This window comes from Amblyomma americanum, chromosome 8, assembly GCF_052857255.1.
Source record: "Amblyomma americanum isolate KBUSLIRL-KWMA chromosome 8, ASM5285725v1, whole genome shotgun sequence".
Taxonomy (NCBI): Eukaryota; Metazoa; Arthropoda; class Arachnida; order Ixodida; family Ixodidae; genus Amblyomma; species Amblyomma americanum.
This window is the reverse complement of record NC_135504.1, coordinates 65,039,536-65,183,714: the sequence shown is the minus strand read 5'-3', so window position 1 is coordinate 65,183,714 and position 144,179 is coordinate 65,039,536. Positions and strand designations below refer to the sequence as shown.

At 45.8% G+C, this 144,179-nt stretch overlaps 2 protein-coding genes and 2 pseudogenes across 4 annotated transcripts; 2 read left to right on the top strand and 2 right to left on the bottom strand.

The window, feature by feature from the left end:
- Nucleotides 1–28,325: 28,325 nt before the first annotated feature.
- LOC144101803 (cytochrome P450 3A19-like) lies at nucleotides 28,326–46,169 on the bottom strand (annotated as a pseudogene). Its single transcript, XR_013308065.1, has 9 exons — nucleotides 45,691–46,169; nucleotides 42,577–42,664; nucleotides 39,463–39,547; nucleotides 38,387–38,459; nucleotides 37,244–37,352; nucleotides 35,238–35,329; nucleotides 35,000–35,140; nucleotides 33,860–34,012; nucleotides 28,326–30,998 (listed from the first exon to the last, which is right to left on the bottom strand). The product of XR_013308065.1 is annotated as a cytochrome P450 3A19-like (transcript).
- A 6,023-nt stretch (nucleotides 46,170–52,192) lies between these two features.
- LOC144101802 (cytochrome P450 3A14-like) lies at nucleotides 52,193–81,654 on the bottom strand. The gene is made up of 14 exons (XM_077635018.1): nucleotides 81,509–81,654; nucleotides 78,273–78,369; nucleotides 73,489–73,541; nucleotides 72,874–72,970; nucleotides 71,249–71,374; nucleotides 66,786–67,023; nucleotides 65,177–65,307; nucleotides 62,925–63,021; nucleotides 61,261–61,339; nucleotides 59,065–59,173; nucleotides 57,443–57,534; nucleotides 55,907–56,047; nucleotides 55,007–55,169; nucleotides 52,193–52,354 (listed from the first exon to the last, which is right to left on the bottom strand). The coding sequence occupies exons 1-14, from the start codon at nucleotides 81,562–81,564 to the stop codon at nucleotides 52,277–52,279; spliced, it is 1,557 nt and encodes a 518-aa protein (XP_077491144.1). The 5' UTR covers nucleotides 81,565–81,654; the 3' UTR covers nucleotides 52,193–52,276.
- Nucleotides 67,051–71,240, top strand: LOC144101804 (uncharacterized; annotated as a pseudogene). The gene is made up of 4 exons (XR_013308066.1): nucleotides 67,051–68,322; nucleotides 68,611–68,724; nucleotides 68,864–68,931; nucleotides 69,257–71,240. The product of XR_013308066.1 is annotated as an uncharacterized LOC144101804 (transcript).
- Nucleotides 81,655–97,218: 15,564 nt separating the features above from the next.
- LOC144101800 (cytochrome P450 3A11-like) lies at nucleotides 97,219–124,850 on the top strand. Its single transcript, XM_077635016.1, has 15 exons — nucleotides 97,219–97,378; nucleotides 98,705–98,801; nucleotides 101,197–101,249; nucleotides 101,394–101,490; nucleotides 102,553–102,678; nucleotides 106,217–106,466; nucleotides 109,875–110,005; nucleotides 111,938–112,052; nucleotides 114,769–114,856; nucleotides 118,045–118,153; nucleotides 119,142–119,230; nucleotides 119,457–119,597; nucleotides 121,282–121,447; nucleotides 123,983–124,087; nucleotides 124,516–124,850. The coding sequence occupies exons 1-14, from the start codon at nucleotides 97,323–97,325 to the stop codon at nucleotides 124,061–124,063; spliced, it is 1,599 nt and encodes a 532-aa protein (XP_077491142.1). The 5' UTR covers nucleotides 97,219–97,322; the 3' UTR covers nucleotides 124,064–124,087; nucleotides 124,516–124,850.
- Nucleotides 124,851–144,179: the final 19,329 nt, after the last annotated feature.

Here is a 144,179-nt window from a genome sequence, read left to right as displayed (position 1 = left end):
TCGTAATTATGAACTCGTTATGTTATTAAATTTCGACTACCTGGGGATCTTTAACGTGCACTGACATCGCACAGCTGAGGCACCCGTGTGCTGTGCGATGTCAGTGCACGTTAGAGATCCCCAGGTGGTCGAAATTATTCCGGAGCCCTCCACTACGGCACCTCTCTCTTCCTTTCTTTTTTCACTCCCTCCTTTATCTCTTCCCTTACGCGCGGTTCAGGTGTCCAACGATATATGAGACAGATACGGCGCCATTTCCTTTCGCCAAAAGCCAATTATTATTATTATTATTATTATTATTATTATTATTATTATTATTATTATTATTATTATTATTTGGCGTCAAGAACTCAGACTTCTTAGTGTATCTGCCTACCCTCACTGCTGTACAAGAAAGAATTCCTGGCATGGCCAGCCACACGAAAACTTGTTATGAAGATGAATACATTATTTAAGACCAAAAACAAAATCCTGCAGGGTGTTTCTTGCCCTGACTGCTTCAGCAGAAAGCATACTTGACACAGCCAGCTAGTCGAACAAATGCAGTGCAATATTTTGATTGCAATATTCAACAACAAGAGCAGCATTAAAGGCAGGCTTAACACTAAGCAGGGTTGTGACCATGCATGGCAGCATATTCACGACTCAGCCAAAAGCAGAAACGTGCACACTCGTTCAGCATAAAATTTTTAGGGTTGTGCTATCCGCCAGAGAGCGCGATTAAAGTGTGGCGAGTATGTGGGCTATTTTTATGCCAGCATAGCATGCATACAACCCATCAAAAATCTTGCTGAGGGATCACAGGCACGAAGCTCAAAATTCATTCTAGCAAAGAAAGCTGTTTTTACAACGTCACCAGCACATTTGACAGCTGCCCACTCAAAAATCATTATGCTCTCAAATACAAAATGTTGCAGAGGGCTATTTAAATATAAGCCTCGTGCCAGCAAGCTGGACACAGAAAGCTTCCACGAAAGCCGTGTACTCATGCCCAGCAATTATGGACGAAAGCATTTTTGAACAAGAAGCAGTTTATGAACGCTAATATTTCATATAATGCAAGATTTCACTATAACAATGATTAAATCTGCAGATCACCAGACTGCCCTTTTGTATTTTTTTGCTATTCGCGTTTTTGCTATCGTAAAAAGCGTTCCCCATTGGTTTTTATGCCAGTCTTAACTGTTCGATGCGATCGACGGAAACACTTTAAAAAGAGATTTTGCTACACATCAGAATAATGAACCATTACCTTCAATATTTCCTTAACATTGTATTACAATTTTTCAGTTTTCAAAACTTTTGCCCGAGAAAGCTGGTCTTCAGTTTAGAGGCAGTACTTTGCACTGCATTAAGGTCGTATAGTTTGTTCGGAAGTATCATGAAATGCACAACATGATCCAAGGCACACAGCTTAAAAAAAGAACGAAATAATATCGACGGCACAGAGTAACAAGTTCGATTTCAGTGGCACCATGTGCAACAGTTTATACCAGAAAGAGACATAACGCAAGCAAGCATGCACATTTAAACGTGTATGTATACTAGATTTGGCTTTCTGTTCTTCTGCTATATTTGCCAGCAGTTGTGTATTTATACACGATTTCAATGGACTAAATTTTTGCGCCCTTCAGCTCATCTGGTGAAATTAACCTTCTAGCCTTGCGATTAACACGAGAGTATGATGAACCGGACCTATGGTATACGAATATATTTTGCCTAGTGCATCCTGCATGGAACCCAGGGACACATACCTCCGCCATCGTAAAACGAGGCAGGAAACACCCGCCGCGGTGACTGTGGTTAGCGCGCTCGGCTACTGATCTGGAGTTCCAGGGTTCTAACCCGACCGCGGCGGCTGCGTTTTTATAAAGGCAAGACGTTAAGGCTCCCGTGTGCTCTGCGATGTCACTGCACGTTAAAGATCCCCAGGTGGTCGAGATTATTTCGGAGCCCTCCACTACGGCACCTCTTCCTTTCTTCTTTCACTCCCTCCTTTATCGCTTCCCTTACGGCGCGGTTCAGGTGTCGAACGATATATGAGACAGATACTGCACCATTTCCTTTCTCCAAAAATTTTTTTTTGTTTTTACATCTATTTCTCTCCCACCATCGCCACGTACCTTAAAGCGCGATTGAGGCGCCCACTGACCTAGGGAACCACGTAGGCGCCTTTCCTTTCCTCAAAATATTTGGCCTAGAAAGTTAACGCCAACGTCCATAAACCCAATGAACGCAGATGGCCTATAGAAACAGAGTCGAGCGCTCGGCCTCGGCGGCGGTGGCTGAATGATGTCGTAGCTGTCACGTGGTTTCTTTTTTGTTCAAGGTGAACTCGCACACACGGCGAAGAAGCTACCGTGGGAGTATTAAAGCGTTCGCTTCAAAATGTTGAAGCTTCCATTGACTATATCCAGCTCAGTAGCTGAGTGCCCTAACTATTGAGCGGCCGCGACGGGTAGCTTGAGATTTAGCCCTTTTGAAAGCGTAGTATATATAACTGTGTTGAACGCACCTGGAGTCGTCGCTTGAAAATTGAAAATTGGTTTCTTGAAAACTAAATGGCGCAGTATCTGTCTCGCATATCGGCGGACACCTTAACCCCCACCGTAAGGGAAGGGATAAAGGAGGGACTGAGAGAAGAAAGGAAGAGGTGCCGCAGTGAAGGGCTCCGGAATTATTTCGACCACCTGGGGATCTTGAACATGCACTGACATCGCACAGCCCACGGACGCCTTAGCGTTTCGCCTCCCTCAAAGCGCGGCCGCCACAGTGGGGTTCGAACCCGGGAACTCCGGATCAGTAGCCGAGTGCGCTAACCACTGAGCCACCGTGGAGGGTCGTCGTCGCTTCGGCGGACGCAGTTTTGTGACGCGCGTCTCTTTTATTATTCCCTCTCCAGTCTCAACTCTCCGCTGTCTGCAAGTGGCAGCGATTGAGCCTCAGCTCGAGAAAGGGGGCAGGCCCGTGCAATTTTCCATTCTTCCTTCAGTCACAGCACCGCCGCGGTGGCTCAGTGGTTAGAGCGCTCGCCTACTGATCCGAGATCCCGGGTTTGAACCCGACCGCGGTGGCTGCATTTCGATGCAGGCTAAACGCTAAGGCGCCCGTGTGCTGTGCGATGTCAGTGCACGTTAAAGATCCCCAGGTAGTCGAAATTATTCCGGAGCTGTCCCCTACGGCACCTCTTTTTCTTTCCCTCCCTCCTTTATCCCTTCCCTTACGGCGCTGTTAGTGTCGCCGATATGTGAGACTGATACTCTGCCACTTCCCCAAAAACCAATTTGCATTTTAATAATAATAATAATAATAATAATAATATAATAATAATAATAATAATAATAATAATAATAATAATAATAATAATAATAATAGGTTTTTGGGGAAAGGAAACGGCGCAGTATCTGTCTCATATATCTTTGGACACCTGAACCGCGCCGTAAGGGAAGGGGTAAAGGAGGGAGTGAAAGAAGAAAGGAAGAATGAAGTACCGTAGTGGAGGGCTCCGGAATAATTTCGACTACCTGGGGATCTGTAACGTGCACTGACATCGCACAGCACACGGGCGCCTTAGCGTTTTTACTCCATAAAAACGCACCAGCCGCGGTCGGGTTCGAAACCGGGAACTCTGGATCATTTCTCCATTCTGCCTGCTATTCTTTATTTTCGCTGCCCCAGCTCAGGTGCTTCAGTATCGATGGCAGATGGCGGTGGTAGCAAAAAATCTTTTCCTTCCTTTTTACTATTACCTTTAATAAAACCACTACCACCACCACCGGATCCGTAGCAGAGTGCCCTAACCGCTTAGCCACCGCGGCATTTTCAATTTTCATTTTCCTTCAGTCACAACAGAACACTCCGACCTTTTATCTGGTAGGTGTGGGGTGAGGTGGCCACTGAGAAATGTTTTTGCTTCATACCGAGTTTGCTTTAAAATATAAAAATTTTGATCCTGCACTTCATTCTTTAAGCCTGAAGTTATTTATAATAACGCTTCGATGGATTCTGTCGAGTGCAATCGCAATACGGGCGCATATTTTTGTTCTTTATAAAATTTGCAAGCAAACACTATATATATGACAAATGACTGATCGCAACGTGTTGCGTCGGCTACAAGGTCCGGCTGTGTTGAGCGCTGAAGAGCGTCCCGCTGAGCAGTTAACCTTCCGTACTGGTGAACTTTGCTTCCTTTGTGTGAAGAAATACCAATTTGAGGAGAACGCAACTGTGCTTTACAAGTATTCAGCGGAAAAACATGGGGGCCGTCAGCCTCATTTTTGAAAAAGAAAATGCGATAGGATATCAGCGGTGTCTACACTGAGTGTCTTACGGCCTTGCCATTTTCTGACAGAAAATTGGCTGAGTTTCACCTATGGTTAAACCTGGTAGGTAGCGATAGCTACAGGCCATGGCTACGCTTAGGCTTCGCTGTATTTAAGCAATGTAATGCTACTGATGATTTACTTGGCTAAATCTCCGAGTTTTATAATGACATCTTGCGTGGACAAATGCGGTCTAAAACCTATCATCGAATGGGGGTATAAGTCGTTGCCTTCCATGAAATTTAGTCGCGCTTGTATAACATCTTCCATCAGTTTTGCGAAGCAAGATGTGAGGTATATAGGCCTTAGATTTTGTAGGGTGAGCGGTTTCCCTGGCTTAGCTATGAGAACTACCTTAGCGGTTTCCCACTGTTTGGGAAGCTCCCCCTCCTCCCAGCATTCTTGCATGAAATTGGTCAGTGCACTGATAGATTTTTCGTATAGGTTTCTAAGCATTTCATTGGCTACACCATCGGGTCCGGGGGCTGATTTGATTTTGAGCTTTAGTATCTCTGCTCGAACCTCGAAATCGTGGGTAATAATAATTGGTTTTTTTTTCTGGGGGGGGGGGGGGGCGAAAGGAAATGGCGCAATATCTGTCTCATATATCTTTGGACACCTGAACCGCGCCGTAAGGGAAGGGATAAAGGAGGGAGTGAAAGAAGAAAGGAAGAATAGGTACCGTAGTGGAGGGCTCCGGAATAATTTCGACCACCTGGGGATCTTTAGCGTGCACTGGCATCAAATCGTGGGTAGGGGCGTCTATTTTGCTGTTGGATTTACTCTCATAACGCGGTAAGCGAGTTTTGGTGGCGCAGCCTGTATATCGACAACAACTCAAACATGACATATTAGACACTAAGTATCTCGATGCAAAAGTAATAGTGGGACTTGACCTCACCAAAGCTTTCGATAATATAAAACACGAGGTGATACTGGAAAAAATGGCTCTTTTAAACGTCGGGGAACGCACATACAACTACACTAATAATAATTGTTTTTTGGGGGGGAAAGGAAATGGCGCAGTATCTGTCTCATATATCGTTGGACACCTGAACCGCGCCGTAAGGAAAGGGATAAAGGAGGGAGTGAAAGAAGAAAGGAAGTAATAGGCGCCGTAGTGGAGGGCTCCGGAATAATTTCGACCACCTGGGGATCTTTAACGTGCACTGGGAGAGACGCGACAGCAGACGCAGCGATCGGACGCGTGGCACATCGGCTCCGTCGATTTTCGACTGGAACCGCGGCAATCTGATATAACACCTATCAAACCTGTGCGACTGCATCTGTGAAGTCAGCAGGATCCTGGAGACACCGATCTGACCCAGGTACGCCCAATTTTCGGCCATTTCGAGCAACCCTCCGCATCACCACGTAGCGGTCGAGCTAAGCCTAACGGCTTCGGCTCCCCCGCCGCTGGCTGCGGAGACGCCCGCCGGTCAACCGCTCAACATGGCTCTGCCTGAACAACGCGGATACGACCCCACGACTCTGTCGTGGTCGTCTGTCCCTGCAAGCCAACCAGAGGATGGCCCATCCACCATTTCGGCGCAGCAAGCTGCCCTTTTTCAAGTCGTTGAAAGCCGGCGCCGCCGCCGGCAGAGCGCACGAGGAGCTGCAACGCCCAAGACTCCTCTCGACAAATCAGCAACGGGAGACGCTCGCGCTCCGTCTTCTAAATGTCCACAAAAGTCATTTTCACCAGTCTCCAAGTGGACGCCGAAGCCGACGGTCAGGATGAACCCTGACGATTACGTGATCGTGCTGCGGCCACGCAGTACGGTCGCCCTCAAGACAGCATTCCAGCAAGGTGAGCTCGGCGCTGCCATTTCGGAACTCATCGGCAGACAGCATATGAATGCGATTACAATTTCTCCCAATTGGGAGCAAAACATTATCGTCTGCGGCACGCAGAACCCCGAGGTAGCTCAAAAGCTTCTGACGGACATCCAAATTACAACCAGCAAAGGATCGCTCCCGCTTCACGGACACCTCAAGCTCACCGGTGATGTGTGTCGTGGTGTGATTTCTGTGCATAACCTTGAAACCAGCGAATCCTTGAAACGTAGTGTGCAGTGGCGCGGTGGTGATTTAGTCCATGTGCGCAAGCTGGGAAAATCGAATGTAGCTGTGTTGACTTTCGAGGGACGCAGCGTTCCGCGTTACGTCCCTTATAATGCAGAACTGACTCCCGTCAAGGAGTATAAAAAAACGGTGCCAGCGTGCTACCGTTGCGGCACACTGGGGCACCGGGTGGACAACTGTCCCACCCCGGTCAAGGAAAGATGCGACCTTTGTGGTCAAAACGTGGGGCTTGGTACTGAGGGGATGGCCCCCCACGTCTGCAATCCTATGTGCTTAATCTGCGGGGGCCCGCACCTCACCAGCTCCCGCGAATGCACCGCCAAATTCATCAAGCTGCCGCAGCCAGGGCCCAGGACGCCACCCAAGTGAGCCAATTCCGGCGCTACACGGGGAGGGCGGCAGCAAAACAACCAGAAGACGCCACGACGTGGCGTGATGCCTCCCCCAGGCAAGACAGCAACGGTAACGCCACCACCCGGAGCAGCGGAGTTCCCAGCTCTCAGCGCTTCACCTGGCGGCGCCGCCTGCAACCAACCCAAGGTAGGCAGCTGGGCGAGGGTCGCCTCCTCTTCTTCCCCTCCTCCCTCCTCCCCCACCAGCACCGCCGAGACGCAAGAACTCAAGCGCGAGCTCGCCCTCTTGCGAGCTCAAAACGAAAAACTAGCCAGCGAGCTTAACTCGCTCAAAGCCAAATTCCCTACTCAGCCCGCGTCGAGCGAAGAGGAAGAAAATATCACAGACAGGGAGATTGCCATATTACTTGAGGAGAAGAAGAAGAAGAAGAAGAAGAAGGGAGATTCCTACTAATGTGGAGAGTCGCGCCGCGGCCCTGGAGAGCCGGGTGACCGCAATTGAAACACAATTGGCTGACCTCCCCCAAATTATCCAGGATACCATTGCGCGTCAGGTGGAGAGTGTCATCGCACAGGTGACCCAAGCCGTAACTCACATTATCCAAAAATGGATAAAAGACAATCCGCGCGTCCTTAAACGCGTAGGGCCCATCAGGGACGATAACCGCCCCTCCAAATTCAACAGAGTTATTCCCGATGAATTTGACTTCTCGGAAGACTCCTCCACGTCTGCGCCGGGCACTAGCGGACTGGGGAGTCTTAACAACGTAACCCCACCCCCTGCCTCCGACCATGGCCCCCAACCCTAAGTCGCGAGCAAGAGCAACTCAGCCGCTTACAATAACGCAGTGGAACTGCCGAGGTCTCAAGAACCGCACGAAGCGGACTCATCTCCGCATCTATCTTGAGACCTTTGAGTTTCTCGTCGCCGTGGTTGCCCTTCAGGAACCCGGCGCCGGTGCCAAACTCACAACTACACTACATTTCAACACAACCCGCAGACATGTATACTTGTGCACAAGCAGTATACTGCGCAGGAAGTCACGCTCCCCACAACACCGCCTTTCCCATACACGATGGTGTCCGTGCTGCCCCTAAAGCGGTCTGACCCACCTGTACACATTCTAAACATTTACTGCCCACCTAAACTTAAGAACGTCACGTTCAATGAAATTTTCACCCAAGCAATGCAGGTGGCGGGAAGGGATCCCCTTCTGATCGTCGGCGACTTCAACGCCCCGAGCAGGCTATGGGGGTACGCCCGGGAGGACAGACGTGGGCGGAAGCTTGCGGAACTTCTTTCCACACTTGGACTTACTTTACACACTGATCCCGCCAACCCAACACGAGTCGGAAATTCGATTCAACGAGATACTTGCCCGGACCTCACATTTACACGCAAGATACGCCATGCCGACTGGCTGAATACAGAGGACACTCTGGGTAGTGATCACTGTATAATCAACACCACCATTTACATGCGTCCCCTGCAACGCCCACTAAAACAAGCTCGTGTACCGGACTGGACGACTTTCTGCACATCTCTACCTATCGTAGATCCCCTCCAGTCGGGATACGACGCATGGTCCAAATCGCTCACGTCTACACTCACGCAACACGAGAAGCAGATACAGCTCACAGAAACACAAACGGACGTGGACAACCACTTGCTCCACCTTTGGGAGGCCCGCCGCAGCCTCACCAAACGATGGAAGAAACAGAAACATAACAGACGCCTACAGAAACGCATCCTCGAACTCACACAACAAGCAGCGGAATATGCTACTCAGCTAGCCGACACTAACTGGGTGGATCGGTGCAACGCGGCTGCGCGCCACATGTCTGGCCGCAACACGTGGCGCCTATTCCGCGCTCTCATCGATCCCATACAAACACGCACGGAAACCCAACGCCACTTACATAGGGCATTGCACAACTTTACAGGAACGACAACACAGCTAGCGCACACGCTCAGGGATCGATACCTTTGTACCACTAAGGACCACCGGCAGGCGGCGTACTCGTATGCAGGCGAAGAGAACACGGAGCTGGACAAGCCGTTCCAGCTCCACGACCTCCGGGCGGCCTTAAGCAAGATGAAGTGGGGCACTGCACCTGGGCGCGACAAGGTTACGGTCAAGCTTTTGGCCAACCTTCCCGACGCAGCCTACGCCGCGCTCCTGAAATACATCAATAGCATTTGGGACGGAGAGACTCCTCTCCTTCTCGATTGGAAATCGGCTCTCGTGACCTTCATTCCGAAGGCCGGCAAACCTATCGATGTGGAGAACCTTCGCCCCATCTCTCTGACGTCTTGTGTCGGCAAGCTGATGGAGACGATGGTGCGCGACAGACTCTCCGATTATCTCGAAACACAGCGCATTTTCGCGGACACCATGTTCAGTTTTCGTCCTCACAAGTCAGCACAGGATATACTTCTGCAGCTCCACCACGGCATCTTAGATCCTGTCGAATGTCCCCACAACGACAAGGTGGTCCTGGCCTTGGATCTTAAAGGCGCATTCGACAACGTCAAACATGCAGTAATCCTGGACCACCTCAGTAACACCAACTGTGGCCACAAAACATTCCATTACATAAGTCAATTTCTTACAGACCGTCAAGCCTATATACGCATACAAGATGCGGAACACGGGCCATACACCATCGGCTCGAGGGGAACACCTCAAGGCGCGGTCCTGTCTCCCCTGCTCTTCAATTTGGCAATGCTTCGCCTTCCCTCCAAATTGTCTTCTCTGCCCGGGATACATCACGCTCTTTATGCGGATGACATTACAATCTGGGCCACGCAAGGCAACCTGGGCCACATGGAATCCTGCCTGCAAGCAGCAGCGACCCTAGTCGACGACTACGCGGCCTACTGCGGACTCCAGTGCGCCCCAGCTAAATCAGAATTTGTGCACTTACGTCCCTCCCCCCGGGACACAACTCCGCTTCGCATTAGTCTCCCCTCGGGACCGATCCGGGAGGCCAAGGAGATCCGCGTCCTTGGCCTCTTCATACACCACCAACGCAGAGTCGACACCACCATAGCCAAACTTCGCACGGTGGGAGACCAGGTGGGCCGAATGGTCCGCCGGGTCTCAAACAAGCGGGGCGGATTACGAAGCAAGGATGCACTGCGGCTTGCCCATGCTTTCGTAACGAGTAGAATCCTCTACTCAACTCCCTACTTGCACCTGCGCAAACATGATGATGACCAACTGGAGGTCATCCTGCGGAAAGTCATCAAGCGGGCTCTCGATCTTCCGATCACCACGTCCAACCAGAGGCTTCTGGCCTTGGGCGTGGTGAACACATTTCGGGAGCTTCGAGAGGCCCACTTATGCAACCAATACACGCGTCTTGCACAGACCACGTCCGGTCGCCGCCTCTTGGACCGGCTACACATCAAACACGACTACCACATTGAGGAAAGGGAGAGAGTGCCAGAACCCTGGAGACGCGCCCTCCGGGTCCGACCCCTTCCCCGCAACATGTCCAGTGAAGACCATAGCGGCCGTCGCCAGGCGCGCGCGGAAGCGTTGGCGCGATACTATGGTAACCAAGAACATGTGTATTACGTAGACGTTGCCGGCCCACACCACGGGGGGTGGTACACGGCCGCAGTCGTACACAACACAAACACAGTTAACGGGCTCACTTTCAAAGCCTACAGCGCAACACACGCGGAGGAGATTGCCATTGCTCTGGCTCTCACGAATCCCAAGTCAAAACACATCATCACCGACTCGCGAGGGGCCTGTCGGAACTACGAGTTGGGCTGGGCTCCCCCGCTTGCCTGGCGCATACTGGAATATCGCTGTCGATCTGAAGATCCAACTCCACGCAACCTGATTTGGGCACCCGGTCACCAGGGCCTCCAGGGAAACGAACAGGCCGATCAGGCCACCCGCGCACTCTCTCCCCGGGCTATCTCCCTGTCCTTGGAAGGGTACTCCCAATCAGACAATCTGGCCATTACATTAAAACAAATCACCGATTACTACAAGGAGGAGCACCGGCGCTACCCGGCCCCTTGTAAGGGTCTGAATCGCGCTGACGAGCGCCTCCTCATCAAAATTCTCACTAACACTGTACTGTGCCCGGCGGTGCTTAAACACTTCAATACATCCTTTGATGGCACGTGCCAGTTCTGTGGGGAGGTGTCTGACACCTTCCACATGGTTTGGGCGTGTCAATCTAACCCATCTATCCCCCCCAACCCCAACCCCACCAGAGAGGACTGGGAGGCGGCCCTGCTCGGCTGTCAAGACCTGAAGAGCCAAAAGGCCTTGGTTCAACGGACGCGGGCGGCGTTGCTTGCCAATGGGGCCCCGGAATAGGGGCTCCACCTAGTACTGTGAGGGGAAAGGGCCAATAGGGTCCTACCCCAATCACCTTTCTGTACAAATTTAATTGCTTATAAATGTTTTTCACCACCACCTAACGTGCACTGACATCGCACAGCACACGGGTGCCTTAGCGTTTTTCCTCCATAAAAACGCAGCCGCCGCGGTCGGGTTCGAACCCGGGAACTCCGGATCAGTAGTCGAGCGCCCTAACCACTGAGCCACCGCGGCGGGTACAACTACACTGCAAATTTTCTTTCCGGCAGGACAGCGCGTATCCACTTTGGTGAAAGTCAGTCTCAAGACATACCTTCGGCATTGTTATTGCGTTACTCATAGTTTACACAAACAAGAACGACACATACAGACCATGAGTGTACCATGAGTAGCGCAATAACAATGTCGAAGATTACAAACCAACTAGGCCCATTTGAAGCTCTTCTCAAGACATACACTTGGGCAGGATAGGCACCCCGCAGGGTTCGGTGCTTCCCCTCGTCTCTTCAACGTAGTCATGATACGGCTACCGATGTGGCTGGAGGGGATAGATGGCTTGAACTTCTGCATGTATGCGGACGACATCACCATGTAGATGACCCGCGGAAACGACGCGCACATCGAACGTACGCTAGAGAAGGCCATAAATGAGGTCGAAAACTATGTCAGCTGTAGGTGCTTGCAATGCTCGCCGCAGAGGTCTGAAATTTTTTTATCGACATCTGCGTCAGAGACAAACTACACCCATCCCTAACACCGAATTACAAGCGCAAGGGGTGGAGATCCCTCATGTTGAAAGAAATCAGAATTCTAGGCATGATTATACAAAGCAAAGGGTATAACGGTAATGCAGTAGCTAAGATGGAGAACTGCATGCAACAAACGATGCACCTCCTACAGCAGATTGCCAACAGGAGACACGGCATGAAAGAGCAGAATCTCCTGCGGCTGGTGCAGGCCTTCGTAGTTAGCCGTATCTGGTATGCTGCCCCCTTCCTCGATCTTAAAGTTGCAGAAAAGGAAACGATAGATGTAATTATCAGGCGGTGCACGAAGCAAGTTCTAGGATTGCCCATCCGTATATCCACTCAGCGCCTCCTAGAGCTAGGTATGCACAACACCCTGGAAGAAATTACGGACTCAGTAAGAACGTCCCAAATCGAACGCTTAGCCGGGACCACGAACGGCAGGGCCATTCTAGACAAACTCCATCTTAGTTGAGATAACAGAAGAACCGCCAAAGTTGATATGCTCGGAGAAATTCAGGACAATTTATTTGTACCCCCGCTACCCAGGAATATGCATCCTACTCATCACTCAGTGCGCCGGGCCAAACGGGCAGAATCGCTCGAGAAACGCTTCCGCTCCTACAAAGACCAGGACGTTGTCTACGCCGATGCCGCTGAGTATGGTAAGAACGCGATGACCCTCGCGGTCGTCATTAATAAATAAGTCATCAAAACAAGTGCCTCTATACTCTCGGGTAACCCAGAGACTGCAGAGGAAGCTGCCATAGCACTGGCTTGCGACGGCACAAAAGCGAAGTATATCATCAGTGACTCCTAATTTGCCGTACTAAATTTCAGCAGGGGCCGGGTCTCCCCACTAACGAATGCAATTTTAAAGTGTCGTGTAATATACCGGAAAATTAAACTAGTGTGGATGCCAGCACATGCATACCCGCCGGGTAGTGAGATGGCCCACGAGTTCCGCCGAGGCTTTTCCTTCCGGGCGCACCCGAGCGAGGTGGTCTTCACAGACAGGGATGAAATGGTGGGATACAAAGAAATTACACAGCACTTTCGTTTGCAACGAGCTAGACTTCCACCAGCGGATAGATCCTTGAGCAGATACCAAGCCATCAACTGGCGCCGGTTACAAACATACACCCTTCCAAACCGGTCCTCTGGAGTCTTATGTACCTAGGTAAATTTTCAGACAAATGCGCAAACTGCGAACTTAGGGCCACCTTGGACCACATACTATGGAAATTTCTTCATGCCCCACTGAAGGGACGAAGTATAAAGACAAAAGACGAATGGGAGACCTTACTACTGAGCTCCGACCCGGCGACTCAGCTACAACTCGTCCGACTGGCAGAAGCCGCCTCCGAGAGTCAAGACCTTTCGGCCGTCGTCTAGGCGGGTAGCCCTTTGGCTACCCTATTTTTGTTGGACATTAAAAGCTTCCCTATCCTATCCTAATCTCTTTCTATGCTTCGAGAAAGACACATGGTTAATCAATGGTTGCAACTTTATTTATCCCAATGAATACGTTTCGGTGGTCAGTAAAGTAGTGAGACTGTTTCTAAACTGTCGATGGCGTAGTTTGACTCGGCGAAGGTTCGCTGAAGGACCAAGTCTACGCTGGTCCCCTATTGAGTGGTGGTGCTAGGTTGCATCTTGTTCATCTCCAGTTGAAATCGTTCTTCAGCAGCTTGATGAAACGCAGAGTCTCTCTTGGGATCGATCCTAGTTGAAATCACCAGTCATGACTACCAACTCCCGTTCAGTGCGACTAGGCATCCCGGTAGTCATATAACGTTCAGAGCAGCTTCTATGGTGGCCTGTGGAGACTGGTTGGGCCTGTAGCCGCGGCAAGTTGCTGCGAAGGCAGCAGCGCTCCTTTTGTACCCTTGCTATTGTCCCCCTTACCCCCTCATAAGATTCCCGTCGCCGCTGAATGGACGATTAGCTATGCAGAGGGGTAATTGAGGGGTTTTACCCACGAAGTCTCCTGGAGACGCCAGTTCGTATGCCCTCAAGTGTTTGGGTGCCCTCCGACGGGCTCCGAGTGACGACGCCGGTAGACGAGACGCTGACGCAACGCCGAACAAACGCTGCGGCTCGCCTCCCGTTATGACCACTGGGACCGGACTGGGACCAGCACCTACGAGCGGCAGCCTACGCTGTGAACACTTCTGTGTGAATTTCTGCAGAAACAACGCCTTACAAAACTGTGTACGGGTAACAGCCTCAACTTACAGGACCGTGTAACTTGGAAACACCTATCAACATCGGGACCCGTGTGCCACGACAGGCAGCTTGTCAGCGCATCAGGTCGGAAGCACGTATAATAGCGTCTCGTGCTCAACAGGCGCAAGAACGCAACTTCGACCGCCGACATCGACCGGCTCCTTGCTACAAATTTGGAGACGAGGTCTGGGTGCGACGCGGCCTACAGTCGGCAGGAAGTAAACTGACCACGAAATACGATGGGCTCTACGTCATCACTGAACGGTTAGGTGACAATACGCGGCCTGTGTGTGAGCTGCAGCGTTTCAGGCAGATTCGCACAGACGGAGAAGAAGCAATTTCGCAGTTCACGTGTCCCGGTTGAAGTAAAGGGTCGTTCGCTTGCTGAGTAGGTTGTGGATAGAATAAGTTATGGTGCCTCTTCCTACTGCCATGGCCGCCAGAGCTGAAGCGAAAGTGTTCGCATGGTTCGCTTGAAACGTTGGTGTTCAGCGCAACTGTCATTACGGTCTCAGTCGTTTGCAGTGCTTACACGATCCCTGTGCGTCGATGTATGATTGACCCCTGTGGTCTTCGGGCTTTCACAGACATTCGTGGAATCCTCCCCGTCATGAAGCGCATTATGTGTAAAGGACTGTGGTGTTGTCTCTTCCTTTCAGGTCCGCAGTCGTGGCCGAGTGTGATCCCGGGACAACAAAGATGAAGTAAAGATCGCAATCGCGGGGAGAAGAGGACAAGGAAGTGGAATTAAAGGCTAGGCATTCGAGTGGGCAGCCGCGTCTCAGCTTCAGTCCTTTCCAGTATATACACACTGCGACAGCCCCTCTCCCTCTACTGCGCATGCGCACAACTGGCGAGGCGAGCGGCGTCTGCTCCACCACGAGCGCAAAGGCGGAGTGACGTCATGCCAGATGGCACGCCCAGCGGTGCGACCACGGCCGAGGTGCAACCACCGTGAAAGTGCGACCATGCGGAAGAGGCGAGGCGGCTGCCGTAATGTAGCTCTAGCTACAAAACTCCGGTCGGGGCCGGCTCCATTGCCCTTATACGGTATACTTGGGTCATCGCTTTCTAGAATGCAGGAGCACCTTCGATCGTACTATGATATGGGATTTTAGTATAGTCGGATACAACTTAAGTCTGCAGTGAAGCTCCGCCCACATTCAGGACCGGCTCACAGAACTCCGCCACGACAAAAATGTAGGCCGTTGTTAGAACTTCTCTTGTCACTTAAACAAGAAGCTAACCATGAGAAAAAAGTTATAAGCTCTAGAATTTTGATAGCTGGCTTGTTTAATAAAGTCAAATGTTAAAAAGCTGATTTCGTTCACTTTTGTTACTGGCTAGCGGAGTAGTACAGTACGCCGCGGACCGTGGCCCAGTGTTAACAACTGCTGTTTTTTTTAAAGTTGTATCCTACTAAAATATAAAAACCACTCCATATTAACCACTACCATTCCACATGATCTCAAAACTTGGGTAAATTGCCGTCTCCTCATGTACAAAGCCATTATTCTAAATGGTACACACCGAGGCATTACGCGATAAAACATGGTGAAAAGCGTTTTTTTGTGTGTGTCTACGGCAACTTGCTGGCTTTGTGACACTCATGAAACGATAGAGCTTGGTTTCATCAATTACAAGGGTGCAATAATTTTTTTCGTTATCATGCTGTCCACATACATTTTGCACCAAACCTCCATGCCCCGCCATTTGTTGATGAATCCTTAGGTTTCGTCTCTCTAATTGGATTACACAGCCTATTGAATGCGCGCATAGTGGACCAACATTGCGAATCTGCACTTTCTGTTAAAGACCACTTAGTAAAATGATTGTACACATAAAATTACTATGATCCATCTTCCTTTTTGGCGAGGATCGCTAGAGCGGCAAATTGACTTGAAGATTCCTGAATAATGCCTCGGTTATACATGTCACGGACTTGTTCATCAATTATCTGAGATTGTGTAGGTGGGACGCGGTACGGCTTCTGTCTAATTGGTTGTGCAGATCCAGTATTTATCATGTGATGTAACGGCAAGCTGGAATCGGCAGTGGTTGGTCGCCAATTAAGTCAAACACATCCGTATGATTCAAAAGAACAGCCAGCATAATCCGCCGGTCGTTGGTGGGTAGGGATTTGTTTACCACGGCCAGGAATTGAGATTCGGTTGGGTCACGGCGTCTTGTTGAACGGGAAATGTTGTCGGTGAGCGTGGCAACGGGCAAAAAAAGGCGTTCTACAGGTTTTTTTCGGGAGGGGGGATAAGGAAATGGCTCAGGATTTGTCTCACATATCGGTGGACACCTGAACCGCGCCGCAAGAGAAAGGATAAAGGAAAAATTGAAAGAAGAAAGGAATAAAGTGGTGCCGTAGTGGAGGGCTCTGGAATAATTTCGACCATCTGGGGATCTTTAACGTGCACTGACGTCGCACAGCACATGAATGCCTTAGCGTTTCGCCTCCATCGAAACCGCGGCAGCCGCGGTCGGGTTCGAACCAGGGTACTCCGGATCAGTAGCCGAGCGCCCAAACCACTGAGCCACCTCGCGGGTGCGTTCCACAAAGCCGGTGAGTTTTAAACCACGTGACATTACTGCAGCTTCCTTAGAATCGTTAGCAGTCAAAGAGCGGCATGGCCCTTGGTCATGCCAGTCTTTTGACTGTTTGGGCTTTGAACTGGCATGCCAGAGAACAGTTCTCATACGGAACTTCGCTGCAGCGCCCAATATCTTCATGCCTGGTGATTCCGTCACGACGGCTTGACGAATGACGTCAGCAAAATTCACAGCGCTCACAGGTTCATGGAAATGCACGCTAGCGACGGCGGTGGCTTTAGGCAATCGGCCGAACTTCAGAGTATTTCGGCGTAGCTTAAGAGCCTGAAATGTGCGCCAGTGCTTGATGATTTCCGGGTCAGCGTCCAAGTTGTCTTTACTAATAAAGAAACGCAGACGTCCTCTGCGATGCCGTTTAAAAGATGGACAACGCGATTTTCTTCGGACATCTATGGATTAACCACGTTGCGGAACTTCAGTACCTCCTCTGTGTATGTCGTGCACGTCTCACCGGCCACTTGCGCTCGCTGTAGCGAAGTCTTCTCAGCGCATTTTCTTTTTGCAGTGGTATCCCCGAAGCAGTTGCGGATCGCTTCCACGAAGCGGTTCCAACTCGTTAACGACGCTTTATAGCTCTCAGATCAGGTTAACACGGTACCAGAAAACAGCACTGGCCAGCCCAACGGCGGAATCCCAGGTGCCAACGTTAAGCAGCCGAGACTCTGATGATGATGATGAGGATGATGATGATGATGATGATGATGATGAGGATGTCCTCAAGTTGAGCGGCACGTACCCACGGAGGGGGATTGGCCAGGGTGCATTGCTGATACAAACACACAGGTGGGTAAGGAGTCGGCTGGTAGTCGGCTCTGGTTTCTTTTTGTGCTGTGTATACTTCTGCCTTTCTATACACGTCTTTTTTTTAGGCAGTAAATAAATAGGGAGGGACCATGACCTCGAGGAGCACAACGCACGAGATTGACGTAGTGGCCGCGTCGAGGTGAAAGCTTGTCCTCCCTGCGTGGAGGGGGCCTAACCGATTCTGCAGGCATTTTCAATAAAGTTGTTCTCTCTCGCAGTAAATAAGTGCGTAGTTTGTCATATGTACTGCGTGTTTTCGCCAGTGTTCTTTGGCACCTTCTCCATTAATCAGCTGGCTGCCTGCTGTGGATAAATTTTATGAGAGTGCTGTGAATACTGCCGCACTTTCCAAGTGCGATAACGCTTTACATTTAAAATATATGGAAGAATGAGTTGCTCAGAACGCGTTTGGATGTCCTACCTGATTCTTTTGTCTTATTTTTTTTCTTTACTTCATTTTGTGCAATATGATATACAGCTGATTTTAGAACGGTTACTATTTACACCTGAGCTTAATACTTTCTACTTATGTTGTTGTTGTTGCCTAATTTAACTAGTGTCTTCTTGCTCGTAAAGGAGGCCCCATTACAGTTTGCACTCCTGGACTGCGCACTATATACTTATTTGTTGTATTAATTTGACATACTAATAAACACGACTCTGATTCCGACATTGTCATCACTAGGATCTAATTATATGCAGCTTAAATGAAGCGTACAAGCTTGCGCTGACACAATGAGGAATAAATAGATGGTACGGGAGAATAATCAAGTACGAATAGTGAGCTTGCAGTCACAGGAAATATTCAAGCAAACACATGCTGCTTAGAGTTAGCAAGGAAGATTTAGATGAAATAGCTGACACTTTAAAAACCGTTCGGTGCTTAAGGGCGGATGCTAAGCAAAGTTGACCAAAAAGAATTTTTTATTTCTCACTTCAAAAAAGCCAGAATTGCTTATGAACATGTCCTCGAAATAGCGGGCTCGTATAGGTGCTCGAAGATATTTTAAAATGATTTCAACCACAACAGTTCACTCAATAAACGAAGCGTGAGTTGAGGTAGGAAGTGTTTCTATAGCATTTGTTTGGTTTCAAAATAAAGGAAAACTTCTTTAAACCTGTCTTTCTTTAATTTTATAGACGCCACGGCCTGGCAGCAAAAAATTCTACATTTAATTGCTGTTCTGGGTCCACTGACATTGCACGCCACTGTTGAACGCCTTGGATTATTTTGCTAGCTGTGCGGGTTAGTTGTTGGAGTCTCCAAAATCTTGCGGCTGCTTCCTGATTTCCGAATACATTGCGAAGACATTAATGCCTCGTTTCTCTTCCAATCCACGAAAGAAACAGACGGTTCAAGCAGATCAGTATTTATTCCACAGCATCTTCCCCCTACCCCAACCCTACCCGGGAGGACTGGGAGGCGGCCCTGCCCGGCTGCTCTGACCCGGGGAGCCAAAGGGCCCTGAACGGGCGCGCCCGAGCGACAGCTACCGCCAATTGGCTCATGTAATGAGCAGCCAACCTAGCGTCTGTAAGGAACGGCCCTTAAGGGTTGCTCCACTCACTCCCTGTACTTATTTTGAAAATAACGTTTTTTAGTCAGTCAGTCAGTCAGTCAGTCAGTCAGTCAGTCAGTCAGTCAGTCAGTCAGTCAGTCAGTCAGTCAGTCAGTCAGTCAGTCAGTCAGTCAGTCAGTCAGTCAGTCAGTCAGTCAGTCAGTCAGTCAGTCAGTCAGTCAGTCAGTCAGTCAGTCAGTCACCGCACCAGGTGGCACTTCAACTAACACTTGGTGACGAGACGTTGCTTGGGAAGAACAACATGGGTTCCACAAGCACCACCTGCTATCGCAGGTCAGTGGCGCATCGCTTAAACCAGGGACCCTATGAATATGAAGTCGAGAATGATGAATTCCGCATATATGGGCTTTATTCCGTTAACGCTATCGCGTCATACACTTAAGGCAGAGGTTGGGTGTTCCTTCTAGCTTTTTCAAAAAAAGCTTAGTGTACTTCATGCAGACTTATAGACAAAACATCTATTAAAGTTTCAATAATTTTTTCCCAACAAAAGCTAAGATACATTAAAAAGGAAATCCGAAAGTTGAGCGAGTTGGATAACGTTCATGATGAAAAATCCTTTCCGCGTCGTTCCTTTCCGTCCTTTGTGTTACTTTTCCGCAGTTTTTCATCATGTACATTAAAAATCTTAACCCACAACTCGTGAGATACTATGCTTCACCTAACGCACAAATAGAACTAGCTTACGAGCATCAAGTAATATTGCGACCGAAAAATATCTACAAAACTCATTCTGCCCAAAAACATTTCGGTCGCAGTTTCCAGGGATCAGTAGCATGTAAGTAGTGCAAAGGCTCAAGGCAGCGTTCCCAACGCATTTACCAAACCAAATAAAAGGCTTCGCGTCCTCAATTCTCCTAAGGTTTGGGCTGCTAGATGTACTAGGGAGCCCCGCTGAACAGCTTAGAAGGGAACTCCGTGTGCTAGTATGCTTTTGACGGGGGCTTTACATAATGTGCGCCTTTCTGTAAAATTCAGCTGGAAGGACCGCACAGTAATACGTCTGTAAGGATTTAAAATAACAATCTGTGAAGGTAAAAAATCAGCCTGTTTAGCATATTCACACCTCAAAGCACCGAAATAACACGCCGCACAAGTCCTGTGCATGCCAAGTGCCAAGTGCACGGCCACTGCCAAGTCCACACTTATCGTGGCGTTGTTTCCCCATGAACACAAACAATCGTTTTTTTGAAGCGAAAAGCTTCACTACGCGGGTCAGAGCCGAGCCTCGCGTGAGCCGAACTGGTAAGTTATGCGCATGCGCGAGAACGAGTGACGTCACGCGCTGCGCAGGTGGTCGCTCCTCGCCGCTGCCGCAGCCGTCGCCGCAGCCGACACCGTCGCCTGACCTTTCGGCGCAGCCGCGCGCAACTGCACATGTGCGTCATGTGCATGCGCAAGGGGGCTATATAATGCGCTTGTCAGAGAATATGCGTGCGCACTCGACGTGGAAGGGAAGGAGAGTGCGGCTGCTACTAGACTACGCAGAAAAGTTGAGAAACTAAATTCGTCCTACTCAGAAGTACTCGCTTGGGAGTTGGTTGCACAACAGCGAAACCATAGAGACAGCCGCTTGCTACTAGTCGGATCACCGGGCTGTCTTTATGTCTGTAGAGAAACTGCAAGACAATGTGTCCAAAAATAATAAATAAAGAAGTTTAATACTGTCGATTCTGCGTCTAACTCATAAACATATGCCATTGAGTATCCATGTCTACGCCTATAGACTAACAATGTATACAATACCAGCTAAGCTACAAAGCATAACCATGACGTCAAACCAAGCATAATTGAAGGTTTTCGCTTGTATATCCAGGCTTAACCATAGCTAAGCCACTGCCTTTTTTTCATCCAGTATACGTACCACAACGCAAAATCGTTGTCCTATTCCAGATCTCAAGAAATGAACAAATTCACAGTGGAACACGCTCTTGCGTACGAACTATCAAGCGATCATCCAAAAGATAGACCTAGCACCTCCCACACAGGCGTTATAAAACTCCTTTCTGGCTGCTATTGGCACCAATGACAACGGCACAGCGCAATACCAAAGTGATTGTAATACCATGCCATCGCAGTGTGATGTCAACAGAGCAGTTCTCACTTGGGCACTTTCCTACGGTGCCTCAGTTCTTCGCGTGCTATGTGCTCTTCGAGTCGAAAAACGTTAACCCTTTCAATGGGCAGCAGCAGCAGCAGCAGAACCAGCGATTAGAACTGTGGCTGGTATGTAACAAAGCGCTTTAATTTGACGCTGATGAAAGACGAGAAGCCTTACGTCACGAATTCGCGAGCAGACGGGACATACACCGGCTGGCCTAGGTCACCATCTAGCGGCATAACCAAGGTACATGGCATTACCACCAGTGCTATGATGGAGGCTAGAAAACACACAAATTATGAAAAGGAAAGCGTTGCTCGTTTCCAGGCAAAGCATTTGTTTTATTTGATGAATATTTCGCTTACTGTACAAATGCCTAGAAGGAGCAGTCAAAAGGCGTTACAGAACACCTGACTAAGGAGTGCCCGTCTAAAAAAAAGAATTCCAGGCGTCTGACACTGGCAGCTTTTAACAAAAAGACAGAGACTAGATTGACAAGCAACATTTAACACAAATAACAATCATAAAAGTAAAACATTTACGTACGTGATGGTGCAGTGTGATCCCTACAACATACGAAACAGTAGGCAGTGTTAAAAAACTAGCATGTTATGCACGACTCGTTTAAACATACACTCACTCTGAATCTCCAATACCATGGCGAGCAGCTCTGGCCAGGTATTTAAAATTCGGGTTTTTGTGGACGTAAGCTTTTGCTACGTACGTGAATTAAAGGCTTTTAAATAAGAGTAACAGGTGCGGTGATCTATGGTAAGGACAAGAAAAAATGCTCAAAACATTTTCGTCGTTATAATGCTCGGTCCACTCATCTCATTTTGGCGCCGAGTTGGGCTGCTGCTAACATCGCTGGCGCTTGGTTCTAGACCACATTTGAACTTCACGCTGACAGGCGCCTGAGGGTGAAGACCAAGAAGCGGTCTAGCCTATAACATGGTTAGACACTTTTCCCCTTTGAAAGCCATCGACCCGATGAAGCACGACGCTTAAAAGACTATAGACACCAAATTTTTGCTTGCTTGCTTTTTTCTTTTAAACGATACGGCAGACACTGAGATCCCCGTGGTATTCCCCTACGACCGCTAAATTTGTAATCGAATTTCTTCATGACGCTATTTCAGTTTCATCAACCGAACGATGGTGGCGATGTGTAGTTCAACTACAGGTCACGTGAGGAACGAGAAAACGGCAATATAACTGCTGTTACGCCGTTTGTTGTAATTCTAGCTCTCGAAGCAAGCTGGTTCCAGTGCCGTAGTGAATTAAAGCTATGTATCAGCGTTTATATTGCAGTTTTTCTATGCGTCATGTGACCTAAATACTATAAGTAGCAATCATCGTTCGGTTCATTAAACTGAAGCAGCATGAAAGGACAAATCCAATTATAAAGTATTTAGCGATCGTACGCGAATATCAAGTGGTGATCCATGTATTGCAATGCCTAAAGCATTGTGTAACAAACGAAAAAACAGAGCTAATTTTTACACAAATCACACAGAAAGACCAGACAGGAAAGCGCCCGTTCGGTCTTGTCTTTCTGTGTGGTTTTTGTAAAAATTAGCGCTGTTTTTACTTTTGTTACACATTGTTACACCAACTATCCCAGCAAGAAGTATTGTCTAAAGCATCATTTGAAAGAAAAAAGGAAGTAATCAAATTAAGTGTCTATACTCCTACAACAACTGTGGGCCAGAACAAATGGTTTGCCACAAGTGTCCCTGGCTCCGGTTTTCGGCGTTGAAATCATAACAGGCGTGGTAGGTATTCGTTCTGGCCACGTGTACGAATTCGGATGTCGCCTGGCTGGGGGAGCGAACAGTTCCGTGCGGAAGCACATCATGCCTGTCACTGACCTTGTGCAGTGTCTCGTACGGGCCGTAGTAGTGGCGTAGAAGCGTCTCGGAACAACCTTGTAGGTAAACTGGTCTCCGCGCTCGCGCATGACCGCTGGGCTGGTAAATTACTTCCCAGTGACTGCGGGGCTACGCCACTAAACCGTGTACTAAAAGGAACAGCGTGAAGCGCGTCCCTTTTTGAAGCGCAGTATTATAAGCGTCACGTAATGGAGTACCTCTCCCTGGCTCTTATGGTCAGCGTCGACAAGCGTGGAAATCATAGCAGCGATATTCTTATTTAGCCGCTCGGTGAGTACGTTTGTTTCAGGTTGACGGCTAGGTAAATAGAAGAGATGCAGCCGATGTCCTTGACCTGCAGTGGGCGCAGTAAGGCTTATGGTGATGATGATAGGCAGTGGTTTTTCGATGACTTGCGCCACTGAGTTGCATAACTTCTTCAGTGGGCGCTCAAATAAATATGTTTGTTTCCCTTGTTGGTTAAACCGACTTCAGAGGTACTATGATGAAATATGTCTCAAAGGTGAAGTTACCAATTTCAGCAGCGGTACCACGGCGAAAGGCCTTCATAAGAGAGTACCAGGTGAAGTAGCTTGTGGTGATTAGAAATACCTGTTACACAGTGATCGCGCCGGAAACGCGCCAAGTAAGCACTTGGCAACCTGGTGAACTGATGGCTCCAACGAGTAAACCGCCCTAAGGATACTTTAGAACTCTCCAGCGAACAGGGCGAGTGGTGATCCCTACGATGCGAACTGCGAGCATTTAAATAAGGTCGGAATTTCTTTATCAGCCACACGACAGCCAGACAACGCCTTTCAGTGAGAATATTTCTCTTTCGAACGAGATAAGGTGAGGCTTGAGTAGCAAATCACGCCTTCAACACAACCTGCCACTGAATGGGGGCCGTATCGAGGCCGACAGTGCTTCAGTGTCGGCCTCGTCGTTAAAGTGTCGAACTGTGGGCGTCGTTTTGAGGTGTTTGCGGAACTCCTCGAAGTCCTCATGCGGTTCCTCGGCTCTTATGAAAGGCTCCTTTTCTTTTTCTGAAGAGCTAGAGTTCGGCTGTCTTGTAGAAGTCTTCCCCGAAGCGTCAACAATATGCTCAGCAGAGACCCCAAAAAAATGGCAGATAGTTCGCGTACAAGTCCAGGTCAAAAACGCAACTACTGCGGCCATCTTTTTGGGCTCCGGGCTAGCACTCTCAGCGCTCACGACGTGTCACAGACACTTGAGCCGCTTATACCGATATTTTATTTCCCTGGCATAAGAGACAGGCTGGCTGAACGGATTGAGTCCAGTACATCGTGCAAGCGCTAGATGTGCTCTTTCTATAGGCTCTAGAAAAGATGATAACATCGTTAAGGTAGACGAGACACCATTGCCATTTTAGGACAGAAAGAACCGTTTGGAGGTTAGCGCGAGTGCAACACCAACCGAAAGAGAGCACCTTGAACTCGTACAAACCCGGTCGGGGATAATAATGCGGCCTCCTCTCAGTCGCGTTCATCTACAGCGATTTTTCAGTACCCAACATGTAAGTACATCAAAAGATGAAAAGTAGCCGGCACGACACAGCCAGTGCAATAAATTTTCAATCTGGGCAAATGGGTAATAATCTTATTCGTAATTTTGTTAAGGTGTTTAAAATACAGGTGAAATCTATGCTTCCCGCCCTTTTTGCTAGCAGACTAGCAGAAACGGCGAAGCCCACGAGCTTTTTGACGGCTCTGTTACTTCATCCCAAACCGTTCCTTGAAACCTTGTCTGAATCGTCTCACGTTCTTTCGTAGACGGCACTCTATGAGGATTTGACGTCTAACCCATTTTGTGTCTTCCAAATATAATCCGATCTGTCGTGAAAACAGCTTCGTAAAAAGCCAGAGGATAGTTTGCAAGCGTCGTTTCTGATCTGCCGTTAGATGAGAATTCACGTTAGCCTAACCCTATGACTACTATCTTGATTTTTTTTTGTTGAACACTTTTAACGCGCACAGCGCAACTCGCTAACGTCAATAGGCTGTGGCTGTTTGTTTCGTCAATTTTCCGTATTCGCTGCAAACGTTTGTGACCACAAACTGAATTCGCTTGTTTTCAGATTCACTGCTGCGAAACTTTGTCGGCTCAGCTGTAATGATAGGGTCCTTTCGGCGGTGCCAGTGTTTGCACGGCCGTTGCAGCACTGCACAGTAATAAACATGCTGGTGCGTGGTGGCATTGTTACATGTTCATTACACACGCGAAAACCTTGCTTGCCTGACTTGCTTTTTTTGTGAATTGCACGCTAGCTTAAGTATGTAACCATGGGATCTCGGAGGTCGATAACGGCATCTTGTTATCGAATGTAATATAGTCTGACTACCACGTCTTTCAAGGTTCGCTGAACGAGCAGGAACAAAGTTGCACCACAAACATTTGTGTATTCTAGAAGTGCTAACTCCAAGCGGCGTTATCACATGGCTACAAGTGTTCGGCCTGCTTCGCCGCAGTGGAATCACGGGGTACGGTTTCCTGCTGTGCACCACGCGTGTTTTTGCCTGACGGTAGGTCATGCGTCATGCAGCAGAGGTGTGATTTTGGAACCGTTGAGGCGGTGCGATAGTGGCAGAGGGAGAGAACGGTGATGTTGCTAACGCCGGACTGCGTAGCGCATCACTGTATGTCATGATGCATGGCTCAGGCTGGGGATGATAGTGGATGCACCACTCGCCGTATTGCGTCACGGACGTCATCTGAGATGGCCCCGACGCTAAGTGTTGTCCGACTCTGCGAAGTTTCTGCAGCTCTGTAGCTCGGTGCCAACGATGCTACTCACAACCTCTCGAAGGGCCTCTTCCTTGTGTTGGGCATCGGCTTGGGGAAGTCCAGAACGCTTCCATTCGTCAGAAGCCATATTTTGCGAACCGCTGCTGCAGGACGCGCTCCATGCCGGTCGCTTCCTTAGCGGGATTAGCCACGGTACTCGGAGGGTAGGTTTATGGTTTATGGGGGTTTAACGTCCCAAGCGACTCAGGCCATGGGGGACACCATAGGCGTACAAGTGTCACGAAGAGCTGTTCTACTGCTCCTGTGAGGTCGTACACTTTCTACGCTCCCGACATGGAGGGATCAGCGTGATTGAAGAACCATGTCATGTCCTCCGCGAACATGGCGACGCTCTTATTTGGATGCTATGTCTTGGACTGGGGGCAAGTTGGTCCGTCTTCTCCTGTTCGCTGTCGGTGGAGGTGTCGAGCAGCTGCCGTCGAAGTCTCCCCAGGTGGTGATCGAAGATCTGTACTTTTCAAACCAAGTCTTGGCGGCGTCCTGAAGTGACAAGTTACCATTCCTGTGGTCTGGTTCTTCGTGACACATATTCAATGAAGAGACTCCATATAGGTTGTCCGGTCAGTCTTCAACGTCCTCTAACTTACCACCTTGAAAAGGAGTGGGCATAAAACGTGTGTGAAGCAGCGGTGGGGCACTCTCAAAGTCCTGGATGGTGTGACTTCCCGCCTTGAACTCCGTGTTTCTGGGTAGCGTGGTGTGGTGACCGAACTCAACTTCTAAGCCTCTTAAGCAGCGGGTCACCATGTGAACAGGTGTTGTGTCCAAGTGGTGTAGCTTTATGTCTAAGGCGCTTGTTTAAGATCGTCGCAGTAGCAAGCACCTCTATACGAAAACTTTCACCGACAACCAGTAGAGCTTTTAAAGGATCGCTTTACTAGACAGGGTTACAACACAAGGTCAGACGAAAGGCGCTCGAGCGAGATGTCGAAAAAGCGGCCTGGCTTGTATCTGGGCTAAGCATGTGCTGGTCGACCTTGTACGACCGCATGGTGGCGTGAGCAGAGTGACTAGCTGCCCGGCAATGCAGTGCACCAGGCGCGCAAGGCAGGAATCTAGGAGAGAGACCGACTAAATCACAGTATTCTATTTCATAACTTTGCGGCACATAAAATACCATCTATATCTCACCACATCTCGATCAAACAAAAACTACAGTGCGTTAGAATTGGCCACAACTGCGCCCTCTAATGCGCACGAATTAGCTGTTAAACAGAAATATATTGTTAACATAATTAACAACTTGCGACGTTTAGAACTTCATTTTTGAACTTGACACCTGCGTAAGTAACAAAGACACGGAAGTGGCACACGGGACAAGTTTAATAATGAATCACCAAGTCGCCCAACTTTCTGCGTTACTTGAAGTCCTTTCTATTACATTGGGCCCTGTGTTACCTCTGCCTTTATGTGTAAATCCTTCAGTTACCTTAGTTAACCTTATCGCTGTCACTACATATAGAGCACGATCTAGCGATTGCCCCGTGTGCCACTCCTGTGTCGGTCTTTTCTCCTCTCAGAATCATATCTTTAATCAGGAAAATTTTGTTGTTAATCTATGCGCCTGAATTCAACGTTACGCGTACAATTTACGGTATTTTTTATTATTTAATTTTGTGTTGAAGTGTTGTAATTGTTTGTTTGTATGGACGGAAAGACTTGTTTGACGGAACAGCTTGTGATAACGAATTTCACAGCTCAGTATATCCAATAGACAAAAATAACGATCAGTAATGTGCAGGAATGTTTTTGTTTCTTCATTCTGCCTGCTATTCTTTACCTCCGCTGCCCCAGGTCAAGTGCTTCAGTATCGATGGCAGATGCCGGGGCTAGCATAAATCTTTTCCTTACTTGTTTATTACTACTTTTAATAAAACCACTTACTACTACTACTACTTAGGGTTTAATGTCTAAGCGACTCAGACTATCAGGGACGCAGTAATAGAGGGCACCGTATAATTTTGACCACCTGGGGTTCTTTAACGTGCGCTGACATAGCACAGTACACGGGCCTCTAGCTTTTCGCCTTCATCGAAATGCGACCGCCACGGCCGGGATCGAACCCGCGTCTTTAAGGTTAGTAGCCAATCATCATAACCACTGAGCCACTACGGTGGCATTTACACATATGGGCACTGCGATTAGAGTGTTGGATAAAATTGATCGAAGCGCATGTGCGTCTGGATGAGCGAATAATGGTGCATCGATCACAGACGTCGACAGGAAATTCAAACATCAGGCATTGCGCACGTGAACCATAAAGCCGGCACTAATTCATCGACCGGAGGCTGTAGAATGGCAAATTTACATTATGGTCAACCGGGTCATTGTGTTTAAAACTTAGCGCGGCTATATTTTGCCGCCGACGTGTGCATGACCTGAAAAGAAGCAACCATCACAGACAGTGCCAGTAGCGCAGAGGAAACAGAATTCAGCGAGCTGAGATTGACACAAAGAAAGCTTTATTATATCAACAACATTAGCAGTAAAAAAAAGGAAGCAGAACCTTAACCGAGCCGCGATTGTATATGCCCAACTTAAAGAGCAGATAATAAACACTCTGCTCACCGTACGGAAATACAAAAAAACAAGAAGTGGCCCCCGTACGTAGAGGCAAAGAAGAATGGACGCTTTGATCGCTTGTAGGCCCACACCGAAGCATTCATGGTTTTTGTAGGCAGACTCGTCTTCACGGGAGCTCAGGAGCTATAAAGTGGCGAAGGAATAGAATTTCGATGGAACATAAACTGCACCGGCACACAGGGCAAGATATTTCGCTTATTCCGGAATGTTGCGAAACAGCCGATGTGCAGCCGATTATGTGTTGAACAACTGCCGATGTGCATTCTTTCCGTTTCGCTGCAGGAATGCGTCGTGGGATGTTTTCGTTCCCCTTTAAAAAAAATATAGCTGTGGTTCAACTACTCCTGTACCTGGTTAGAGAGAGAAAGATGTGGTGTATCGGGCAAGTAGACGCGGCTTGGCGTCTGTAACGTTGAGTGCGTTCCGCCCACTGGATAGGCAGTGCGCACACCCTACCAACCTGGCAGATGGCAGGGTGATCTCGAGAGGGTGGTCACCCAGCGAACGCTGCGGCCTATTCTATTGCCATCTAGCGGCGAATCTAAAGGTCAAAGGTCAAGAGGTGCGACACCATGGTGGACCACATATGGTAAGGCCTATAGTCGCACTTGACCTCTGGCTCACTTAAAGGTTAACCGTAGCGTAGTGAAGCTTTCGCTTCATTATTTTTGCAATGGAGGACAGAACCTCTTTCGACGAGAACCTGTTTCGAGGAGGGTATAGTGCACTAGAATAAGGAGGGTATTTAGTGTCCCTGACACTCGGCGCATGTGAAAAACGCGATGCGGGCTGGACATCGATCGAAATTAGAGAAAGAGCGATTGTACCATAAACCGATGGCGTCACGCTGCATTCCGAAATTGCTGGGATTACCACAGATTCTCCGCCCAGCGGCACTTTACGAGCACGTCCAAAAAAGCGCTGCGTATGCTGTAGTTCTGTTTCAAGTCGTCCCGGTGACGAGTCTTGTAACGATAAGAAGCTGAGTATTTAAAGTAGCCTTGAAACGTATTTAAGAAATCAAATGCGCTATGCATTGCACGTTGAAAATTTCCTCATCAATCTCCCACAAACAAAATTTCTTTTAATGCCTTTAGTGAAAGAAAAGTTAATAAGGGATAGAAATTTAGTCTTCGCCCTCTTCTCATTATTCCTTCTTGCCTCGTGATTCCTGGCGCGCTCAACGCTATGGGTGCCTTCCCGCCGGCCTTATCTAGTTAAACGTAATCGCTGGCATTCTCATCTCCTCGTTGCTCAGTTTTTTTGTTTGTATCGCGGGGCAGGTACTTCCAGTCAAGGTGCACGAACTGGTACTACTTCAGACGCTAAGCCGCAGTGATTCGTATTGTTTTGATGCAGTTGCTTTCTATCGTTAATGTCACACCTGAAAGTACAATACGTGTCATGCTTAGAGGGAACACCAGAAATAGCTATACCGGCTTTTAACGCGAAGTAAAGTAGGTTTCACCACTACGCAGGAGCGTGGTTAAGACCCTCCTCTCGTGCTCTCGGCGCCTTTTTTCGCTTCTTGGTAAAGCGTATACTCTTCTGGAATTAATAGCCGGTTTAACCATTTCTTCTGTTCCATTTAACTATAACCCACACTGTACATGACTAATACCCTTTTGAAAACGCGTACAGGTAAGCACACTACACGAAGAAGACGCGCCTTTTTTTTTAACAATGCGAGGCAAGTATAAGTCAACTTTAGAGCCTGGTTATCAGCGCGGTCTTGCATATACTGGTGCAGCTTTAGTTTTGACGTTCATGACAACAAGGTCTAGGGACTGGCGAGCTATGTAGGGTTTATTTGAGCAGTATATCGACACCTGTAGCCCGTGAGCCTATATTGGTACTTCAGCTGCCGTCATCTCACCAAGCGGATCCTCAGGAGGGTTAATTTTCAAATTCTGTCGTAAAAGAGACGGCCAAATGGCGTCACAGTATTATTCATGCTATCGTTTCCTTTGCACATCTGAATATTTGATACTCGAGTGAATAGCAAAGAATGAGGGGTTTTGATTCTTTAAAGCTTTTCTGTTCAGAAAAGGATCCCTGTGCAGTCACTGCGCGCCAGGTGCGAAGAAATCCTCTACTTGATGCCGACCTTATTCCACAGCCTTGATTGCGCTTTTTAATGCGTCGTGTAAATTGATTCTGTAGCTACCAAGCGCGAGCTTCATTGTGGCCCCTTAATCCGGGCTCTTTGTAATAAAGAACAACCAATTACCCTTTTTTTATGCCGGTATAGATAAGACACGGCGAACTGAAAATAAATAAATCGGACCTGCGAGCTTCAGCTTGTACCTTACGATTTATCTCTTGTTCAGGAGAAATTCTAAAGTAAAACTGGTGCTTGAGCGATATCTATTCTACTGATGAACGCTTTCGGCTTTCATTCTGGTAGTTTGTACAAATGGTAACATTTTCTCGTGATGTGAATGTGGTCGGGTCACAGCCGCTGGAACATGATGTACGGACCGTTGCCTGGTGATGACACCATAGCGTGGTAGTCCATGATCATGCGACCCTGAAAAGAAAAATGGATACGTGAACGACAAAAAAAATCTCCGTCATGAAGCGAAAACGCTACACTTACTCTTAAAATAAGTAGTTCCTGAAAACTGACAGGGTTGACGAGCTTATTGATAAAGGTACCAACAAGTGAGAAGAACGTGTCATGAGATTAAGATGGAGATGAAAAGATCTTGTCTCACATTCCACTAATCGAGCTGTTTAATATAAAAAAACTGGGATGAATGCTTTTAATTTGGCATTAAAAGCGACATTATTTTGAGATTCGACCTCTCGCTGTTAAATCTTGTCATTTTCGGGGTATCCTATCAAGAGATCACATCGTAGAAAAAAATATTACAAGTTGCTAAGTCTGTAACGTTTTTTTCTCTGAGAAGCGCTCGTCATACATGTTTTATTTTAATGTACTGTTTCTCGAATGCTCCCTTCGATGAAAAGCACCGCTTCTATCTCATCGCCGATGAAGTGCTTTGAACTGTTGTAACTAGGTGGCGAAAGTGCTTTGCGTTTCTTTGCTGAAGCGTTTACCATGGTGCACTAGAACTATAACCCAATTGGCGTGCGTCACTGTACAGTAAAGATCGACGTTAGGATATACTAAAGCTCTCACATGACTGTCGGATGGCTGTGACCATCTTAGTTTTCTGCTTTTGCCGGAATGCACTCGCTGTCAAGCCCGCTGATGGTGGATTCTAGCATCAGAATACATAAAATATAGCGCATCTACTGGTAGAAAATCTTTTCATAAACATATTCTGCACCATTTCTGGCAAAAACTATTGCGTAATCAGGCTCGTTGAAAACTAAGTTTTCCGTTCGGCCGAAAAAAATTGGGTCTTAAAAATTCAGTTTTCGACCCTTTAAACAGGATCGTAATATTGCCGTACATTTTTGCGGAAAGCTTGTTTACCATTCTCTGCTCATGTTTTACTTGTTGATTATTTTTTTTAATTTTTTACGAAGTGTTCTCACAATCAAATATTTGTTTGTGAGCCGTACGACATGGGGTTTACATTATGTCATGTACCCTGTGACGTCCTCGCAGAAATTGTCTTAAGTAGCTAATTCTAGTGTTAAGACTACAACCCCCAATCTCAGATTTCATCGAAATTTGTCTGGCTAAAGACTCCCTCCGTAACCTTGAGGCCTCCTGGAAAGAACCGCCTGGGACTATCACAAGTTCCAGAGGTGGAGACGGAAAGATCTTAAATCTGCGCCTGCCATCTCAAGCCAGTGGCGCGTCGCTTAACCACTGCACCTGTGAGCCATGAGTGGTATAACTACTCCCAGCGATCTATGAATGTAAATTCGGGAATGACCAATAACGCCTATATGGGCATTAACCCATTAACGCTATCGCCTCAGGCCCTTTAAGCCGGATCTAATGTCCGATTTCGCCTTTGTAGGAAGCCTGTTTGATATTGGAAACCGAGCGTCGAACGAAAACAGAAGAGAATACCGAAGGGCTAGCCCATCTAATTCGCATTTGCCCTGACCTCGGTAAATAGTCCGCCATTTTTTGGGCTGAGCAAGCGGAAGCTATTTTGAATAAGAGGTTAGGGCTTGAAAAATAAATACCATTTTAGGAACCCTTTTACGCAATTATAGTAAAGCGCGGGACAAGCAGCTTTGAAAATTTCGGAACGTTTCTGAATACGTCGGACTTCAGCTTTGTAATTTCCAGTGGCGCTTCGCCTTGCATGAAGATGCAGTAATAAATTTGCTTACGTAAGAAATATGTCAACAGAACACATACAAAGCTGAGGCCAGGACACTTGTTATATAATTGAGTCTGTTCATCAATCACAGCATGCTCATTCTTATACTCATGTCTCGCATATTGCCGGCTGTTTCGTGCATGTTGTAACGCGTATTCGTTTGAATTTTGTAACGATAGCTACATTACGGTGGCATTTCGAGCCTTCGGCGTGGTGGCGCCGCCACCCTGTGGCTGCACCGCCATGCCGTGGCTACGCCGCCACGTTGTCACGTGGTTGATCACGTGATGTGGAGCAGCTGCCGGTTGCGCGGCGCCGCGGCTGATCACGTGGTTCGTCACATGGTTGGTCACGTGACCAAGTTCCACACGGCCAGCTGTAGCTATCCCGCCCCTCCAGGTTCAACCAGAGCTAAACCACAGCGAATTTTTATTGCCTTGAAAACTGTATATAACTTTTGGAGAGTAAAAAAAATCTCTTTTCCATGAGTTTTGTTAACACCTCAGCTTTAATAGAGAATTGTAGAAAAATAAAATTGTTATTAATTGGTTTTCTGGGGATAGGAAATGGCGCAGTGTCTGTCTCATACATCGTTGGACACCTCAACCGCGCCGTAAGGGAAGGAATAAAGGAGGGAGTGAAAGAAGAAAGGAAGAGGTGCCGTAGTGGAGGTCTTTGGAATAATTTCGACCAACTGGGGATCTTTAGCGTGCACTGACATCGCACAGCACACGGGCGCCTTAGCGTTTTGCCTCCATAAAAACGCAGCCGCCGCGGTCGGGGTCGAACCCGGTACCGGAACGCTCTAACCACTGAGCCACCGCGGCGGGTTAGAAAAATAAAAAAAATGAGAAAAGATGCTGACTCTATTTAAAACCACCACTTACCAATGATGCATGCAGTTAAAAAGGTTTTGGGTTTTTTTCTTCGGCTGCGGAAATACATAAGCTTATGTAAAACACTGACGACCTCTAACGAAATGCCTATTTGGACAGCCTCGCTACAGCCGAGGCCACACTGGTTGTAACAGTAATCTTTAGCTGCTGAAGCTGCATTGTATTCCTATCTTGCATGAGGAGTGTCAAGGGTTTCTGCGTGACCGATAAGAAATAACTGATTGCTGAAAATGCGACCTCACCTTTTGAGACTCTCCCAGAGTGAACTCGAACTTTTCCACCATCCTTTCACCTGTGTAGATGTTTTCGAGGAGTGCCAGACGCTGTTCCTCGGGCCTTCACCGAAAGGCTGGTAGGCAATGGTCGGCCTAGCCGCTACGTTCTCTGGCAGGAATCTAAAAGCATCAGAAAAATAAAAGTGCTGTTGGGACTCTCCGAAGTTCTGGCTTATAATGCGAACATTCTGAAGCTCAATAAATGCTCTGCCGTTTCTCGCGCCTTTACAGCAGACAGCTACGGGTAAAGTGCATCAAGCAGTCTTGCCTACTAAGTATCTCTAAGTCGAGCAGTCGAGCAGTTTAATGATACGCGCGACTTCCTGAGTGCTCGTGCTGTCGGCAAGAATTGTGTGCTAGAAAGAATTGCATAAATTGACTTCACAGCTTCATTTCAGGTAAATATGTGAAACGAAAGAAGGCCACAAAAAACAAGAAAAACAAAAACATTGCGCCACATATTGCTGTCGATGCGCTTCTGGTTTATGTGTAGCGAGTAGTGTTGGCTCCGGCCATGCGCAACAATTTTGGACACGAGCATTTTTGAACGAAAAATAGGTTCTGAACTCAATATTTTATGTGTTGTAAGATTTCTCTAGCAACAAATCTATCCGCAGATCTACGGGTGGCAGGCTTGCGTTTTTTTTATTGCTGTTAACGTTGTTGCTATCGTCAAAAGCTTTGCCCATTGGTTTTTAATATCAGCCTGAACTGCTCTATGCGAGCGATGGAAAGACTTTTAAACAGAGATTTTGATACACATTATAAATAAAAATTAAGTAAATTATCTCACAACAGCCTTGCCTTACAGCAGTACCTTACAATTTTTCAAAATTCAAAATTTCTTTCTAGAACGTTGGACATGAATTTACCTTTTTTATGTCATTGATGAATGCGGGAAAAAATCTTCGCTTTAAACAGCCCCTCAAGGCGTATGGACATGCAATTAGATAAGTCGTCATTGTGTGTATTAGCGGAAACTTTGAAATTATTCTAATTTATAACTCTCCTGTGCCATGAACTCTACAGAAGCTTAACTAATCTGCCGTCTTCTCATTTTAGTCTTGTCGCGGAATTCAGGGCATTATATTTTATCAGAGCAGTCACCTGTCAGGGTCAAACATCTCCGGTTCAGGCCAGATTCTGGGGTCCTTGTGGATCAGGATGGTGAGAGAGAGGATGCTCGTTCTGGCCTTGTACTTTGTGCCGTCGTACTCGGAGTCATTAACGGCACTCCTCGTTGTGAATCTGTGAGGGCAAGGGTATTAGATGAGAAAAAGGCAATGTACCACCACTGCCTTCCACCACAAGGAAAGAGGAAGTTGCAGATTTGGTCGAAACTCACGTTACAACGGGCGGAAACATGCGCACGGTTTCGTCAACAACTCTGGCCAGATACTTCAACGCTTGGGTCACAGCCGTGGAGCCGAGTTGGCCCTGAAATTTTGGAACCTAATTTGCTCAGCTCGCAAGTGAAAACGCTGCGCAGCCGTTCAAGCTTCTTCTAGCACGAAACTGCGCCAGGCAGTCCTGATTGTTTTAGTTTATATGCAATTGTTTAGCATCTGCCTGCTCACGTTACGTAGAATAATACAAGAGCGGGGTAGAAGCACAAAAATAAGGCGTTCGTAAAATGACTCACACATATTCTGGAGCTCGCGTAATTCAATTAACAAATGTGCATAAGGCACTTGTTTCTGGAGTATAGTTAGTTCACGGCTTGTATTAACAACATAATGCGCAAACTTAACAGACATGAAGAGATTACACGAGATTGACGGGATGAGCGCTATACCGTCAAATTGGGCTTGTTCAGCGAACCTCGTCTGCTGGGTGTGTCTGTCACGATTGCGCATTGTGTTAGTAGTAGAAATGTGTATCAGCAGCCCGAAATTGTTTGTTTATGACAGGTCAGCCATCGTTTTCAGTTCCCAAACAAACAAAAGGCTTACGCTTAGAGCTGTGTGAAAGACTTCTTTACTTTATATATATATATATATATATATATATATATATATATATATATATATATATATATATATATATATATATATATATATATACATACATACATACATACGTACGTACATACATACATACATACATACATACATACATACATACATACATGCATACATACATACATACATACATACATACATACATACATACATACATAAACACGCATATGGAGCATGTCCTGTCCTTTACTCTGTGTCATTTCTGGAATCAGAGACTGGCTTCTGCGCACTACATTTACTTGCGAATATTCAGTTGTACTTGCAACGCCTGCCCGGTCAATAAATATATAGGCTTCTTGTCGTGACGCAGATTACTGATATATCTACGGCTTCCTTGGGGAACTGCCGGTACACACTTGCGTCAGTCAGAGCGTTACAGTAGAACCGTACTCAGATAAGTAGAGAACTCTCGGTTGAGTTTTTCCAGTACGCAAATGAATCTTCTAATGAACACTCTAATTTGATTTGTTTGCGGCGTTGAAGTTCTTGCATATTTCTCTTTGTATTTATCCTTATTTATCTAAAAGTTCTTTCGAACGGTCCGCATGTTCCCTAGGAACGTTGGCACTCATTCGCTCTTATCTTAAAGACGTGTGTGCGAGGGTACGCGCGTCAAGTGCAGGAAGCTACTGTAATTTCCAGTATACAGTCCTCAACCAGTGCACAGTCTACAAGGGCCAAAATTTGCTGACAAAACAATCTCTTAAATAGTCCGCACCGGGTATACTGCCCATGGAGCAAAGTGTGGCACAAAAGTATAAATATATACGTGCACCCATAGCGGAAGTGTCACAAACCTCGTTATTGAAAAACGCCAGAAATTTCATGCCGCATTAGGCGATATAAACAAAAAGTAGACTACAGTCCGCATTATAGATATTCTGCAAAGCGCTAATTTTCAACTTTTTAACATGTACATTCTACGGACTCTATACCGGCAATTAGGTTATATGAAAGGGAACACTTATTTATCAAGGAGTCTAGGATTTCACGTCGAGATTCAGTTAAAATCATACTATCTTTTTACAGGTAGTTTTATTTTATACGAATGATCTGTTAAACGTATCGTTATATTTGACATAACCGTAAATATAAATTTCATTCTTCAGTGAACACTTCATGTTGCCTTTCATATTGCTCGATTCCATGCAAAGGTGTGAAAACGTGAGTGGAATGGGAACGTGAGGTACGAGCGGAGTCAATCGGTAAACAACAAGGTGAAAAAGTGTAAAGAAGAAAGGCTGAATTTTAAATAACTTTGCCATTGGATGATACTTCTCATTTTAGCGCGCTCGCAGTAACGGTTGACCGTTATTGCGTTGAAACTTACATAACGCTCCTTCATAGACTTCATTTCCTCCCGGACCTTCTCTTGAAAATCCTGGTGCTTGGCGAAAATGTATGCTAGGTAACTCAGTCCCGTAGCTGTTGTCTCAAATCTGAACAGGAAATAGAGAGAAATTCAGTATATAAAACCTTCCGTACACATATTTTATTAGACAAAGGGAGACTTAGGAGCCAAGAAATAAGCTCAAGCAAAAAAGGTAAGCTACTAGTGCTTTGCTGTCTACCAATTTTATGTACCTTAGTTGATGAAGCAAACTATTGGCATCTGCGAGCAGCATGAGTAGCCAGATATTAGTGTTTATATTTGTATTCTTTCAGACAAGCACCATGTAACAGTTTCAAGACTTCACAGATCTATCTTTCTGGGTTTTCTTGTTCGACGAGATCGCTAAATTCATCACACTTTAAACACCTTTTTGCTTCCATTGCAAAAGCAGCTACTGCTTGCAATTTGCTTGTTTTCCCGATGGCAGCGAGTGAAATGTTGGGAAATATAGCGTGTGATGTATACATTGGTCAGAGCTAAAGCTTCTTTTTGGAAGTTTTGCTCAAGGATTAAGCGCAACATGAAATAATAACACGCACACAAACACGTCAAAAATGCAGCGCCTTTGAGCGCTTTTTAAGAGCGTGAGCTCTTACTCATCAGGTTTTGAGATTTCTTGGGGTCTGATACCACCCTGAGATCACAGCGCCGTCTGTAGCAGCAAGTACTCATCAAGTTTCGAGATTTCGTGGGGTCTGCTGCCACCCTAAGGTCACAGCGGCATCTGTGGCAGCAAATAGAAAGCAGCACATCTCGCACTGAGACTTGTAGCGCCATCTATTATAGCATTGTAAAAAGAAACACCTGCCGCATGGCAATGATGACGTCATGGTCCAATATGGTGGATAGAAGTAGAACTATGTGAGTATGACGTCGGCACTTTCGCAAACCGCTCAGTTTTTCATCACTGGCCCCGCTGGATGCGGAAAGACTTTCGTTTTACGCATGGCCAATAGAGCTAACGCTAGAGTCGATCGTTACTGCAACGTCTTCCAGACGGTGGCGGCCTTTTTTAATGGCACTGCCTCCTGATGCGCTATGCTTCGCTCCGCAATATGACAAGCAGTGCTAAGAGCTTACCCGGCAATAAAGAGAGTGGTCGTGTTGATGCCGACCTCCTCGGGGCTCATCCTCTTGTAAAATTTTGCATCGGCTGCGCAGGGGATTAAAAAGAACACCGACTACTGCGAAACTTTTTCTTCAGAGCCCACCGTATGTTAGAAAGAACAACTGTAAAAGGTGCGTGCAGCGGAGGCTTTAAAATCAGTGCTGATTGCGTTCTTTAATAGATATCGTAAGCACCGAGAATGTTAGGAAAATCTTGCGAGCAGCGCGTAAGTCTTACGTTTCAAGCTCGCCGCCACTTACATGTACATACATATATTTTTTTTCACCTTCAGTGCTTTGATACTTCCTTTGATAGTCCTTGTGTTTCTCCCTTATATGTGGTTCGTCGAATAGTTTGCGCACATCGTTCATCTGTATCACCATGCACCAACTAGACCCAACAGAACTGTTATTGATACTTAGAAGGCTGGCTCTATCAAGAAGTGATGGCCATCGGGGAAATAGCATATATATGAAACCCTTAAATTCAACTTCATTCAGTTTCATCCTCTTAAAATTACAGGATTGCACTTAAGCCTACTTAATAAGAGCGGAAATGCGAAAGCCTTTCCTTTCTTTCTCCCTGAATTTTTTTATATATTTAATATTTAACATTTTTCTTGTTTTATTTGTATTTTTATTTTCATATGTGCATACTTAATTCTTCTTTATGCTGCTTCAAACGCAGCATATATTTCCATGAATTAAATTTAATTAATTAGTCAACTGCAATTAATCAACCAAACTTTTCCCATTTCAAGATCTACTCATGCGCCAGCTAACACAATCAAATTTTTGGCACATTCATCTCCACAGAATGACATAATCGTGCGGACAAAATTTGCGGACACTTTTTGCTGACGCGACAAAATCGCGTAACCCTTTCGCATTAATAAAAGAGATAAACCTCTGAGGGAAAACTTAGTGAACGCCCCACGTAAGTTGCCAGGAAATCTGTCAGTTGCACCTGCGGCAAGACGCGCATGTGAGGGACTAGCACTGCATATCACCGTTGCTTATTCGACGACCGAGTGAAGAGAATAACGTACCGTCCAGTAGTTTGGGCGCTTCGGGCAGCTCATCCTCCTCATTCTCCACATCGAGCACCGTCTGCAGCATGTCTGGGTTCTTTGTCTGCGAGGAGGTGGATGAAATCATTACCGATAAAAATTTTTTTGGTAGATTATTGGCGGGCATACGGTGGGCGCAGCTGGAAAAGGACAGGGTTAACTGGAGAGACATGGGAGAGGCCTTTGCCCTGCAGTGGGCGTAGTCAGGCTGATGATGACGATGAACCGTCATTTGGTTGAGAGATGGTAGCAGTGGCTTACTAGTGAAACTAATAGGTAAAAGGGAGGTAAAAAAATGTTTGCCAGCCGTCTAAACAGCCGCTTGTTTCTTGGACACCTGATTTGCTGCTGGCGGAAATAAAAGGGATAGCGAGGGTGGTAGTACATCTTCATCAGCCTAATCACGTCAACTGGTGGACAGGTGACTCCCCCATATCCCTCCAATTACCCGTGTCCTCTGCCAGCTGCGGCCACTTAATCCCCGCGTTACACTATGCTAACCATGTTGTCAGTTTTTTACCCTGTCAGTTTTTTTACTCTGCGTGTATCTGAGCGTTCCACCTATCATTTTCCTTTCCATTGTCCGCTGCACTGCCCTAATGGTAGGCGCGTCCATTAACTATGCGTCGGTTACGTCACACTGTATGAACGTAGTGCTCGTTTAAACAGATACGTGAGAAAACAATTCACAGTGGGCGTCAGGGGTTACTGCCACCATCAACTAGAGTTTCCCAGAGACGATCCTTAGGACGCGAAGTGCGTGCCGACACACTGTGGACGAAAAAATTAGCCGTAAAGGAAGCCTTGCATAACTTCGAAGGCGGTAAGAACGTTATGAAGTATGTACGGACCTTAACTACGTTGTCACTGATATCCGCATCAGTTTCTTCGGATCTGACACTTGGAAGCTCGGCGGAATTTAGTAACAAGTAAAAAACGCAAAGCGCGTGCATAGCGATAGACAAAACCATAGCGGTAGGGTTCAAACCCACGACTTCGTCCTTAACAGCAGAGCGCAGGGCTATCCGCAGGGCTATACCGCGTCCGCTCGTGTAGACATAAAAAGCGGTTTGTTCACTGCTAAAATCATGTACGGAATCACCTGTAACATCGCTCTTTTGTTGCAAGTAAAAGTATCCTAAATTGACCAGATGGTAGCAGTGGCTCACCAGTGAAGCTAGTAGCTAAAAGGGAGGTAAAAAATTTTTTCTAGCCGTGTAAACAGCCGCTTGTTTCTTGGATGCCTGATTTGCTGCTGGCGGTGGAAATAAAAGGGATAGCAAGGGTGAAATCTAAGGTTCGACGAAATCTCGTCTGGTCGGGTGAATACATTGGCGAAAATAACGAAGCGCCGACCAAAAGGTGTTGTCAAGATGGAAGGACGTTTCGACTTCCACACGGAAGGGTGATAGTACATCAAGGGTGATAGTACATCTTCATCAGCCTAATTACGCCAACTGGTGGACAGGTGCCTCCCCCATATCCCTCCAATTACTCGTGTCCTCTGCAAGCTGCGGCCACTTAATCCCCGCGTTACACTATGCTAACCATGCTGTCCGTGTGATAAGTAAGGACCTCCAAATAGGTAGAGTTTTCTATCTTTAAAAGGCCACTTATCAGTATCTGGACGTTTTAAACAAACAAGCCCACTATATAGATGAGGCATCGAAGATAACCTCTGCAAAATACCAGAGCCATGCACGCTCTTAATATCAGTAAAAGTTCATATTAAAGCCTGTTCGCTGTTCCCTTCGAGAAGCTGCAGCCTCCTCTTCATCTACCCTGGCATCCAGAGCCTTACAGATGACGTCATTTTCGAGAGCTTCGCGAAAGCATTCTAATGGTCCGTCGTTTTGGCTTACGGCTGAAGGATGGGTGTCGTCTCCTCGTTGCGCGCGAGCTTTCCGTCGCGGCTTTCGTTTTCAAATACGCATATTAGCTGACAGAATCAAGGCTTTTCTTTTTATTCTTGTCCGAGTTCTGTATGCTTCAGCGCGTTCTGTGAGCTCTTCCTCGTTCGCACACGCACTGCTTCTCTCTTGTCCATCTTGTCTGCTCTGCCGCTGTCCTGGTTTTTCTCGGCTCCATTTGAAAGCTACTAGCTGAGGAACAGAGAAGAGACAAACGTATATCAGAAACGCATAAAAGGAAGCGCACATGTGTGCCCAGGCTTGCTTTCCAAGAAATGCCGGACGTTTCCCGTGTCCGCGATTCGCCGTGCGTTTCAAACAAAAGGGACTCCCTGCTGCCCGATCGTAAAACGGTGTGGAGGCCTCACGGACACAAACATACAGGAATAAAAAGGACGGTCGCTAACTAGGGATGGCAAAACGGTGTGGAGGCCTCACGGACACAAACATACAGGAATAAAAAGGACGGTCGCTAACTAGGGATGGCACTGGCGAGAACAAACCCATATATGAAAGAACGCCGGACGTTTCCCGGGTCCGCGGTTCGCCGTGCGTTTCAAACAAAAGGGACTCCCTGCTGCCCGATCTTAAAAAGGTGAGGAGGCCTCACGGAAAGAAACAGACAGGCATCAAAAGGACGTTCGCTAACTAGGGATGACCCTGACGAAAACAAGCACATATGAAAGAACGCCGGACGTTTCCCGGATCCGCGGTTCGCCATGCTTTTCAAACAAAAGGGACTCCCTGCTCCCCGATCGTAATACGGTGGGGATGCCTCACGGAAACAAACATACAGGCATCAAAAGGACGGTTTCTGACTGCGGCTGACACTGGCGAAAACACGCACATATATGAAAGGACGTGCTCGCTGACATGTTGAGGTGGCCGAGCTTGTCGCGTCTCTCGATCGTTCAAGCCTGCGGAGAAAATGCCTCAGCGCTGTTTCGTCGTTGGATGCGCACACAACGACTGGTGTCGAACCACGATTTGGCACAAGTTGCCAGATGATTATCTTTTGAGCCGTTTTTTGCAGGGAACTGGGTGGAGGAGGCGTAAAAAGCATAAAAAAAACAGTGGCAAGGAAGGACTGAGAAGAAAAGGAGCTCAACAAAACACCATGCCCCCCACCCCCCTCCTTTTACAAAATATCCGGGATAACAAAAAGCAAGAAAAGGATACTTACAAGGCGAGGCCATGACGAAGACATGTGACGTACTCCACCAGATTCCATGCTTCCCGCTGACACCGGACGTAGAAGGCGTTTGCGAAGGCTAGTCGACGAAGAGGGAGGAAGAAAGATGGTTTATGAGGGTTGAAAGTCCCAAAGCGACTCAGGCTGAGGGACGCCGTAGTTAAGGGCTCCGCATAATTTCAACCACTTGGGGTTCTTTAACGTCCACTGACATCGCGAAGTACACGAGCTTCTATCATTTCGCCTCCATCGAAATGCGACCGCCGCGGCCGGGATCGAACCCGCGTCTTTCGGGTCAGTAACCGAGCGCCATAACCACTGAGCCACAGCGGCGTCTGGAGAGAGAAAAATATCGGGGAGGGAACGAAGGTATAGAAGGTCACGCCGAAGTAGCTTAACTGTGATGGCTTTAATTGCGCTACCCGCCACGATGGCTCAGTGGTTAGAGCTCTCGGCTATACTGATCAGGAGTACCTAGGTTTGAACCCGACCGCGGCAGCCGCGTTTCGATGGAGGCGAAACGCAGAAGGCGCCCGTGTGCTGTGTTGTCAGTAAAGGTTCGAAACCAAGATGTGGTCGAAATTATTCCGAAGCCCTCCACTACGGCGCCTTTCTTTCCTTTTTCTTTCACACCCACCTTCATCTCTTCGCCTACGGCGCGGTTGAGGCGTCCACCAAGAAGTAAGACAGCTACGGCGCGATTCCCTTCCCTCAAAAACCAGTAACTTTAACACCGCTATTAGTCACTTTTCAAAACTTTTTGCGGCCGGGCATTCAGAGGACGATGCCTCACAACCACAGAGGTAACAAATATTTTCAACCAAAGTGTGGTCAGTGTCCCTTCAAAAGTGTTCGCCATATATGAGAACAATCTTAGACTGATAACAGAAGCAGCGTTGATCGCCGAAGTGTTGCCAGCGGCAAAAGATAGATAGCTATTGCGACTACGTAGCTATATGGAGGGTGCACAGGCTTGTGCGCGTGTTCGAGTGGGCCCTGTTTTTGCTTGTGTGCTTCGGACGAATTCCTAGGATAAAGGTGCTGTTTATACGAAGCGGAGATAGGGCCATTGTGCACGTATACATAGGTGCGCAGCCCTTCAGCGGTATGGTAGGGTACGGTTTCGGTGCGGCCGGGTAGGATATGGTATAGAGTATAGTATGGTATGGTGTGGTATGGTATGTGGTATGGAAGTTTGAATGCCCTTAAGCTGCATGTGGGGGCTATGATGGCATGTCGCAATAGCAGCCTCCAGATAAATTTCGACCGCCTGGGTTACACTGACGCATATTTACATCACACGGGGAACTGAAATTTTTAAATTCCGCTCCGACCGAAATGTGGCGCTGCGGCCAAGATTCTCGTCATGTTCTCTAGGCATAGAAAGTTGTGCGCCAAGAGCTGCCGCAGCTTGCTTCGTCGGCCAGCCACGAACTGTGTAGTAAGTCCGCTTAACCTCTGAATTCAACTAAACGCTCCGAACTCGCAACACCGTCGTGCTACAAGCCGGATGAGACTCCGCCCTTGTGAGCTTAACTGCAGACGTCGCGTCTGCGTCTGAGCTAGGCGCTTCTCAGCACCCTTCGGGTGATCCTGCTTGACGCCTTCAACGATATGTGGTTGAACAGTGCCGTACCTGAATCATGGCGCATCACCTTGGTTTTCACTATCGTAATCAGCCTATGTCCACAGCAGGACAAAGGCCTCGCCCATATCCCCCTGATTGATCATGTCCTGTGCCAAATGCGGCCACTTTTCCCCCGCCAAGCACCTAATCTTATCCGCCCACCTGACTCTGTGCCGCCCCCTGCCACGCTTGCCTTCCATTGGTATCCACTCCGTTACTGCAAAGGTCCATTGGAAAGCGCAGCCATACTGTTATAAACGGAAAGCTAATAGCTTCCACCGAAACTTTGTAGTTGCTAGACAACTCTTATTTCGATGATTCTATGGATGCTGTGTATATCTTTTTTCTAGCCGCACGGCTGCTATGATTAATTATTCAATTAGGAAGAATATTGCCGTTGACATGCCAAGAAAAGCGGTAGTCAATGCTTTCGACCCAATCTTTCGCGCAGCGCAGCAGCTGTCTGTGTTGTTGGGTTACGTTCTCAGTGATCAAACGCCCGATGAATTAGTTCTGAGGGATTTCCGCTTTTCTAGACATCTAGCACAAGCTAAGTGCTAGCAGATCTGGCAGTGATTCCAGGTCTTTTAATGTGGCAGCGTTAATGGCCCCGTTCTCTAGAAAATCTTCTTTGCGTTGTGAGCGAAAAATCACGAGCACGGCTCTGGCAGGTGGTCCCCAAAGAGCAATCTAGGAGGCATGTGCGCCACCTTGGTCACGTGACCTTGCGGCGTCACCACAACCTTCCGACCGGATAGTAAGCAAACTGCCCGCCGTGGCCGGTGGCAGATAAATTAATCATGGTCGCTCTGGCAGATCAACCTGGATCGCACAAGGCCCACCGCTGGGAGCACCTGCCATTGCAGGGCTGTGGCGCATCGCTTAACCGCTGCACCACTACTCCTGGAGAGGTATACAAGGACTTCCGGGGATCTATAAAAGTAAAGTAGAGAATAACCTTCTGCATATATGGAAATTAACCTACTACGCTGCCGCGTCATACCCTTATGGCGGAGGTTAAGTGCCCCGTCCAATTGTTTACTTTGTTTCGATGGAAGCTTGGAAATAGCGCCGATGTCATTCCCTGGTAGCGCTCACATGTGAACAGTCTTGGCCTCATCATTCAGTTTAAACATTAAATCTTGATTCTCCTTTATTAGATGCCATAAACCATGCTACGCCATTCAAGATCCTTTAACGACGTTTTCATCTGTTCGATGTCGCTTGTAGTGCAGTGACAGTGACACTTGATGAGAGTGTAATGCGCCTGAAGCACGCTTACGCGTTTTTTCAAGCTACCAATATACGTTTCCTGTTAAACTTGTCGCTTCAGGAAATCAGTATACTTCTTTGATATCAGCTCAGTTGACTTCATACAGCTCAGGCGATACGCAGCCATGTCATGCGGCTGCTCTCTCCTTTGGTCCTAAATGTGGACTACAGCCAACTAGAACAGCCAATTTTATAAGCACACTCACATGCGGTGCCCTTCAAGACGCATTCGTCATCCGGCAGGGCCTCACTGCAGGACTGGCTTGTGGTTGCCATGACCAGTGGTTGGCAGCAAGTACGCACATGTCCAGTAGCACGCGGTAGCACTCACAGCTATACAAAATAGTAGAGCACGACGTAAAAAATTACCACAGTACAGCAAATTAATAACAAAATAGCGCGCGACATTGTTCTTTCTTGCAAGAAAAAGTATCTGGAAAAGACTAGCCGATGTCTGGACCAACGTGAAAAGTAGGGCCGTCCGACGAGGAAAACCTTCCTTACTTTCAGTGTTCTCCAAACGTGAAGATAATATTAGATAGATAGCAGGCGCGGCGGTAATCGCCGAGGGGTTGTCTGTAGCAAAAGATAACTGTTGCGACCACGGAGTTATCTGAACGGGGCAGCAGCTTGCGTACGTGTTCAAGTGGTGGGCACTGCTTTCGCTTTTGGGCTTCGAACTAATCTTTAAGATAAGGGCGCTGTTTATGCGAAGCGAAGATAGGGCTATTGTGTCTGTAAACACGTGTGCTCTGCACTTGCGTGGTTTGGTATGGTACGGTATGTGGGCTTCAACATCCCAGAGCTATAAGTGGGGGTTATGCGGGAATGCCGTAAATATAGACCTACCGTAGTTTGTGGACGTTTTTACATTTTCTCTGCACAGAACTGCGGCCGCCGCGGCCAATATTTGCGACAGGTTCAATAGAGAAGGGAAGTTGTGTGCCATGAGCTCGAGTGGCCTGCCTTTTCTGTTGTCCACAACCTGTGGTAGGCTCGGTTAGCCTCTGAACTTAACTAAGCGCTCCGCCCCCACAACACCGATACGCTACAAGCAGTGTAAGCCTGTGCTCTTGTAAGTTTAACGGGGCACGAGGCGTCCGCATCGAAGCTTGGCGCCTCTCAGCACCTTAGGGCTGGTGCTACTTGACGCCTCTTCCATCTGGTTTCAGACTCCCCTGACTGTCACTAGGTGGCAGCAGTTGAAGTGTGGAACAGCACTGGAGGTTACGACTTGGTAGAAGTTTTGTCGAAAGAGGGAGCAATGGGGACAAGCACTCATCAGTGCACGATTTTCGGCGGCAGGGCTCCATGGCTCCATCACATGTGACCGTAGGAATTCAAGCAGCTCTGCGAAGGATGATCAGGGAGTTTTTATGAGACGACCAATCAGCGCTTCACGTTGTTGAAATCTGCACTTAGGAAATGTGCTGCGCAACTAAATTCAGAGCTGTGAGTAATAGGAAAGTGAAAGGTCCTTATGATACTGCTCATCGGTCATCAATATTGGTCCTGCGGAAACAATCATGTAAAAGCGTTTTGTATACGATTTAATCGTCGTGGGTTTCTGAATTGTGGCTCACTTAAGCGAATAAAAATCGAGTGCAGTACTGTCATAATAAAATACCCGAGATGAACCCCGACGAGAGCTGCTGTGATAAATCTTGGAGACTGGAATCAATTCCTCGTTTTGCCACTGGAACCTCGAAAGCCCATAAAAAAGCATAGCATGAAAACAACAATTTCCCACGGACCCTAGAATTCAAGGCAGACTTTGCAGGCTCTACCAAGGCGATATTTTTTTGTATATCACGGCGTTTGTTTAGATAATTAAGTGCATACACCTAAAAATACGAGAGGAATGGTCTGTTACGCACAACTGCTGGTCGGGTTGCGTAAATCCATCAAAGGGTCAAGAAACGTTGCACACAACTATTTTGCTGCTTTTCGATGACGTTCCAGCCCACACGTCGTACACGTTCCTGTATATACTCAATGGAAGCGCGATCTATTCCCCCAACCCTAACCCCATTTCTCAATGGAGCTCCTTTGTGGTTCGGCATTTGAAGAATCACATTCGAAGTCGCAGTTTTCGTGATGATGAAGAGCTCAGACAACCAAGCGAGCACTGGGATCGGCAGTGCCATTAAAGTTTTTATTTTGTGTCTCGCAGGGAGCTGCGGAGAACCCGATGGACTTAGAAAACAAAGCATGGAGTGCACTGTGGTTTTGGTGTGTGCGCTTGTGTGTGTGTGGGGGGGGGGGGGGGGTCGAAGGAGGTTATGTTTTGGTTTTAAAGTAGGGTCCTGAGAGCATGCGTGCATCATGCTGACATAGATTGCTCTGTTATTTTACTTTTGAGCATCCAAGTACTTACTGCAGTAGGTTGCTCATTTGTTTTGTGTCCATCGCTGCTGATATGACCATTTTTTAAGTACATTGAAAGACAACGCAGACAATAGCAGCAACGACAGATGCTTGCGACGGAGGGCTGGTTCACAAGGCACTGGGCATGAAACCAGCAAGTTTTAGTGGCAAGATGAATTTAAAGGCTCATCTGCGAGCTGTCTTCTCAGCAGGTTTTTATCGAAAAATGTAAGAACCAGCCAAAGGTGTTCGCACTAATAACTCTTTTAATAAATAAAATAAATGCGCCTAGGTACCTGAATTTGTTTTTCCGCACAGTTATATCTCATGACTACCTATAGATTGCGTTGGTGGTAGTGTTAATGCGCGGCTGGGATTAGGTTTACATTCAATATGTCGGCGATAGCTCGGCCTATGCCCTGGAATAAACCATATAAAGTTGCAATTTCCAAGTGTTTAATTACAAATGTTCACTCCGAATAGCTAATTAAAACGAGGCCAGAACAGAATTTGCTGTGTCCTCATTTTGAACCCTCCGAATAAATTACTTTTGTCAAGGAAGGACGTAATATGTATCTCCATTAAGTTTAATGTTTCATTATGTGAAGAGGTAATTTGCACACCGCTAAATAAAATTCAGTGACTTTGACGAGTTCAGTTAAACAATGTGCTAATAGCGGAACCTGTTCAGGCAATGACTAATTGTTCGTCATCATCACCTCCACCACAAAGTTCACTCTTATGCCAGTTGGTGTAGCAGGCTGAAAACTTGAAAGTGCGGGAAAAGGACAAAAAACGGCAGTACTGGCAAGAAAGGGGGCTTGCATAGTCCTGTAAATTCTTTTCAAGTCCTGTCCACTGTTTCTCTTTTCCCGCACTTTCAAGTTTTCAGGCCATCACCATCGCCACACCATCATCATTATGGCGGCAGTTTGCAGAGATCACTGTGTAGGCGGCATAGGCTGTATGTAGGCTGTGGATAATGCAGCCCACAGCCACTGAGTCATGGCGCGCTTACTTTCTCCCTTTACTGTCCTTCTCTCCTCCTCGCCTCTTTCAACTGCCCGCGGAGCGACCGCTTGAGCTGTGCCGTGCATAATCCTGCACCGTGCATTGCGTGAACTATTTGCCCATTTGTTAGTTATTTGGTTTCACCCGAGAAAAAAATCATTTCGTACCAGACGGTTTCAGATGAAGCAAATACGACTTAAATTCTTGTTTCTTTCCGTAGTGACACCAACCTTTCACAATAGTGCATTTATTGCCACTGATGTAATTTTCTGCAGTTCAATATTTTGTACCTAATTGAAACGTGGTTTGTCTGTTAGACGCGCGTTGGGGCACCTTTACTCATTTCTTTGACGAATAAGTAAAACACACACACACACATACACACGCACACAACGCCAACATCCGGTAGTAAAGGAGGTTGGTGGCGGGGGGGGGGGGGGGGGGGACACAATGCAGCCATCAAAACCAGATACTTGTGAAAAAGAAACAGAAAGTTGTGAACATGCCAAAATCATTCATTTGGAGAAAGAAACAGATGAATAAATTTACATGACAGCAGTAGCCGCACGACCTAGCCGATTGCATTCTCTTGTAGTTGGGTAAAAAAAGGGCATTTAGAACAAATCTATCCTGCAATGTACCAGGTTATTCTTGTTAAGGGCTCGCATATTTTTATTCTAAAAACTGAGAGATATGAGAGTTTGTGCAGGTGGGTTGTATAACCGAGAGCATTATATGCGTGATATTGCTAAATAATTATACTATTAATTAACGAAAATTACCTAAGCAACTTTTTATTCTTGATTGTAGACGGGGAGATTGCACTGCAAAATTGTAGGAAGTCGATATCGCTGATGTGTCCTCTTTTTTCATTATTTTTTATCGGCAATATGGTTCGAAATATCGGACGTCAAAGATATAGATTTTAAAGCTCGTTAAGCTGGCTTTCTCTTGTTTACATTTATCAGTTAACTTCTTCTACATGATCAAAAACACAACGACGTCTATATCTGATACATTAGAAATTCGAGCGACGCCATTTTCTAATTAAGCAATGCGTAAAAGCTAACTCAACAAACTTTTAAAACCGCATTTTTGACACAGTATACCTCGAACCACACTGCTCATTCAGAAATATTAGAGTGAGCTAGCCTTCTATTGCGACAGCCTTCAATTTCGCAATGTAATCTTGAGCTGTATATCAAAAAATAAAAAGTTGATTAGTTAATTAGTCGTCTAATTGGTGGGGTCTGTCACGTACATATTGTTCGCTTTGCTGTATAATCCACCTGCACAGAGCGGACCGACCTATTTGTCGCAGTGCTTAAAATAAAAATCTGTAAACGTTGAAAAAAAAATCCCATTGCATTTCTTTAATCATGTTTATGTGAACGAAACACCTGAAATGTTATCTGGACTCAGCATGTACTATTGGGCTGCTATACCAATTTTCGAATAAAATACGCTTTGGGAGAACTTTACCCGAAGTAATTTTCGGTGCTGTCCAATTGCATCCCAGCCAAGACTGTATTTTGCAGTTGTTACTCTGAAATTTTTCGACTAGTTCTTGAGAAAGAAACGGACGGATAAGTTCTGTACCCTTTCCATTTTACGTATGTCGGACACAACCGGTGGATCCCACACTGCACACGCATATTGAACAACAGACCTCACTAGAGACCAACGCAATAATGTCTTCGTTACAGCTGGAAATGGTTTTGGGCTTCTGGAGATGAACTCTAAAACTCTAGTGTCTTTTAGCTGTAATAAAATCAATATGGTAATGCTATGAAACGCTGACTGTCATGAAAAATTTGGGATGCTTGTACCGAGTCACAGGTGCTAAGTTTGGTTCATTAATACTAAATTTATGTCAGTGAGATGTCTTTTTCTTGAAAAAAAAACATGCACGCAGTTTTGTGTAGGTTAATATGCGTGTACCATGTGTCACATCTTGCGTGGTCATCCAGGTAAGATATATACGAATTATCGTATACAAGAGGAGTTACTACCACGAAAATCATTTATATAATTCAAAAACATTAGTAAGTCCAGAACGGACCATTGTGGTACTCTTGAAGATACAATCACGCCATTCAACTGTTCCCAGTTTATAATCACCTGCTGTCGTCTCAAATTAAGGTACTCTTTTATTCAGTCAATAAGTGAATCATCTATGTTATACACTCAACGCTTTTGGATCAACAGTAAATGGCAAACCACAGCAAAATCTTTTTTTTTAAATCCAGAAATACACAGTTAACAGAAATTCTCCGATCCAAGACACCTGCTATAATAGGATGCGTTATTTCTATTAATTGGATGACACAGTAGAGACCGCTACGAAAACCGGGTCGTGAAGGACATTGTAACGAGAATTTTTTTTTAAGTAGTGCGTGGTGTTAGTGTATAAGCACGGGATCGAGAACTTCAACAGCAACACTAATTGAACAAATGAAGGGATAATTGGTAACGTTATAGCGAAGTAGTGATTTAGGCATAGGTCCGACATTTACGAGTTTCCAATGTAGAGGTAAAGCTCGATCTTCCAATCATTTGCAAAAAAATGATATACAAATATCTCGACAAAGAATTAACACAAGCGCAAATCAAAGCAGTCGTCCATACATCGCGTCATGTGACGTTGTTCAGGGGCTTGTCATGACGCTGTAATAGGACCCCAAATGCTCCGAAGATCAATATAAACAGCCTCCATTGGCTCATCGAATAGTTTACCACACTGATATAATCTTCTCATGTTTCTGCATGTAGAAAATGAACTCTTGAAGTGCTAGTTAAAGGCTTTGGTCTCGTCGAGGTTAACATCAAAAATGTTTCTACAAAAGGCAACTGGCTGGCGAAATGGCAACAATATCTTTACCATTTGTTTTTATTTTTTGATAAACTGCCAAAGTTGTTTGGGGCGCTTCTTGACGTCAAAGAGGAATACGCTTCATCGGAATGAGTCGAATAATTCCTCTTTTGCGTGCTAGAGAACGGCTTTGAAACGTTCACTTATCAATACTAATTATTCCTTCTGCTAAACACAAAGATTTGAAGGCAGCGCAAACAAGTTTGCTCTGTTGGATTACATTTAGTTTGCTTTTGCTGCGTCGCTGCGTCAGCACCCAGGACAATACGTATTGGTCACGCAGCTAAAAAAACATTGGTTTTGTATTAGGCAATGAGGTGCCCCATTTAATAAAGAATGGCGCTAAATCTATGCAGCCATGCACCAAGCACATACGAAACAATAGCATGCCTGTCGCTTTCTCGCACGTGTGACTCTTGATTATGAAACAGACCAACGTGCTCAAAAACACACAAAAACAACTATTATGACTATATTCTGCGGCCGAAGGGTGGCTAAGTTACGCGATACTCCTTGTATCTATGCGCTTCTTTCTTCGCCGTTCACAGCCTGTAGAACTTGAGCCAAGGTCCGTTCTCCGGAGATGAAACCATGGCGTAGGAGTCCATCCGCATCTCGCCCTGCGGATGAAGGTGAGTGAGATGAGGCATCGATTAATATCTTGACGCGGGCTAGTCGGCGATTAATCACGGAAAGTGGCAGCACAAAAGAAACAGGCACGAAGACGCAGAAACATGGACGACAACACAAACGCTGAACTACCAACTGAATTTTATTGAAAAACAGGTCACATTTTATGCACTCGGGCTGTTGCTGTTAGCGGTTTATTAATGGGAAAGCGTTTCTTAGCTGATGATTGGCGTCACCGGAAGCTATAGACAGACGCTGTGGACGGAAGTTGTGGCCAGAGCGTGTCTTCATGAAAGTGCTGTCGTAGCGCCATCATGCGGCGCCCACTGAAACCCCCGTTCGCAATGTACGGCGCTGGTCCAGCAGATGGCGCGCGCGTAGGCGAGATGGCGGACGCGTAAGAGGGAGGAACGACGCGCAGTAAGAGAAATGGTTTCGCATTACTGCACCTCAGCAGCTTTATGTGCACCCCTGGAATTTTTTTTTAATCTCGCTCTGCTTTTGCTACGATTTCCTGACGGCTTTTGCTATGACGTAAACACGCACTCTAGCCGTACTGCGGTGGTTAATTCGAATTTTAGAGGCACGCCATCGCGTGGTTGCCTGTATCTTGCCTCCAGTGAGAATGAGAATGTGTGTTGTACTGGTTCCGGATGTGAATTCATGGTTTTATCGATAAACGGACACGTGATGCTGCCCAGTGTAGATGTGGCCTGTTTTTCAATAAAATTCAGTTGGTAGTTCAGCGCTTGTCCTCTCGTCCATGTTTCTACCGCCTTGATCCTCGCCCTTTCACAGAGGACAAGATCCTCGGCCCGTGGCCTCTACTGTCGACTGCCATCAAGGCTTACAAGGCACTGTTTTATTTTTTTACGAACGACTGCCTTTATTGACAGACTGTGACTGTGTTTCCCGTTCCTTCTCTCTTCCCTTTTTGATCCCCTCATTTCCATCCCCAGTGCAGGGTAGCCAACCGGAAACCTTCGTGGATAACATCCCTGCCTTCCCCCCCTCGTTTTCTCTCTCTCTCCTCACAGATTGTTTTGCGCTGCCAATTTCCATGATGAGTGAGAAAAACATGCGTTTTAGGTAAGAAACTTAGAGATACAGGTTTAATTTCATTAAATGAGAACGTGCGGCAGTTATTTCAAGATATGAGCAGTTAAGTAACTCTAGCCAAAACTAGGAAAACTTTAGTCCTTGTTCCCCACATGCGGCAGATTGTAGACGCCGCTAGGTGGGCCGTAAGAGTGTCGTATTACGCTATGGACTTCCGAAACATTGAAGATTTTGCAAAACTAAACACATAGGACGTGGACAAAGGAACAGCAACGCTGTACACTAGCAGCTGTTACCTCTAAAACATTTAGAATGAATACAGGGAGTCGTTTGCCCTTCGCTATCGGTGGACATTAAGACTTATGTGAAAATGAGAATGTAAGCTATAATTGTCACTGAGAATAGCCTGTATCCCAGCGCTATTAGGTTATAGACTTTTTCGAAATGACTTGATGGGAATAGTAATGTAAGGTGACATGTAAGACACTAGCGTTGATAAGTGTAAGCAAGACGACAGAAAACAACGATGCACAGATGGGGCAATAGCGAGAACATACGGGATGACGTGCTGACTAGCAACCGTATGGTCGCTTCCTGGAACCTGTGATATTGAAGCCGTAGAAGTTTCGTCCCTGGGAAAGTGAATGGAAAAAAATCCCGCATCCTAAGGGTGCTCTATTGTTGCTCACAAACTGCTACCATGGCGTAGCAAGGCTTGTAAACAGTAGGCAGGACGATGAATCAGTGCCATAGCACGGGAGAAGTTTTCCTTGTAATAAAAAGTGGAAAAGTCAGACGTCATCACTATACGAAACATGCCATCGAGAGCGCCGACTTCGCCAGATAAAGGTTTTTGGTGGAAGTAAGAATACGAACGGATAGTTTGTTTTGGAGATATTTATATCTAAGAGCGCGCATGGTCTCGCGGGACCACTTTCAAAAATATTCAAAAAGAAGATTTTTGGGTTAGAAATACGGCTTCTGCGGCATAGTTTTACCAGTGCGTTGAATCGGCTGAAGTAGTAAGCTGGTTACTAATTTTTAATAACTTTATAACTCGTAGAGTTAGGCACCTGGTCACGATTACAGATTTTTAGCCGGTAGTTAGTATAGCCACATCAGTTTTTCGAATTTCGAAAACATGGTTATCCTTGGTGCTGTGGCTCGAGAAAATTTGTCTATTTCGACCAGTTACGTGCTCTAGAGGGTTTGCTTTGCCTGCATGCTTTCGAAAGCGCATGTAGTTTCGCATGGTGCAGCATGCTGCAGCACGGTAGGCACAGTGCCGTGCGCTGTACATTTCAGTGCCGGTAGCTTTCACTGCACTTTTTCAAGGACGCAGAAAAATACGTCGCATTATAAGGTTCCCACCTGCGTGAGAATTCCTGCGACTGCATATCATGATCTCGAAACCCGAACGTCGCAGATGTAGCGGAGCAGTTTTAATTGTTTCCCAACACATCAGCCCTCTAAGGCTCCCTAAAAAGTTTTAAGTGGTTGGCTGAGCGGTACGCTAGCTGGAGTCATCGAAGTCAATTTCGGGAGCAGCAGGCCAATGTCTATGTGTTGAACCGACGGCTTACCTTCTGAGATTCGCCAAGGTCGACACGATAGCGCTGGACAAGCCTGGCAAGGGTGTAGCGTATCTCCATGCGGGCCATCTGAAAACCCACGCAATGCCGGGGCCCCACGCCAAAGGGCTGGAACGCCATCTTGTGGATGGAGGACTCGTTCTCGGCACTGAATCTGTTAAGTCCGTCAAACGATGAAAGTCAGAAGAACTCCAAGACCATTTGTTTGATATCAACTACCGTTCTAAAGTCTGCACTCTGAACAGAAAGGAGTAAAAAAGCGAGTATCCTTATAAAGGTAGCCTATAGACTGTCTATACGAGACTCCTTATGGACTCTAATACCTTGCTATAGATTGTTATTTTTTCTACTCATAATCTACACACTTCTTATAGACTCTAATACCTTGCTACAGATATTTATTTTTGTATTTTTTAGTCTATAGACTGTCTATAGAGAAAAGTCTACTAAAAGTGTATGGCCATAAATCTATGGACTGTCTATAGGGGTTTGTATTGCCTACAGACTAGTCTATAGTATTTGTCTATTGAAAGTCTATAGACTTTATAGACAAGAGTCTATGGACAGTTTATAGACTGCCTAAATATATTTTTGTAAGGATAAGCTGTCCTCTAGCGCACTCAATCCCTTTTATTAGAGGGACAGCTTACTGTCTTGTTAGTCCCATGTAGGCATATTTGTGTTTAGAGTGGTTGCTTCCTCATAGCGTAATGAGTGCGAGATCTCCCTCTGCCATTGCGCGCTGAGGCACTTTCAGACATACGTGCTCCTGTACTGATACGACATTAGGAATAATTCGAAGCAGTCCAAAGGCAGCCAGGCGCCTCAGAAAATGTAGCAACGCGTGAGTGTTCCGCAGGTGCTTCCGCAGAATAGGACGCCTTTTCTCACCTTTCAGGATCGAAGGTGTCAGGGTCCACCCAGTAGCGCGGGTCCCTGTGCAGCTGGTACGTCGGAGCCATGACACACGTTCCCGCCTTGAACTTCATGCCGTTCCACTCGAAGTCCTCTTCCGCTTGCCGTGAAGTGGCCCTGGAAAGCATTGCCAGAGTGGATGTCATTTGTCGCGAGTGTTCCTTTCAAAAACCCTTTTTTAAGTGTCAAAGATAAAGATCACGAATCTGATAATGAAGATGTTGACACAGCAAATACACCAGTTGAAAAATATGATGGAGCTGGTCCCAAACTAGAACAGAAATTTTTTGTCGTCGTGTCGTTACGGCAGACTTTTCTACAGTATTGCGAAGTTGTCTGTTGCAACAGAATTAGCTCGGTCGTTACGACAGGAGACTTTTAAATACACATGAAATCCTGTTGTAACGAATTTCTGTTTTCAAGGCCCCGAATACTACCGAAACATCTGTTGTGACAAGATAAAGTTTTCTGTTTTATTTTCGACAGGTGTAGAAGGCGATTTCTAATGTTCTAACACTAGCGTGCCGACCCCTAAAGTTCTGCTCTGTTATGGCCAAATCATAAGAAGAATGTTGAGTTCTTGCGACCGAGAGTTAACTCTGTAGGGAGGTCTAGAAAATCTGCTCTCGAAGAAGGTCATCTCTCACAACCTTATTTTTACGGAGCTTCAAAATATTTTCGCGTGAAACGCGTTCAATTTTTGGCGTTATTTTATTAGCAGTAATACCTGTTCATATTACGCGAATGAACCACTCAAACGGTGCCTCTTGAATGCTCCAAAACAGCCATGCACTGTATTCTTTGTCTATACTTACCACTCCGATCTGCAACGCTTAAGCGGCCCTGATCATAAATAAATAAATGCAGTGTACTGTTGTGTTTCAGCTCATACATCTTTTAATCCAAGAACTGCGGCGTTACATGTTTGTTGTTCATTGTTTATGTTGCAATGGTGGTTCTGTCTATTACTACAGTGTATTTTGTGCTGAAAGAGCGAAGAACACAAGAGAACTTGAGTCTCTGACCAAGGCCTCGAGGTTCGTGGAATCCAATGAAACGTTTGTAACAGGCTAGTGAAGATATGCTGTCTGTAATATTCAGCAGAGAAAAGTAAGCGTCATCACTTGCTTCGAGGTATAATGTTATACAAGGCACGTGAAATTCATTTTTCGGAAGGTGTGATTAATGATCATTGATAGTAAAGTATGACAAAACACGACTACAAACGACTCATCTCAGCTTCGCGTCTCTATACTTGTAGCAATCCTCCACACTACCATCTCAACACTACCATCAGTTATTGCTGAAATAAAAAATTCTGAATTAGTCCTGCGACACACACATCAGAGTGCAACCACGTTTTCGTAAGGTTTATGCCGCAGCAGGTTCTGTACATTTTAGTAAATAAAAAATTTATAGGCGAAGCAGCAGGTTTAAATTCGCGAAAACAATACGTCCAGCTAGTGAGAGTACATTGAGGTAACGAGCAATAAACCCAGAAAGCTGACTTACACAACAGCTGGAGGGTAGAGTCGGAGTCCTTCCTCTACAACCTGGACAAGATACTTGAGTTTCTTCGTGATGGTGTCGTAGTCTAGTTCGCCCTGAAGACAGAGAAAGAATTCAACCACTTATTCTCAGAATACGACGATTAATCAGCACTAGATGGTTACCGAAACGCTTAACACTGCGTTAAGAGTATGCTTACTGCCACCGCCACTAAACAATGAACGAACATAAGTAGCCGCAGTGTCCTGCGAATGACTGGGCAGATTCATGGCTGAGATAAAATACGTGTACTCAGCATTACGCTCTAAGATAGGGCCTTAGGTTTGAGGTTGGTTACCTGAGTTGGCCATGGCCGAAACGGGGCGACAAGGGTCTACTGAGTGGTCGTGCCTTCGAGCCACATCTACACAGTGTGTTTAGTCGTATATAGTTTTATACCAGGTGTTTCAGGGAAGACTTCCAAAAATTTTCAAAAATAGATTTTTGGGGGCAATAATAATAATAACAATAATTGGTTTTGGGGGGAAAGGAAATGGCGCAGTATCTGTCTCATATATCGTTGGACACCTGAACCGCGCCGTAAGGGAAGGGATAAAGGAGGGAGTGAAAGAAGCAAAGGAGAAAGAGGTGCCGTAGTGGAGGGCTCCGGAATAATTTCGACCACCTGGGGATCTTTAATGTGCACTGACATCGCACAGAACACGGGCGCCTTAGCGTTTTGCCTCCATAAAAACGCAGCCGCCGCGGTCGGGTTCGAACCCGGGAACTCCGGATCAGTAGTCGAGCGCCCTAACTACTGAGCCACCGCGGCGGGTTATTTTTTTTGTGGGGGGGGGGGGGGGGGGGCAAAATTATGGCTTTTGTGGCATTGTGTTACCAGTGTTGGCGGACACCAGAAAACTTGTGAATCGCCGTCAGTAGTAAGCTTGTTAGCTAATATCTAATAATTAACTTTTTGACTAGTAGAGTTAGGCTCCGAGTTGCAATTAGAGATTTGTTGCCGATCGTTAGTAATAGCCAAATCCGTTTTTTGTCTTTCGAAAACGCGATTACCCTCGCCGCTATGGCTAGACAAAATTTGGCTGCATGGTGCGAAAATAGATGCGCTTTCGAAAGCATGCATTCAAAGCAACCCCTCCAGTGCACGTAACTAGTCGAAAAAGCCAAATTTTGTCGAGCCACACCGCCAAGAGTAATCGCGTTTTCGAAATTTTAAAAGCTGATAGAATATTTCAAACGGGCGACTACAAATCTCTAATTGCCGCTGGGCGCCTAACATTACTAGTCAAAAATTTAATTATTAAGAATTAGTTAATCAGCTTACTACGTAAGACGATTCACCGATTTTGCTGGTGTCCGCCAGCACTGATAATACTATGATGAAAAAGGCATAATTTTAGGCCAAAAATCCTATTTTTGAAAATTTTTAAAAGTGTTCGCTGAAACACCCGGCACAGTTGCCTATTTTTCTGCTGCGGAAAGCGGCACGCAGACGGGACTCAGACGCGAACCAGGATGTGCTAGGCTGACACAGCTCGCGCCGTAAAATGCCGCTCATGTGACAGTCACCGTAACTGTCAACGAGAACTATCCTTCTCGACGCGTGAAAACTTAATCTGACTTACCTGTTCCCCGACAGCTTCCTTCACTTCTTCCCTGAGCTTGTCTTGAACGTCCTGATGCTTCGCGAGCAGAAAGGTCAGGTAGCACATTGCAATCGACGTCGTCTCAAACCTGCAGAAATGGCGAATCCGTTCATGGCCCCTGACACTTTAAAGCTGCACGAAAGAGGAATCTGAACTCGTCCTTTTACCGCGGGAACTCTATCTACACGTTCCGGGCGCTCTTAGAAACTTCCAATTATTCTCTTGTGCGGACGATTGCCCTAATTAAATCGTAATAAACGTCCCGCCTCCCGCCTTTTTTTTTAAACTCAACGCGGTAGGTAGGCGGAGTCAACCAACGCGTGGAGTGCCTTTCAGCCAGTCCCGTGGTGGCTTCGCTTTCGCTTTTATTTTGTTTTTTAAGTTCCTGTGAATAAACAGTCTCAGTCGCAGGCAATATAGCCCCAAATTAAGCCGACGGAAATAAAAATACGCGTGGACTCTTTGATTTACGTATCACTCCGCCGATGGCAATGCGGCAAGCCGCCACGGGACTGGCTGACGCGTTGGTTGACTCCTCCTACCTACCGCGTTGAGTTAAAAAAAAAAAAAAAGGTGGGAGCTGCTACGTTTAATTTGATTTAGTTAGGAAAATCGGCCACACAGGACAATAATTCGAAGTTTCCAAGAATGCCCGGAACGTGTGGATAGAGTTCCCGCGGTAAAAAGACGACTTCAGTTTCCTGTTTACAGAACCTATAATGTTCGCTTCCCGCACCAAAAGATCGAGAAAACGAATTACGGCTTTTCATACTATTGAGCTTTTGCGCATCATACGAGGCCCTAGTGATTCGATGATCTGGCGTTTCTTATTTTCGTTAACGTGCATCCTAGTGGGCTGATTATGGCAACGTTATGCGTGCTCCATTTGTTCTTGTGTGCACAGCAGTGAAACGAACTGCGCACTAAAAGTGCGCTGAAGTCAACAACATGCGAAACCGGCAACAGCTGCAATATTTTTCATGTTTGCACACGTTTGCGTAAATGTTCTAGGGTTTTTCTTGAAAGCAGGATTCTCTTGAGCCTCATTAAAAAAAAAACAGTCGTCTAGTGTGTACACACCACTCCGAATTGAAATTGTTTTATTTCCTCTTCAGTTCCCTGCACTCATCTAAAGCGCTCATTCCTACTATTCTACAGGGTGCTTAACCTATGACTTTGCACAATTTTTAAAAATAGCCTTTTTAGTTAGAAGAGTGCTTTTTTCGGTATGGTATTGTCAGCGGTGTAGTACACCAGAATACAGCTAAGACACGTAAACTACACGAGTGGTTAACTAATATTGAGCAGTTAACTTTTTAACTATTACGGGTAGGCTCCTTAACTACTGAGAGGCGTGTAGCCCACGGTAAGTAACATGCATATAAGAAAATGCGGTTACTCTCGGCGCTGTGGCCCAAGAAATCTTAGCTATTTCGACGAGTTACGTGCACTGAAGATGTTGCTTTGCCTGCAAGCTTCTCGAAGGTGCATGTATCGTGGCGCGATGTAGCCAGAATTTTTGGGGACACAGCGCCGAGGGTAACTGCATTTTCGAAATTCTAAAAACTGATATGAATGTTACTTACCGTGTAACACACGCCTCTCAATAATTGAGGAGCCTACCCATTAAGTTAAAAAGTTAACTATTTTATATTAGTTAACCAGTCAGCTAGTTAGGACGTCGTAGCTGTAATCTAATGTAGTGCACCGCGATGACAATGCTATACAGGACAAGCGCCATTCCAACTCAGAAAGTCTATTTTTAAAAAATTGTGTAAAGTATTAGGTGAAACACCTTGTATATGTTCAAGCATTTGCCCGTCCTTATTGTTCAGTTAAATTTTCAAACGTGCAAGAAAGCTATTCGTTTGTTTATATTTTCAGCACCGGACGCACCAAGGAAAAGCCTGCGTGTGTACTCAGTGCGACGCGAGTGTTGTATAACCTGACGGGACCTCGGTTCATTAGTATCACACAACACTACAAAAAATCACAGCACTATGTTGCCATTATTTTCTGAAGTTCTGTTGTAATGCCTTTTGTGGCTAGTTATTGACTGATATTGCCTTCGCCAGGTCACTATACCCTTCTGAAAATCACTTGGCTTCGCTACGTTCGGTCGAGTGCTGTGATATTAAAATAATATATTGTGATAAAAAAGACGCAGTCCCTCACCCTCCCATGAAGAGCAAGGTGGCGTTCATAATGACTTCCCTCGGGGAAAGTGCCCGCAGCCTCTTCTTGGGGCCGTCAGCTGCGAAAGCAAAGGTGACCTCACTCGTTAAGGACTGGGTTAAATTTAGGAGTACCTATTAACTCATGTCAATTAGACATTAATGACTTTCAGCCACCTAAGCGCTACCATGCGGCTCAAGAAAAAGGCATACATAGCTTTCTCAGTGTCATTACTTCCTTAATTTGTGATACCTTTATGGTGAGTAATTTACTGTTATGAGTGATCTGCAAAGATAAACGGCTTTATAAATAGTATTATGTCTTTAATTAATATCAGGCCGAAATTGGGATATCCCTCAAGAGAAATTCAGACGTGTTCCCGGAATCTTCATAAAAATGTGTTTCATGCTTATTGAAAAAAAAACAATACGTGAAGAATTGTGCTCACTCATAACAACACACAACATTATCACCATATTCGTGCGGAATTTCTGCAGAATACTCTAAGGCGTTCGATAGACCAAATCGATAAATAAATCACGCTACACTATTTCAGCGACAAAGTAAGAAGATTCCTGCCCCGGAAAAATGCCCCCTCACTGCGACACACCAGCTTCTGACAACACTGTTTACCACCTATTGTGGACATGCCCACGAACTTCGCTGGTGCGCGCTCGCGTTCTTCAAGAGGCAGGCCAGTCCTCAAACAATGACACCGATTTCCGCTTGTTGATAACGAAAAACATTTACGCCCGAAGATTATGTGACTTTTTATACAAAACCGGACTTCATGACTTTCTGTAACGTCATAACGTATTAACGTTCGTTAATGACATCCCGTTTTATGCCGTGCGGCACATTTAGCGTCCCAAATAAATAAATACACTATTTAGAAAGATGGGGGACGCTATTTTCACGGCAATTTTCTTGCCATATGCAGAGTTACCTTCCGTATGACCAGTATAGGGGGTATAAATAACTTTTAATCCAGCTTTAAGCCACTGTGGCATGGTATCCTTTATAAATGGTCGTGTAAATTGGGGTACTAATGTCTCATTTAGTGTTAATGTCTCGTTTAGTCACCTAAATTGAGCGCACTACAGTTTATTGATGGGGCGCAGCGCCAGTGCCAGTGCTGCTAGTAGCAGAAAACAGTTGCGGATATCTGAGATAGGTATCATGAGCTTTATTTTATGTATATATTTTTAAACCACTTAATGCCTCGATTTGTAATTCCGGAATTCTTGTGCACCTCAGGTAATGTCATGCTATTAATTGCACAGGCGGCGCTAAGTCGTTGTGGCATCTGTGTGCTGCCAGCCCTGGCGGACGCCGACTATCACGGGAAAGCGGCGCTGCTATATCAAAAAATTAGATCGTAAATAATATTATCCAGTTATGTTTCTCATTCCCACAGCCGGATGTACGTTTATTTTGCAAGAGGAATTCGAGTACCATCAACAAATATGGTAGATAAATGCCTATATATGCTGTACCTTGAATCAATAGTGTTCCTTAGGCAGACCAGATTCCTAGGTGCAACTCTTCCTAACTCTTCAAGTACGTTTATTTTGGCAAAGGGCATTTAATTGCCGAAAAAAAAATATGGTCGATAAATGCCTATATAGACTGTCCCTTGAAAGAACAGTGTTCTTTAGCCATACCATTTTCCTTGGTCTCACTCTTCATAACAGCTTCAGTTAGAGCTTCTTCCTCAATTTCAGCGTCCAGCAAATTCTGGAGTATGTCTGGCTTTCGAAGCTGGGGAAAGATGAAAAAAATAACACGAAACAACATGAAAGACAATATTTTTCACCTCTCCCCTCGGCAATCCGCACAGTTTTCGAAGGCAAGGCATTAGTATAATTCTTTGCACTTGACATCGCACATCGGCTCTATTGCGCATGAGAGCATGTCCTCGTTTTTTTTTTTTTTGACGTCTCGCATGAATACTGGCGCCGGCTTTGGCTGGTGTGAAAATTGAGCTGCGGGCTGTTGATTGGTAACTGCATAGCATAGTCAATGGGCACTGCAAACTTCGGGTCTACTCAGTAGACATGAAAAATTATTGCACGGAGTGGTTTGAAGTATATGAGTGTTTTTATTTTTCGAAACAAACAAAATCATGGCATTTGCGTTACTGGATAGTGAGGACGACAAAGGCCTGTAAGCATTGTCTAGTGGAACATGCCGAACAATTCTGGGCTAGCGCATTTTTGAGCGCGAAAGACTTTATGAACGCAGTTTTTTTTTTTCGGATATTGCAAGATTTCACTATAAGAGTCAATATATGCGCAGTTCTTCCGTCAGCAGGCTCGCATTTTTTTTGCTACCATAACGTTTTTGCTATCGTCAAAAGCGTTCCCCCTTGGTTTTCTACGGCAGTCTTAACTGCTCGATGCGATCGATGGAAACACTTTAAAAGAATGATTTTGCTACACATCGGAAGAATGCGTTATTGCCTTCAATATTTCCATAAGAGTAGGTTATAATTTTTCAATATAGCAAATTTTTCTCCAAGAATGTTGGACGTGGAAAAAAGCTATTTGCAGTATTCATTGCTTTTAGAAAATTGAACAGATTCATCTGCAAGATTTATGCAAGCGAGAGGCTTTACTGAAACAGCTGCCCGCTCTCTCTTTTTTATTAAACATCTTAACCAGTTCCATTCCATGAACTTGTGGTGTGAAAATACTTAAGTACCTTGATTAATTAACATTTTTTTTGCTTCTATGGATAGCATGCATTTCCTTTGCTCAGTCATTGCAAGCCCATTTATATGGCCTTCACCAGTGTCGCCCGAAGTTAGCAAGCGCGCACAACTGCTTTTAGAAGAAACGATGGCGACCACGGATGCTTAAAGCCTCCTTCGTGCCACTGCGTTGTCGCATTCTGGAATTACACTTGCACCAGCACAAATCTGGTCTCGCTGCCCTATCTGTGGCCCTTACCTGCTGAGGCAGAATACGTGGATGATTTTCAGCTACCAAGTCACCACTTCTGCTCAGGGAGAAGAAAGATTATCTGCCAACTCAGCTTCAAAACTCGTCTTGATTCTATAAATCTAGTCTGCATCTAATCTAATGCAAATCTTATATCTTCCAGGTATTCCTTTCTCGAAACCTTTTCATTTTCGTTGCTTCAAGCCCTGTTATTTCATCAAATTACTCACCTATCTCGCAGAAATTATTTACCATTCTAGTTCGTAAGAAATTCTTCGAGTCTGCATTCCAGTTGCTTCTATTAGATCTTTAGAAAATTCGGCTAGCGGCAGACGTCATGAGCACAAGTTGTCCAGAACCCATGTGCCTTGGCGCTGTTTGGCCTGAGATGCCAATGCACCTGAATAATTCGTTATCATCATCACTCATTCATTTTTACCAGATATTTTTGTCCACTATGGCGTCACTATCTGCTTCTTGGCTCAATTCTCCACTGTGGGTGCGAGCCATTTCCTCTCAGAGGCTCGCGGCGGCGACGACTACAAAACAACTTCCGGGCATTTTTTATTTAACCCGCCGCGGTAGCTCAGTGGTTAGAGCGCTCGGCTACTGGTCCGGTGTTCCCGGGTTCGAACTCGACCGCGGCGGCTGCGTTTCGATGGAGGCGAAACGCTAAGGCGCCCGTGTGCTGTGCGATGTCAGTGCACGTTAAAGATCCCCAGGTGGTCTAAATTATTCCGGAGCCCTCCACTGCGGCACCTCCTTCTTCCTTTCTTCTTTCACTTCTTCCTTATCCCTTCCCTTACGGCGCGGTTCAGGTGTTCAACGATATATGAGACGGATACTGCGCCATTTCCTTTGCCCAACAACCAGTTATTATTATTATTATTATTATTATCATTCTTTATTTAAACACCGGTTTCGAGAAATCACCGACGTCTAACACTGGGCGGGTGTAAAACGCCCTTTCTCACCTCTGGGTGGTTCTTGCGCAGTTCAATCATCTTGGTGGTTTCCCTGGAAAACACCCTGAACGTGAGCGAGCCGAACTGACCCAAGAACCAGTAGAAAGGACTCATCACTTTTCCCATGGTAGTCGTGCTCTCTGCGAAAAGCAAGAGTGTTGCAACAAAATTAGAACAGACTTGGAGGGCAACGCGGTGTTTTGTTCTCGATGTAATGCGTCTTTGTCGCATGTTCGAAAGACCTTATTTAGTTTTTTTTTAAATTCCCACAATGCTATCTAATTACATGAAATTCCAGGGCATGCCATGACATGAAAAATTTGAAAAGCAGGCAGCCAACAGAAAAAAAATAACAATGAAAAGTGCAACAATGACAAAACGTTGTGAAGATTTGTTAAAAATAAGCAATAACTTTACAGGCATAAGGCAAACAGGTCGTTTGACATAATTAGAACAACTTCTGTAGACAGCCTGTCACTCTCGTGTGGGCCAAGGAAAATGTTTTCACACATACCAGTCCTACGGCAGATTTCCTTTACTTTTAAGCGAATGATCCCGGCGAACGGCGACACAGGTTCATTGATGAATATGGAAATCACTGCTTAACCCAGCTTTGCATTGATATATATAACTAAAACTTCATCTCAAGGAATATCGGAGTTTACGCATTGGCTACCTTCCCAGTTTACTGCGAGGTTCTGCTTATTTCTCGAAAGTTCACAAAATTATTGATCTTCAAGGTCAGTCTAAGAGCTGTAAGTGCACACTTGTGCTGATCGCGATAATAATAATACAATAGGTGAAAAACAATACATTGGAGGCGAGGAAGAAATTTTAAAAATATTGTGGCATACGCATTCTTTATAAATACCACAGGCGTTGATTTGTGTGTTTAAAAACTACCAGGAGTTCATTACCGCAATCATGCATCGCACAGCGCTGCCTTCTCAGAAATATAACGTCAGAAAATATCAACAGTTATTCACGTGCTGTCACGGGCCGTTTCGGCGCAGCTTTGCGATGAAAGCATATTTTACGCCAACGTAGGCATTGTCCAACACGCGATTGCTGTTTCAACTTAGCAACCGCGGACATGAATTTCTGCAACGAGCCAAAACTGGTGAAATAGTGGACGCCTCTGCTGAGATTCGCGATTTTCAACCCGTGGTATTTACTACCGGTGAAATATATACAAGTGTCCTGAGCAAGATGTTTTGCTGGATTTGGTGGCCGATTCTGCCATACGATGTGCAGCGCTGGCAGACGACAGGCATGAATGAGAAGGAGACACAACTTCACACTTCATAAGGACAGTCTCCTGAACCAACCTTTTTTCAAACGCTGAGCGTAAGGTTAGCAGGAGAGTTGTTGACAATGGCGGTGGGTCACAGTTCGGCAAAGCTAGGCAAGATGAAATGGATGGCGGCGCAACAAGGTCACTAACAAGAGAGGGACACCACATGGGCATGTGGTGTCCCTTTGTTGTTAGTGTCCTTGGTGCGCCGCCGTTCATTTCATCATGCACCAACTCGCCCCTTAGGCCGTTATTGTGAAAGCTAAGCAAGTCTGCTACAACAGGACACGACAAAACAGTTTCGAAGCTAAACGAATCACTGACGTGCGACCATATGGGCAGGTCCGGTCATGACACCTGGCAGCACCCGGCGTGCCGTGGTGAAGAAGATGTCATTGAGCTCGCGCTGGAAGCACGTCTCGATGCCGAAGGCTGCCTGGCCGATGTAGTCCATGGACAGCGCCTGGAACTGGAGCCGCAGGTTGACCTCCTTCTCGGTGTCCGCGTACCCGTCCAGCATGTCCATGAACACCTCGGCTGACTCGGCAATGTGCGGGACCATCTGCGTGTGGCGGAGACACTGCTTTCCAGAGTGCCCTCTGTGAGGAGGGTTGTGTGGGGTAAACGCCGCTAAGACCCGAGAATGCCACGACCACATCTATGGTCAGTTGGAATTTTATTGAGGTGCGCTCGAAGCCCGGGAGGAGAGGTGTCGTCTCCCTGAAGAATGCGCCGTGCACCTTCACGCGGCGCGTGTGTTTCTGGGGTGAGTGCTCTCATGGGCGAGTTGCATTGTGAGTTTAGGCTTCACATAACTGTAATCTGCCTACTGTCTCTACAGAAACACTGATTTTATTTTATTTATTTTATTTTATTTTATTTATTAAATACTGCGGACACTAAGTCCAAGCAGGGTGGGGATACAAGTGAGCGAAATAAGAAATAAATAACACTGGAAAATAGACAGAAATAGCACTAATTGGTTAGACCTCATGGGGCAATGGTTGGTTTATTTTATTTGATGGCTCCCTCAAGCCAGTGGTCAGTCATCCATGTGATCCAGAAAGAATCCTATTCTTGTCCTTTGACCAGTGTCATATTATAAAAAAACGTGCGAAGCCTTCTTCTGGATGGGGAAATGACAGATGGCAGTCAGCCAATAACTGGAGAGTTTGTGAAGCAGCTCTATGTCCTTAAAAAAAAAACGAGATTGTGAAAAGAGTTCGATTCCTGACAGAAGCACATAGAGCCAACTAATTTTGAGAAGATGCATGTGGGCAGAGCAGTGCAGCTGTTTTCAGATGAAGTTATCTCAGCGCTTTCTTTTTTGATAGAATACCCAGTTACCACCCTCAGGCAGAACAGTTCAGGAACGCAGACGCAACAATATTGTTTATGAAGATGATGCAGAAGTGGTTTGCCATCCACAATGTGGCCAACCGAACAGCACATGTGCATATGAGAAAGCCTGACCAAATCCACTTTTTTTTTGCGCTACCGACGAACGCCTTCAATGGCTGGAGAAGCAGTTCCCAGACTACCTCTAAACTCTATACAATGCCTGTAAAAGGAGTGGGAAAAAGTTTCTTGATGCTAAAACCTACGAAGCTATCTTGCTGACAAGCAAATCTACGGTACTATGCATTAAGTACCTTCTCGAGAGTGACTTCTTTTATGTTTTAACAAGGAACTTATCGAGCGACCCCGTCGAGCCCCTCTTCAGTTCTTTGCGGCAAATGGCTGGCGGAAACGACTGTCTGGATGCAAGAGCCGTGGCATTTAGCCAGGAGAGGATCTTGCGGACTGGCAGCCTGTGCCCATCCCATGCTTCAAATGTTGAAAACGGACAGACTGTTTTGAGGTAGGTGCATGTTATTTGAGCTCCGGGACGAGTGCTCATAGTTGTGAACTGGTTGTCTCTTATTTCAAAATATAAAGCTTATCACATTTCAGGCCCTTGCACAACTAAGATTTCACGATGCGAGTAGCTACTAGTGTTGTAGCCAGCCTGCTGACTGGAATTTTTTACAGTTCAGAACACACGAGCACGCAAATCCTGCTGTGCCGATGGGCAATGTGTTACAAGCAGTTTTTACTATTATGTGGCTGCTGCTTAGTAGTTTTGGTAACTGTTTTACATGTATGGCAGTATGCATGGTGCCTCCCTGAATGTGACGTCCTCCGAACTTGATGTTCCGGCTGAAGCAACAGCACAGGCAACCACGCATGATTCGACCGAGACAGCGCAAGTTGCCCCAGCCAGGTATATCTTGCATCAAATGTTTCTCAAGAGCTTACGCTTCGCTGGCTCGCTGGACTAGTGCTGTTCTTTTGGAGCCAACAGCGATTCGTCTAATACATATATTTGGCTGATATGAATAGTGTGCATATTTTTGTTTCAGGTTCACGGGAACTGAAGATTTTGTGATGCACATTGACCAGCTCTTCACATCCCTGAAAGCGATGCCCCGTGAGTGCACACTCGTTCACCTACTCTACCCATGTGAAGTGCCACCAAAAAGCGATCATTTCGCTTTATGTCAAGGCTATAACAACTGAGTGGTATCAATGCCCAAAATTTGAAAATTTTGAGGGAATGCACGTTGAGTGGCGAGATGATAAATGTCATATTTGGTTTATGCGCAAGTTTTGTCTCTACATGCTGTCTAAAATTTGCTCTGCGGAACTTCTTTATCGGTTAGTGCCAAAAGCTGTTTTTTTTTGTGCTCTCACAAATGGCAATATATTGCAGAATGTCTAGCTCCATATACTAATTTGGCTATGTTCTATTTCAGTGCAGCGGCCCCCATCAACCATAGCAAATGCCAGCATCGCTTATATAGCAGGGTTCGTGGCGAGAGCAGTTGAGGAGCGGAGAACATGCAGCTTCTTCCTCCCCTCCACCAGTCGGATGGACCAAGTCCCGTGCTGATGGGGCTTATTGACCTGCAATCAAGGGATGGGCTAACATTCCCAAAGTAAGAATTTGTCACGGTCCTTGTGACCGTTAAGAAGGCTGTTGACATTGCCCTGCCGCACATAAAAAAGAGCAACGTGCGTCAGCAGCTGGCTGAACTGTTATTGCCTCGACTGGAGCAGTGCCCCCTTTTCGTTTGCCCAGCAAGGGATGACCACGCAGCAAGCACACTATCTGTAGTGTTTGATAAGTTCATGAGGCCACTCTTAGCCAACGTCGGCGCTACTGTGACAGACAGGGCTGCGTACCGCAAAATGTTTGCCTGCAAGCCACTGCACAGGAAAGTGCTCCGTGTTTAAAATAAACACAATGTAAAAATGGATGCCGAACGATATGGCTCCGATTTTGTCTTTGTAAATAAAATGTCATTTATCCTCAAATGGTTTTATCTGTCCTCCAGCCAAGCTGTAGCTTCGGCGCATTATACCCTCTTTTTTTGCTTGCCGCGACGAAAGAAAAAAAAACGGGACTAAATTCGCCTCAGTTTCAACCATACACAACGTAAAAAAACCTTATGGATTGCAGGCTTTTATTTATTTGGAGATACTGCTAGCCACTTTCGAGGCTGTAGCAGGATTGGGGTATAATACGATACATTTGAACACGTCACAAAAGAGCCATCCACAAAAAGGAAGCCCAACATTTGAGTGGGACAATGCATTCATTGGCATCTGCATGCGTTGAAAGCTAAATATATTACACGCATGTAAGTACAAATCCCATTTGTACCATTTCTAGAGGAAAACTGACAGAACTACTTGATCTCTATATATCAAAAGTAATTTCAGGTTCTAAGCTAATATGTATAAGAATTGCAGAATTAAAATAATCCTCTCCTCTCAACTGTAAAATGTTCCGTGTTTTGAAACCATGCAAGGCTACAGAAATAAAGAAAATTGCCTGCGTGTTGTGAAACGAACGCTCTCATGACGATTTGCCTCACCCCGGTCCTAAGTCTGCGTCATAATTTAAAAAAGCAATTGCCTAATTGCACCAGTCAGCTACTTGTGGTGTGCGATAATTTTTTAGTGCGCGTTGTACACAGACTGCGAAAACTGCGTTTTCGTCCTCTGCGCCCGTCCGCATGAGGGAAAGCGAGCCTTGGGTTGCGCGCGCCACGGTGCGGCGAGAGGAGCAGTCACACCGCTTTCTCCGATTACGCTCTCTCCGTGCGAATGGAATGGCCGGAGCAACGTCGCGCCGCCGGAGCTGATCGCGGAGGCCACGGGAAGAGCAACCTGGGTCAAACAAGGCCCACTGGTGGCAGCACCTGCCATCAACGGGGAGCGGCTTATCTCTTTACAGCTGCACCACTGCGTCAGGAGGGGTGTGAGGGCTCCCAGGGATATACGAATGTAAAGGAGAGAAAGGCCCATTCTGCATATATATGAAGTAACCTGTTATGCTATGACGTCATACGCCTAAAGTGGAGCTTAAGTGTCCACTCCAATTTTTTCCTCACTATCAGTGCTTAAACTGAACTGGTACGGACCCATAACTTGGCTTCCCGATGTTAAATTATGTATCGAAAAACGCAGACTATCATAAGCTACCCTGTGATCTGTGCTTAAGCAGGAATATAGAGTGGTCTGCGCAGGAAAATGTTTTATAAACCCGGACAGATAAATGTGGAACACCCTGTATATATGAATAATTGGCCATTTTCTAGTTTATATTCATAGATCCCTGCGAACCCTCATACCACTCCTGGCACAAAGGTGCAGTGGTTAATAAGAGATGCGCCACTTCACTTCAGCGCCACTGTCCTGCGATGACAGTTTCTGCCACCTAGGGGGCTTCTTTGTCACACCTGCTTCAACTTGCTGCTCGTGAAGCCGGAAGTGACGCAACTGCGCATCCTCCTCCACTCGTCTCCGCGCACGTGGATCACCATCTTGCCGACGACCGGGTGCATCTGGTCGGTGCGCATCGTCACCTGCGGTTTGTTAAGAAAGAAGGCAGCCGGCATTATAACGGCGATCGGAAGTAGCTGACACTTAGCTGACATTTAGTTTCAGCGCATTCATTAAATAAAGTACGGCGAGTGTTCAGTGCATTTTATCTCCTGAACTGTCACTGTGCAAGAGGCGCCCTGTGCTGCGCAATGTCTGTGCCCGTTATGAAACCCCAGGTGGTCCATATTAACCAGCTGCCGTGCACTATGACGTCCCTCATAACCGACGTACAACTCAGACACTTTATTAGCTCCAAATATCATCTGTCAATATTTTGCTAACCTACAGAACTGAAAGACATCGTTCGGTGTACTTACCTAAGCACCGCATTGAACACTGGGTAGAGCAGACAACAGGAAAAGATTGGCGGTATACATTAATTAATCTAGCACTATTTTTTACTGCGATAATCTTTCGTACATCTTACCTCGATTCCAGGCTACTATTGAAGCTATGCCTGATGTATTTACCATTGTGTGTTATCGTGCTCAAGGTGCGCTGTCATCGTTAATACTGCCTTGTCGTCAACTATTTTTCATTATGTAGTGACGTCTTGCTACTAGTCTCGAAGATATTGTGTGTAGGTGATATAACATTTTATTGTAGTCCATCGCGCTATAATAAATACTCCATGACAGTTGAAAGTGCTTGTAATAAAGCAGTCCCCGCCAGCGGCGATGCCTTTATGCTAACGCTGCAGCAGCCTTTGCAAGCCGCCGGAGAACAATGAATGCACTGTGTTGGTTACCGTTTACTGTGGTACTAAGCGCGTGCCCTTTACATGCCCTTTTATCATAAGGAAAGGCCGGAATGTTGGTGTGTTGTGAGTTTTGAACTGTAAGGTGAGCGAGCCAAAGCTACCTCCCTTAGAGGCAAATTCACAGGGGGGCAGAGGTTTATCGGCCCCGGAGTGGTCTATACGGAGTGTGCTATCCTCCTGGGTAAGACAAGGTTTCAAGATTTCGTTTGCTTTAACATTTTTTATTTCTGCCAGATAAAAAAAAAGTTTCAGGCCATGATAATATAAAACATGTTGTGCACACCTCGTGTACATATTGTCGTAACTGTCAGCAGTAGCAAGAAAATAGTAAGAAGGGCAGTGGCTTCAGAGGCTCAGGGGCTAAAAGTGAAAATGTGAGAAGGTATTCAGCCCCCAAAATTAATTGGAGATTAAACACGTAGGTAATTCAGGTTATCGATGCTATCTTGTTCGCACCATGCTTTCGCAGTTGTTTCATTTGCTATGAATGTTGCCGCCATGCGTGAGTGTGAGACGATTGCGTTTCATTTTTGGCAGGGTTACAACGAGTGTTTTATGGTGTGAGAATGTTCTGGCATGGGCTGAACACTTTGTCGCGTATGGTGGTTACAGTCATCGTTCTGGAAGTATTCGTTCTACGTTCTACCCGCAGCACGTTTATGATTCTACATGCTTCCCGTGAACATGCAGTCAGGAAGAGAATTCGGCAAAGTTTCTTACCCCACGGGCAGTGAAGTTCTGGAAGTTTTTGATGTAAATCTGCTCCAAAAAGTCGAGGTCTTTGATGATGAGAAAAGGGACATCGCCATTGTAGAACCTGTTGGTGCAATGTGGAAAGAAACTGCGTTAACTGGCAGGTCCTATTGAAAACTAATGTTGCAGGAAAGTAGAGGAATTGTCTCCAGGTTAGTTAGATTATACACACGATGACTGTACACACAGCACGCCGATAAAAAAAATAAATAAAGGCAAGCTGCATGTTCCTATGCTAGTTGAAGGTGAGGCGTTGGTACCATATTTCGAAATATACGGTTGCTTTGCAAAACGTCCTTAACAACACTGAAGTGCTGCGCCTGTTTTAGCAGGGACAGTGAAGAGTGACAAAGGCTGCCCCAATGATATCATTTCCATTTCAGAGCTTACTGCAGATTAGATAGCACGGGATAACCTGACAACAAGACAGCTTCGTATAGCTATCGCTAAGGGCACGCACAAGTTTCGCAGGTTGATGTTGCGACAGTAGAGCGGTAAATTATGCGGTGTGACCAAATTTATGTGTTGCATCCAACCAGTGGCTGTAAATTTGTATGTGTTACTTAAGAAAGGCTTTCTTACCCGCAGATATCACCGTACTCCCTGCACCACTTATCCAGTGCCTTGTAGAGGCCCTGCAACGAAGGTTAAAACGTAATAAGAGACTGACAGTTAGCCTACTTACTAACTTATCTATTGGAAGTACAGTTGGTGCCATATTTTTCACTTTTTTGTAAGATGGCAACAGATAAAATCGAACTTGCTCAAAATTAAACGGTGTACACACAATCTCGCACCACTTGAGGGCTGAACACTTCTGCAGATGCCCTGATAGGAAGAAAGGTGCGGTATGAGCGGTAAGTGTAAAGATCGATTACTCTGTACACGGAAACAAAGCGTGGCATGGCCTAAAAGCATAGATTGCATTAGGATTAACACACTACAAAAAATGGTTTCGTAACAAGGCATATTTCTCACCAAACTGCTAAGATAAGGATATCTAGTCCGCCGCATTCTGTAATGCATTTCGGTTATGTGGAATCCTTAAAATGCTTACAAACACTGTGAAATGAAGGAACTTGAAGCATTTCAATGAAAACCTATTCGATTTACTTGCCGGCGACACGGCTATAACTTTCCATCTTTACGTGCCCCGTCTTCGTCAAACGCGAGCTTTGCTTTCAATGTATCAGTTACCTGTATTACAGTGACTTTTGCACTGTAGTGGTAATTCATACTCCTACTCTAACGAAGCAAAAGGCATCATGCACTGTTTACATTCCACATCTACGTACGACCTTCGTGCGATCAGTTGAAGATGGCTGTGCTCACTGAAATACACTCATATGTGGAAGTGAGTAGTTTCCGGAGATTTTCGCTATAAAGGACACCTCCTCAGCAGAAATTTATATTCAGCTTCCTAACAGTTTCGGTACTTATATGCAGTCACGGGAACAGTCGCAAGTTTGGCGCACTGAGATCGATAATGGCAGGACAAATTTGCAAGGTGGGCGACAGTCTGGTAAGCGAAACAAGTGCTCTGCAGGTGACTATTCGTTTCGTATTGAAAGTCATTTTGAGGGTGGTCACAGCATACCATTTGGCGATATATCGATATATTGGTAAGGAATCCGACACTGTGGGATTTGTGCATAACATCATTTTCGAGCATCTAGGCTAGTCAACAATGTGTTCCCGATGGGTGCGACGACCACTAACAGTAGGTCAGGGGTTGATACAGATTTCTTCTTTGCTGGCAATGTTGCTTCAGTGTAGTATACAGCTGGATCATATGTCTGACCAATTTTGGTGACTGTTTTAAAAGGTATAAGGAACATACTGAGCATTATTACAGCTCTTGCTTCTGGAATCTAGTTCTTCCATGCGAGTTCTTCTTGTTAGCTTATATTGTGAACCATTTCGTATATAATGGCTAGCGAAGAACCTTTGCCCCTGGCTTTTATTGAGATTCTTTTTTCAAGCGCCGCTTGCGTAAGCTTGTCCAAAGGTTCTAGTTGGTGTCCCACACCTTCGCCGATACGAATGAAGAAAATATGTACTATGAATCCTAAACAATAAAAGTATGTCACGGTTTATAATCAAGTGAATAGAGATGTTAGTTATTGACCAAACAGGAACAGTAATAAAAGTTCTCTGGTATACTGCTTTCACGACCACAACACGAGCTGTAATGACACACAGGAACGCGGACAGAACGAGGCTTGTTTCTCAGCTCACGTTTACAGCCGTGTAAAATTACGTTACACTAGACACCAAAAAGCTGAGCAGTAAACGGCTGGTTTGAAAACAGATTCATGCTAGACAGCGCGCGTTCATAAACGGCGACGGACACGTAGCTCACAGCGCCAGTATACAGTCGACGAGAAGGGACAGTTCAGCGCGGCAAAGACTATAATACTCCATCTCAGTAGTTCCTTGCAGCATTCCCAAAGCTGCGATGAGTGCGTAGACGACGTTCCGACCCTAAATAAAGTAGTGTTAGTATAAAAGTAGGCATGTGAGTATTTGGGACAGCGTGCTTTAAAGTGCGCATGCGCCAAACGCTATTTCATATCGAGTCTCAACATATTCTCGCGTTATTCCCGAGTTGAGCCCCCGTGACACTTGTGCACTTTCAGACATCGTTTCCAAAATTGCGGCCCCCTTCGAAGTAGGACCCCTCGCCTCGGTCTGAATTCGTCGTTTTCACTACCGTTTTCAGTACATTCACTGGACGTAAATGGGCCATTGGGCTCTCGCTTCATGCCGCCTCGCCTATAAGAAAACACGTGGGCGATAAATTTACTTTTTTATGTAGAGTGACGATTCTGCCTCTTCTATCTATAGCTCTAAGTAATAATAATTGGTTCTGGGGGAAAGGAAATGGCGCAGTATCTGTCACATATATCGTTGGACACCTGAACCGCGCCGAGAGTGTCGCCTTTGCTGACAAAAATACCTCCCTTTATATCAACCAGACGGCGCCACTGGGCTGAGCTTATCATTGAGTCTCCGTTCGCATACGTTGAACTAAATATACAAATGTGACAAATTGCTTAACACACCATACAGTGCTTGCGTTTGGCAAACGTAAGCGCGCATACGCTTATCGTACGTAGACAGCGTCGATTTATGTTTTTTTTATAACCATATCTGTGCATGCCGACAGCAGACGACGAGTCGTGGTGACTCTCTCCCGACTGGCTGAGGAGGTCTCCTTCCATAGCGCTGCAAGGAGCTTATTTATTTATTTATTTATTTATTTTATTATAATTACCTCAATGGCCCTTGGGTATGAGGGGTATAGATTTGGAGGAGTATAGATTTGGGGCTCTTGACCCCGCCACTGGTGAATGAAGCGGCGGCGCTGGTGTCTCCCACTCTTTAACATGTTTCTGTCCCTTTCCTAGCTCGTCTGCAAACGAAATTAGTAACGGCCATTTCACCGCGTGCCTGGTGCGTAGAAAACGCAGGGGCACTCCATTATGTTTAGGCAATGCGATGGCATTCAAAGCTGTTAATTCCTTTGCCGGAAGTGACTGGTGGGGTTCCGGCTGCTCTTCTCTTCCTAAGCAATGCTCTTCCTGCGCACCGCCTGCCGCAGTTGGCTGGTAGAGGCTTGAGACAGACGAACCTGATCTGATGACGTCACATCCCTTCAGTCTATGGGATTTCTGTGACGTCACTTACCGCGAGCCAATCAGAATTTTCCGGGACAACGACGGACGTGCGCCGCCAGCTTCTTGCTCCCGTGAGGATTCTATGCTGTCGCATAACAGACCAAGTATTCCCTTTCGGTGACGCAGGTAGGGGATCGACGGCGATTTAGAAGGAAAAATGTGATCGCTTGCGATCGCTCGAGCGCCATGCAGAAGCCGCCCGTTTCAGGGGGCGCTGAGGTCGGATGCTCTTAAAAGCGGGCCATTACGGGCGACTCTGCTGGGGCCATGCGGAGATCGCCGTCCGTTGCACTGTCTAATCTGGTGCACTGTGGCCTGGCGAGTAAGAGAGGACGCTCATGTGTGTGCCTGTCTCTAGTATAATGTTGTATGGTTTGTGAAGGAAAGGCTATTAAATTATGTGCGTAATTAATATCTTTGTTGCACGACTCTCCTCATTCATTGTCATCATCATTAGCCCAAGTAGGACCACTCTATTAAAGCACACTTCCCCGATATTATATCTGCACCTGAATTCCACCCACCTCTGGCTGAATTTTTCATCCCTTGAAATTCAGTTCGTTACCTTTAAAACGGGGCCGTCGTTTATTTCCCCTGCTCATTTGATGCCCAGTACATGGTAATTTCCTCTTCTAGATCTCACCGGAGGTAGCATTAACTGGAGTTTAGTCCTCTAAATGGAACTACCCTATTTTTGTTACAGTTACCCGATCTTCTTTCCATAGCACACTGTGCTCTCCTTAAAGAGACACAGAGAAGAAATTCATCCAGTTTTCGATCTATGGAACCACTGTTTCTGGGGCTCGTTCTGCCTCTGTTTATGTGTATCCGCTAGCAAGAGACATATTTTCTTTTATAAGAAAATTGCATTTTAAAAATTTCCCGCTACTCGGTTGAAACTCGTGACGTATTAACTGAAAAAATAACTCCGTGATACAAGCTTGAATGATTAATAACTGGGCGCCCCACTCCAGTTGTAACCAACACAGTGCTGTGCGCGTGTGTGATTCCTCTAAAATGAACTGATCACACGCACAACCTGGACACATTTCTTATTGTGTAAATAGTTTGTACATATTACTTCTCCCCCTATCCTCTCTTCCTGTCCCCTCACCTGTTTCATTTCATTTCTCCATTCTGCCTGCTATCTTTCATTTCCACTGCCCCAGCTCAAATGCTTCAGTATCGATGGCAGATGTCGGGGCTAGCAAAAATCTTTTCCTTCCTTTTTACTATTATTTATAATAAAACCACTACCACCACCATACAAGCTTGGAAGTTATTACCAGTGTAGTCTCGCTCTGTGATTCGTGCATGCAATACTCGGAGTAACCTAATCTGCTTGCGAAAACGGCCAGTGTTGGCAATACCTATATTTCCTTTTTTTTTCATTCCTTGCTTCTAATACCTAAGCTTTCAGTAAACGTAGCTATTTTGCCATTAGAACCCGGTAATCTGTCGATGCAGCCAATTTCATATTGTTTTAATGTCCCTGTAATCGAATTCCAAGCTAATTTGTCACCCTCTATGTTTCGGCCCCATTGGTGATCATTAGCAGGATACCCTTCATTAAAAGCGATATTTTTGTCCCCTGCCCTTCAGCGTTCCCCTCACAAGTCTAGCTCTCTATAATTTAATTAGGTGACGGAGCTGTTAGTGAAATGCGGGTGTACGACACGTGCGCACCAGGGTGTGGTACTCCCAGAGGTTCCCCCATAGTAGGCTGGGCTCTGGTCCAGGAACGCCAAGCTCCTTGAAGTAGGAGAACTTCTTCTTCCGCCATCTGTATCAGTGCAAGAGCAGACGGTGATAAGATTCCTGCGGGTCGAGGACGGCGGGAGAATAAACGAGATACCGAGATATCTAAACAATGCGCATCACAGGTGGGTGGGGGTTAAGGTTCGTTACTTGCAGCACCGTGTGTGCATAAAAAAGAACATATGTACGAATACGCAAAAAAAGAGACGATGGCAGCAGCAAAAAACGAACTCACCAATAAACAATTCCTGGGTATCTGCATCAACCCGCAAGATTCGGCGGATAATACGATAGAAAAAATAGTACTTAAAAGTGTTTGTAACCTGATTAGAGACCACCACGCTCACAAACAGCTATATACCGATAAAACTTAGGTCAAGCTAACGACTTGAAAACTGTGGCTCAATGCAAACTGTGCAGCACATTTCGTTAGAGTGTTCTCCTTAAGGAGAGAAACCAGCATCCTACGAGCATACCATGCAGGCTGTCACGCAAGTGTGACTAACGATGAACTTGTTTCAGGTGCCTCAGACTGCCCTTCACAGCTGCGCCGTGGACTGTACCTTTTATTCTCCTATCTGTATGGCACCGGACTGATTGACTGACTTAAAAACCTTATTAAGAACTGCCCTTTTGCTATGTATTCAACCTGCGCTCAACCTGACGTGCGCAATCACCCCAAATCAAATAGCTCATTTTTTTTAATTGTATTTAACTTTTTCTCCACCGTACTCTTACTATATTTTCCTCCCAAATCGCTTCCCAAGCAGAGAGGTGCATGTCAGCGCTTTTAACTGGTCGGCTAAAATCTCTGCTGTTGATTAAACAGTTTCCCACTCATTTGTGGTGGCAAATATGTAAACGCAACTACGGGAACTCTGAAAAAAGTTGTAACACTAAAAGCCTCAAAGTAGAAAAGGAGATAATAATACAGCGTGAAATTTAAACAAATAAAAACTTGGAAGGTGAAAGAATATTGCATCAGGTGCGACTTGAACGACGTCTGTAGGGAGTGCATTACAATGGCCGATACTGTAAGGAAAGAGAAATACGTTTAACCAGACATGCGCGAAATGCTTGCCGTCAAAGTTTCATCGGGGCGTAGTGGAGGGCTCCGGAATAGTTTCGACCACCTGGGGATCTTTAACGTGCACTGACGTCGTGTGCTGTGCGATGTCAGTGCACGTTAAGGATCCCCAGGTGGTCGAAATTATTCCGGAGCCTTCCACTACGGCACCTCTTTCTTCATTTCTTCTTTTAGTCCCTCCTTTATATCTTCTCTTACGGCGCAGTTCAAACCCTCCGCGGTGGCTCAGTGGTTAGGGCGCTCGGCTACTGATCCCGAGTTCCCGGGTTCGAACCCGACCGCGGCGGATGCGTTTCGATGGAAGCGAAACGCAAGAGGCGCCAGTGTGTTGTGCGATGTCAGTGCACGTTAAAGATCCCCAGGTGGTGGAAATTATTCCGGAGCCCTACACTACGGCACCTCCTTCTTCCTTTCTTTTTTCACTCCCTCTTTTATCCCTTCCCTTACAACACGGTTCAGGTGTCCGTCGATATATGAGACAGATACTGCGCCATTTCCTTTCCCTAAAAACCAATTTTTATTTTTCCCTGAGAGAGAGGGAGAAAAATCTTTATTGTGCAGTAGAATACGGGCCTTCCAGGCCCCCTTGGTCCCAGCACGACCGTACCCAACTGACACGTTCATGCCTACAAAGTTCATGGCGCTGAAAGATATAACGCCACCATTGTAGGAAGGAGTCTTTGTTCAAGATCAAGTGGTTAAAAACGGACCTCGCGAGAGTTCATGCGGACAGCTCAACTAGGTCGGGGCCGTGGGTTACGTCAGTTACACTTGGTTAACAGCGTCACAAAAACAAAACGCGATGTTTGTTTTTACTTCTGCGGCTTACAGCAGTATTACGCTCTCTGCTTGCCGCTTTCGAGCCGATCTTCATAGAAACTACTTTCACGGTGATTCTCCATGTGATTTGTGGGCACCTTAAACTGGCGCTTATATACTGGCTACTTACTGCTCGGTAAACTGTGTCTTGATTGAGACTGTAATCATAGAAGTGTTCGCATTCAAGTCTTCACATTTTCGTGATGAAAAACACTCTTCCCATTGCAAGCATTCTTGACTGGTACAAGGAACACAAACCCAACAATTTTGACGCGTACCAAGCCATAATTACTAGAGAAAAAGAACATGGGCAAAGGTATGAAAGAGACGGGACATGAGCAGCTGGAAACTAACTGGTTTCAGGTAGAAAGGCACGACATCAGAACACACGCATCTCGAGACATGGCCAAAGCTCTCATGAGCCGCATGTGCACCACTACCTTTCGGTTCGATTTGACTTCTGTCGATGAAAAATGTAGCGAAAGTGGGCTCTTTCGCAAATCCTTTCAGCTTAAATCAGAAATACTTCGAGTATGACGATGTTTGGTCAGTTGCAACGCATGATGTTTGCTTCGCGTGCACGCGCAGTGGGGTATGACCCCACAGCACAGGTAATCAGTCCAATATTGAAAATGGATGGTTTTACTCTGGCCCTTTGTAAGACCAGCGGTTACCAACAGATTTCCAGTATTGCGCTGGCAACTTCTGCTGCTTGGAGAGAGTGCTGGAATCCTATTGGTTATTAAAAAGTGCGCGCAGACATCCTGCATGTGAAAGCATAGCCACATCCGAAGTAATTTGCAGGATATATCAGCGAATCCCTTGTTGGTTTCAGTTGCACATAACGGGTGAACCACAGTACTCCCCAGCCGTGGCCTAGTGGTTTCAGCATCCGCCTCGCATGCGGAAGGCTCAGTAGTTACGGTGCTGGACGGCTGAGCCCGATGACGCGGGTTCGATCCCTGCGGCGGCGGCCACGGAGGCGGAACACTATAGACTCCTTTGTACAGTGCGGTGTCAATGCGCGTTGGAGGACCCCCTGCAGTTAAAATTATTTCGGAGCCCTCCACTAAGGCTCATGTCGCTTTGGTACGTTAACTTCATATATCGTACTTCTTCCACCTGGAAGACCTCAGCCTGAAGAGAGAAGCAGAAAGAACAGACTTCTTGGTTACATGGCAAGCAACTAAACTGTGCACGCTACTAGAAGTTAAATACATCAGGGAAAGGTGTTCTGTGGATTTTCACGGCTGCTTACCGAATGAATAGCACCAGCGCAGCTACGATGAAGACGGCAGTGAGCCACACGCCCATGGCTCCGTAGTTGCCTTCGGTTTACCGTGCAGCAGGCCACTGTTCGTTCCTGTAATGCAGCGAAAACTGCGTCAGCGTTTCCCACTGGCCTTCTTTCTCTTATTTGGCACCAGCGCCACGCATCGCAACCTCAGTCCTTGGCATCAATGACGAACGTTATCTGCCGTGTTTCGTGTATTGATCTCGAGTGCGCAGTCAGGCACTCGAACAATTCCCTGCGGAGTTGCTGGATTTGGGCATCGCGCATCACTATCAGTGTCCTTGCAGAGCTTCTGAAGGACGCTGGTGACGACACGGTACAAGACGCAAAATGCGAGGAACTTACGACATACTTCACGACAGAACTAAGAAGGGCCCTTGAGCGAGCTTCATATCTGCCGACCCTGCCTTCGCTACCACACAGGTTCATCAGCTGTGTAACATAAAACCAAGCGCATATAATCCTGCTATGCTGGAATGCAACTCAAGAACGAGGCGGAAAATGCTGATTAAAGGAGGCCTTCCAACCAATGGCGTCGGACTAAAGTGTCTTGATGTCCCTGTCAACCACCTTGCCTTTGCCACGACCGCTAGCAGATGCAAACAGACTCTACGTTCAAGGCTCTACGTTAAAGACTCTATGTTCCCTTAACCGAGCTTCTGCCCCCCTGCACGAACCTGTAGCACTGTCTCTTCAAGAGTCCAGTCAGACTTTAGTGTCCCTAATCGGATTTTCCTTAACCGAGCTTCCGTCATCCTGCACGAACCAGTAGCACTGTCTCTTCAAGAGTCCAGTCAGACTTCAGTGTCCCTAATCGGATTTCCCTTAACCGAGCTTCCGTCATCCTTCACGAACCAGTAGCACTGTCTCTTCAAGAGTCCAGTCAGACTTTAGTGTCCCTAATCGGATTTCCCTTAACCGAGCTTCCGTCATCCTGCACGAACCTGTAGCACTGTCTCTTCAAGAGTCCAGTCAGACTTTAGTGTCCCTAATCGGATTTCCCTTAACCGAGCTTCCGTCATCCTGCACGAACCAGTAGCACTGTCTCTTCAAGAGTCCAGTCAGACTTCAGTGTCCCTTTAATCAACTATTCCAGTGGAATGCTTGGCTTAGGACACATCACTAGAAACACCAGCTATCCCTGCTCCTCCAGGGACTAGACTTCTTCACCAAAAACACTTCATTTATGCTTAAAATAAAATCATTCACGCCCCTTTATTTCATCACCGGTACTAGAAACCGGATACCTTCAGATGTGCGAGAACAATTCACTTTTCCTCTGGGTCTAGAGTATAACTTCAACCGAGGGCTCACTACAAGCACTGGTAAAAGCCGGCATTTACTAAAGACGAGAGCAGACATGACAGTGGCTGGGCATCAGCTGGTTCCCATTACTCGCAGAAATGGTACTGCGTAAACAGATTTGGGCGGAGGGGGGGGGGGAGCTCCCGGCAGCAGTCATCTCTAAGTCACTCTTAGTCAGCACGCATGTTCACCCGTCGTGTCCTTTCTTTATGCTTTCCTCTTACTGTTGTTATTGCGCAGTACACGTTTCCAGGCTCTGCACCTCACTTGTCGGATGTATAAGCATATAGCGATGATAGAGTATTGCTTTATATGCTTCACAGTAGCTTCCAAAAGGTTCAAAGGTTCACCCCTTGGCCATCGACAGTTCGTCGTTTTGTGAGCTGTACAAAAACGTTATGACTGGTACAGTCTGAAGCTATTAAAGATTGGTTTGGTTTATACGGGTTTAACGTCCCAAAGCGATTCAGGCTATGAGGTACGCCGTAGTGGAGGGTTCCGGAAATTTCGACCACCTGTGGTTCTTTCACGTGCACTGACATCGCACAGCACACGAGCCTCTAGAATTTCGCCTCCCTCGAAATTCGACCGCCGCGGCTGGAATCGAACCCGCGTCTTTCGGGCCAGCAGCCAAGCGCCATAACCACTCAGCAACGGCGGCGGCTGAAGCTGTTAAAGAGTCAAGCAAGAATATGAAGTATACAGTAGCTTTTCTTTATTTATCTTCAAAGCGCACAATACACCCAACAAAAAAAATATGCCGGTACGAGAGAGCAAACGCAAACTAAACAAACCGTTACAAGTTGGTAGGGTGGAAGCGCTACAAGCCAGGCGACAGACAAAGGAAGAAACACTGGCAAAAACAGGCTAGAGGCGAACAAACAACTGGGAGCACATTGTATCCAATAGCGGGACACAAAGACAGTGGTGGAAGCAAACAACGTCATGCAAATAAGCTCGAGCACGCGGTGTAACAGATCGAGCGGATGGAGGACACTGATAGAGTGCGGGGAAGGCATCTGCTCTGCATGAGGCCATTGCTGAAGGCTCCCAGTCGCGTTCTATTAAAGGAAAAGCTTTACTGTTCCCTTCCATAGCTTATACGACGCGTGTTTCACATGGCCTTGAACCGAGGAGGACCACGTGGCGTCGCCGAGCCACATCACGTGACCACCATGACCATGACGTCACTACACTCCAGCTGCGCCGTGCTGCCGTCGTCGCCGCGCTGGCGTTGTAGCGCTTGAGGCAAAGCCTCGTAATCGCTACAGACTAATCGGTTAGTATAACAGGAGCGTTGCTACCGTATAAGTCGCCACAGTTGAGCCAATAAAGACGCCCCGCGAAGTGACTGTTACTCAAGGGGACATTGAAACGTAGTCAGCAATTGCGATATCTGTCCATCCCGCGGATATCACCCGCTTTCGCTTTGTATGAGTAGGTTTAGAAGAGTTAAATCTTCAGCATTTTTTTTCACATACGGATGACAAGTTGTCGAGAAGTACCAAGCACGAAAAGCCAAGGTGGACACCTGTGAGCACAATCAGGAAAGCGATGGAGGTAGTGAAAGGGGCGGAGTTAGAAAGAAAGGAAGAGCAAGAAGGGAAGTGCAGCTACATTGGTGCGCAAAAAAGGGTTAGCGTAAGTGGCCGTTTACAAGTGCGACCTTATAGGCTAGTTGGTGGCCCAAAGTAACAACACAGCGCAAGCGCTGGAGCATGGAGAATAAACCGCAAGCAAGTGCTGAATAGCTGCCGAAGTTCTATTTCAGGGGAGAAGCATAATGTTCGGACAAAAAAAGGGGTTGACAACATCGAGGGATTAGTGCGTGGTCGCCGGATTGCAGCGGTGCCACGTCTGCAAGGAAAGCACTGAAGAGTTAAATGAAATAAAATAAAGGGCCGAAAGGTGTAAAGAGCCAATTGTTTCAGGACCAGTCGTTTTTTTTACACGCTTTGAACTTCCTATTTTAACCTTTTTCCTTTTATCAATCCCTTGAGGGACCGGGGAGAGAATTCTGGCCCAGGGTTTTCAAACACTATCCCTGCGTCTTGTGGAAGGACACACCTTAAGTAGACACCGGCCGTCAGCCAGCCGCACTCATGCGAAATGCTTGCTCGCAAAGCCGGCACAGTCACGGCGCTCACAAGGGATGTACTCGTGTGCTGGCCAGCCTGCCAAGACTGACGACTGCTACCAAAAAAAAAAAAAAAACTATTGCAGGTTTTTCTTTTACCATATAAACCAACTGCCCTGCTTGCAACACAACAGTCACATCAAGTATTAGGCGTCTGCTTTAGGAGTGCCCTAAATATGCGGATCTGCTCCAGAAGCATCGAGGCCAAGTCGCCAGCTTTGAGGAATGTATCCGCTCCTCGTCGGAGGTCCAGTTCCTCCTAAGGACTCAGTTCGCCTTCGCCGCGGAAGCTGGCATCATTCGCATGGTGTGAAGTGTAGGACACTCCTCGATGGTTGGCTTCGTACCCTGCCACACGTCATCCCCCTCCGCCTGGACCTTTGGGCCGACGAGCCAACATTTCAATAAATTATCGCCAATATCATGCAGGCGCCAGTACCGGTAGTGAGGAAATAAAGGTTATTAAATAATCCAGTTCCCGAGGTATGTGTTGCGCGAGGCAGTGTATTAGAAAAGCAAGGAATGCAGCGTCGGTGGGAAATCGGTTTCAAGGTTGTGGGCGATGTCCAAAGGCCGGAACAGCCTATGGAGGTCCCTGCCGCAGCGGACTCAAAGTTCACTTTTCATCTGAAATGAATGAAATAAAATTGGCTTTTTTGTCTGGGGGGGGGGGGAGGAAATGACGCAGTAATAATAATGATAATTGGCTTTTGGGGAATGGAAATGACGCAGTATCTGTCTGATATACCGTTGGACACCTAAAACCCGCCGTAAGAAAAGGGATAAAGGAGGGAGTGAAAGAAGAAAGGAAGAGAGAGGCGCCGTAGTGGAGGGATCCGGAATAATTTCGACCACCTGGGGATCTTTAGCGTGCGCTGACATCGCGCAGCACACGGGCGCCTTAGCGTTTAATTCGCCTCCATCGAAACGCAGCCACCGCGGTCGTGTTCCAAATCCAAATTCAAATCCACTTTATTTTCAAACCTACAAGTTGAGGGTCCCCCAGGAAAAAAGCTGTCACAGACAGCTTGACTGGGCCCTGGGGGCCTACAGGCAGCATCACGTAGTGGACTTTACCGCACAGTCAAAAAGATATATGAACATGAAGCTCGTACCTAGAGCAAATGCAGTGTTTACACTTCTTCATAATTATACATACAACAGACGTCAAAAATGAAAATGAACATGAAGCATATACAAAAGCAAATGCAGTGTTTACACTTCGTGAAGAGTTATAAAGTAATATTTCCATATAATGTATTTCATTTCAATACATTAAAACAAAAAGCCAATACACGCTAGCACATTATGATGCAAACAAGAGTTAATCGATTAAAAACCAACCAGTTGCCCGTCGGTCGAGTAGTGGTGTCAGTTCTTATTGGTCAGTGCTATTAATTTGGATCGCAGTAATACTCATTGCCTCATCAAAAAAATTCTTAATTCTTGTCTTAATCTGTTAAGCGGGGCAGTAAAGTCAATGTGGGTTTTTAGTTTATTATACAGTGATGGTACGCGGTAGTCAAGAGTGCACCGGCCATAATTTGTACGTGTACGCGGCACTGGTTTTAGTTCCTTACGTAATCTGTAAGCATGCAAGGGAGGGTGTGCATTATTTGGAAGGTTATGTTCGAACCCGGCAACTCCGGATCAGTAGCCAAGCGCCCTAACCACTGAACCACCGTGGCGGGTGTCTGACAAATTCAAACGTGTACCGAGCTCAGTTTGCAGCTCTCGCGATCCTCAAAAACAATGTTGTTTTTCACCCGAGGTCAATCCTCACCGCTCAGAGTCTATTTGCTTACCGCAAACGACAGCAGCGATGAGATATGCACAAACTGGCGCAAACGCTGAATAAGAAGAGTATGAGCGCAGAAGCATGGCGTACACAATGCCACCGCGCTGCAGCTCTATGATCGCGCTCTCCTTTAGCGGCCAATGAGAGGCGCCAAGTAATAACTAACGTAAAACAAACTTCACACATGCGTACACAGTAGCGTCGATTCACTTGCTACTGCAGCGCTCGTGCCGCGCAAATATTCCATAGTGCCGTTCTGGGTCTCTGACGAACAACGCTGACTGCACATAGTCATAGACAAAAGTTTGTGAGAGGCGGATTCGAGGAAAAGAATTTATTTCAATTCTGCCTCACTAGTCAGTCACCCGATAACTTTCCTCAGGATGCAACAAGCACGTCTCCGTATGGTTCAATGCTTTATATTGACCTCCTATGAATAACCTTCAAACTTCCTTCCTTGAAGCCGCCTCCCGCAAACTTTTGTACATGACTGTAAAATTCATGCAGAATTCCGGAGGGGGTGGAGGGGGGGTGGGGGGAAACAACCTCGGCACAAATTCGGGCCAACGCCGGAACAAAAGTAGTCAAGGTCTGATCTATTTTGTCAAGGTTGGGCTGAACTTTGAAGTGGACACGTATCTTTACTGACATTGTTATTACTAACTAAACTAGAAGCTTCAGAGGTGGTGGGGCCGCCTCTCAAACTTATCAAAAGTTAATTATAAGACAGAGAACAAGCCGTATCCGTTTCTAATGTGCTTTTTTCGCTTAATTACAATTTTGCCAAAATTGCCTGTGTCCGTGTAAAACCTCTGAAGCACGTGACGCCTGGGTCCGCCACTAGCGTGTTCGCTGACGATATAGCGCGAGCAGAGCGCGTGATACTAGCCTGCTGCACCTTGAATGACAGGTGAACCCAGCATGGAACCGCTAAAATTGCTCATGGAGCGGGGTGTATAATTGTGAGTTGTGGGGTTTAACGTTCCGAAGTGACCACGGGCCTTGAGCGACGCCTTAATGGAGCCCTCCGGATTAATTGAGACGATCTGGAGTTTTCTAACGTGCACTGATATCGCATAGCACATGGGCGCTTTTGTATTTCGCCTGCATCAAGCCCACAGGGACGGGATTTGAATGCGCAGGCTCCTTTGCCAAGCCATGTAACCCTAGCAAGCCGAGCGCCAGGCCGGGCCAAAGCTTGTACCCATTTTGAAGAAACCGGTGGGTAGCCGACCAGCAGCGGGAATCGAACCCACCACCTCCCGAAGGGGCAACCTAAAAATAATAAGCCCAGTCGCCGCGATCGGGATCGAAACCGCGACCTAGGGATCTGTATACCCGAACGCCAAAGCCATTGAGCTACCTCGGCGGGTTCTTGCCGGATACAGTAAGACAATTGTCGTTCGGTTGTTCACGGACGCCTACAACGTCTGCTACAAACTGGGCGGAAGTAGTGGCGGGACGAATGTCAACGCATACATGGCGTATATATATGCCACCACCGCTAAAGCCTCCATCACGCTGGTTGGAGTGACAGCTCACTATGCGTACAAGCTGGCCATGACCAGGAACCGTAGCCTATACACTGCAGTTATACTTAAGCATAACCAGGTACGCGTTCAGCAACGTGAAATGCGTCATCATCGACGAGGTCAGCATGATGTCCGCCGACTTGCTCGATTGCGACGACAACTACGTTGTGCCGTCTGGCCGTATGGACGTAATCCTGTAGGGAGATCTGCGCCAGCTACTCCGGGCCCGCCAATGCTCAGCGGTGCGACCAGCCGAGCTGAATTCGGGACGTAGAAAACGTAAGCGCAATCGGAGGCCACATGCTTGACAACCTGCGGTTGCAGATTTGTTGCATCAAATTGCGGGCTCGCGCGTAAATTTTTCTCGAAAATGGTACGTTTTACTGTGAAACAATGCACGTACGTTACGTTGTACGTTGCACGTGACGTTACAAAGGAGAGAGAACTGAGTGAAACACTTCAGAGTAGAAAAGGACAGTGTTGTGCGCAAAATGCATATGCTACTTGAGTGCACCACTTCCACTTTCAACAAAAGCATTGATGCTTAGAGCGACACATGAAAACTGTGATGTTTTGCGCTCCTGCTGAAAGCTGCGGCAAGCCTTGAAGCATAAGGATGTTGGTTTCAATGTCAACTTTAACCAAAAAATTAGGCCGAACTGAGTGTTTATTTGACGCCCGGTGCATTGAAACCGCGAATCTATGCTTTTTTTTCCTCGGCTTCTGTGCATAATCTGTGGTCCTTATACATACGGGGTAATAAAACATGCTCTTGCGTGTAAGGCTCAACAGTACCCTACGAAATAAGCCATCACTTCCTTGGAGTAATCATCGATCGCAATCTAACATGGAGCCCACCTGCCTCGTTCATGAAAAGGCGACCGACATCGATCGTGCACGTTCTCTCCTTTCTCGGAGGGAAGTCGTGGGGAGCATCAGTGCAGTCGATGCTCCAGCTGTGCACCGCATTATTCATGGGATTCCTTCGGTACAGTATCTCTGCGCTAGGAAACTTGAGGAAAACGAACATAAGGTGTCTGCAAAGTGTCCAGGCTCAAGCTCTGCGGACGTGCCTAGGACTGCCCAAATGCGCGTCTGCAGCCGCAACAGTACTCATCGCTCGGGAGAATCCAGTGACTGCCTTTGTCACAGTCGAAGCCTTCAGAGCGCATATTCGTCACCTCTCTCGGATTCCCGCACACCATCTTGCCAGTCTTCAGGCTAACCGGCAGCGTACATCCATTGCGAGAATTATTAATGCCCATTGCGTCTTTTTACCATCCCAATTTGCACCGGCCTCTAGACAACCCTCTCCATTATATATGGAGCCTGCATCAACCTCGTATGCTTCTTTCCATACCGGGCATCAGAAAGAAGGCTGCTTTGTCGCCGACAGCATTAAACCAGACCACTCTTTAATATTTGCATGAGAAGCACTGACAACGACTGCACGTATACACCGATGGCTCAGTGACCCCTTCCATTTCCTCGGGCTCCGTAGTCATCCCCGTAAGGACCATAGTTAAGAAAGTGAAAACATCACAACGGACTTCATCGACTGGCGCAGAAGTTACTGCTATTCGCGTCGCCATTGAGCATATCAGAAAAGAAGTACCCCAGCGATGATCTGTTTTTACTGATTCAAAAGCAGCCCTCCAAGCCGTACAATTGCTCTTCGTCATGGGTCCCATGAACAACTGGTCGCGGAAATCAGAGAGCTATACCACACTGCCATCAATAAAGGCCATGATATTGTCTACCAAAGGCTGCCAAGACACAGAGGCATCGCAGGCAACCACCACGCGGACGAGGCCGCGCGAACTGCTCACCACAAGGGCGATTTTGTGTCCATCCCCATCTCGAGAGCAGACGCAGTTGGTAGGCTTCGAACTCTGGCGCGGGACATGACGCTTGCCTTGTGCAATTCCGGCCAGTTTTCGAACCTGCGTCTTTTATCCCTGGATCCTGACCTGAAACTACGGCTCCCATCCAGCCTACCCCGACGTGAGGCAACTTTGCTGTGTCGGCGGTGGCTTGGTGTCGCCTTCACAAACCAATGCTCTACTCTGATCGGCATGGCTGATAACACTGCATGTGACATCTGTGGCTGCGATGAGACCACATTTCATATTCTTTGTGAGTGCCCCGCCCCAGCGTACAGTTCTGTAAGACATTCTCTACGCCGTGCGCTGGAGCACATCGATTCACGACCACTAACGGAGGTCAAGATTCTTGTACACTGCCAGGCCCTCCTGTGGTTCTTACAAGAGTGTCGGGCCTGCACGACAGGCTGTGATTTTGTAAAAGCCTTTTAGTCTTCTGTTTTTTTTTATCACTCCATTTTCTCTCTCACCTTTATATCCCCTCATCCCTTTCCCCCAGTGCCGGGTAGCCAACTGGCTTCATCTACCGGTTAACCTCCCCGCATTTCCTCCTACTCCTCCATGTTATCCTTTTGTTATTTTCTTAAAAATGCAAGTAATATATATTATGTGGGATTCTGACCGTTGTTGGTCGGCCCGACATTGGCGTGACGCAGACGCGGTTGCTTTAGAAAACCTATAGGAAACTCGACCCTTATTATAATTGTTTCGGACAACCTTTGCCATCCTTTTACCAACTACACCCCTGCTTTCTTCGGCTCAACATCAGTCCTAGCTTCATCTGGCAGTCACGCTGGTTACCAATAGGACAGAAGGGGCGTCTATCATCGGGAGCTGGAAATTTCTGCTCCAGGTATTTCTTCCAAGTACAGTCAGGTGCAGAAAAATACGAACCGCGTTTCGGTATACAGACTCGTCTGGAGCGTTGCCTAGCAAGATTTAATAGATGTTTGTGAGTCAAGCACGTAAATGCAGCTTGTGCGCTTGCGCGTAAAGGTGGCAGACTATTTACGGTACTCAACGTGAGGTAAGAGTTGGAATGCCGAAGCATAGTCGATATTATTATGTCGGCCTTTGTACCATTACGTCCTACAGCATGCAGGCCTAGCAGTGAAAGACGGTCTTCTCACACCGCTCTAAAAAATGTATTTGATTTTTTTCCCTCTCTAAAGCGTCCTTTATTTCTAACACGCTATCTTTAACCGGTGTTTTGCTTTTTGTTACTATATACCGTGCATATTTTTCTCAACCCTCGTTTTGTACATAAATGTTTACGCGGACTTATTTTTTTCATTTGCCCACAAGGGATTTCATGTTTCTGCTCCCGCCACAGATCGATGCATGCGCTTAGAAGCCGTAGTTACTGATCTCTTCTTGTTCCTGACCTTTCTCGCGGGAAGCTTGAAGCGTGGGCTTCACGCAGAAAGCTGCTGCCACCTGTCGGCTGAAGCCGAAAAAACATCATCTCTGATGGACTACGAGAGTGAGGCGTTCGAGATTGGTCTGTAATCAGTAATGTGGCGGGTAATATCGTCGCACGATAACACATTTCCACCTAAGTTATCAACTGAGCTAACATTTCGTTTGGTCCACTTTTTCTGCCACGAATTATAGAACATTGTATGCAATATGGGTCGCGATGTATAGCAGCTCTGTACGTCATAACGTTTCCTGTCTCGAGCCGTGAAAAATTTCTGCAGCTCTTTTGGGGCGATGAAATTCAGCGCTACTATGCACAGCTTGAGAGTGCGGAGCGCACCCCTTGCTTGCCGTGTCCCAGCGTAGACGGGAACACTCACTGAACAGAACAGCCGCTGTCCATTATTATGTCTTCGAATGCGACGACGACCGGCAGCCGGATATTCACGTATACATAGCACGCGATACGACTGCGGAAGAAGGCAACTTCGTTAACTTTATGCCCCAGGCCTCGGACATGTGACCGCCAAGTTCTGCCGGACACTGAATAAAGTTATTACTCACTCACTTAAAAAATGCTTTTAGTGTTTCACCAGAGGAAAACAAGGAATACGCTGAACGGAACTGGACTACTATATTCACCACGTGTTGTTAGCCGGTAAGTAAGTTGACAGTTGAGTGTATCATAATCATCGTCATTCTGACTACGCCCACAAATATATATATATACCGACTAACAACACGTGGTGTATGTACAGTATTACGACAAACGCGACTGTTCGTTTTAAAGGTTTATTGTGCCAACAGTTTCGGGAATGGTATTCCCTTCGTCAGGGCAGGCTTACAATGAAACAGTCTTATCAATATAAGGACACAAAGCGGGTGAGGATGTATAAACTCCGCCCTCAAAGCAAACTTGAGAGTGAGGGCAAGGGGCCGTATAATGGACCGCGCAGCAGCTCTCACAGGGGCAGTGGCTGAATAAAACACAGAAAAACGCAGAGCAAAACGGGGAGGTGGAAATAGTAAAGGAGTAGAAAAGACAACGAATTTGAACGAATACATCCTCTCTCTCTCTCTCTCTCTCTCTCTCTCTCTCTCTATATATATATATATATATATATATATATATATATATATATATATATATATATATATATATATATATATATATATATATATAAGAGTAATGAGCGTGGTTTTCTCTCTCGTTATAGCCCACAGAAACGTGGATTAATTAAAGTGAAATGCAAATAAGGGAGTGGTGAATTTGCACGTTGCCTTTCCAAGTAACTGCCGGCATCGTGATATATACCCCACCTCCTTCAATATGCTATCATCACTCTCCGTGACATGCGTGGCGAACCAAGAAAACTGGTTTATTTTTCTCAAGTGTTAAACTTTGGAATTCCTTCACCTGTGTAAAAATAAAAGTGATTGCTTGTGCTTGTCACAGCCCCCACTTTATAGTGCGCGCAAGCACTATTTAAAGGGGTCAAACCCAACCAACAACCTTGTGTGAAGTCTCGGAGTAACTCTGGTTAGTTCGGAGGAGCATCCCGCCAGCTGTAGCCAATGGTAGGAGGGCGTTACGCCAGCTGTAGCCAATGGTAGGAGGGCGTCACGTCAGATGTAGCCAATGGTAGGAGGGCGTCACTCCAGCTGCAGCCAATGGGAGGAGGGCGTGTCCCAGGTGTAGCCAATGGTAGGAGGGTGTCGCGCCAGCTGTAGCCAATGGAAGGAAGGCATCATCGCGTCAGCTGCAGCCGAGTAGAGAGAGGGTGTGAGAATGACGAGCGGGAAACGCGATTCCGTGCACATGCAGATGCCAGAAAGAAGAGGCGAAGAATGAGCACATGCTATCTCACATCTACTTGGTTTGACTACGTTAAAACCCTACATTTTTTGCCCCACATTAAAATCCTCAAAGTAAAAGGGCTGCATAGAAAATCGGGCACGTGGTATTCACCAGAGTACGATATATACCGTTGGCAGCAGTAGTTTAGGGATGCGGATGCGTGGAAGAAATCATTTCGCCGCAATCACGATACCTTTCGACTTAATTACTTTATTGTATTAAGGTACGTGCACGCTTAACTTGCTGGTATTAATATCAGAAGAGTGGGGCACGATGCAACGCTACATTCAATATTTTTTGGTGCGCAAGCATTTAGTAAACTTTTTCTGGCGGCTGGGCATACGGTGTTTCACGTAAGACTTCCTGCAATTTTTAAAGATAGGCTTTTTGAATTAGAAGAGCACTTGTTTCCTCATTCAACTGTCAGTGATGTACTACATCAGAATACAGCTATGATGTGCTAATAGAAGGTTGGTTCACTAATATTGAATAGTTAACTTTTTACCTATTAGTGTTAGGCTAATTAATTATTGATAGACGTATAGCCCACCGCAAGTAAAATCCATATCAGTTTTTAGAATTTCTAAAACATGGTTACCCTCGCGCTGTGGCCCAACAAATTTTGGCTATTTCGAAAAGTTACGTGCACTGGAGAGGTCGCTTTGCCTGCAAGCTTCTCTAAAGCGCATGCATTCTGTTGCGATGTAGCCAAAATTTGTTCGGACACAGCGCCGACGGTAACAGTGTTTTCGAAATTCTGAAAACTGATATGGAAGTAGCTTACGGTGGGCCACACGCTTCTCAATAATTAAGCAGCCTAACAGTAATAGTTAAAAAGTTACCTATTCAGTATTAGTGAACCAGCCGGCTAATTAGCACGTCTTAGCTTTACTCGGATGCATTGCCCTACTGACAATGCTGTGCCGAGAAAAGAGCTCAACTCGAACTCCAAAAAACCCTATCTTAAAAAATAGCAGAAAGTCTTAAGTGAAATCCGCTGAAGTTGGCGAAGCCAGCAGGCAAACGACGTACTTCGTACGCCCGCCACGTGTCGCGATAAACATTATCCCTGATATGCTCACCAGATGCAAGAGCTTGCATCAGCCCCGTCCGACGCGGAAGAGCGGAGCACGGATAACGCTATACGTAATCGGAGGGCTCCGCTCTGGCTGACACCATGCACACGATATCGGCTAGCAAGAATAGAAAGTCGCTGATAACAGCCGCGTGGAAATGAAGGTCAGGGCGACAGCGCGTGCTTTAATATTACCATTTCTGAGTGCTCACTTCAGTGTCGCGGAATTATCTGCTCTATAGGCCTAGAATGTGTAGGGGCTCCTAAGGCAGCGTTTAAGACCGGCACCCGCAACCGAAGCTTTGCGTATAGCGACCGCGGCGGCACAGTGTAGCGTAGTGAACGGAAGAGCTTTTATGGGGACCTGCCACTTACCCACCGCGGTGGCTAATTGGTTACGGAGCTCGGCTACTGATCCGGAGTTCCCGGGTTCGAATCCGACAGCGGCGGCCGCGTTTCGATGGAGGCGAAACGCTAAGGCGCCCATGTGCTGTGCGATGTCTGTGCACGTTAAAGACCACCGGGTGGTCGAAATTATTCTGGAGCCCTCCGTTACGGCACCTCTTACTTTCTTCTTTCACTCACTCCTTTATCCCTTTCCTTACGGCGCGGTAAGGTGTCCGCCGAGATGTGAGACAGATACTGCGCGTTTCCCTTCCTGAAAGACCAATTTTTAATTTATGTTTTCTACCTGCCACGGTGGTCAGTTTGCTCACAATCCAGCCGGCAGGTTGTGAAGACGCCACAAGGTCAAGTGGCCTCTATATACTGCGTTTCATACATCAGGCCGCTGTTTGATTTGGTTTAACAGGGATCTAACGTCCCAAAGCAGCTCAGGATATGAGGATATAGGATAGCAGCTCAGGATATATTGTAATTGTAATTAATCATTGTAATTATTAATTAAAGAAATGACAAATTGGAAGTGTTCAATCGTGCAAAAATTCTCAGAATTGAAATCCAATACTTGATTATGCTAATTAAGAAAATTTTGAGTGCGTAATTGATCAATTAACTAAATTGAACAATTGAAAAACCAGAAATGCTTTCAAGGCTATACCCTTAAGACGGAACTTAATTGCCCTCTCCAATTTTTCCGCTTATTGATAGAATATATGACTAGTCAGCTTTGAAAACGGAGCAATGAAGCGCAGATCATTTATTCAATATTTATGCATTTTGTTTTCGTATCCGGAGCATCTATCTTTGTTGAAGGGTCCATTTGGAGCGCCGTAAATACATTTACAATAATAAATCCTTAGGCATCCTGAAGAAAGCTTCATCTAAAAATGCTGAATCGTGGAGAAAAAAAGTATCGTGCTAAAATTACACGCCGACAGTATATACGGAGCCGGCATGGTAGCTGTGTCGCTGTGGTGCGTCTCGAATATCCCCGTGCTATCGAATGAAACACGAATAATCAGTGGCTTCAATTATAGCATTCAAAATTTTCGGATATTTGAACACCTCTACTAACTATACTTTGGTTTCCTCCCCTTCGATTCGGAACCATGTATGGCAATACTGCAGCTCCAGCAGTGCAAGTGGACACTCGGTACCCCAGACATGATGCATTTCACTTGAACCGTGGTGCATTCAGTGTCAAGAGGTGGTCGATGTGGTCCGAACCCGAGACGTCATTATGATGTCGTGCTTTGAGGCCTCACTGTGGATCTCCTAATCGTCTCGGCTGCGTCACCTTCGCCAATATTACCTATGACGTTGGGCTACACGGGACCACTTGGTGATGGACACTTTCCTCGACTTTCTAACCAACCTCACTCATATTGGCGATAACCCGCCATTCAGTGATTAAAGTCTGGCTACATCGATTCGAGCACAGGTGGAGAGGGAAATATAAAGGGGGAGAGGGAAGTGGCTGGCTGTCCGTTTTACACGTCGTTTAATAAAAGAGGGGCAAAATTCTTAAGGTCATTATTTGCTCAATTTTTGTCACAGACCTGAAACAAACGATCCCCACGCTCTGCCAGTGTGCTCGTTCGTGTTTTGTAGCCTTGGGGCCGAGTGGCCAGCTCTGGACTGACTGACTCATATGGTGTGAGGGCACGGGTTCCTCTTCTTGCTTCTACCCTTTGTGTAGTGCTTCCAACTTTATATTTTTCTACATATCGAGTTATAGAAAACAGGTTAATGATTCCTACTAAATATCACAGCGAAATTTTAGACTTGGTGCCCGTCCCAGAAGCCTCTAGACACGCAGCAACGGACTCGTGATCCATAACGTCGGCCTCTCCTTAATATTACTCAGGAAACAATTCTTCGCCTTAGCGTTCAACTGTTTTACTTCTTCTACAATTAGGAAAAGCGACTTAAGAATAATAATAAAATAAAAGAACGTCCAACACTAGTTGGGACCTCTTGAAATTACGTTTTCGATTTGCTACACTATTCGCGCCATAACAGCGGCCTCCGAGATTGCAACGCCGGTAATTTTAGGCACCAGGTGTTCAAGATTTACAACAATGCAGAGCTCTGAAAAATGAATAAGTGCTAGGCGAGATCACCAAAGCCGTACTTTTATGTTTCGCCATAAGTTTAACTCAACAACCGCAGGAATCACACTATAGGCACTACGTTACTTCTCGGAGTAATTTTCACACGAGTGTGCGAAGGTCGCGCCGGTTGTGCCCCTTTCACCCGATCGCTCCCTGCAGATAATCCGCGGCGAGGGTCTTGAGTGCATCAGTGCGCTTGAGTGTTGCGCGAGAGTGAATTCGACGTGTCGCCGAGCATCCGTGAGCAGCGAAGGCATGGCATTGTCACTTTGGATCGCTGTTTTGATAACACTGCTCTCGACCTACATCTGGTGAGTGTCATTCGCGGTAGCGCGCCCGTCAGTCGTAGGCTGCGGGTCTACCGGTTCCGTAATCTGATGCAAGGTGTTTCATGCCGCACTCAAGAGAGCTTGTTTCACAAGTTGTGGCAGCGTGTAATAACCGTGATGGCGTGTTTTTGCACAAATACTCTAGTGAAATGAAATGTGAAAGCAGCGACGAAGTTGGAACGGAGACAAAACGACGCAACTCGGAAGCGGACTTCGCAGCCTTTGACAAGCGGCTGTTTGGCGCGGAATTCAAATTCCGCAATAAGCAAACAAATATAATAAATTCATTTGATGGCGAGTGAGGACGAAGAAAGAAAAAAAGAAAGGCTCATGACAGTGCTCAACGATCAGATCTGTTTAATCAAGAAAAAAATAAAATGAGCCTGGCAAAAATGTTCGGATTCGCGAAACTGAAAACGGAAGCCTTAGCTAGTAGGTGAACGAAACAAACAGCAAATCTTCAAGATGATTTTTTTTTTGTAAAAAATGCTCGGTGATAGTACAGCAATGTGAACCATGCTTTTCATGTTAGCATATCTCTTACATGCATTGATTTTAATGAGTTCTTATGGTATGTTTCCTAAAAGTGACAGTGCAGCCGTAAATGCGGCAGGTTTCTAACCAGTTGTACACCTCCCACAATGTGCGGTCAAGGGCATTGAGGGTAAACAGTGAGGTAATGAGTGGAGCGGCCGGTGTACTATACTGCACTGTTTCAAGGCTCGAACTCGTGAAGTAGTGTTGACATTTGCTTCAAGCTCTGCTGGTTAATACCTGTGCAGCATTTCAAAGTCTAACATCTGGGCTTTCCTAGCCTTCTAGAAACTTTTATGACTTTAGGCATCTTTAGAATGTAAAATTAAATTCATACCTACATTTGCATCATTAAATTTGTGCCCAGTGTGTACTGGTAAACAATTTCTAGCTAACTGCATACAGTTGTACTAGTGGGTGGTAAAGCTTTAAAAATTACTGAGGTTCTTAAACAGGCACTGAGTGAAAAGGAAAAGATGCACCATAAAGTGTAAAGTGTTACTAGCAGAAAGTTAGGCATTTTTTCTTAAAAAAAAAAAGACTGCACTTCTAGCATAGCTGTATAATTGCTGTATATTCTGATTCTGCCAAATATGTGCTAGCACGAAAATTGGTTTTGTGTTGATTGCACATAATATTTGGGTCAGAGCTCGTTTATGATTGCTGGGGATGCAGTAAACTGCACAAATCATATTGTGGAATTTTTTAAACTTTGCTATCTTCATTGCATGTAACATAAATTTAAAACTGTTATGATCCTTCCCTGCAAAAAAGGCGACGACGGAAGCGGTTCCTGCTGTTCAAAGAGCTGGGCGTACCGGGACCTGAACCAAGCTTTTTTTCTGGAAACACTAGTGAAATTCTCAAGAAAGTAAGTCCCAAGGAAAATATCTATCCTTTGTGCCCTCCATTTTGATGCTTGTTGGTGACAGGGTTCAAGACTGACACAGCTGTGAATGGTTCATTTACATTTTTGTCTTTTCTTTCTTTGTTAGTTCCTACTCATCGCATTTTGTTACAGCTCTGCTCAGGGGGATTTTCTTTTTAGCCATTTTCCTTGCGAGCAGCTGTTTTCAGGATTGACCCTTTTGGGCACCATTTTTATCAATGTTGAAAGCATATTTGCCCACCTAAATAGTATATTCTGACCTCTAAAATAATAATAATAATAATTGGTTTTTGGGGAAAGGAAATGGCACAGTATCTGTCTCATATATGGTTGGACACCTGAATGGTGCTGTGCCGTAAGGGAAGGGATAAGGGAGGGAGTGAAAGAAGAAAGGAAGAAGGAGGTGCCGTAGTGGAGGGCTCCGAATAATTTCGACCACCTGGGGATCTTTAACGTGCACTGACATTGCACAGCACACGGGCACATTTAAAAGGACAATGTGTTTTTTTTTTTTTGAAGCGGAAATACCAGCAGGTAACTTTTTACATCGATGTGCAAAATTTCTCCAAAGTGTCACTTTGATTGAAAATATAAACATCAAAATGCCTGGATTTGTTTGATAAACATGACACAGGTAGTGTAATAATTTTATATTTCAAAGACACTTATTCATTTGGAATTTAATTAAATAAAAATTGATTTTATAACAGGTGGCAAATTGTGTGTCCACACAAATGGTGGGTGACCTAGCTCTTTGTTTTGTAAAATATCATTTACTTCTTTTGCTGTAGGGCTTAAAAAAAGCAACCTTTTTGTGACATGAATGATGCTAAATTCACCCGAAACTAAGAAATCACTGCTAGGTGAGCACTGTCAGAAAAAAGGTATGAGACTGCGTACACAATTGTGTACAAAGCGCCTTAAAGGGCTAATGGTTCGAAATGAATCCAAAGTGACACAGTTGAAAACCAGAGGCCTCTGAAATTAGTTTTCTTGATCGCAGTATATGCTGAAAAGCCACTCTTGTCAACTACATAGATAAAAAATGTTTGCACATGAGTTGAGCTTGGTCTTCAAGCTCTAACAGGGGTGTTGCTATCAAATTAACTGAATGATATTGAGCAGACAAGGATGGGGAAGTAAGAGGTCTTATCATGACAGCTGTATAAAAGAAGCTAACAATTGTTGAAGCCCAGGAAAGCGTAAGTGATGGACTTTTGTTTACTAATGATGGGTTTGATCAAAGTGGGAAATTAGCGAAAAATTATGCTAATAATAATTTGCTATTAGCCCTCGGCGATAGCAGCTTTCAGCCGGGTATCAGCAAGCCAAACCCAGCTGAGTGCCATTAGGATGTTGATTGGCACGTTGCTGGTATTTTTTTTCTTTCTAGAAGGCGCCCCACCATTCCGGCACAATTGTTTGTTCCCCTTGCTTCCGTACGCATGGTCGTGTGGGCCGAAAATGCTCGCTCATCACGATCGAGCTGCTCGATGTTTGTTTGGCAAAGTCTCATTACATGAATGCTGCCGCTTGTGAGGGGGCTCCATAGCTACCACGTCACACCTCTGAAGGAGTCCACAGAAGGCCTTCTTATCATTTTGGAGCAGTTCCGCTTTGATCTTACCGACAGTAGGCGTGCAGTTCAGCATGACAGAATTGCAAAAAATTGCCACTGCTCCGCACTTTTCGCTCAAAAGCAGACAATAACTGCCTCTATTTTCATCAATTAAATTTACTGCGATGCGAGTGGTTTTCTGGATGTTTTTTGGTAGCCATTCGATGATTCAAATTTTAAATAATTCGGTCATTTTTTCCAGGGCTTTCAGGTCTCTTGTTAACGGGGTTTTACTCTGTCGAGATACCAGTGCATTACTGATAGCCTTTTTTTCAACCACACAACCAGCTGGAGATCTGGTTGAGTAAACATGTCAGTGCCTTTCACCTATATTTTATGTTATGCTAAAGCTTTTAGCAATGTTTTCATAGAGATGTAGTTTAAAAGTACTATTTTGTGCATAGATCTCCATAACGCAAATCACATTTAGTCTTGTATCACATTAATTAAGGTGCATGTCTGATAATTCAAACCGCTGGCCCCTTGAAGTTTGAACTAATGGTAGCGTACTGTACAGGCAAACTTCTCTTTGTCTTCAGTTTTCCTTTAAATGCGTTGTGTAACTTTTCCTTGTGCAAGTTAACAAAACTGCTGTCCTACTCTAACATGTGTCCACCGTCTCCTGACGTGGCTGCCAACGCGTTTCTGCAGTGACACCTACTAGAACCAAAGTTTAACAAGCAGGGCAGCATTCCTATGGCTGTACTTTGTCGAGTGACAAAGAATAATCGCCCTACGCTTCCTGGCATGGTATTTCAGGGATCTGTGAAGGCATTCGACGACTGGATTAAGAAGTTTGGAGACGTTGTGGGGTGAATACCTGCTTTTCTCATGTTTTGAAACGGGGAGCCTTGGCAGCATGGAAGTTGTAATTTGGTCATCTGGTCAGGCTAAATGTAAAAGCTGAGGGTAGGATGTAAGTGCATGTTCTGATTCGTGGGTGCTTTCTTTCGCAGCTTCTATAATGGTGGGACACCAGTTCTGATTGTGAAAGACACAGACTTGCTGCGGAAGATTCAGGTCAAGGACTTTGGGAACTTTGCTAGTCGAGGTGTGAGTAACCTCAGTGTCCTCCGATGGGTTCACTTTTTGTGCTACTCGGCCGGAATCCAAAGTTTGTCCTGAACAGCTGCAGAGCACATTCAAAATGGCCGTTTGCTGAAGAGATGAATTTCTATTAACGGTAGAAGCAATAGAAGGAAAATGACGGGTAACATGAGGAGGCAAGAAGAGGACTGAGCGGGTCAAAGAACAAACTGGATTTTATGATATCCTTCTTAGAATCGAATGTGAAAGAAAGGTAACTGATGGACTTTCAGGGTAAAATGAGTGGATTCTGAGAAAAGGGGCATAGAACCAGATGGCCAGGTGAGGTGAAGATATTTGAGGGGCCAGTGGGGCTACAGCTGCTGTGAGACAGGTCTCATTGGAGATTAATTGGAGGTTTTTGTCATGCAGTAAGCTAAGCCAGGCGTTTGCTGCTGCTGATGATGATGATCATATTATGTTGTAACCGTCATTAATGTGCTAGCACTGACCTGTGGCAAATGCATACTTTTGGAAAAAAAAATTCGCTGTGGTTTAAACTTGGTTAACCCTGGTGAGCAGTGAAAACTTCCTTTGCATGGCTACGTTCACAGATGCCACACACACTACCGAACGGATTGTCTGTAAAGCATCGATGAAATGCCTGGTGGGGCAGTTGCCACCTGCCACGGTGGGCAGGTTGTGATAACGTCAGTTGGTCACATGACCTGCCATGTGACACCTGCCATGACACCATGTGACACCTGTCACGTGACTGCAGTGATGCTGTCCTCTTGAAAACCTAGCGTAGTGAAGCTTTCGCTTCAAAAACAGAGTTTGTTCTGTGCTTTCCTAGCCAACTTCTCGAAGCATGATGCTAATAAGCATGACGGAGAATGCAGCTGAGAGGGATGCTTGTGATTGCATGCGTTGTTGGTGTTTTTTCAGAATTCATCTGCTGAAGTGTTCAGTGTGACAAATGTCTACCGGCATTGCACTTTTTCACATACAGCGGGACTGGTTAAGGATCAAGGTACCACTTGTGCTACTTCATATTTTGTGCTTTTTCCTATGTGTGTGTTAGCTTAGGTGGTATCTGTAACCTCACGTCATCATCGCATCAGCAAGATGAGTCTCACCAATGCGCCGAGTGAGAGATGGAAAGAGATGCGCAGCCTCATGACACCAGCGTTCAAATCGAGCGCCATGAAATGTGTAAGAACATTCCCATTGTATGCTTTGTTGCCAGTATTACTGTGCTCTTATTGAACAGTTGTTGCAGGCATCTTGTAGTTGGCTGTGTGTGATGATGTCAACGTTACTACAGTTGACCTATGTTAACTTTGACACTGGTTAATTTTGCGGCCTTCTCTGATCTAGCCATGCCTAGAAGTCCACGCAGGTACCCGTGGTTTTGTACAGAGAACGACACTCTTTTTTTTTTAAGTTGAAAAGTGTAAATATTCTATTTCTTGAGGCACGGAAATTGGGCAGATAGGTAGAGCATAAGCATTGTTTGGTAGTTTTCTGTTGACAATGTGCTCTGAGCGGATTATGTATGACACTTACAGACAGCTGAACTAAGGTGTCCATTTCTGTGTGCATGCTTCCTGGATGAAATTGTCTGGGGACAGTTACGTTGAGCATTTTTGCTTGTGCTGAGGTAGAAACTGTGAATTGACTTGCAGAACAATTCCTGCACATAAAGGCAGTATCTTCCACTGTGTACAGAGTGTGTCGGTATTTGAAAAGTGCTTGCATAGTACCTGCTTTCAAGTGCTAATGAATTCCATCCAACATTGCAAAATTTATTCGTTTAGTATATGCTGTAGACTCGAGTTCCAAGTTGTGAGGACAGTGAATACAAACAGTTACACTAATTGCAACTGCTAGCATAACTGTCATTCCTTAGCCTGATGCATAAAGTTGAAGAATTTCAGTCTAGTATATATGCAGAAAGAAGCTTGAATGTGCCAGTTTTGGTGGGATAGGGTGCTAGCACAATTTTATAGTTACTTCTTGTGTGGCTGTTGAAGACTGAAAAGGTGAAGGATCAAGAACTGCTTAGAGCAAGAAATAGTTATCTTCCTTCTTATCTTTCACCATTTGGCTTTCAAAGCTATTGGATCAATGCTTACGTGAAGCAGGGCCATTTTACCAAAGCTAGTTAAATATATATTTTATTCTTTTGTAATAGATGACAGTAGAGGTTTCACATTTTAGGGGTATTATTGCTTCATATTCTTTGCTGTTCTGTGGCATATAGGGTAGCTGTTGCAAGGAGCAAGTGTGGGTATGGCCTTTCTAATGAAAAATGAATGATATTCTTTTGGGAATTATGATGTTAACTGAAACAGTGAAACAGACAGATTTGGAGTAATATTCAGATATGATACGTAAGAGCACTGATGAGAATGACTGCAGTGATGTATAGCCATAAAAGTTAATGCGCAACATACAACACATCCAAGCAATATAGCATCCATAAGACATAGATATTTGTTCCAGAATGTAAATATACATCTTTATTTTCTTCAACAGTTTTTTTTTTCTAATTGCCTATTAGGCCAAAACAAGCATCTATTGAGAATCTGTGTCTGGGGGGGTATTAGACTAATATGGAAGGGCCAGTAGCACTTGAAAAAAAGTAAAAACTCATTTGGTCAAACTTTGAAAAGCTGGCGAAATAGAAAACTCATTGGTTAATTTAACAGCGTCCTAATGAGTGTATTCAAGACACGGAAGTCCAGATTTCAGTTTGACAACCGGACAATTTGTGGTCAAGCTTGCCTTCTTGTTTGTGCTTCAGGAAGGTGTGCTTTTATAATGCAGGTGGTAATTGTGGGGAGATTCCAAGACAGGTTAATATTAATAATCGGGAATGAATATTTGTGTTTGTATATTTCTTACAAGAGTCGAAAACGTAGCTTTCAGGTGAATTGTAGGGGTCCCTTTTTACACTGTGGAAGCATACTTTATCACACTTTGTTAGTTCTGTTCTTTTTCTGCTTTTTTTCAATTTTTTTTTCAATTTCCAATTTTTTTGTTTCACAGTCATCAGTGGGCAATTAAATGTGACTGCTTGGCATCAGCAGTCTTCCTCGTACGCCTGTCACATGGGCAGTTTAAATGCCCATTGAGTCAACAGACATCGAACTCATTGGCGATAGGCCAGTGCCAGACGGTGGTTTTAATGGCCATTAAGTCGATAGGGATCGACTCAACGAAGGTTTGCGAATGGCCATTGGAATCTCAAGGAACCTTTAGAGCAGCCTTGCCTGCAGTAAAGTTGTAGAAAACAATTATAAGAATTCAGAACAAATAAAGAAAATCTTTCTTATTTGATTGCAAAATTTTAAACTGCATTCACCAGCTCACTTACTGTTATTCAATATTCAAAATGACAGTTCCATGGACTGTTCGATGCTCAGATGTAAACAAACTGATGCTGTTTTTTTTTTTGTGCGACATGCAGGTGAGTTCCACTTATTTTCATTTTTTAGTGTGCTTTGAGACAACCGAGGCAAACAAGTACTCCATAATAAGTGCTATAGCTGTGAATGAGACAAAGATGGTCACTGATTTGTGGCAGAAAATGAGTTCTTCTGAAACGAAGTGCACATTGTTGCTTATGATCACCCTGCCATTGCTGTCTGTGGATTGTGCTGAACTGTGAAGTATTTGTATAGCTTTTTTTGAACAAACTTGCAGTTAAAAATACCAATTAGTATTTCAGTATTAGGCTCACTTTATTACTGGTTCGCTTCATGTTTTCAGTCAGTGTTGCTACCCCTAACGCTATCTCTCAGATCGCATGCTAACTTCTCAATGATCGCTGAAATTCACTGTGTGGCAGCAGCAAACCCGGAATGCCCTAGAATATTTTGATGGGCATTAACTTAATGGTCATTGAGTTTGCCTGTGCGTCAGAGGCATTATATATAATAAGATAAGTGATGTATTGAGCATAGGTACCTTTCTGCAGTACTCCAGGTAAGACTGAATAGATGGAACAGGGTGGATTTGAAAGCGAAGAACAAAGTAATTGTTATGTTGCGTGTTTCAGCAGGGGCATTGGAAATCTTTCTTTTGAAGTGCCTATTAAAACGTTGATAGTACCCGCCTTGTTGATTAGTACATGGGGTAACGGCTTCCTTTATAACATGTAACTCCTCAATTGGTGTCGTTTGGTTTGGTTTATGGGGGTTTAACGTCCCAAAACGACTCAGGCTATGAGGGACGCCGTAGTGAAGGGCTCCGGAAATTTTGACCACCTGGGGTTCTTTTATGTGCACTGACATCGCACAGCACACGGGGCTCTAGAATTTCGCCTCCATCGAAATTCGACCGCCGTGGCCAGGATTGAGCCCGCGTCTTTGAATTGGTGTGGGCTAATTTGAATGGAGTTGAGCAAAGAGTAGTGAAGTCATAATTTCTTGGAATCACGCAGTTCACATAGTTGGATTTTTAGTCCTAGTCGAGGTAGCAACGGCACACATCTTTTTCAACATTCTCGACTTTTCATGTTACATATGTGATGTGGCGCGACATTCATATTTCGTGCTGGTTTACATTTAAAACAGTTGTAAGTAATTGATTGTGAATATAAGAGGCATCCTTTAATTGTAGCTTGGTTAATTCAGACTGATTTCACATGTTTTCACATTATTTCACATTGCCACAGTTTGCAAATGTGCGTTGCTTTTTGATGTGTACGAAGTGAAAATTGCCTCCACTTTTGCACTTGTTACAGATGATTGCACTCATTGAGAACTGTGTTGACACTTTCATGGAGGTCATTGCGGCCAAGCAGAAAGATACCAGTGCCTTGGAGATGCGCCACCTTTTCCAGAAGCTATCCATGGACATTATAACACGGTCCGCGTTTGGCACTGAAACAGGAATCCAGCAGAGCCAAGGCGACTCGGCAGCTGACACTCTCTTGTCTTCTGTCCAGGATAGACTCGCAGAATATCGCAGAGGCTGGCTGATGTATTTTGCAAGTAAGCATGTTCTGTGGGCAAAAATTGCCTATATATTGTGAAATTTTATTGATCACTGAAGACTTCTGGATGCATGGGTGTCTACCGTTTGGGAAAATTGGTACTTATTCATGAAATTTTGTGCACCGGGAGGAATGAATGAACTGTTGGGGTACCGTTTGACAACTGGCTAAGTCAGGGAAAGTAATTGGCTGAATTTAACGCGATGGTTAGCAGCATTGCAACATGGCTCTTCTTTACGTTGCATACATATAAGGTGTCACATTCCTTTTCTCGCTCGCAGTGTGAGTAGTGCACTTTCTAATAGGTTCCTTACTCATTACCACTTTCTTCAGTGAGCTTGAGCTGACAAAAGAGCTAGAATAGTTTCACTAAAATGTGCTTTTGGCAGAAAATGCCAGAACTAGTAGTGCTCGGATTTCATGCACTCTCGGTTGCGTTGTGTGGTGTTGTGTTTCTGTACAGCTGTATCAGAATCTTCTCTTTCGATGTCATTGCTCAAGAGCACTTGTTTATGAATCTCTCCAATCTCATATGCCACATAAAAATGGAAACAAACCCAGGCTAGATGCTTGGGGTTTTAACGACGTTTGCAAGATCGTGAAGAGGTACTTTTTTTTCTGTCTTTATCCCCAGCTCTTCGAAGGGGCTGGGGTCAGTAAACAAAGAGGGCCTTATTGGAAACCTGAGAGAGAACCCTATTGTTGCACAAGAGTAGTGTACGATTCTCTACCAGTAGCAGGCGGGGTATGCAAGGTAGAAATTGAAAAGTGAAAACGAATTACAGTCACTGACCAAGTCGGACAATGAAGAAAGGCGGTTCAGAACCTGTACGGGTTCCTTGATCGCATGAGTCGGGCAAGTCGAGTAGGTGGCATTTTTAGGGCAAAGTTTGTGGCGTAATGACTGGATGTAGAGGACAGTGCAGCAGTTTTGGCCAAATAACAAAATCTGACAACGCTGCTACTTCTTAAATCATCCTTCATATAATTGACAACTAGGACTGTGAACTGCACGGCAGGAAGCATGCCACTAATCTGCACCCAGTCATTACGTCAGAGATTTTGCCTTTAAAATGCCACCTATTCGTCTTGTCCGCCTCATTATGATCAAGGAACCCGTTATGGGTTCTGAAATGACTTTCTTCGTTGCTTGTCTCGATTGGTGACTGTAATTCGTTGTCACTTTTTTACTTGAACAGACAAATTTTGATCGAACCTTTGACTATAGGGTAGAAATTACAGACACTACGGTTCAATTGGTCTTCAATGCCCCTAGGGTGCCTTCTGAGAGGAGTTGCAGGGTAATATGAAAGAGGGGCTGCAAACATCGGTTACTCTAACATAAAGAAATAAAGGGGTGTACCCACTCTTTTAAGAGCACAAAAAGAAGATTGACGATTGCTTCAAAAGTCACATGTTGGGGCCAGACTTCTTGAGGAAAGGAGAAAATATTCTTTTAAGCAGTTAGAGGAAACCTGTTTCTGTGCATTCTTCACAGCTCCTTTTAATGGCTTTTTTTATTGTGAATGGCTCGCATATAATCTTCATTATCTGTGGCTACATTTTTCTACCTCTTCATTGGACTGGGAACTTCAATGGAAATCAGTGGGAAAACCTGTGAGGTTCAGGGAATTCGAAAGGGGCAGCTTGCTTGGTACCTACCCTGGGTACTCTAATCTAAGGGTTTCAACGTTAGGCTGCATTATTCTTCCATCATCAATAACTTCACAGACTGACTGGTTAAAGCCTCACCTATGAATGGAATTTTAAATTTAATGCAGTACTTTCAATGTACCATGTGTTCTAAATTGGTACATAAGTTATAATACAGTCGAGCCCAGATGAATTGAACCCGGATATTTCGAATTATTGGCTATATTGAACACAAAGATTATCCCCTAGAAAATCCTGTGTAAAAGTATAGGAAAGTCTCATGTTAAGTCGAACTCCAGTTTCATCGATCATTCGATATGTTGAACGGTACACCCCGCCCCTGCAAGTGGCGCTCGTCCTAACTATGCTCTTCGGTAACTTTTTCGTGCATGGAGACGACTCAGCTGCATGGCCTTGAGCACCTGCTGGCAGCACAAGGGCTGTGAAAGGGTGTGACGAGGTGAAGGGGGATTGGGGGGGGGGGTATGCTTGAAAGTGGCTTCTTCCATCTCGTACTCATTTTCCACGCTACATTGCGGCCATGCAGTGAAGCCAACCTAACTAACTAAAGCGTAAAGGAGGTCTTCGCGTAGCCGTGAGTGGCGCTCCGTCTTCACGAAGTTACATCCATTCACCGTTTTGTAATGGCGTCCGGCGGTTCCACAGCTTTGAATGAAAAGTGCCTTCCCTTTGCGTGTGTTTGACGAGCGGTGTGGTGCACACTCGGGTTGTGGACAACATGACCCCGCTGGTGCCGCCGGGTCCATCAAAGAAGCTTGGGAAGTATTCAACTAAACGCCGTGACCTTGCTGTCTAGCGTGTACAGTGGAAGCACAACTTTGGTACAAATGCAGGCGCAAATCGTTGCCAGCAAGAGAAATTTGCTGCAAGGTAAAATCAGTGACTTTTTTAAGCCGATTTCATCTCAATAAAGTGATCTTTTTGTACTTCACGGATTTTCCGGACTGTTCGATTATTCGGACCATTTTTCAGGTCCCTTCGTGTCCGAAAAATCGGTCAGCGACTGTATCACCTTGTTTGCTAAACAGTGACCTTAGTTGCATAGCTTGTTTTCAGAGTACCTCTGATGGTGGTGGATTTAAGGGAGGGGGTGGGGGGGAGATCAGTCGCCCCTCCCAAGTGAGAAATTTTACATAGGAAAGTCAAGCTGAACCCCATTTTGTTGATCAAAGAAGTCCAATAAATATTGTGGTTCAAATGGGACTGCCGCTTCAAAGAGCAACCTATAATTCTGCCTCTGACCAGGAGGATACTCTTCTGTCTAGGCAAGGCTAAATTTCTTCGAAAAGTATTGTTTTTACTCACAAAAAGCAAGATTTGAAAACTTGGGGCTTTTTTCTGACATTTTAATCATTTTGTTTTCATGCAAATTTCAGTACATTCATACAGCTGCATTATACCTTGAATAAGAAACAGAATGAATGGATTGGAATACAGCCTTCATGGCAAACCGGCATTCATGTGCTCCAATCTGTAACATTCTTGTCGTGTTGTCGTATATCAATGGAACAAAGCGGTCGTACATGTTCATGCTGGAGAGTTGTTGCTTTCACTTGTCGTTATCTTCAATGTGAGCTTGACAGTGGCAGTTTTTGATGCCGTGGTATAGTTCAAGTGGTGTACAGTACAGTAAAATTTCTTAAATTAAGGTTTATTGCTCATACATTTTTCTGCCATTCTATATCGATATTTCCTGGCACAGCAGAGTGTGTATTTGTTTTGTCTTTTGCAGACTGCTTTCCAGAGTTTCATTTCCTGTGGAAGTTTCTGTTTTCTCGGGACATGAACCCTGTGATGGTGCCAACAGACTATATTAAGAACAACCTGGCTTCAATCATCGAAGAAAGGCGAGCGAACAAAAAGGTACTTAGCTTGGTGGTAGCGCTGAAAGGTGCGGCTATGAATGTTATTGTGTCTTCTCTAGACGACAAGATTATCTGTATAGGTGGCACTGTGCACAAGAAACGCCACAGCCTGTGAGCTGGTAACTCACTTTCTTGTGGGCCTATTGGCTGCATGAAGCTGGCAACTAGCTCCGTGTTATTGTGGCATTCCCTTTCTCTTTGCATCATTTATGGCAGTTTCTTAGAAATGTGTTTGAACTGCAAACCTAAATGGCTGTTCAGAAATGCTGGACATCTTGCCTACACCATTCTAGCTTGCACTAGTGGACAACTGGGGCTGATTCTATAGAGTGTAAAGTCTCACACTTGCAAATTTAATAGAAATTGAACTTATTTGATTGTTATCCTCTCATGGGGATTATCTTTAGCCAGGTCATTTGGATGACTATATATGGGCAGTCTCAATTTTGGGGTACACAGTTCAGTGTGGCTGTAACAAAATTTTTGTGATGATGCTAGAAGTGAGTATGTCTCTATTCTTGACAATTGTGCTGCAACTAGTTTCAAATTAATACTTGTGCTTTTTCAAAAATTATATAAAGCGCACTTAGGACAACTATAATTTTTGAAAATGAAAAACCAACTAGCTCAGGTGTCAATTCTGCTAATAATTGTGCCTTGATGTCTTGAAGGCTGTCCTAACAAAAACAAATTTCGTGTACCAGGTGTATGAGCTAAATGTGACCAAGTTTTTAAAAAGACGACAAATTAATCCAACTCGGTGCTGTTGACAGTCATGTGGACAAGCCTGCTGCATTTTTTTTTTCATTCTGCAAAGTTATTTTAATAGTTATTGCAAGCTATAGCTAGCTTTTTAAATATTGGCTTTGAGAAAAATGTCGATATGAAAGTTGCAAATCACCTTGAAGAACAACTGGCTGAAATGTTTGCAACAAGATACTGTTCACGCAGCTCTTTTTACCAGCTCTAAAAGAGAGCATCTGAAATTCAAAATCCAGCATTTTACAGTGGTGCTACTTTAACAGAGAAAAAAACAAATCATCTTTGCAAAGGGCTTTGCATTTTCACTTGCTATGGAATTTATATTGCATCTTGGGGGCACACAAGTAGCACTGCTCTCAAGTGATAGACTAATTTCACATGCTTTGGTATAGGGCTGGTAAGATAAGCTGTGTAAATGGTACCTTGTTGCAAACATTTCAGCCAGCTGCTTTTCAAGGTGATCAACAACTTTCGAACTGACACTTTTTCTCAAAAACAATATTTAAAAGCTAGCTAGTTAGTCTTCTCGAATTAACAAACATTGAAGAATGAAAAAAATACCGATAATTAGGCCACATGACTCTCAGCAGCACTGACTTGATTTCACTTGCCCAGAAGACTCCTTCTTTTTTTTAAAAATGCAGTTACATTTAGCTGGGACACTTACTATACCTAAACTAGCAAACACAGAATCAGCTATCAATTTAATGGAATGAAAACGGCACTTGCGAAGAAATACACAAGCAGGAGTTGGAAACAAGAAAAATTTTCAAAAGGGTTAAGGGATTTGTTACTTTTTATAACACAGCTCAAACTTTATTTTTTTGTCCTCCTTGAACCATCAAGCAAGTTCAGTTTTTTCGGAAGCATCAGTGACTGCTTTTTGACTAATTTGTTTTATGTACGAGTATGTTTATCATAATTGTACTTGATAATGGCAATATATTAAATTCAACAGTAATACATACAGTGACATTCACTGTCAAGGAAATGAACAAACATTGCTGTCATTTACAATGTCGCAGCGGGCTTGTGAATGCTGCATTTCTTGAAATTTTGCATTCCGTGCACCGATCTTTGTTGAGATTGGTCCAGATTGCAATGTCATGTGCAACTTTTGGACAGAGTGAAATGCTGCTAGAAAGCTTGTGGTCCATCTCTGATGCAGGCCTCTCGTGAGGACCTCTTGCAGCTGATGTTGAATGCAGAGGAAGAGGCTGACTGTCCCATTGATGTGCATCAGCTGACAGTGCCACATGAAGAGGAAGGGATTACTCAAACATGTGAGTTGTTTGTGATTGTTTCTGTGCATGGTGCTGTAGTTTACAGTTGAACCGGTTATATCAAACTTGGCTAGATCGAATTATCCTTTATACCGAACAATTTCTGAGTACTATAGAGCTATATGTAAGAGTGCCATTTTGAAGAGCAAGACTGGTGTTCTGGCAAAAGCGAAGAAGAGACCCGGTGCTTGCGGTGTCACACGTGTACACACAGCTGCATGTGGAGATGTTGAAGCAGATGTGAACCAATAGTTACTCGACGTTCGATAACGAAACAGTCCTGTTTCCAGCCCCATTATTAAGCAAAAAGTAAAAGACTTTCCTTTTGTTCTGAACAAACCTGACTTCCACGATGCCTCTGGTTGGCTGCACAGCTGTAAAGAATGCCACAAAATTGTCAGCAGGGCAACCACTGGTGAGAGCCTTGCTGTGGGCATCGGGGCAATGAAGAAATATATTTAAGAAAATTGGGGTGACAAAGCAACAAGGTACCAGCCCCGCAATATTTTCAACACAGATGAAGCCACGTTATTTTGGCAGTTGCTTCTTAACAAGACGCTGGCATGTTGTGACTAGTTTCACAGTGGGAAAATGAAGAAGGCTAGAATATCAGTTCATCACGCTACCAGCATTGATGGATCAATGAACCTTCGACCACTGGTGATCGGAAAAAGGAAATCTCCATGATGCGTGCTTAACACGTTTCCTGGGTTGCTTCCTGCCACCGAACGCTCCATCAGTGATTCAACCGTTGAACCAGGGGACAGTCGATGCAGGCGACAGATAACGTCTCATTGAGAGGCGGCTACAGAACCTGAGGACTGCAAGGGACATGAAAATCTTTTTAGGCACCCTGTCTGTGTTGAGGGCGTCATGGAGTCATGTCAGAAATGCAGCTGTACAGAATTGCTACCGACATTCTGGTCTGTGCTTTCCCGGAGAAGATGGAGCAAATTCTTTGTTGGGCGAGTCCAATGAAGGCATCATAAGTCTCTATGACTTGTGGAGCCAGTTTTTCGAATTTTCTGGTGCTATTTGTGATGGAACAGCAGCAGGTGACTTTGTGTCTCTGCAGACAATGATATTGAGACCACGGGAAGTTTACAGAGGAAGAAGGCGGTGGTCTCACTTGTTCGGAGTCTATCAGTAAAATCGAAAAATGTGTTTTCTCCAAAGCATTGAAGTTGAAGAAAAAAAAAAACTACTATTTCACTCGGTAATCTGCACGCAATAAGTGGCCATCATACAAATATACATTTCTTCCAGCTCAGTGTGTTAAATTTACTGCTAATTTTATGTTTAATTACACGATATATCGAACTCATAAACATTCGTTTTTGATTTCGATATATACAGATCCCACTGTATGTGTATTTCAAGACATGAGTTTTTTGGGGCTTACTATTGTTTGCATTTGAGATGGCAGCTTTGAGAGTGCTTTTGTTTACATTCTTGTGGCTACCTTTGAAATGCAGTTTGCTTGCTGTTTTTTTGAGAGTTTCAATTCACAAATCTGCAGACTGGAAGTGCTCCTTTATAAGTTTGAATTGGGAGAAAAGACCTAGCGCTGTCCCATAGCAATGGTATGTGGAAAGTCTGTATCTACAGGCTATAATGCTGAGGGCTCAGTTTGAATGGCCTTTCGCAGTATTAAGCTTCAGATGGCCAGATTTATATTTAACACAGGAAAACAAGGCGAGGGAGGATCAAGGAGTCGTGATTACACTGCACATGTGGAGGGACAGTAAAAAAAGTAGTCACCTCCCCGGTGTGAAGTGCAGCCATACTTGGCATTATTTAATTTTTTACGAATTAGGAAAGGATCCAATACTGATTAGGGTTCAAGCAGTGCAATGTGTTTAAAACTGGCTGTTGTGATTACAGTGAAAACCTAGTGTTTTTTTTCTGAAAATCCTCTCATGATTTTTATGAGTGGGTGTTTACTTCTGTCATATCCAGAACTGAAAAGGCATTAGTGGTGGAGCTAAAACTAATGGAACACCACAAATCCAGTTAGCAGGCACAGGTTTATGCTCCCACAACATGCACATATCTCTTCAACTGCACCTTGAGGCTGACCGAGAAAGGAAGTATACTGGCTATTATAAAGCAATCGAGTGATTGATGAAACTGATGTGTATAAAACACTGCAGCCGATTTCTTCTCGCACTGAAGGTGCAAGTGATTCCCCTTACATGAAAAAATGTTACAGAGCATTACAGATGTTCAATGAAAGCACTCCTTCCACTGGACTGTCATCTTGCTTGACATGTCAAATAATTCAGGCAGATGGTAGAAGGTCCGCATGCCCTGAATTTTAAATGGGATTTTCATTGGACCATTTCAACTGCTCATAATAATGGAGTGATGTGAATTCTGTCAGTTGTGATATTAACAGGCTTAACTGTGTTTTCACTGGAACTGGGTCCTTTGTTCAGCATAGCATCAACTATCACATGAAATAGTCATTTGCTTTTCTTTTCCATTATGCATACTTGCGTTGCATGACATTGATAACAGAAAAAAAAAAAAACGAGGTTCAGTGTTTGAGGTTCATTGAATTATCTGAAAACTGTTCCAGAAATTTTGTATTCAAGTTCAGGTGGGGCACGTGCTTCACAATTGACTAGATTTGTGTTTCTGAACTAAAACTTATTCTAATGGGGCACTTTTTGGTGGTCTTAGGGCCTTGAATGTCTGTCGCTTTTGCTTTCAGCCCATGAAAGCGTTCCTGTCATTCGCAAGAGGCGATTCATGACCACGATGGAGATTCAGTCCAATGCAGTCATGTTCCTTGTTGCCGGGTGAGTGTAGTGAATTTTGCACACAATCGAAACATTGTATATTGGCTCTAGTAAGAAGGTGTCGCATGATAATGCTTGTGAAATTAGGTTTTATTACACAGTTGAACACCTGTATGGTAAAGTCGCTTCGACCAGCAAAAATTTATGCTGTACCACTTCATGGTGATGGCAAGACTCTCAGGGTGGATGCTGTCTCATAATTTGGCTAAACACACAGTGTTGGTTTAAAAGAAACACCTAGAAATGCCTTCCATCTTCTCTGATCATCCCCTTATAGGCTAATGATTTGTTTTCTGTTATCACATTTTATGTCATCACGTTTTAAATTTTGTTGCAACTTTTGTGGAAGTACGATATTTGTGCAGATATAACATATGCATGAATACAATACGAGTGGGGATTTTAAGTACATATCAAAAACGAAAGCTTTGCACGAACACTGCATCATCTTGCATGGCCTCAGTGCTATTTAACACATTCACTGCGGATGTGATTTTTGGATCCCAAATCCCTGTGCGTTGTGGCCCATCAGTGGGCCACCCTTAGATTTTCTAGGGCGCGGCATGACCCACCAGTGAGCATCCAGCGAAGTCAACTTACTGGAACCGACAACAGATGGCAATAGCAACCTGGCATGTGTGTCTTTTGCAGACTGTTTGAAAAAGCTGGTCTGTCCCACAGCTTAATTCCACCACTCAATATTCATGCCGCACAGCAGGAGCGCACAATGTGACCCGCCTTTGACCCATGATGTAGTGAACATGTTAAGGGAACGTGCGTGCCTCAGTGAAGGGCAGCAAAGCCCCCCCCATGCAGTGTTGCTGCCACATTGTGCTTTTCGCTGCCCGCTGCTGTGACCGTTGGCCTCCTTTTTTCCTCTCCCTGCACTTCACTGGACTCCAACTGCCTTCCTGTTCTCAGTGGCCTTCTTTCCACGTTAATAGCCACCTTTTTTTTTTTTGTGGGCGACACATGCTTTGCCTCACAGCCCCTAGGCCTTCGAAAAGTTGGCTTGTCCCAGCAGCTCATGAGCCCGGTGGTTAAGCCTTCTCGAAGGGCGCCGTTTGATTGTTCGAAATTCATTTGTCTCCGGCTGTTCGCTTTGCGATTGTGCCTTTGCGTGTACGCTGCTGTGAGATGTTATAGACTGCGCAGGTCCCATGACGTCATCATTCTGCAAGAAGTGCATCACCACAGCTAAGCTTTCTTTACTATAACTCTTTCTTTATTAAGGATGTCTTTACTATAGACGAAAAAAATGACAGTTGTCTGTGGAAGGTGCAATGGGACCGCAGTTTCACTTTACTATACTCGTGTTTTTATTGCATGCGAGTTTACAATAGTGAGGTCCTACTTTAGTGCAGCAATAATGCATTGCTGATTTTGTATTGCTGATCTTTACACTTCACGAAGGCTAGGTGAGCCTATGTTTTGTATGGGCAGTTTTTTTTCATGACATTTGTTGAAAAAATCTATGTTAAGCATTCCTGTGCATCACTATTTTATAAAGAGCCATTGCTATCATCACTAAGTATTAGTGCCACTTCATGGGAAAAAATTGGTTTTTGAGGAAAGGAAATGGGGGCAATAATTGTCTGACATCTGGGTGGGCACTCAAAGGGATGGTAAGGAATGGAGCGTAAAGAATGAAAGGAAGGCGAGAGTGAAAGAAGAAACAAAGAATACATGAAATTCGTTGTCCAGCAGATTGCTTGAGCTTATTAAGGGTTATTTTTAATATCTGCTTCACTGGTGACATTTCTGATAGGTATATGATATGCAAAATGCAATTATAGAGCAGTTTGCTCTTGAAGCGTTATCAAAAGGTGAAAAGGATAATGTGTGCCCTATATTTAAATACGAATGCTGCTTGCTTAGATTGAGTAGAATATTTTATTTAAAATTATTTACGGGAGCAAGATTATAAACAGGAATCATGCAAGCAATTAATACAAAGCAATGTCTGGACAGTTGTATGGCCTCTCTTTAATATTTGGCAGTAGCAGAACTCAGACCCTTTCCTCTGAGAAAATTGGGGCAAAATATGCATTTTTGTTTCTGTTATGGTGCAGATAAGATGCACTGCATTTTGCAGTTACTGAAACTGATAGCTCGAGCATATGTCTAATTGGCAGGGGCACTTTCTGTATTAACAAACTGATATAAAGTAAACACAGCATACAAAGCAAATAAGTGAAGTAAACACTTCAATTTTGTGGAGTGCCGCACGACAGTTTATTAGTTATGAGTGATGCATGTGTATAATGTGATTGAAAATCGCAGAATTGTTGGCATCCGCAAAAGCTGCGCCACGGTACAGTGGTGGGAATGCTGTGCAATTTGTACCAAACCACACCATTCCATTAAGCTTGTAACATGCTGTGGCAAATAGGCGATTTTTGATAGAACTGGGCTAATGCTACACCAAAATATAATTCGAACTAACAAGAGCTGCAACCAGTGTCAGGCAGGGGCCTACTGATTTATGCATGGGCATGACTCAAAAGTTCATTTACTCAAAGTGCGATTAAAAAATTAGACAACAGAACAACAGAATCTCACCAAGTGCCAATGTATGCATGGTTTGTATCTGTGTCTCGGTGGCGCTACCAACATTATCTGAAACGAATAGGAAAAAAATTTTTTAGATATGCCTTATTCTTTGGACTCTTTTTTAGTATAATTGTGGACATCTAGAGTCAGTGTATAACCTTGACTAATGTTTCAGACGAATTGCAATAGATGGCTCAATTTTTTTTACCTTATTTGCACTCGCTGCAGCAGTATTGCCAATAGCCAAGCTGCTGGTTTGTGCATACTGAGCATTGTCAATAATTTGGGCTCTAGGAGCAATCTAAAATTCGTTTGAATAAAGCTTAATTCGAGCAAAATTAAGGTACGGCTGGCATTATGCGCAAGTTGGCATACAGTGTCCCTGTTTTGCACACATGATTGCAAGTTGCATCATTGCCAGATGCTAATTCCACCATGTGAACTTGAATAGTAATACAGTCCATGAAAATCTTATGATTGCAAGTAGCATCAGAAAATGCCAAGATTTTGGAGCAACGGCATCTGTCATGAAAATGTACTGTTCAGACTTTCTCTTTACTCACTGTACCTTCTTGCATGTTGTGGTTTTGTGTAGTAGCAGCTAATGACTCAGTGAGCAATCTTTAATTTATTAGGTATGAAACCACTGGCACTACACTGTCATTTACATCATATTTGCTGGCAAAGCACCCAGATATACAGGAGCGGACGAGAAGTGAAATATTGTCTGTGATGGAAGCTGAGGTAAGCAATAGTTTTGCATGAACCTTTGAAAAGTCGAACCTTTTTGAACGGCTTTGATTGGTGCTCTAGTGTGACTTCAGTGAAAATGTTCCAGTCCTGATTTATCTGAAATGTTTGTGAGACTGCAGATAAATTACAATGACACCCACCGAAAAGGACAAATGTTTGGTACTGGAGAGCACCAAGGCAGGCAGTTTGATTTACCTTGCATGTGAGGTGACTACCATAGGTTTCGTTTAAACTCTACATTGCTTCTACAAGAAGATCAAAACATACCCTCTTTCATGCTGAGCACTGTGTGTTTCAGTTGAGAACGAGATTATTTTTTCATCCATTTCATGTTAATAATGTTGTATATGTGATCAGCGAACATGCTCAACGTTGGCCTTGATCGAAGGTCAGGTGCACGCTTTTTACTTGAGGTAAAAAAAAACTCACAGGACGGTTTGGAGTTTGTAATGCGAATGTTTAAGTGTTCGCTCTGGTGCGAGAAAGGTTAGGTATTTTCGCTGTATACCTCGAGCTCGCTAAATCGCTTGGGGGGCCTTAAGGTCTAGCTTCTTCTGTAGCATTCAAGTATAGAGGCTGGTTTATAGCGTTCTGGTTTAAACTGCTGCACTCCTCTCCGATGCTTAAGTGCTTGCCAGCTTTCTAAGCATACATTAACGCAACTGGGCGTGCAGCAGCACGCTGAGCAAGCCATCACTGCCGGCACTGCTGTCAACCCACTCAGGAGCTTTCATCGAAAGATAAACATGCCGTGATGCTATTGGCGTGCACCATCTTGGTGCAGTGTCAAGTTCTGTGTTGCGGACAGTGCAAAACTGAGGAACACGCTAAGCAAAGCTTAACACTTAAAAAAAAAAAGTAAATTCTCAATGATTAAAGTGAAGAGTGGGTTCATTACTTGAGTAAATATGGTAGTTAGATTGTGTGTTATCTAACACCTTGGTGGTTATTTTTTTTTTTGTCTATATCCTTCAAACAGGGTGGCTTAACATATGACAGCGTATCCAAAATGCGCTACTTGGATCAAGTGATCTCGGAAGCACTTCGATACTACCCTGTTGTTGTCGGGTAGGCTTCATTACATGTCATTCTGCATTGATAAACGCTTCGCTTTATAATATGCCTGTTGCTTTGACTACCACTGTAGAACTTTGTTATATAACCTCATGCATTCCAATTTTCTGGCTGTTTTGATCAAGTTCATATTTATGTTATGGGACCAAAGCGCATGTTTTGATGGGGCCCTGAATTCTAAACTGCACGAGTCATCAAATTCGCATGCTTTCCGTAACAGGTTCATCACAAGGAAGTGCGAGCAGGAATATCAATACAAGGACATCAAGATTCCTAGTGGGATGTCAGTCTTGATCCCTGCATACCAGTTGCACCATGACCCTGCTCTGTGGAATGACCCTGAAGCATTTGTTCCTGAAAGGCAGGTTACCTGAACGTATACAATAATTAGCCAAGGGTTTGCCTTTTGTGCTTGGCTTATTCTGACTTCTGTAACTGTGTGGTAAAAGCGCTCCTGGTATTTGAAGCCGCCTGTTAATAATTTGAATTCGAAGGGCATCTAAAATTTGTTCGAATTATGGGGATTTCAAATTATTTTGCAGATTTCGTGACGCTAACCCTCGTAAGGGGAGTCTATTATTGCTCTTTGGCTATTATTGTTTCTTAAAATCCACTGGCTTTGGCTGATAAAAAAAAAGAGACATTTGAATTGCACCGGTCAGCATTGCTTGACGTGTTCACCATTAGCGTGAGTGCATTTCTTTATGTGGTACAGGTTTTTCATAACATGCATCCAAATCACTCTTTTTAACTTCTGCAACCCTGTGTTTACGGCAGCGATGACCTGCTTTCCTTCATTATGCACCTTTCAATGTAGCAGGTGTTGGTGTTTTACTCATGGGAAGAGCCAAACGTGGCAAGGGGCAACATTTCGGGAATACTAGGCAGTGGCTTCCACTGTTGGATGCCAGAAGATGGAATGAGGGCTGTTCTTAGGTTGGTGTGCGAGAGAATATTCATTGAGCAATTGTGGTAGTCTTTGAGAGTGTCGAACACCAGGCTCGCGAAGGGCTTCACGTAAGCGGTTGATGTTACTGTTACTCTTTCACCCTCGTTGAATGGGTTAGCAGCGAACACGTTCTCTTGAGTGAAGAAATTGTCAGACATCGCCATTGCTGATGACTTGAAGCTGTGGGCTTGCACTGAACGGCGGTCTCCCTTCTTGCCTCACCCCATTGACTGTTGCTTGTTTTCTGGATCTATTTTCTGAAATCACGCTTCATCAGTGGTAACAATTTGCGTACTTCGCGATTTTGCCTGGTGAAAAAACAAACAAACAAAACATAGAAACATGTAGCAAAACTTTGTTCGAGCGGACTTTTTCCCAGCTTGCATGAGGCGGGGAATCCGTGGTGCAGATTTCTTTGCGAGGTTTAACTTGTCTTGTAGGATATTTAGCACTTAAATTTGTGGAGCATCAAGTGTACTCACAAGCCCCCTCACAGCTTTTGTGTCTCTCCTCACATGAATTTCTCATTGGCAGCAGCTTTGGCATCTTTGGTTGATGACTATGGACATCCAGTGTGCTTGCCTGTGGTTTTCAAGTATCTGCTTTGAAATAGCTGAAACCACTTGAAAACTGTGGCCCTAAATGGAGTTCCATTCCCAAGCGGCTGTTGAAGCTTGACAAGTCACTAGATGGCCCTGCAGGATTGGTTTTGCTTGTTCAAGAACGTTGTCCTCGCACCAGCTACACCTTTGTTTATGCTATTAATCATCATGTTTGTCTGAGCAGGAAGCATGAAACATTTGTGCTTCTGAAACTGCATGAAAATATTACTCTAAAAAGTAGACGAATTTGAGGTAGTAAAATTGACTATCAAATTCTACAGAATTCCCAACCACCCCTTGTACTAGGATAGAAAGTTGGGCTAGTTGGGTTATGTTCATTTTACAGGAAAAATACAGCGCGAACAGAGACGATGGACGAAGAAGAGGTGCACAACACCCTGTAAAATTTTTTCCTGTAAAATGAACACCCCTTGTACATCGCGTTACAAGCGTTGACATTTGTTGTTATAGCATGTGTGAATCAATTCATACAGGTTCAGCCCTGAAAACAGAAGCAAGACAGATCCAATGGCATACCAGGCATATGGAAGTGGGCCACGCAACTGTGTTGCCATGCGCTTTGCACAGCTAGTGCTGAAGCTAACTTTGGCAAAGCTGCTCTCGAGATACCAACTGACTCTAGATGCTGAGAGGCATAAGGTATGCTTTTATATGTACGAGCAGATGTCTTTAAATTGGTCATATTTGGATGATCGATTTATATATAGACAGACATTACTCTCTATTCAGCAGCACAATGCATTCTTGTGATGCTTACTAAGAAGTTTTCATGTAGTCTGCTGAAATGAATAGACTTTTGTGACAAGCTGACCATATTCTTATTCAGCTTATTTGATCCTTGTAAAATCATGGGTTGACATAAGGAACTTCGTGTAACAGTACCTCTTGCTGGGCTAGTTGGTTTAACATTGTTAACAAAAGTAAAAACAGCGCTAATTTTTACACAAACCACACAGAAAGACCAGACAAGACGGGCGCTGTCTGGAACAGCGCCCGTCCTGTCTGGTCTTTCTGTGTGGTTTGTGTAAAAATTAGTGCTGTTTTTACTTTTTTGTTAATGACATAAGGAACACAGGAATATTTTAAGAAGTGAGGCTCTGTTGCAAGGCTGCGCTTGGAAAACAAGTTCAAGTGGATACTGTATTTACTCGTATAATGAACGGAGCCCCTACATTGGGGGGGGGGGGGGCAGTCAAAAAGTGCAATTATTTTTTCCTTCCTCTGCACCCCTTTCTTTTGACATGCAGCCTGCTGATGGCGGTAGTGAATGCTAGCGGGTGCCCCTTTTTAAACACTGGAACACTTACATAATAATGCAAAGCTCCATCTGTTGAATGTCAAAACTTTTATACCTCTCCCCACGAGACGAAAACCAAATAAAAATGCTCTGCAAGGAATTCGGAAACAAATAGACACCATTCCTTTTCACAAAAGGGTTTTCTGTTTGATATTTCATATTAAGGATTGTAGCAATCTGTCGTGGTTTGGATTCGTGCTGAATTCTATAAGTCGAGCTTGGTAAGTTATTTGTGCGGGTTTTAATATGAAGGTATATGATGTAATAAATATATAATATTACAATATTTATATAATGTACAGGTGTTAACATGAAGGCTATGCTGTATGTGCAAGAAGTATTCACTCCAAAAGCCTACTTTGGTCATGTTTTTTACCACTTGAAATTTTGATATTTAACTCCACATATAAACACAGCACCCAAATTTGCAGTAATTTTTCGAGAAAAAAGTGCATTCATTCTGCAAGTAAATATGGTATTAAAAAGAGAATCTGTGGAGTTTTAGTGGTTGCAGTGCTTGCCAATGCCAGCTGAAGGCTTATTCTTGATAGCTGCTAAATGTTGTTTCTGTCCAGAAGGCTCCTGGTTGAAAAAAATTTCCAAACTTGTTCGCCCTCTTTTGGCTTGAAAATACGACAGTGAGATTCACACAGCACCCCCCCTCCCCCTCTCCCCCCCCGCAATATGATAGTGTTCACTGCAGGCTCTATTGATTCATATGACCTTAAAGGGAACATCTTGTATTGACCCTATTAACTGGCCTGCCTGGTTAATATTCTTATAGCCAGTAGGTGAATGGAAAATTTGAGTTACAATGTACTTGCGCCGCTGATAATGCCATTTACCATAGAGGAAGCCCTGAATGCAGTTACTGTCGCAAAACATTCTTTATTTTATATGCTGCTCATTTTTAGCTGGTCAATGCAGTGGTACATGTGTGGTAACACTGGAGTGATAAATTTGCCACAGGTGTTTCAGAGACAAAAAATTGTAAGGGCCAGAAAACTATGGCATACAGAGCTTCCAGATTGAATCAGACTTGTTGAGCCTAAGCTGTATATTTTGCAGAACTGGCCAATCTCGAATTAGTATCTGCCATTTCTATCAATACCCCTCCAGTGTCATGCGCCCCTCTATTCTTTGAGGCGCATTGCAGCTGTCCACATCACAATCACGGGCCACATGTCTCTGCGGAAACATCCAGAGCTGTGGACAGCATCAGCAAAGCTTGGCTTTTAAAGTTTGTGTTTTTTATCATCACTGGTGCACCGATTACACAGACTGCAATGATTTCTGAAGTGCTCTCTACTCCATGGAGCTGCGGGGTACCTCAGCCTTTCTAAATTCTATTATTTTGTGAAGAACCCGCCAACATGCTGCTGTTTATATTCATGCTTATGCTTAAATGTTTCTGTATGAAGCTACCGACGGGCAAATAAAAAGTGCACGTGAGCACTGACAAAAGCATGCAGTTGAAAACTTAGCACAGCTCTGCCAACCAACCCGAACTTTGATGTCTCAGTCGCCATTTAGCTGTTAAAACTGAAGCCGAAACGGCTTGAAAGAAGAAATTCATAAATTATTTACTTGGCATTCCACATGGTGATTCATGCATGCAAGTGTCTCTTGCAAGAAAGAGAAAATGAATTCAAACATTTTGTGTCTACGTACTTCATGAACATCGGCTTGCCTGAGACCTGTCAGTTCTTTTGTGTATCGTTGCTTAGTGAAAGTCAGCCAAGACAAGTGGGCCATGATGACCGATATGCTACATGCACTTTTGTGCAGTCACATTTTTTTACTCGTGATATCAAAAAATTTGTAGCAGTAATGTGAAGCATTTGAGGAGAGCACATTGTTGGCCTCTATTCAACCAGGTTGAACTGAAGATAGGCTCATCATTCACACTGGCATATCCATCTGAAGGAGTGTGGCTGCAGCTGCAGCAACTGTGTTAACTGTCATCTGGCACTGGTCTGAAGGTGAGTAGCAAAATGAAATTGTGTTAATTGGGCTTGACAGGATACATAGGGTTAAGCTGGCCAAAATTTAGGGAAAGTAAGAGTACACAGAAAACATCGAAATCAATTTTTTTGCCAGATTTCTCATAGAAATAACATTGGCTTTGCAAATGGTTATGCTTAGTCTTTTTGGGGGCTATATTGAATTCTTGGCGTCATACAGGAGCCGTAAGTTGCTGTCCTGTGTCCTTTTCTTTTTCCATGAGACTTAGTGGAGGAGCACGCAGAGTGGTGAAGAAATACCTAGATACCAGAAGTCTTAACATCCAGTGGCAATATGGAATTATGCTTTTTCTGATAAGGGAGTGTGTGTAATGCAAAATTAATGTTTTGCTTAGTGTACGCATTTGGTGGAGCACTTCAATCTTTTATTGTATTTTTCTTTGCAGGCTCTTCAGAAATAGCCACATTCACACCATATCATTTCAGAACTGCTCGTTGAGATCCAGGTGTCAAAGCTGGAGCTTTGTTATATGTGCGGAAACATTTCAACAAAATGTTCAAATGCATTTTTTCTTCGCAGTCTCTGGATTACACTAAGTCAGCCACATGCTTCTCTGCCATAATGGGCTTAGCAGTACTACCTTATTGACTTCAATGATATTCCTAGTTTGGCCAAAGCTTTATTAGTCATTTTTTGCCCTTTATGTGCCCTATTTGGAGCCAAGATATTTTTTTCTACATGACGTGAGAAAGACCCTAATAAAGCTTGCAAAATATTCTGCTCAAAATGTTTCATTCATGTACTAATAATAAAGGGACAGCCTGGTATGTTGTTTGGCTAATGTGAGCCTCTTTTGCTGAAGAGAAGTTTCAGTGATTCAGCTACCTTGTGTGCCTTATTTTGGGTATTGAACGGGGAAGTTACACTGTAGCCACGAGCTCTGTTTTTCATCAACATTTACTCAAGTCACTGCCTTTTTGAGTGTTTGATTTTCACTACCTCAGTTCTGCTGGCATTTCTATCGTGTTAATGCAGGGTGTTTGGATGTTCCAAGAGAAGGCAAGCGTAGCAGAAGGTGGCAAAGGGTTGGGTGGGCGGATGAGATTAAGAAGTTTGTGGGCAATCGGTGGGTGCAGCTGGCAAAGGACAGGGTTATTTGGAGAGACACGGGAAAGGCCTTTGCCCTGCAGTGGGCATAGTGAGGCTGCTTCTGCTCCTGATGTGCACTCTGCAGAGAGCAGACTAGCCCATGTTTGTAGGCAGTTTTCATGACCAGGCAAGCACATTTATAAAGTGCCTCATTTGTGAATTAGCTAACTAAGGTAACATCTTTTTAGGAACTCTATCATATTGTTGAGCACATGGCAGTCTTTTAAACTTGGCAGGACTAAGCTGAATAGCTGAAACACGCTCTTTGTTGCGCTTGTATGGTCTTTTATTGTCTGTGCTTTTGTATGCTGATGGAAGAAATCCAAAGCGAGCATGAAGAGCTGTAGTTTTTGTAGTAGTCATAAATTCCAGCTTTGGATTCGATCAATGCATATCAGCAATGATAGGTGGGCAGAAAAGTGCTGAAACAGGCAGCAGACTGTTCACAGGAAAGGTCTTGCTGACAATAAAAGATGGATATTGATGGCAGTGAGTGTCACAGGTCAGTCATGCACGTAGCTATGTGCTGTAAATTAAGTTTCCATGGTACAAAATTGTATATTGCCGATTGTAAGTCGACCCCAAACTCGCGACTACCCCCTGGGCAAAAAAGTTTGGGCCCTAGCTCGCCAAGTTTTTCAGAAGACCGCGTAATGCGAAGGAACACTTGTCCCTGAGACATCTTCTACGATTCATCGCCGCTGGTGAGAAGGACGCAGTCGCGGTCATCGCCATCTTGTGAACCACTGCTGCTGGCCGTCTGAAGCGGTGCCAAGATGCCACATGTAGAGTTACTGTAGAGTACCTATAGTTGCGTGTAGGTCCCCCATATTTCTCTCCCAAGCATCCAAATCATGAGGGAAAGCAGGAACTCTTGCACGCTGGAGGCGGCCTTGGTGCAGTGGTTAGAGCGAGTGCAGGCTCAATCCGCTTGATTCTGGTGGCCGAACTTGGTTTGTTCTAGGCAGGTTACTGTTGCATGGAATTGCAAATCTTGCTAGTAATGGGTTGGCTGCACAAAGGCCTATCTCAATGAGTTGCAAAAAAATACTTGCCTTGTGGTGGATGGGTGGCTCCATCTGTTGCAAATGCCACAAATCACAATAACAATCTGGTGACACTTGTGATAAAATTGTGTTATTGATAAGAAAACGGCGTTTTCAGTGAACATGTGCACTCGGACAAAATAAAATGCCGCAAAGCACAAGAACAGTAGTATAAATGGACTGTCAGCAATGGTTTAGTACTGAGCTATACACAGGAGTTGGCTTCTGCACAATGCATGGAGTCTTTTCGACCATGTGATTGCGTTTAGCCATTAGAGGCGTGGTTGGCACAGGGAAAACAAACGCGCAACTCTAGGTATTTATACAGTAACTCTAGATGCACGTGAAAAACGCTGCACAGACCATGTCGGTTGGTAGTCCATACCAGGCATCGTTGACCCACTGTGCTACTTCTCTTAAAGAAGCGCTTCAGCCGCGCAGTCGGTGTCTCAGGGTTTTCCTGTTGGAGCCATTCATTGTAGAACGCACCGAGGCGGTATTTGAATGGCTTGTTCAGTGTTACGTCCAGTGGCTGAAGAATAGGTGTTAACCTGCCCGGAATGATGAGCAGGTGATATCCAGCGTCCGCTACCACTTTTTTCACTCGTTCGGTGATGTAGCCGCGGAAAGGGTCCAGGATGAGCATGCTGCGAGGCTTTTGCAGTGCACCCGGAGCCTGTGTGCACCACACGAGACGAAACCTTTTGAAGACAGTACTGTCATTAAAAAAAATCCTCTTTATTAACCCGCACGATAACTTTATGCGGCATCATTTCCTTGGTCGGCATCGTTTTCCTCTTGAACACAAGAAAGGCACATGACCATGAAACGGATGTTGCCCGTGATCAGCAGGTGAACCTGGTCTCTTTCCCGGACACAGTCCTCTTACTAAGCGTGTCATACCAGAGCGGAGTCTGGTGCACAGTCCTCTTACTGGGCGGGCCATACCAGAGCGGAGTCTGGTCGGCGTTACCGGTTTGACCGAGCAGGAACAAATGTTTTGTCCTCGATCATATGTCACTCGCGTAGCGCAGAAACGCACGTTGCTTCTCTCCGTATGTTTATGCTTCGGGCAACCTTTGGCACGCGATCATGCGTCGCCTTGGGCTCGGCCGTTCCCTTTCATGAAATTTGTCGCCCATTTCTTTGACACCTTAAACTCAGCGCGCGGAGTGCAAGTCTCCGCTACAGTGTGTGCCTTAACTCGCTTCAATGTGGTCGTAGCAAGCACTAAGGCACCTACTTCTTTGATTGTGAATCCAATTTCGAACCGACACCTCAACAGAATAGTGTCGTCCGGACTTCGGAGCGCGAAAGGAATATCGTGCAACAGCGCACACAAAGATCTTGTTTCTTTGTTTTCTGCATTCCCTCACGTACTTTTCTGACACATCAACATTGTGCCCTGCGGCGACGTTTTCCGACTCGGCGTAGAGGATTGCTGGTCGCTTGAAAGTCCCGCCGCACTGTACTCAAGGTTGCGGTGGCATCATGGCGTCCGTCGGGCAGAGAGACAAACCACACATGCTGTAGGGAGGGCTTTGTCCTCGCTGCAGGATAAAAAGTGACGTGCTTACAGGCTTACAGCAGATTTTGGCGTCAAAAGTCAGCAGAAATCAGTGGATTTCTGCATATGTTAGGGTCACTTGTTTAAACCCATTTTCTCTTTACTGTATCGATTACGGTTCGATGCAGTGGTAAAAGAGAAGTATTTCTGTCGTAATAACAAAAGCCACTGTGTAGCGACATCAAGTGTCTTCGCATAGAGTTCCTTAGTGTATTAAAGGGCCATAAAAAGGGGTGTTTGAGCTTGGCTTTAAAATCCTTTCACTAAGTAGAGTACAGGCCACCGAGCGTCCATGCCACGTACGAAACCTCAAAAGCGACCGGGAAATTTACAGTACATTTTAAAAAATTCCCCCTTTCGCACCTCGCATCGACGCGCGGTGCCGGGCTTTCGCGCGAAAACCTGGCATACGACGTCACATCGTGCAAATGACGAAAGCAGCCGGCGGTTATTATTGGTTCACAGCACCAAATTCTCGCAGACGTCGCGCGCTACTGCGGCCGCGGCCACTCCGCACGCGCCGCAGCCGGCGGAGGTAGGGTAGGTAGTCGTAGTAGAAAACATTTATTCCAAAAAGGTAGGATAGAGAGGCGAAAATACGGATTTTGGGTGGAGTCCTTATTTCAGGACCCCAATGTCCACCGCAGTTGCTCTTGCTTGGGATATCAGCTTTCGCTGCGTCGCCAAGTCAGAGCTGAGCAGGGCAGACTCCCACTGTTCCTCGGAGTGATGTCTGTCTACTTCGGGGGGCTTGGGACGGGAGCAGCCCCATGTTACATGATATGTTGTTGGGATTCCGCCACACCAGGGGCAGATGCTGTCATATCTGTCGGGGAAGATGATGTGGTACTTGTGTAGGTTAGGAAAGGTGTTCGTCTGTAGTTGTCGCCATTCCCTCTCCTCTGCCGCCGTTAGCTTACGGTGTGGTGGTGGGGGATAGACTTGTCTTTGTGTTCGGAGAAGGAGGAGGCGCTCGCCGTACTTAGAGGCCTCCCGATGTACGCGGCCAGCTGCCACCTCGAGGTAGGGTAGGGGCCGAGTGAGTGAGTGAGTGGGTGGGTGGTTGGGTGGATGGATGGATGGATGGATGGATGGATGGACGGACGGACGGACGGATGGATGGATGGATGGATGCGGCTGCTGAACCCTCTAAATCGGGCGGTGCCTCAAGCCACCTAGCCATGACTTAGGAAATTTTACTCTTGTCTTGATTTTAGCCACCAATCAGATAACCTTCGCTTGGTGATTTTTACCCGCTTAAAATCTACTTTCCCTTCACTGTCCTTAAACCCCAATGCCTTGGGTAAATAAGCCCCGCTGCTTTCCACTGTAGGGGGAAGCCCTTTACAGAAAGGTATCAAGTGTTCAGCCGTTTCCTCCTCCTCTCCGGACGCAACACACAGCGTGTCTATCTCGTGGTACCTGACTCTATATGTCTTAGTCCGCAAAACACCCGTCCTGGCCTCAGACAACAAAGAGCTTTTCCTACAATTATCATAGATGTTTTCTTTGGCAATTTCCTGCTTAAAGATCCTATATGATCCCAGTGCCGATTTCGTCATCATCCCTGTTTTCCACAGAGCTCTCTCTGTTGTTTAACCTTTTCCTTAACCGATAATTGCTGATTTGCCCCCCCCCCCTTACTGCGTTCCAGATATTTGTTTGTCAATTTTCTAGTTCGCTTTTTCCATTTCGAGTCAACATTCCTGATGTACAAGTATCTGAAAACTTTCCTAGCCCACTGCTTTTCCCCCATTTTTCTCAAACGCTCCTCAAATGCTATCTTACTGCTAGCTTCTCTGCTCTCGAACGACGCCCATTCCATATCACCCTGTACCCCCTTGATTTGGCGTATTGCCATGTGCTCCCAAAGCTAGCCTCCCTACGCCACGTCGTTTAATTTCTAACCTTGCTTGAACATCTGGTCTCATGCACAGGACCGCATTCCCGAAAGTCGGGCTAAGAACCATCACCCCTATCCAGATCCCTCTTACCACTTCATACCTATTGTAATTCCACAGTGCCCTATTTTTCATGACAGCTGCATTCCTACTAGCTTTATTCATTACATATTTTTCAAGCTCTGTCAGATACTCAGCACCGTTATTTATCCACACCCCAAGATACCTGTACTCATCCATTACTTCTAGCGTGAACTCCTGTATTCTATGCTCGCCGCCCTCATCATTAAATATCATGACTGCATATTTTTCCTTACTAAACTTGAGACCTAATGTATCTCTCTCTGTACCACAGATGTCTATCAACTTCTGTAAATTTTCCTTGTTGTCAGCCATTAGCACTATATCATCCGCGTATATTAGTCCCGGTAATGACTGTTTAATTCAGTCCCCTTGCTTGAAAAAAGAAAGGTTGAAGCCTAGTCCGCTCCTCTCTAGATTGGTCTCCAACCCTTGCAGGTACAACATGAACAACAAAGGGGACAGAGGACATCCTTGCCTAAGCCCCCGTTGTATCTCTACAGGCTCTGATACATTTTTTCCCCATTTTATAAGCACTCTGATACCTTTATATATATCTTTGAAAAGATTAATTACGCCATCAGAGTCGGAGGAGCGCCGCCGTTTTGGCGTGCGAGAGGAGAGGGAAAGGCGCGGAAGTTCAAATTTTGTCTGCATATAACTCAGCTTCCACGAAACGCATTGAAATAATTCTTGCTGGGGGATAATTATGAACCGTCGTCTTTTAACATCCCAGACATATCGCACCTTTTTTGAGACCCCCTTTCTGGGTCCCTTTAAAAACTCTATGGTTCTGCCTTGGCCGCGCGGTTCATACGCCCAGCGACCTGCCTGCAACATAGGGCGTAGCCGTAATCACCATCATAGCTGGACTGACCGGGCGCGCGGCCGCCGGTGCAGGTCCAGCCAACTGTAACCACTGTACCGCGGTCAACATCTTCATTATCAGTCGCGAGTCAGAGGATCAGAGTACTGTAGCGTCAAACATGAAAAAATTGTACTTGGTAACGCTGCTGAACCCCAATCTTCGAAGCATTGTTTAACGAAACAACGTTCGATTTCACCTCAGTGACGCAAAAAAGGTTTCAAAGAATCGCCCGCTTCTTTAGTCGGAGTTCGCGGGTTTCACGATCATGTTAAATCGCGATCGCGGACCATCGCCAACCCGCCCTGAGAAGAAAAACGAGACTCAGCGCCGATATACAACACAACCAGAAATTATCGTAAATGCATGTGTAGTGCTTTTGAGGCGAGACGCGTGCAACATTGTTACATATGAGGCCGAACGCACGTTGACGAAAGCACACCCATCGCTACTGACCGAAGCACTCCTACCACACCTTTCCATCGGCTGAGGGGGACGCTGGGTATGCTTCCTCTGTAGACTGTTGAAAACCGAGTTCACTGCTGACTCCACCCTGCTGGCAAGACATACGCTAAAGCCCAGCAAGCGCTGCCGCGTTTCGATGGAGGCGAAACTTAATAGGCCCCCCTGTGCTGTGGGTTTGGATTGGATTAAAAAAAAACATTTATTCACCGGCAGCAAGTGGTTTAAGGTGAGGTCTTGGTCGCGATAGATGGCCGCCAGCCCGTGGCTGATGGCGATCTCGTTGGCTCGCTCCACTGCTCGGAGTTGGGTCTCCGGGTCATATCTGAGCAGCACGGCTTCCCACTGCTCGGAAGTTAGGAGCTGAATTAGGTCCTGGGGAAGCGGTTCCTCTTGACTGTTCCACAGGATGTGGTCTTGTGTGGTTCTGTCGCCGCACTTGTTACATTGGGGGGAGTACTGCCCGGTGTACATGATCAAAAGTACCGCCGGGAGTAGTGGGAGGTCAGTGCGCGTTAAAGATCCCCATGCGGTCGAAATTGTTCCGAATACCCCCAATATGGACCCCTTTCTTTCTTCTTTCACTCCCACCTTTTCCCCCCGAGGCGCGGTTGAGGTTTCCACCGTGATGCGAGACAGTTACCGCGTCTTTCAATTCTCATTTCTTGATAACCGATCAATAATGCCCATCAAGCAGGATAGCGACGCCTCGGCCCGACTTTTCAATATCTAAATTTGGACGTCGTCACTTCCACCGCACATTTAAATGCATTGAGAATAGGAAGTGCCTTCCTATGCCTTTCACTATTCTCCCGGCGCCTAGCCATTACTTGTGTTCTAGATGGATGAGCCGTTGAATCGGGCAGTGGCTACCTTCATCTTCTTGTCACTATATAATCTGTCAAAGAAAAAAAGAATGAAGGACATAAACTCTGTAGAACCGAATAGTAGTGTACTTTTTTCCTTTGCAGCTGAAAAAAAAATCAGTAAATTTCGAGGGGTTATTATTGAATTAGTATTTAAAAAAAATCAGTAGATCTGCTGATAAATCAGTAGCAGTGGCAACACTGCAAGTTTATTATTCGCAAACAAACAGGAATTCGAAGGGAGGGCCCGCAGGCAAGGATATAGTGAGAGGGAGCAGAGCGACTATACGTTTTGATGATGCCGCGCCGCGCAGTTGAGAGGCATCTCAAGTTACCGACGAGCGGCGCGGATGCCCGGGCATCTCGTGGGCCCGTTGCCTCCTCGGCTCGTCCCCTACAACACCACTGCTAGTGACTGTCACTTCGGCGAAGTGGAACGAAGAAATGTCAAAAAGGCATGCGAAAACGTTTCTGCGAGCATGTGACCGATCACGTGATTTACTTATTTACTCGCGTAATTCGCACCCCTAATTTATTGCCCCGGTTTATAAAAAAAATTGAGATCACTGCGGCACCCGCACTGGAGGAATGCGTAAACATTTTCTGAAACTCCTTTGCACTCCATCGCTTCTTTTCCACTTAATTAGCTCTAATTAATTGTCACAGCGTATGACGTCACACCACATTTTTTCTTTCCAGGCGTCGATGCAACCCATCCTCACAACTCTTGACGTCCACGACGACACGTGACCCCGAACGCCATTTTGTTGCATTTTTACTTAATTAGCTCTGATTAATTAATTGTCGCACCATATGACACCACACCACATTTTTTTCCCTTTCCAGACGATGTAACCCACCCACACTTTTTGACATCCACGGTGACACGTGACCCCGGATGCCATTTTGTCGCATTTTTCGCTTAATTGGCTCTTATTAAGTACTCACCCCACATGCACCTCATGATTTCGCCTACGAGATTTTGTGATGCTCTATCTAATGCAACCATTCTTTTTCTCTCATTTGGTTTGAACGTTAACATGATGACAAGCTCGTCTACGGTACGACATCGCCCATTCGGCGTGACGCCTTGCTCGTTGGAAACACCTTTGAATGCATTTTTAATTTTTTGAATAGTTTCAATTGATGAATTACACACTCGAAATTTTCTTAATTACCATCAAGCATTGACTTTTGCGTTCGGAGCATTTTAACACCTTGAACCCCTGTTTTACCATATTTTTCATTTCCTTAATTAATCGATTATTTACAATGATTTCATTAACTCGTCGTAGCCTATCACACACCAGTCAGTCATCAATCAATAGAGCCACAAATTATCATACGATTTTTTCACGCGGCCCCCGATTATTTCCGACACGCGGTGCCGAGTACTGCTACACCGACTGCTCATAAGAGAGGATTGGGAACATGGAGGAAGGAAAACTCGGGAAAGGCCCTTGCTATCCGAGAGCTGCACGCCACAAAGTGTGCTGGAAGTCACGCGCTTTCGCAAGGACTACTGGAAGTCTTCGGCCGACGACGCAGCCAATAGTAATGCTGGGCTCAGTGGCCTAGTCTGCTGCTGCATTGTCTGCTGCGCATGCGCAAGCGCGCTGAGATGGCGGTCAATTATAATAGAGGAGGTGGGACGGGCGCATGGGGTGTCCGGCTTCAAAAATTGGCAGTGGCTTAGCTCGGCTATGCCATGATATAACTAGCGAAAGCTAAGGCATAGATCGTTAGCCTTGGTTCATCTTGATTGCAAGTCCAGTTTAGTCTGGTTGACTAGCTATGTTTTTGTCGCATTAAAAACGACACAACTGTGGTTGCGGCGCACGCGAGCTCTCCTTTTCAATCCTCGGACATGTTGTCAGGCATGCGACACAGCTGGCGAAGCGAGCGGAGGCGAGCGCAACAACGATGAACGCGGCGTGACATCATACCAAACGGCGGCGGCGGTGAGCCGCGCGGTGTGACGTCATTACAGATGGCGCGGCGGGCGCGCAAAGCACAGTAACCGTCTCACATATCTCAGCGGACTCCCGAACCGCGCCATAAAGGAAGTGATAAAAGAGGGAAGGAAAGAAGAAAGAGAAAATTGAAAGTTGCATTTTGAGGAAAGGCGTGGCGCTGCGGCGGAACACCTGTGGCTCGATGTTACTAGTGGCGCATGCGCAGTTGTGACTAGGGAGCGAGAGAGAAATATCCGCGGCGAGGTGCGCGTTGTGACGTCATGTGCCTCCTCCGAGTGTGGCCACGTCGAAATTGCAAGTATGCGGTCAGTAAAGCTTTCGCTTTAAAAAAATGTGATGTAACCGCTTCTCCTGTTCTTTCCATCCTCGATGATTGGAAAAATTGGCGCGGCCGCGTCGTCATGTACTTCCGGTAACGTCCGGCGCCGGAATCCGAAACTACCGGACTGTTGGTTATTCTGTTTGCCGCTAGTCAGCCGGCCTGCATACAAGGGTGCTGTTTCATCGCCTGTTATCTATTTGTCCCCGACTGCTGGTTCTACGCTTTTATTGTTTAAAAAAACAAATGCTTTCCGCAGTCCTGTTTTTTAAACAGACTCGCTTTCGCACTATAAGGTAATTATGCGTGGGCGTGTTATTTGCGGCTCGGTCGAAACTACTTTTAACCTCGCACTTAGGCAGACTTCACCAGTCCCCGATTAGGTAGACCCCGATTATTTGTCGACCCCATCCTTTGGAATTTTTCGAAAAAAAAAGCGATTGATGATTGACAAATTGTGGTATTTCAACAGGTATAAATTATTGGACACAGCTGAGTGACAGGGTGTGTGCTGTGCATCGTCAGCTCCTCTGGCTTGTAGAGTATATTAAGCCTAAACAGTACACAACAATGGAAACGCATTTGGAGCATCCAAACTATGTGAGGTACACGCTATGTATCTCAATTTTAAGTCAAGGATAACGCCACTACTTGGAGCCTTTATAAAAAACTGCATAGATGTCTAACATTGGTGATAACGATCCTCACACTGGATGTGTGAAGACGCAGTGAACAGATGACTTCTGGGTGGCAGGAAGGTATTGCCTGTTGGCACATGCTCAGTCTTGAAGGAAACTAAAAACTGCTAGGTGGCCAATGGCGGAAAATTTGGGAAGAGCGATTTCTATTCAGCACGGTGAAGTCCATGTGTCCAAACCAGTTTGGACCATGCATAGAAAGAAGTTGGGGTAAGAGGAAGAGTAGCCTCTGATCTATTTCACTGAGATGCTTCCACACTGTCTAAATTTATTGCCGCTAGCTATCGGATGACAATAAGCTTGCAGACGTGGCTATTTTAAAGCAGCATGATGGCCATGCGTTCAGACCAGTGTGACCTTAAGAAGAGATAGGTCTTGAGGGAACCGAGTATCCTCTCGTCTACTTTGCAGACTCATGGTTAGCAGCCTTGCAAGGGCGGGCTATACACAAACAAAAAGAGACTGGAGAAGAGCAAACTTGCAGCTCTGGCTTACTTTGCCGAAATGCTTCCACTGCGTCTAAGTTTGTAGGAATTCTCGGCAAAACAAATTTTTAGTGAATATGTAGATGAATATTATCGACTAAAAACAACGATATAGAACTGATTATCGGCTCGCTAAAGGTCCACCAATTTCACTGCGTGTCAAAGGAAGCAGCTCGTTATCTCGTTATCGCTATACTACTCAGGCTATACCTGGATTACACGCATGTTTCCTAACGGGTGGTTTGTTTTCCCATCACGAGCAGCAGTCCTCAGGGAGGCAGGTGTAACTGTACCTCCCTTCGCACTCCCCAGAAAAAAAGGGAGTCTCGCATATAACTAAACGGCTCTACATAGAACCACGTCATTCCACATATCGGGGAGTGCTCTGCGTCGTCGATGGTGTGCGGGTGCATTTCACTGTCCAGCCGATCCACGCTCGCGATTTTCCGCGCTCTCCGAACTGCTTGCATCCGGGTGCTTCTTGGATCGCTTTCGGCGCTTGCGATGGCCGCCGGTTTTACTGGTTGTGTCCCGTTGTTCCCTGCCGCCTTGGGCGGCCTGGGAGGCCGCAGCTTCGGGTGCGGCCGCGCCGTCTTTTCCCGCTCCAGCGGCAACGTCCGTTTCTGGCGCGAGTGATGCCATTGGATGTGGCGTCCTTCCGATTGCCGCCTGTTGGAACCTCGGCGGAACCGATGCTTGTGGAACTGCGCGCTTGGCTTCTGGAGCAGCTGTGACTTGCTGCTGATTGGGGACCGGCGCAGTCGCAGTCTCGGTCGCGCAGGACTTGTTACTCTGCGCCGTGGAATGCGCCCCCAACGAAGCGAGCGACGGGGAGTCCGGGGACGCCTTCAGCGTTGCGGCACTTTGAGCGGCTGCAGCTGCAGCGCTGGTTTCGGCGTCGATATCAGCAGGCGCATCCGGACGCCTTTTCGAGTGTCGTCCTCGGTTCCAGCGGGGTCTGTGCGCGACTAGCTTGCGCAGCAAATTGGTGGTCTTGCCCGATGATGACTTGCGGCTCCTCGAGAAGTCTGTCTGGCTTGTCTGAGGCTGCGGCGGGCTTCCCGCGTCTTGCTGTGTCTGCAAAGAACCGCCGGAAGGTGCCCCTGAGGTGAAAGGTACCCAAATACATGCTTTAAGCTGTTCCGAGATTATATGCAGGGTGTCTCAACGAAGTCAGGAAGTCTTAAAGATGCGCTTTTCGAAGAGTAAAGATTGCTTTTTGCTATAAATAACAGTACCAGTGGAAACGAAGGTTAGAAAACAGGCGAGTCGTGAACTTTACTATAGGAGTCCCAATAGCAAACTTGTTTGTGTCGCACATACGCAGGTACCTGACCTCCGCAGTGGCTCAGTGGTTATATATGGTGGTCGGCTGCGTACACGAAGCGCCAAGTTATTCAAGAACAAGTTGACACCATGCTTCAGAGGGGCGTGATCCAGGCCTCACACAGTCCCTGGGCCTCACCCGTGGTACTCGTGAAGAAGATGGCTCTATTCGTTTCTGCGTTTATTACCGCCGCCTGAATAAGATCACGCGAAAGGGTCTTTACCCTATTCCCCGCATTGATGATGCTCTGGACTGCCTTCAAGGAGCGGAACTCTTCTTTGGATTTACGCTCTGGGTACTGGCAGGTCCCCATGGTAGCCGACGATCGCCCTAATACCGCATTTTTGACCCCTGATGGCCTTTACGAATTTAACGGCATGCCTTTTGGCCTCTGTAATGGACCGGCTACTGTCGAGCGCATGATGGACACCATTCTACGCGGCCTGAAATGGAAGACGTGCCTCTGTTATCTCGACGGCATCGTGATCTTTTCGCCCGACTTTGCGACTCATCTGTCCCTTCTGAAGCACGTCTTAACCTGCCTCACGAACGCCGGCCTTCAGCTGAACTTAAAAAAGTGTCGATTTGCTGCTCGTGAACTGACAATTTTAGGCCACGTTGTGTCAAAAGAGAGCGACTTGGCGCGGGTTCGATTCCGGCCGCGGTGGTCGAATTTCAATGGAGGCGGAGTGCTATAGGACTGCGTACTATGCGATGTCGGTGCGTGGTAAAGAACACGGTGGTCCCTCGTAGCCAGACTCGCTTTGGGACCTTAGTAAGTAGCGTTATTAATTTTTGAATTTAGAAACCGCGGTTACACTCGGCACTTTGCTGCAACGAAAGCTGGCCATATCGCGTGCTATTGAAGAAAACGCGCGGGTTTGCAGCGCACGCAGTCGCACCCACCAAAGCCCGGTTGAATAGTTAGTGCGGTCGGCTACTGAGCCGGAGGAGCCAGGTGCAATCCCAGCCGCGTTTAGATTTAGGTGAAAAGTAAAAGGCGCCCGTGTGTTGGGCGATGTCGGCGCACGTTCAGAACTGCGGAGCTGTCAGGGCCTTCCGTTGCCCACGCGAGGAACTGATCTACTAGCCCGGCTGTCGAACTGCACAAGCTGGGTTCGTTCCCGGAAACCGGGCTCATGCCCGGAAAGCCGGGCTATTGCCTAAGCGTGCTTTTCGGTAATGCCAGAGGTTCTTGTTTCTGTTCGTTTCGTGCCAATGGCGACGAAACGTTGCAGCGATTTTCGGCAGTGAATATGAGGTGGCAACCGAATTGGCCGTTCCGTTTCTGATTGACGGGGCGTACAATTTGAACTTTATTCTTCTAAACTCGGGGACCTGAAGTATCTTGAGTATTTCCAGCTTTTCGATCGAAAAAAGATAAATAAAAGGAAAGCAGCAAAAGCGAATGAAATCCAGTAAGAATAAAGCTAGGGGCGAATGTTTTCGTTTCGGTTCAGAGTATCTGCAAGCGACTGCCCCTGTTCAAAGTGCTAATACCTACATGTCTGGGCGGTACGGTGTGAGGCATAATGCCTCCGGCATTCTCTTACGGCGGCAAGCGAAGAGTAATGCCCCGGTGGCAGATGTACGTCGCAGGTGGTGGCAACTATGGCGAAAAGTAATGTATCCGTGCGGAAAGAACATTCTAAACTTTTGTTTCGAAAAGCGAAACAAGCCGCTGGGGTGGCTGTGTGGTTATGGCGCTCGGCTGCTGGCCCGAAAGATGCGGGTTCAATCCCGGCCGCGGAGGTCGAATTTCAATGAAGGCGAAATTCTAGAGGCCCATGTACTGTGCGATGTCAGTGCACGTTAAAGAACCCCAGGTGGTCGAAGTTTCCGGAGCCCTTCACTACGGCGTCTCTCATAGCCTGAGTCGCTTTGGGACGTTAAACCCCCATAAAATAATAATAATAATTGTTTTGGGGGAAAGGAAATGGCGCAGTATCTGTCTCATATTTCGTTGGACACCTGAACCGCGCCGTAAGGGAAGAGATAAAGGAGGGAGTGAAAGAAGAAAGGAAGAAGAGGTGCCGTAGTGGAGGGCTCCGGAATAATTTCGACCACCTGGGGATCTTTAACGTGCACTGACATCGCACAGCACACGGGCGCCTTAGCGTTTTTCCTCCATAAAAACGCAGCCGCCGCGGTCGGGTTCGAACCCGGGAACTCCGGATCAGTAGTCGAGCGCCCTAACCACTGAGCCACCGCGGCGGGGCCCCCCATAAACCGAAAAGCGAAACTAACGAAACTTCTATCGCAATAAGTTTCCTTATACTACAGGAAAGTACAGTTAAACCAGCATATAACTAAACTGAGCTAAGGCGGCAACTTTTAGTTACAAGCAATTTTCTCGTTATGACTAAAGGGTAATGCAGAACCGTAACAAAAAGGAAAGTACATGAAATCGCCTAGCCAACGTTCACAGTAAATCTCCGTTACCCAAAGTCAACTCAGAGGAACGTTTCGTGATCGCATCATAACGGGACAGCGGCCTTCAGCTGCTCTAAGCTCCCGATTGCACAACGTTTTTAAACGTAAGGTCGAGAGAAAGAGGGTTTCAGGGCGAGTCGGAAGCATCTGTATTTTATTCCCTACCCCTGTCTTCCCGGCCACCGTTGTCCTATAGCTCCTAGATCAGCTTATCTAGGGGCTTTACTGTCTCCTAAGAAGAGGGCTAGTTTTCGCCTTGCGTTACTAGCACTGCTGTCCGCCGTATTCACTCGTCAGCAGTCATCGCCGGAATTGTTAGGAACCCACCCACGGCAATAGGCGCGCACTGCTATTACCGTGCCATTTTAGAGCGGTAGCTCTACTCAGCGCAAATGTCGCACTGCATTCATGCCTGATTTGACCTTGGTTTCCCCTGAAAACCACCGCACAACGTATCGACTTTGACATTGGCCTATTTGGGCCAGAATCGATGTCCAACCATAACTGACCGAGCCCGACAAGATGGCGGCTTCCAAATTCGGCTCGGGTCATATCTAAAAATTTGGCCCAGGCTACCTCTGAAATTTGACCTCACCTGATTTGAACTAAAAGCGATGTCGTCTTGCTGTTTTGCACTCTTTTTGGACATTCATCAGTTGTGCCACTAGCAGGTGTGCCACACAAATGTGGAAGCTGCGGTGGCCATTCCGTTTGTCGCGGACAGACCGTGATCGCGCTGGAGGATGGTGCGTTGTGAAAACTGCGTTCGCAGACGTTCCTCTCATGGCGGTTCGTGTGGTATCATCATGAAACTCACGTCGTCAGGCAAAATTTCAAATAACTCAGCACTAGCTAAAACATGGCGAAAAGAGTTCTTTATGTCAAGGCTAACCGTAATAATTTTGTTACATGGGGTTCACAAATACACAAGCTATCATAGGGCGGCGTTGAGGAATTGAAAAATTTTTGTAATAGTGAGGTATTTGCTAAATGGAGGTTCGTTATATCTAGGTTTCACTCTATCGCCATACACTGTGTGCGGCAGCCAGCTAGAAGGATGTGTTAGCATTACCGTCGACATTCCGGCTACATTCATCCCTCGCTGCCCGGACGCTTTCTCGGACGCTGTTGTCTTGCGCTGTCCCTTCGCGACCGCTTCACACTTGTCAGGCGACGTCACTACCCCGGTTGAAGGTGCTCTGGCTCTGACCGCGCGAGAAGCTGCCCCCGAGGCCGACGCTGCACCGTTAGGAGCGACAGGACGCTCACGGGATGTATTCGCATTGGAAGGCTTGCCAGCTGAAGCGACGGCAAGAACAGCTTGTGATGACGACCTGCGTGCCTTGGACGCCGTTTTGGTCACCAGCTTCCGGTCCTCTCCTCTTTCCCCCCGGAAAGCTTTGTCGGGAGACGACGCGTCGCTGGCCTGCGCAAGGTTGTGCTCCGGTTGCTTCAGCTTGGATTGCCTGCGGCCCTTGACACCAGACGATTTTCCGGAGTATGGCGCTGTACTCGTGTCTCCTGGAGGCGCCGCCGCCGCTGAGGCTAAGGAGGTGCCCGATAGGACTGCCTGCTGCAAAGGCTTCTTGTCTGCAGTGGCAAAGCCCGGTGCTTTCTGGGAAGACGATGACGACTTGGAGGACGAGTGCTTTCGCGAGGAGGACTTCTTGGAGGCAGTCGGTTGTCCCTCGAACGACGTCGTCACCAGGGGTCCCTGCGGAACCTGCTTGAGGGGTGCGTTTTCCTCGAATGCGTCTGGTCTAGCTGGAATATCTAAAGGGTCTTGTGCAGGACCGGAAACCTTCTGTGCTTTTGAGCCCTCCGAGGCCCGTTTCACCGCTTCTTCTGGTGCGACGAGCTGTTGGTCACGCACCTCCGATGCTGCAGGTGCTGCACCGTTGCTAGCACCTTTGTGTGGTACCGCCAGCTTAGCGTCCAGGTACGGAACGGACAGTAGGTAGGGCTCTGGTCGTCGTTCCTGGACACTTGGTTCGAGCATCTCATCCGCGCGAGGCTGCGTCGGATCTTTTCGCGCACTGTCGCGATGTGAAGACACTGACTTGAGGGAGGCGGCATCTTGCTGAGCGGGCTGTTTCAGAGGCATGCTACCAACGGAGGCAACTGGTGCCAGCAGGAAGTGTTCGGCCGCTGAGTCGATGACAAAGTCCTGGTTATCGATGGTCTCGCCGCTATCGTTGTGTGCGTTAGTTGCAGGCCTAGGCTTAACGTTGTACTCGACTTCGGGTATGCCGCCCGCAGGTGGACGTATGATAGGTGCGGAGGGTGCAAGGCCCGCTGAGGGTATCGCAACGGCGGCCGGCTTTTTTGGCTTTACTATAGCCTCTCGAGTTCTTCTCGCCAGACGCCTCAGGGAGCTGAGCCTTTGTGACACGTGGGTGGTGCCAGACTCCGGAACGATCTTCTTGGAGGCCCGCTTCTTTTTGAACTTTTTCCCGCGATGGGCCTCTTCGGAACTGCATTCACGCCAGTCGGTCGGCGATCCAACACACTTGGCAGGATCGGAAGGCACATACTGGTGCGTCGCGAAGTGTTCCGAGGTCGATTTCGAAGTTGGAGAATGACGCTTCTTATGCGAGTGCCGCTGTTCTGTGTCCTGAGCTTCTTCCGCCGTCGACGGCGGAATAGAACCCTTTTCCAGTTCAGGCTTGCTCTTCAAGCGATCGATGTCTTCGACCAAGACATGGTGCCGGTAGACCATGGCGTCTTCCCAGCTCAGCGGAGTCCACGTGGGCAACGGGTCGAGGCTGTTCTTTAGTTTCTGTTGGAGGAATGTTTGAGAGTCACGTGAAAGTGATTCGTACATTGCGCTCTTCGTGACTGCTATGGGCAGAGCCTCTAGAGGAACCGCACCCTGAACGCCTTGGTGTAATAGGCTCAGTGCTCAAATGCGTTGTCGTGACATCTGCGTAATGGCGATTACGGTAAAAAAATCACATTTCGTAACCAAGGTAGCTAACAAGGCGAGGCAATTACTCCTTTTATGATTCCGTCTTGTAAGACATTAGCTGCAGTAAGTTTGGTGCCGTTTGGCACGCGTGTCGTTTGATAGAAGATATCATCTCACATTCTAGGATACCAGGAAGGATGGACAGGACCAAGCTGTTTTTTATAAGGTTGGTCACGTGTGAAAAGGTCCTTCATGTCCTTCAGAACAACTGACTCGATAAGATACTCACCATCTTAGTGCAGACCAGGAAGACGACGGCGAAGACTGGTATGAAGCTGAACTCGACCATCTCGAACCAGGCGATGATGAACGCTAGCCCGATGGGGTAGCTTTCCCAAGCAGTAAACGCAGCCTTGCCCCACATGAGTGTCTACAAAAGCAGGTAGGGAGAAAAAAAAGAAATCGTTGAGGCGCGGGGAATATCTTGGAGCCTGAAACTAGTTTGAGGCGTCATGATGCGCATGCGCACAACGTTGGGATGCCTTGCGTGTAGGTTTTTGTCATAGAGTTTCTTACTATAACTGGAGAGAAAGCTGGCGGCGCTACATTTCATCCACCATATAAATGCGCAAGAATGCCGGGAAGACAAGGTTTCTTACTTGGCTTGGCTATTCTCGGGCGTAAAACGTGGATTCAGCCGTAAAAATAAGACTCTTCTCTATAGGCAAACCTCGAAGAAGTACCGTAAAAATTTCCATACCAGCCTAACTGCGAACTTTCACTTGCGTTAAATCTATTGAAGAATTGAAAAACGCGTTACCTGCGAAGAGAGGAAAGCCTCGCGGCGCAACTGTCAACTTCGAGGTATACAATCCACGCTTTCAACCTGACACTAGCCAAGCCAAACACGAAACGTCATCTTCCCGGCATTCTAGCGGTGTTTAAAGTGCCCGTTAAGAAACTCGCATAAATGGTGGCGCCCTCTTCCCGTCTAGGTAATATTTAGAAACTCTATGAGGTTTTGTTTTAGGTCGATCGAGTGGGCGCCTCATATCTGTGCCTTGTCTAGGATAGCATGAAAGCCCCCGGTGGCTCTCGCCATGCGAAACATTCGTCATCGTTCGCTCCTTGGGCATCACGCCAGTAATTAGCCAATAGGACTTAACGGTTTTGTTCTGATATGTTTCGGCAGCGCCTTAATGTTTCAGCTACAAAACATTAAGGTGTTTTAGAGGTAAGATGTGAATTTAAAGCGAATCTGGAGGCAGCGCCTCCAGTACGGTACAACTTTTAAAAAATAATCTTTTTGTCAATAGCAGCCCTTGATCCTCAGGTTGTAGTGTTACTTTCCTAATTAATCAAACTAGTGAACGAAATCGAAATTTTAATTTATCACTCTACTGGTCAAGTCAGAGGCATATGAATTCTTGTTATTTAGAATTTCGTTTTATTATTTTTTTTAGGCAATGGGAAAAGTTAAACTGAATGTGTCTGTCGCAAAGAAACAGCTTGTCTTAGTCGTGAACGTGGATGGAGGTTAACTTCAGACAGCAAAGGAATCAGTCTGCACCACGATCGCCGTAGATACACGGACAGGAGATTGAACAGAATTTTCCAGCTCACAGTAAATCCTGGGCACTTAGTGCGGAACCTTTGCTGGTAATTGCAGTCAATTACAATTCACTATAGTATTCAATGACCAATAGTAAAAATAAGAACCAGTTTCCATCATAACTTTAAAACTAGCAGATTTAAGTCTTGAGCTGATGAGGTGCTGCAGGCGAAAGACAATCCAGATAGTGTAGAAGGCATGCACGGTCGTGATGTTTCTTTGCGTCATTAGACCCAAATTTTTAAGAATTATCTTGTTAGCCGTATTGGCGTAAGCAGAGAGAGAGAAATTGCGACTTTCTGCCATTGGGTTCACAAGTAAGGAATGGCAAAATATATTTTGTTCCCGGAGGACGTAAGAACTTTGGTTTTGTATTACTTGCACTCCGGAAGACGTCGTTTATAGTAACACAGT

What these genes read in the sequence shown, in the direction of transcription:
- LOC144101802 (XM_077635018.1), bottom strand. Translation starts at nt 81,564, where the DNA reads ATGGGCGTGTGGCTCACTGCCGTCTTCATCGTAGCTGCGCTGGTGCTA. An exon ending in CTCTACCCTCCAGCTGTTGT is followed by an intron (nt 56,048 to 57,442) that starts GTAAGTCAGCTT and finishes AATGCTTTCCAG; the next exon opens with GGCCACTTCACGGCAAGCGG. An exon ending in GACACCTTCGATCCTGAAAG is followed by an intron (nt 55,170 to 55,906) that starts GTGAGAAAAGGC and finishes CGGACTTAACAG; the next exon opens with ATTCAGTGCCGAGAACGAGT.
- LOC144101800 (XM_077635016.1), top strand. Translation starts at nt 97,323, where the DNA reads ATGGCATTGTCACTTTGGATCGCTGTTTTGATAACACTGCTCTCGACC. An exon ending in CTGGCTGATGTATTTTGCAA is followed by an intron (nt 106,467 to 109,874) that starts GTAAGCATGTTC and finishes TGTCTTTTGCAG; the next exon opens with ACTGCTTTCCAGAGTTTCAT. An exon ending in TAGATGCTGAGAGGCATAAG is followed by an intron (nt 121,448 to 123,982) that starts GTATGCTTTTAT and finishes CTATTCAACCAG; the next exon opens with GTTGAACTGAAGATAGGCTC.